This window comes from Lates calcarifer, linkage group LG4 (assembly GCF_001640805.2).
Source record: "Lates calcarifer isolate ASB-BC8 linkage group LG4, TLL_Latcal_v3, whole genome shotgun sequence".
Taxonomy (NCBI): domain Eukaryota; kingdom Metazoa; phylum Chordata; class Actinopteri; family Centropomidae; genus Lates; species Lates calcarifer.
In genome coordinates, this window is record NC_066836.1 from 23,556,677 (window position 1) to 23,678,572 (window position 121,896).

At 39.2% G+C, this 121,896-nt stretch overlaps 1 protein-coding gene across 1 annotated transcript; it reads left to right on the plus strand.

Annotated features, from left to right (window-relative positions):
* The first annotated feature begins 53,596 nt into the window (after positions 1-53,596).
* LOC108885330 (cadherin-6-like) lies at positions 53,597-120,876 on the plus strand. Its single transcript, XM_018679629.2, is given in 13 exon segments — positions 53,597-53,782; positions 80,718-81,061; positions 91,410-91,704; positions 91,852-91,971; positions 94,612-94,785; positions 102,815-103,002; positions 104,501-104,751; positions 108,243-108,345; positions 108,347-108,381; positions 109,983-110,133; positions 114,278-114,395; positions 115,000-115,251; positions 119,559-120,876. Coding segments are annotated over 12 exon segments (2,454 nt in total). The 5' UTR covers positions 53,597-53,782; positions 80,718-80,842; the 3' UTR covers positions 120,107-120,876.
* Positions 120,877-121,896: the final 1,020 nt, after the last annotated feature.

Consider the following 121,896-nt stretch of genomic DNA (forward strand, 5'->3'; position numbering starts at 1 on the left):
CAAATGATATTTTTTTGTTTATTGTTTACAAGAAAAACTAACAAAACTAAATTCTTGACAGTTTCAATATGTCAGTTCTCAACAGTGTCGGTATCAAAGTCAACAAATAACAGAGAATGTGTTCAACACTGAACAAAAAATAAACAACCTATCACATCATCAAATGAATATGTAGTAGTCCTGCCATTAGCACACAGTAGAGCTCTAATCCTGGCTGGCATGTTCCCCACGAGCCTTTCACACTGCTGAGGGGTAATCTTGTCCCATTCGTCTTGAATTACTGCTTTTAATTCTTCTACATTCTTTGGTTTACACTTTGAAACAGACCTTTTGATAATCCACCATAGATTGTCAATGGGGCTCATGTCTGGGGATTGAGCTGGCCACTCTAAGACCTGGATACAGTGCTCCTGCAGCCAAGTTCTCCTGGCCCTGGATGTGTGGTGAGGGGCTTTATCTTGTTGAAACATACAGTTCTGACCTCGATGGAACAGTGCACGTGCAGAAGGGAGAATGTGGGTTTTTGAGAGGCACAATACTTGGCAGAGTTCAATGTGCCATCACAGACAGTGAGATGACCAACACCAGCAATACTCATGCATCCCCAAACCATGATACTGCCTCCACCATGCTTGACAGTAGGTACTGTACATGCTGGAGATAATGCTTGGCCTGGCCTTCTGTGTACCCTCACATTATCAGGAGGAGGATAAAGCTGGAAACTGGACTCATCTGACCACAGAATCTTCTTCCACTTCCTGGCTGTCCAGTTCCTGTGTGCTTGGGCCCAACGATGCCGGGCTAACCTCTGTCTCTCACTGATCAGGGGCTTCTTGACAGCCCTGTAGGACCTTAAGCCATGATCTAAAAGTGGGCCATGTACAGTGCAGGTGGAACACTGGACACCAGTTTGGTTTGACCACTGCTGCTGAAGCTCCTGTGATGTCATTCAGCAGTTTTTCCTGCACATGTGGATCAGGATGTGGTCATGTCTTGCTGAAGAAACCCTTGGATGCCCAGATCTTGGTTTGCCTTCCAAACTGTTGGTTCGTCTGTATTTCTGCAGAGTGTATCCAGCTGCTGAAGGACTACATCTGCACTTATTTTTATTTCATCCTTCGCTTTACTGTCTGGAAATGCCCTATTGCCTCAACTAACTGAATAAAAAACATGTTTTTTCACAGTCTGCCCACTTTTTAACACATAATGCAGAAAACGGTTTGTCCTCAGTTTGGATGACCATACACACGATCAGTGAATGAGCTTTAATCTGTCCTGAGCCAGTTAACCTGACAGGTGCAGCACCTGGCACAGTGAGAGAGAAGTGAGGATCTATGTACCACCAGCCAGTGGTTAAAGCTCATCCACCCATCCACTTCATGCTCTCATTTATCCAGAACTTCACAAAGAGCTTTGGAACACATTTCTCACACCTTTACTACATGTCATCTCTCTTCTTATTCTTAGTTTCTTTTGACTGACAATTGAAGGCAAAATTCACCTCCAGTGGTTTTTGCAGCTACTAGTACTTCAGATTCCCCACCTTAAATTTTACCTCAATGGAAGTGTGAAAATTGTGTGATTTAATACAGCAGCTTTTCATGGCCTTTGCACGTCTGTCTCATTGCAGCAATTGTTGCAGTCCCAGTGGGTGATGCTTATATATAACATATAATAACCTAATAATGTACAAGACATTTTCTGGGAGGAAGTATGTAATGTGGTATTAATTAGGGCAAAAAATTTGACTGGCCATGAATTTATTTAAACCCTAAAAAATATTCATGCACATCATTTATTATTAAAATTTTTCCCTATGTAAGCTAAATTGTATGCTTGACTTTTTTGCATATTCAACACACCTATGGTGCACTACTCTCTAGGTTACCCTTGCTAGCTATTTAGCTAGCTAATTTCTTAATTGGAATAAATTATGTACCGATTTGACAGTGTGTCTATTTATCACATTTGCACCAAAAACTATTAATAAATTTAGCTGGAAACATTTCTACCATTTTGGCCTCCTGTCCTCACTAAGTTTTTTGAAAACAGACTCCAAAATGGATGCATTTGAAACAAACAAAAAAAAAAACCCTGTTAACCCTAACCCTTTTATTGTAGAAAAAGGAGTCCTTGTGATACAATGATATAAGCCTTTTCAGGCACAATGGGGGCCACGTAACAGTAAGATAAGATAGACTTTATTTATCCCACTTGTGGGAAATTCACAAGGAGACAACTTTCTGTTGCCTGTAACTCTCTTTGTGATGATGATGATGATGATTCTAAATGTCAGTAGAAATGATCACTTATACAGAGGATCAGCTACCAACCAACTGTAAAATTGTGTGTTTTTGAAGAAATTACCTTATATCATATTTTTCCAAACTGTTGTCTGACTACATTATGGTCTGAATGTTTCAAATAAAGTTGATTAATTTAATTACGCTTAAAACTGTGACATTTTAAAAACATTCAGTCTTACAAAAATCTGAATTAGCCCTAAAAATGTTTAATATATATCATTACACCACCACATATGCTCAATGGTGTTCACAGCCCTGATGATGTTACCTGTGTGGACTTGACAAATAGCACAATAGCACTGGGGGGATTGTTCAGCTGGGTGACAGGAAGCTTCTACAAGTTGTGATCAAATTGCACTTTTATACTCATTCAGTTGTCTGAGTGGCCCAGCAAAGCCCAGATATAAACTCTGTGTGAAGAGACCTGAAAATGACAGTTCAGACACTTCCCATCCAATCTGATGGAAGCTGAGAGGACCCTCCAGAAAGAATGGGATAAACTGCCCAAATCCATGTGTTTAAAGACTGTAGAGACTGAACCAAGAAGAATGATGCTGTTACTATTGCCAGAGAGGCCTCTACAAAGTATTGAAGAAAGGCTCTGAATACTTTACTTTCAGTTTTTGATTTTTGATAAAATTTGCAAAAACATCTATAAATATGTTTCCACGTGGATTTTTGAGTGTAAACTGATCATTTTGCCCTTTTAAAGTTAAATTTATGACACAATCAAGTAAATGGGTCTGAGTACTTTCTGAAGCCACTGTATTTTTAGCCACAATTTCATCAGACCTTTCTAAACTATATCCACTCAATTCAATTCACAACAAGTAGACTCACACACCTCAAGGATAATTAAAGCAAAGAGAATGTATCTGACGACAATTTGGATTGCCATAGCAAAGGGTCTGAAAACTTTTTAAAATAAGTTTTTTAATAAATTCAATAAATTTGCAAAAATGTCATGTTTTCAGTTTGTCATTGGGTTATTGAGTGTAGACTAGTGAATAAAAGTAGACATTTTATTCATTTAAAATTAAATCTATGACAGAATAGTGTGCAAAAAGCGAAGGAGTCTGAATACTTTCTGTATATGTATATATATATATATATATATATATATATATATATATATTCATTCTCCTTCAAGGCCTTTCACCTGATGATATTATACCTCTTATGTTTTGCAGCTCTTCTGTGTGGATCTCATAACCCAGTAAGTCAATAGGACAGCATACAACTGAAGACAGGCCAGAAGACAGGGAGAAATATACAGGCATACTGGATAATTAGATAACACTGATTAAATGGACTGCCTTTTGCCCGACGCATGCTGGGATGTGCTTTAGACCCCTGGGACCCTGAGCAGGATAAGCAGTACTGAAAATGGACGGATGATTGAATTAATAAGTTTAAATGAAGCAAATTAAATTAAGTAATTAAAGGGGATGCAGTATGCAGAGCAGCAATCAGAACTTTGAGAGATATGCATATGGATGAAAAAATCTGATAAGGTCTGTTATGATGGCAGAGTTTCCTTCATTTGAGCCAACTGCATTCAAGATAATGGATTGCCTTTTTTTAAGTTTCTTTTTTCATCAAACTTACCTTATAATTGAGTCCTTGAGGCAGTGAACCTGAAGTCCATTCAGATTTTGGGTGAGTGCTGTTTACCAATTTCATCTCCAAGTGGGTGCTCTGTCACATTTCAATAACAGTAGTGAGCTATTCATAACATTTGAGCAGCTTTTTCATTTCTTTTCAGGGCTGCTTGGTACCATTAAAATACCTGACTAAATGAACAAAACAGACGAAATATCAGGGAGAAAGCCTGACCTCAGTGCGAGCCAAACAGAGAACCAACCTTGGAAAGGTCCATTTTTGTTCTGACAAAAAAACATTTTAAAAGAATTATACACCTTGCATGTAGTCAAAGCATTTAATGTGGATAATATTCCATTAAAGATGTAGTATTTAATGTGCTAAGTTTGTCAAAAACCTCAAAGCGAAACTGTCCATACCAGAGCTTCAGTCTGCTCAGCCCAGTGAATACATTTTGTTTGAATACAGTACACTGTCACAGCAGATGTTAAAACACTGCTTGTGAATGAATTGTGATTATGTCATCACATAAGAATAACAAAATTCTTCAGATGCCAGTAGGATCAATTTCTTTCACGTCCACACAATAACAAAGTGAAAAAGAATATGTAACATTAATGACCGAGCAAGAGAATGGTGATAATGACCATTGTTATTCATACCATTTATGGTAATATGTAGCTGACTGTTGTTTAATATACTTAATATATTTCTTATATTTTTATATCCATATATTTACCATCTTTGTTGTCATGGTAACAATAATAAATCATAATATATAATAATAAATAATGGTTCTGTAATAATCACTTGATTAAAGTTGTGGAACAGTCAGGTCATGTATGTACCATGTCACCTGACCTCCTCCTTTGCTCCCATCATATTTACTAGAGCAGATAGAGGACGCCTGACAATAAAACGTAACTGTGGGTCATCATGAGCTGCTTCTCCAGACAATGTACGGACTTGTTATTTACAGGAGGACAGTCTTTAAAACATTATTGTCTCCTCCATTGCCCACCCAAAACTCCCAGTCACTTCCAGGCACTGGCTACACCTTGAGATTCTTACCATTAACATTACAAACAGGTCTGCAAGAACAGACGAGGCTGTAAGAAGAGACTACGGGCACAGCTCTCAAGGACCAGACTGCACGTAGCAAATTTTGCATAGACACTGGTGGTTCCCAGAGAATAAATCCTAATGACCCTGACTTATTCTCCAGTCATTATGAGTCTTACATTTTTGGTTTTCAGTCAAATGTCTGTTGGGGTTTAATAATTTTTAACATCCATGTTATTTTCATCTAATGTCATCTTTGGGTTAAGCTGTCCAATAAAACAATTCAAACATTTTTGACAATAGTTCTGAATATCTGCATTTACGTTATTATGTTAGCATGATAATAAGTCGCAATGTTTAACATAGTAGACATTAGCCTCTAAACATCAGCTTGTTTACACTGTCATGAGAGATTGTTATCATACTGACATTATTATTTAACCTAAGTACAGATTCACAGTCACTTAGTTCTCTCAGCTTAGAGGTTTGCTCATTTGTATTGTATTGCAAGTTTTTATGTTGTTAGGTACAGTTGTTTCATATTTATTAAACCAAAATACTTTTGACAACTTGAGATGAGGAGTCAATAAAGAGGCAGCAGTTCCTTATCCAGCCATTTAACATTTCATCTGAATGTTGCTTTAACCTCATTAACATTGTACTGGAGTTACAGTATAAGCATGGAGTCAGAATCCTCCATGTCACTGTCTGAATAATGATGGAGCTGCTTGCAGCAGAGCAAAATGAGTATGGATTTATACCAGCTAATAAACACAGGCAGGATAATAGTATTGATTTATGGCTGGCTTAATGACACAATGGAACAGAGCCTAGAGGCTCATAGAGGATTTGGCAGTGACCTGTGTTTGTTGCCGTGTTACAATAATTTGTTGTGTTTTCATGCTGTCAGACAGGTCCTCCGCCATTAAGACACTGAGCTGAAGACGACTGATTAATGAGGGCTGAAAATGATAAACTACCAGCATCTCCAAGAAAAACAAGAGGTGGAGAAAGATGGGTCACTTCAATTCTCTGAGTGTGTGAGTATGTGTCTACATGTGTGTGCTGTCCAGTGTTACCACAAAAGAAGTTCATTAACTCGTAATCCACTTTGTGTGTCCTGTGTGTGTGTCTGTGAGATTATTTTTGTGTCACTCCTATTGTGGACCTGCAGGAATTCTAAGACATCAAAAGACCCAGTCAGTGGACCTAACCCGTCAATAGAATGACTTAACCGGAATGGCTTAGTAAATAGTTATATAAGACTGTTTGTGTGCATGTGTATGTGTGTGTGTGTGCATCTTATTCTGTGTGAATGTGTAGCCTTTTTCAATCAGCAAAAACTGGAGCAACTCTCCCCTCCATTCCAGATGGCAGCAGCGGGGTAGCATGTTATATAAAATCCTACTTTTTCCTGACAAAGGCAACTTTTAATAGCCTCAGAAAATCCTCACGTCTTCACAAATTTCCTACTTACTAACATTTCAACTAGAGCAGAGGGTAACCAAAAGTGATGATAATATACTTGTGTTTTCAGTATTCAGTGTATTACAGTATATAGTGTAAAGTCTTGAGACTAAAAAAAGACTTCCCTTCCACCTATATTCACAAGCAAAAAAGACTGATCATGTCTCAAAGTTTGCAGAACCTTCAACTTAATAAATTTACTTCCTAATCTTCATTTAACCTCGACACAATGCTGTCATTGGGTCTGGCGTAGTCCTACTGCTCAATTTCTTACCTTCATTTGACACAGAAATAGTTTACTGATCTGCTTTGTTGGGAAATATGGATGCATCTCTGATGTAATTAATTTCTACGTTGCATGGCCTTGTTTTTAGGAAGTGTTCCATGTTCTCATTATCCATTTACTTTTGCCTGGCCTGACATAAACCTATCCTAAATCTCACTTTAACCCTGGACCCAAGTCTCAGTCTATTCCTTCATATGTCCTCATGCTGAGGGCCTAAAGCGCAAACTGGTCTTCAAAAGAAGTATGAGATCACAAACATATAGTCTCTATTCTGTCTCTTTCTCAATCTTTTCTATCTAAAGCCCAGAGTTCATTCATGTCTCTGTGCAGAAACCAGAGGGATTTGTAGCTGCCAGTCATTTGCATTGGTTTCTGGCTGGTAGGCGAATAGAAAGAAGCTGTGGGAGTCTTAGTTTTTCCTTAGCTGCTCATCCAGCACCACTGACCTCTGTCCTCTCAACTCTCCACATTTACCTCATTCCCAATTTTCACCCTCCCCAACAGACTAACACACAGACTGTGAGCTGAATGAGCAGTGGTTGTCGGGTGAGGCGAGGGGGGATTAAACCTGCCAGTTGGAGAACAACAGAGACATACAAAGAGGGGCAGAGAGGGAGGTGGTGAGAGGATGAGATGGGATCTGTGTTTAGTGGCTTTCAGTGACTTGGCTGACAAGCTGTCTCAACAGCTAAGCGAGCCAAAGGTGCAAACTAACTTTAGCTGATGCTAAGTGAGCTGAACAGTTAAGGCTTGTTGTCTATGTCTCTGCACCCAAACGCAGACACAGACACAACAAGGTGGTAGGGAAAACTGGGTTTACTGGAGGATAAAAGGAGATAGTTACAGCAGTGCAGATCGGAGGCAGGCTGACACAGAGGGCAGGCAGGCAGGTGAGTGATGAAGCCGGCTGGCAAGTTGATGTGGCACGGGTGGATGAGGAGACACAATGGGGAAGAGGGCACATAGAGGAACACTAAGTAACAGGCACAAAGAAATAACTGGGAAACATGGGAAATAAGTATACTAGATAGGGTTGATGATCTTGGCACCAATGCAACAGGACTGCATTTGATGGGATTCAGTAGGTCACAGGAGGAGAGCCATACCTGTTGCCTGGGCTGGTAAGTGGGTTCAGGAGTCTGGTGCCAGTCAGCAACACATTGGTTAAAGACAGCACAGCAGAGGAGATCAGACTGAGGAGGACCCAAATGCTGAGACACCACAGACTGCACCACCTCTGCTTCTTCTCGTGCTGAGAGAAGGAGGTAGCCCAGGGAGACAAGGAAGGGGGGACATATCCAGGCAGCATAGGCATATGGTCAATGTGGGGGCAAAAAGAAGGCTTGCTATTTATTAAAAACCTCATCAGGGTCATGATACTCAAGGGACACTTATGAGGTTGAGGGGCTCAGGAACAAGGGCAAGGGCAGACTGGAGGCAGTGGGAGTGGAGCATGGAGCTGTGGGTTATCCCAGCCAGGAGCTTTCTATCCAGAGCATTGCAATCCGTTGGTGTGGGAAGATCCTCAGTGGGGATCCCAGCCTGGTGGCTGTGTGAAGTTGATGAAATTTTCATTGCCGCTGGAGTCCACTAAGGCGAGCAAAGGGATGTTTACTTGTGCCACAGGTGGGACGTATTGACTTGCATGTGAAAGCAGAGCATAGAGGAAGAGGTGGCATGACTCATCAGGAGGGGACAGAAGGCAAAGTAAGTAACTGACCAGGCCACAGTAGATACACTCCCCCACAACCACGAATAGGTGACTCCCACAGTGCTGGAGCCCACTGAGAGGCAATATAGGGGGAAACACAAGGGAAAATGATGAATATGTTGACAGGGTATTATTCCAAGAGAGAGTTTATCACATGTTTTGGAGATGAGATTTAAGAGACATAACTTAACAGGCGTGGATCTGAGGGTAGAAGCACAGAGCATAATGGGGATGTTTGAATCTTAACGTGTAAATATAACCAACATAAACTGCATTTTTATTGATTTGTTTTGTTGATCTGCCCACAAGGGACATCCAAACGTACACCTCAGACCATGTTCTGCTAGCAAATATGACCCATACACTAAAGAAGTGAAGTGTGGATTTATATGATTGGAGCTTTGCTAGTCATTGTGATGAGACAGTACAAATATTTTAATGTTTTACACAGAGAAAACAGAGAGGCATTTTCATTTAAGTATGCAAAGGATTTTTTGTCATAGTTCACAGGTGCCAACAAAAATTAACAGAAAATTAAAACCTGACCTTTCACTGACTCTTTTAATGTGTTTCAATGCTATGAACACCTCAAAGAAACAAAGCATGTAATTTGATGTCACATTTACAGGGACTCAACTGAATTTCTTAAGCCTTTTCACTATGCTTGAAACCAAAGTAACAGTCAACACCCTTAATGCTGGCATTACAGCTAAAACACATCACAAGTCAAAGCATAAATGGTCATCTACACTCCACAAAAAAAAAAAAAAAAAACTTGCACACTTTGGCTACTTTGCTTTGTGAGGCTCTGTCACTGTAGCTTGCAGAACTTGTGAGAGTACAATCATATCTTTCTTTTTTTAGTATTGTTTTGCAGCAGAGTTACTCACAACTATTCATCTAGAACAGCAACAAGGGACAGTCTTTGTCAAAGTATCAAAATAATATCACACTGGAACTGATCTACCTACACTACACAGATCTGCCTGCCCAGACCACTGTCATCCGTCAGTGTCTGTCAGCAGAAAGCACTGGGAGCCAGACTTACCAAAAAATAGCACTATGTTAATGTAGTGCTATTTAAAACGAGTTTGAGGCTGCGTTTATTCAGCGCCTCATTTACAGTCACCTCCTAGATTCACCCTGGTACTGCCCCATTTATGCACTCTGTGAGAGAAGTACTCATAAAGCTCAACACATATATGATAATGTAATGATTTAGTTTGTAAAACTACTTTACTTTAGCCATGGTTCAACACCATCTGAAAAACACTTGTTATACTTAGTTTTACAGTCATGTATAAAGTATAAAGTTCCACACACTTAAATGTATTAAGAAAACATAGAGAAGTGCAGTTGGAGGTTGTAATGATTTTACAGTTCATTGATGATCAAGTTCAAATTCAAGTTTGAGGACCACAAACCACAACATCCATCCACTATTAGCTTGTGTTATAGTAGTCACATACTGAGTCACATACTGAGTTCATTAATAATTGCCTAATTGTTTTTTGTTTTGTTTTTATTGAGCCATTCTAAAGTTTTAATGGGCAACCTTTAATGTCAAAAGTGAAAAATTGTGAAAAAAAAATCTCTGTTGTGGAGAGAGAGCTGGAGAACTTAAAACAGTAAACACTCAATAACACAAAGACAGGTCAAGGGCCAGAGAGAAGAGAGGAAAATTAGCATGTTGCTTTTGGGTAACAAGACTTCTGAACTGTTCTACGACAACCTTAGCACTGGGCACATGCTGGGTAGCACAACCTCAGTGCCCCAGTCACCGACAATGATGCTGGAGGACTGGCAGTGAACAGAGCGCCCCTGCTGCTAATGAACCTGCTCTGTTGTGAGACTTAGTTCAGCACATTGAGACATGAGACCTGGTGGTGAACAGAGAAAGTAAAGGATGAGAAGAAAAGAAAAAAAAGAGAAATTAAGAAGAAGGCAACGCACGCACACAATCAGGGACACCCAGTGAGTCCTGTGGTCTAGTTAATGAGACCAGATAAGCTGGTGTGAAGGGACTCAGTAATTACAGCACAGCTCTCTGTCCCTGTCTAACCTGATAACCCACCCTTCTCCCTCATTACACCAGCTTCACCTCAATGAACTCTGTCTCTCCTCTGTTCTCTTGCATGACAGCTTTGTCTCTCTTCCTCTTAATTTATGTTGTTTGGTCAGTAATACATATTTAAAAAGCCGCAGACATTCTGTGACCCACTCTTAAATATCATCAAACAGAATATAGTTCATTTACAGCATGTACCCACAAGACACTTTCAGTCTATATGTTAGTCTGCCTGTAGCTATACTAATTACATATGATATGACTATGACACTTTTGCATCTCCTGAGATGTTGAGAAGACCTGAACCACCAACAATGAATGTATCCTATTAACAAGTATGGTGTGTATTTAAGGCCTGATATGTCTTATTTCTGTGTGCACAGAGCTCCATTGTTGCTCAGGATAAGGACATCTAGACCTCACTCAGCCTGTCGCTGCTGTGACCCAACTCCGGATGATTGGTAGAAAATGGAGAGACAGATGTTGTCCAAAAATAATCTAAAACACCTCAGTGAGACATACTGGTGTTGCATCATTACCATGAGCACACATATATTAGTTTATTTTGACTCATCCCACATACTGCTGTCCAAACATCTCAGTAGAATGGGGGTTCGCAACATTTTTGGATGTGGGACCGGCAAGCTGACAAAGGTGGAGGGACATAGTCTTCTTTACAAGACTTTAAAAGATTCTCTCCAGTCATGTTTTGGATGCCACAGCCTATCTTGAGCATTGTTGCTAATCACCCTTTATTTTTTTCCCCAATGTATGTGGTCAGAAGGGGCAGTAAGAATGTCACTGCTGATAGACACAGGGTGGATACTCAGTAATGAGTATGAGAGGATGCTGAATTGATGCACATTTACACACCATCTACTGTGGTCTGTGCTGGCAGGAGGCGCCAACAAAGGTGGGGGAGTATATGCATGCCACACAAGTTATGCTAAACAAGCAGCTATTAGGCACAGTGGTACTTTGAGTTAAATGTAACATCAGCATGCTAACATACTCACAAAACAATGATAATATGTTGGTCATTAGCAAGTATAATGCTACCTGTTAGCCATCTAAGTCCAGTGTGTTTGCATGCTAACATTTTAACACCAAATACAGTACAACTAAGACCAATAGGAATGCCATTAGTTTAGCAGGTATTGTAGGTTGGTCATAAACCACAAAAACAAATTTTAAATTTGACCTGATCACAGTTGATGTAAAGTCAAGGGGTCGCCAGAGTACCCCTATGGCAATGCAATAGTTGTCTAGCTATTTTACCAGAAATGTCAACCTCATGTTGGCACCGTAAGAAAAGTTACAGGATCAGTATTAGCATTCATTAGCACTCATGCACTAGGTAACATATATGTATATATAGGTAGAAATCCAGTTGTCAAGATAATTCACTCTGAACTGCAAATGTCATCCTGGCACCTGTTCACCAACGTCCACTCCACCACCATCATCAAACACCAAAGATAACTCTGTTCTGGAGGCTTGTGGTGGAACAACACCATAATAGCAAACTTTATTCTCCATGTTGATAGTCATATTCATACTGAGAATGCACTGATACAATTGAAGCTAAGGGCTTGTGTATTTTCAAAAAGTTGTCTGTAATTTTTGTGCTCACTGTGTTTAGTTAAGTTTATCATTTTCTCTCTCATTATTTTCCCTGTAACTTATTCTGTCTTTCTGTAGCCTAGAGTTTTACCAAAAAAGCACTGATGATCACGGTAAAACAAAATAGTTGGTGGTAAAACAATTTTTAAATTTACCATGTTTCAATCACTTGGCTGTGGAAACACATACATCCAAGAAAAAAAGCAGCTGTTTTTATCATAGTTGTTACTCATTATCTCATAATGCAAACATAGCAGCTTGCTTTTTTTCAAGTTCATTGTATGCTTTATATACGGTGCAGTAACTGTTAAGATCACTACTTCTCTGGGTAGTTTGCCAGTTGGTAACAAACAATCAGATTCTAAGTCTGAAGAAAGAAAGAAATCAGGCAGTGAATACAGACTGACGGGGTCTTTTCGGGGCAACAGCTCTGCAAAAAAGAATCAGATCATTCTGGACCAACTCATTACAACTGAACTCTGAAGTCTAACACAAGTACCCATGGTTTGATCTAAAATAGACATTTAACAGAGCTTTTTCAAAGCAAAGTACTTTCACAAATGCAAATGATAATACAGTGGTTTCTGGAAAACAAATTCTATATTTAGATTTTTTTTTCTTTTTCTTTTTGGCCTTTTGACTTTATCTGACAGCTGACAAACTACAGACACAGAAAACAAGGGCAGAGTGAGAGGGGCATGACATGCTTCAACAGTCCTCAAACCATGGACATTTATATGGTATGTGCCCTGACCATTAGGCGGTATCCTTAGTAATCCTTGGTTTAGTTTTACAGGTAACGTTCCTTGATGAAGCACAGTCCCAAAGACAAAGAATCTAAGACAGCACATACATCAGGACAGGAGTTATGTGATATAAAGCTGCACTACTAGAACAGGAAAATATCCAGAATATCCAGGATGTACTTTTATCAGATGTTTATTCATGGTCATCAAAGGCAAATATTATAGGTGTTTTTGTAATTTAAATGTGCTCATTCTTCAAGACTTAAACTAAATCGACATAGTGGTGATTCTTTTTTTCTCAGAACACCAGCGACAAGTTGTTTATAAAAGCTGCAGAGCTAAGCAGAAGAAAATATTTGGCTGTAGGGAAAATTTTTTCATATGGGTGGGTAGAAAAGTGCTTACAATATACTTTGACCAATGAGTGCTCTGCTTCAGAAGACCCTGAGGAAAGACTCAGGAATGAAAAATTAGTTAATAACTACTCTCCAACACCAGAGTATCACACAGTTGATATTGTATGACTATGATTCTCTGACTTTAAAGCTTCACTAATCAGTATTTTAATATGAGCAGTGGGTCAAACTACTGGCTTTAGGTGACTCACTGGATGTAGACAGTGGCTATAAGCCTGCCATTGGCCACATATCATTGGCCATGTTTCTCCTCCCCTTCCTCTACTGGCCTGTTACTGTTTTCAAAATCCCCCTAACTTACACACTGGAAATGGTAAGTTATGACACTGATCATGCAGTCAGTGATTTCTCTGGCTTTTCTTTGCAGGGTATTACCCATTTTAATAACAATGTTCACCTCCCGACTTGCAAATGTTCCTCCAATACAAGATCTCCCTTCACTATTTTGCAGGGGCACCATTACTGCATTGTGGGCTTAGATAATTAATTAATAAATACCAACAAGCCAGAACATTTTTCCCCTAAAGCAGAATTATAATTTTCCAGCACTGACAAAGCAGGCTGGCTAAATAAGACCATACTAACTATAATGTGAAAAATGTTGTTTGTAGTGATGAGCCCACAGAATTATCACCCAACCCTGTTGTTCCCCTCAGCTTGAGTTTTTGCATCTTTCAGCTCATTGTTTTGGTTCTGCAATCTGAATTTTTTTTTTTCATTAATGGAAGCAGAGTGGCAAAGAGGTAGGCAGGGGTGGATGGCAGGCAAGCACTCAAGAGACTGGGGTTCGTATCCAGAGTAACATCTGTGGTTGGGTTTAGACTATAAAAGTAGTTTGGAAAAGGTTAGTGAAAGCTATTTCTGCAATGAACTAGACACTCTTTCACTAAAAATACCACTGTAGTATTGCTGTATTCAGTACGAGTAGATATTTTACTGTAACAAAAGAAATGGACAACTCCTGTCTGTGTGGGCTGAACGAATCAATACATTAAATGTGATGACTATTTGACGAATTGCAAGTGGTGCTGGCTGTCATGAAAAAATGGTGAATACATGTCAATGTACACAAAATGAATAGCATTTTGTGACCATCTGACAACCTACTGTGAGTCTCAATTAGTATACAACCTGCTGACCACCAAACAGCGTGAGTTAGCAATTAGAACATTGTTGAACATTTAGCAGCTAGATATGTCTCTCAGGACATGATGGAGATCAACCCAGAGCTAAAAGGAAAATGAATAGTGGCCTTTCTGTACCCTCTACATGTGGCCACTAAGATGACACCAAATCAATGCATTGTGTAGCTCTAGGTTGTTCACATTAAAAGTGTACTTAATACGAACAATCAAATAATTGGGTTCACTAATTTCACCAAAATAAACATCATTAATGCAAAGCTCTACCATATTGCATTATTGTGTAGAGGTGTACCCACCCACCCCTTCTTAACCCAACCGGCCGAGGCAGATGGCCGCCCACCCTGAGTCTGGTTCTGCTCAAAGTTTCTGCCTCTTAAAAGGAAGTTTTTCCTTGCCACAGTCGTTTAGTGCTGCTCATGGTGGGATCTGTTGGGCCTCTCCCAGTAAATGTCATATAAAATTGAATTGAATTGATTTGAATTGAATATGAGTTCTCCAGTAACCTCTCCAGCTCAATATCAAAGCAAAGGCTCAATCTGCTACACCTTTGTGCTAACAAAAGCAGACAGTGCCAAGTCCCACCTTTAGCAGCTCTTTTTCTTAACATCCACATGCAGTGACCTTTGCTGATATTTGAAGGGAAGTTCGAAGGCATTTTAACCAAACTGAGCTAGAGCTTTCGCCTGTACTATGACAGTTAAAGTTTTTCAGTTCTAGTGGTTTTTATCGACACTGATTGGGAGCACGTGTCCTCTAGCCAGGGTGACTTTATCCTAATCCCCAAAAAAGTCCATTGTCTTATACTTCAAAGCAGCAATATGCAATTTCAAGCAGTCAAAACAGTATATTTACTAGGCAACTAAAACACTTGGTTACGGCTGGAGAAAAATCATGGATTCATAAAATAGAGTCACAAACTGTTGGATTGTGATGGGACACAAACTCTGGTCTCCTGCATTAAGGTGAAGGTCAGATGTGTTACATTCCTGTCCATCGTGACCTCAACATCCTTATATCCTTACACCCAGCTGCAGATTCAGTCACTAACAATGTCAGACAGGAATGTTTGACCATGTAATTACCTTTAATTTATTTATTTATTCATTTTAAGTATCAAGATGGTTTTCTTTTGGTTAACAGCACAAACTCTTTGGGTGATTCAATCAAACACATAGTAGTAACTTAGTAACTGAAATTTTGTTCTATACTTTCCTCCTCTCTGGATAGACTAGTCCCTGCCTTAGCAACCAAATAATATAAACATAATCCAATATAAACACACTCACTGGGATCTTCTCTATTTCTGCACCATTCTGAGGTTTATAATGAGCAAACAGCGCTTTATTTTGTCATTTCCTCCAGGTTTTTACACAGCTGTTTCTTAAGTTTTCTAAACTTCCTTTAAAATTCATTTGAATTAAGTCTCCCGAGTGGAAGACCTTGGCTGCATCAGCAGTTTTCCCATTCCTGTCCTGTGCTGAGTCTGAACTAACGCATCCACACATTTGGAGAGACTCGGCTATTCACAGGAGACGAGAGTTGTTTGCTAAAGATTAGGAAAATATTAATGTAGTGAGGAGAGCTGTGGAGAAGCCAGGGAAAAGCATATTTGCATTATTACCTTTGACTGTTTGACTGTGTGAGGCATGGAAAATATTATTTGTGTGGCATGGATGCTCATTTCTCCCCCCAGCCCTCTCTCTCCTGCTACGCAGTGGCTTGAATCACATCTGGACTCCATCAGCTGTACTGTCAGGACGTGCTTCTGGTTATACAGCATTTTGTGGTCATCTGAAAATATGATGTAAACCTGTACTAATACATAATAGATAATACCAGCTTCTAATGGGAGTGAAAGCATGCTACTATTTTTTCAAGATGTAGGGAGAGCCAGCACTGTTCCATAAATGCACTCTATTGGAAGTAAAATGGATTCATAATTGCTCACTGGAATCAGACCTCAGTCCTTATAAAATAGGAGCCATACATCTGAGCAAATTATTTTGGTCAAGATAATAATCTTTGTTACCAGCACATGTTGCACTCTTTTCCATTTAGTAATACAGTCATGTGGTCTGCGACTGTTGATTTCTTTAGTAGTAATGTATTACTTTGCAATTCTACCAGTGTCTGGATACATACAGTATACAACTAATCCCGGGATAAGACTAGACAAGATTTATGTCTTCCAGGACGGTCACAATGTTAAATGAAACAATTATTCCACTTTATTACAATTTGGGTCTAATCATTTCAGTTTTCATTACACTGAACTCACTTAACTACTTTGTATGAGGTGGGGCAGGACTTTGCATAGGAAACAACATTTACACCAAATACAATATATCAAAGTTGAATCAGGAGGTTGGTCTGTTAACTGTTGTTATTTTTGCACGGTTAGACTTCTTTTCGATGTTACTCATTTTCAGACCTCAGCAGTAGGTGAATCCTTTTGGCCTATGGTTTTCCCTCAGGGATCACAAATGTTGACCATGGCGTCCAAAGCATCACCAACTAGGTAGGAAAAATTTCTGATAAGCAAGACTTTTCATTAGGGCTCCAAGAGATATCTTGGACAAAGAAAAATCAACAAATGATAATATCCATGCTCATATCTGGATCAGTCTCCTGATATTATGTAGTTGTACTGATGGCTTTAATCAGATCTTTCCTGGCCAAAGTACAAAAACCAACATGAAGCCAGGCTGAGCTAACAGCTGATTTCCCTCCATGTGTAAGGCAATCACACAGGGACACTTCTCTGTGGCAGAGGCAAAGTCTCTCAAAGTCCTCACCACAAGACATGTGCTTTCATGTGCTATTGCTGTTTTTTGTGTCCACACAGCCCAAATATATTTTCAGTGGCTGCCTACACCTGTCTGATACAGTATGTATTTATATTAAAGGACTAAACAGAAGGTGTTTTACATGTTTTAGTCCATTTATTACATAATTAATTATATTACTATTCACTGTTTTCAAAATAATAAAACAATGAATAATGTTTTTCTAAAGAGGGAAAATCACCTTGTTTATCTAATTAGTAACAATGGGTTTAGTCTTTATTACTCAGCTGTTGCAGAGGCAGTGCTGCCAACACCTAGTCAACCCTCCTCACCACCAATCATGTGTTCAGATCAACCCAGAGCCTGGCTGGGAGATGGTGAGCAGCAGTACACGCTGGAAATATTGAACGAGTTTAGCCACTAGTCACTGAAGAAGCTGTAAGGGGAGAATTGAACCTTTGAGACGAATATATTATTCTACTGCCTTGGGCAGATGAACATGAACATCAGCGAACATGATCTGTGCCTTTAGGCAAATATGGGAAGCTGGGAAAATTCTGAAAGCTGGTATTGATAGTGGATCTGTAAGGTGCTGGGTGTCGAATACTGAAAGTTTACTGCAAAACTTCAACAAGATGGAGAGGATATTTAAAACTGCTCTACTACTAAAACAAGAATGTGTATTTCATGAACTACTCACCAGTCCACCTTTACAGCTTTGTTGTGTTTATACTAACGCTCACGCAAACTATCAGTAACTTTCTAAGAAGAAAGGCTTTTGTAGAAGAGGTCAGAGCTAAATTAAATAACAAGCTAGAAGTTTAGTGGTGGAGACGTTGACGTCATGTGACAGTGGTGTAGTTGGTTTATAGCCTAACATTAGGCTTAAAATCATTTGGGAAAATTATCCTTCTGAACAAAACGTGTCAGTATCACAAACTTTCGTTGATCACTGAGCTCATTTTCTACAACAATCCAAAAACCAATGAAAATTGTTGCTGATTTCCTGGTCGGCCCTGCACCACTCTGTGTAACCATGACGATGAGGTTACCCTACCATCAACTATGTACGTATTTTAATGCAAATCATGATCTTACCTTAAACCAAACCAAGTGGTTTTGTGCCTAAACCTAACAAACACCTAACTATAGGCATACAAATAAATTCATGTGGCGGAGCATTTTGTTTCAGTTTCTATCTGTAATCTTAGAGCCATGGGGCATAAAACACAAGCACACACAAAAGAGGGATTCCAAAAACTACAATCAGTTCTAGTAATCTTGTCTTCCGCAGGCAACAGCATCTATCCAACAGAGGTAAAGACTGAATTTCCTCACCCACCCCTACATCACCCTCCTTTTTTACGTTGTCAGTCGCACTGTGACTGATATCATAGAGTATCTTGGAAAGCAGTTCACCCTGATCCTGTAGAAAATGAATAGGGATGACTGTTGTGTCGCGTTCACTGGGTCTTCACAGTGAGATGAGGTGAATGATGTGAGGAACTTGGGAGTACAAGCATTACTCCTTCATCTTAAAGGAACCACTTGAGGTAGTTGAGGTGTCTGATGAGGATGTGGAGAGACAGTCTGGCCCAGTCTGCTGCCACCATTATCTAGATGCTGAAGTAGCAGAGAATGGATGGATGGAAAAAGCCAGTTGTGTGGCTATGAACTCTTAGCGTCATTCAAGTTAAAATACAAATTAACTTTTCTACAGTGTTTGCTAATAATCAGCATCTAGTGTTCTAGACCACTACAGTAACTCTGGCCCTGCTACCACAAAAATCTCAGAGTGAAAACTTTCCACAATAATAATAATGGCAATAACAATAAAAATAGTAATAACGGGGAAGACCTTGGAGGGGCTGAGTCATGGAGCTTGGCATAGATTGCTCCATGGTAGCTGAGTAGATTAAAGGGTTCATCCTTTAGAATTTTTTGCTTTGAACCATTTGTGTGTGTGTGTGTGTGTGTGTGTTTGTAAAACCCTGTCCCACAGTAAATCTGTTATCACCACAGATGGTTCCTGATGAGCAACAGGCAACACAGATTTTCCAACACCAGCCAAAATAAGTCAAGGGCACCCACACACACAAGGCAGATTTTGACAGCACACACATACACACCACTGTCTTTTATTAAACAAAGTGAATATGTGTTGTGTAAAAGGTTTTACCTAATGACTTTAGTGATGATAAATATACAATTTATCACTGCTTCATATGTTGGTTAGAAGCCATTCTCATAAACTAAGACTTATTGGTTTTCCAGGCTGTGAAAAATGTAAAGCTGAACTAACACAAGACTGTGCTTATGCTGCTGTTTGTAGGTGAACGTTTGCCCGTACCAAAACCTGTCAACCATCAGTGATAATATTTGGTAAACTCAGACTGAGAAGCACGTGTGTGTGTGTGTGTGTGTGTGTGTGTGTGTGTGATCCTGTTTAATGACTGTTGACTGTTGTCATCAAACATAGCAGCTGTAACCTGCTCCTGTAGATTCCTCTTGTGCAGTAACAGGTGTATTCACACCTCCCTCACTAGGTAGGACGCCCAGGTGCTCATTCAGGCATTTGTTACCAGACTACTGCAACTCCCTCCCCTGCAGCCAGTCCAGAGTGCTGCTGCTCACGATACTGGCCGCCTGTTGTGACTCACACCCAGTCAGTTTTAAACTCTGGTGCTGGCCATGCACAACCATTATGCTCTATCTATATTAAGTGGTAAATCTTAGAATGACCAGGCAAATGTTGCTCTACACTAGGACAAACAGTACAAGTTACCTGTAAGGGAAAGTGATGCCACATTGAATAATTCACTGTCCAATTGGGAAACATTTTAATTGGGCAAGTAAAAATTGTTTTACTTTTCTAACTATTTTGTCAGTTTCCCCTGATGAGAGGCTCTGACTAGAGAATACTGACAAAGACTCCAGTGTCCACTGTCCAGTGTACCATACCTTTAAGAGGAAGAACACACTGACAGGACACTGAGTTGGGAGGGCTTGACTTGATGCAGTTTCAGATCAGATATATTTCTTTTGATTATATTCAGTTATAGCTCTCAGATAAAAGCTTACATGCTTATGTAAGACTTTAATCTAACGTTTTTCCCAAAAACTTGGTTTAGATCATTTTTCATTATAGCTGCCATGGTTTTAGGTTTACCTAAACATATACTAATAAAAAAGGACAAGAAGCTGCGACAAAGTTGTGTGTGAGTTCCTTTAACAAAAAATCATCATGTCCTTCTTTAGGTTTAATATAAGTGGGCAGGTACAAAGCTCTGCTTCCAGTCAAATATGGCAACACAGCTCTGTTTCATATAGTAATGAATTTACAGACCTACAGTGTCTGAGTTCCAACCTTTGACTGTATCCTGCTTACAGTACATGTAGGTGCTAGCTGCTAGTGATTGTGATTGACTTTTGGCAGCTCCAGATATTACTGCAGAGACAGTCGACTGTATGAAATGTGTTCTGAAGAGAGTCTGTTGTATCTCTGCAGCCATGATTTGACATGGCAGATGTGGGTGTTGTCACTTTAACTACTTGAACAAAAATTACTTTTACAAATAAACAGTGTTCATTTATTAAGTTGCATGCAATGCAAATAATGTGAGTGTTTGTTGTAGATGACCAAAATGTGGCCAGGAATTGCCAGCATGATTTGAGTTTAGAGTGAAGATAGCTGTACATGTACTGACTGAGTGACAGGTGAACAGGTAAGTAGGTAGATGCAGGTGTGTGATTGACAGACACTGTGACAATGCCAAACTAATCAGTATGTGACTGACAGAAGCAGTGGGTGTCGTGTTCCCATGTTGAATGGGTGGATGGATGGATGGAGGATGGAGGACAGATAGTCACACTGACAGTCTGACCTAGATTGTCAGGAGAGAGAATGTAGAGGAGAAAGAGTAAAATTGAGAGGGAAAGAGAGGAGACAGACAGAAAGAGGAATAGATAGATCATGGCTTCACCTCTGCTCTGTTGTCCCTCTGTGTGAAGGATCATTTGCTGTTGTCATCTCCGCTGACGTTCTCCATTCTGTCAGGAGGCTGCAGCCGTCAGCAGCTGGGAAACCAGCGGCGCCTCATGTACTGCACCAACCCGGCTGTCTGACACAATCATGCTCTATAACATGAATGTTTGCCTCAGCCATGAACTTAATGAGGACTTGTGGTGCTCCACCAATGCATCTCAGGTTTGTTTCCAAGCAAAGTAAAGTGCAAACAGTTGTGTGGGTTTGATATGGTTGTTGATGAATTCCAGGAGATGACAACTGAGCAAATTCTGCTGATGAAAGCTCCAGAAAAAGCCAGGAAGTGGACCTTAAGGGAAATTATTTTGTCAGCTTGTGTATAATGTGATTTTTTTTTTCCTTCATTGAATGAGTTAGTCTTATTGAGATCATCAAAATCTCTTCCAAGAGAAATTCACACAGAAATTCACCACAACAATAAGACTTGCATGTACCATTCAAAATGCAAAGTATAATATCATTTCAAATATAAATCTTCAACCCTCAGAGATTTTAATTTTAAACTTTTTCTACCTTTTTGATATTCCATTTGTAAAGAGTTCAGAATTAAAAAATATTTCTTTCTGTTTGACCATGCAGTATAAATGCAGTGATCTTATAATGGCTGTATTTAGATGTAATGCGACAGCAGAGCCTCATAGATGCTGGCTAAAGAGGACCGTGTCACTTTTTCAAATGAGACACAAAGGTGAGTGAGGATTTTATCACCTATGACACACCATGCAGTTTCAAATTACATTACTGTGTGTTCTACTGTGAATTACATGTATCATGGATTTTCTGTGTCAGTTTTGCAACTTCTTCTAGAAAATATTTCAGTATTCATTTACTGCATTTATTCATTTATTTGAATGTTTTTATCATACATTTTTCACAATGCTTCACTACATATAAAATCAAGGCAACATTTACATTAATTATTGATTCTTATACATTTTCAAGCATGTGCAGAATGGTTATTGATCAATAACCATCAGAATGACCATATTAAAAACCTTATTAAATGCAGGTAAGTTTGGTGGAATAACAGTACACGGTTACTATTTGTCATAGTAACACAGCACACTTTGTGGCACACAAATCTTCCATGTGTACAGCAGTCACAAACAGCTTCTTTGAGAACAAGAGATGGAAAGATTTGTCACTGTAAATACGGCTCAAAGAAATGCTTTTATGTCCACGTCCTCAAGACAGTCTGAGTAGACCTGAGCTAGACAAAAGAACTACAAGCTGACTGTAAACTGACAAAGCTACTAAGCTTAGAGCTTTAAAGACTTAAGGTTTTGGTCATTTCTAGAACATGATGTACATCATTGTACAGCAATCAGTACACTATTGCTGTTAACTGTTAAGTTCTCTTAGTCTAGGACCCCAAAGCAGAGATGCACACACACTGGAGAGTGAGAACAGAAGGTTCTTTTAATAACCAAACTGACCAAAACCAGAACAAAAGGCAGACAGGTGAGGCAGGGAGCTGGCTGGCAGGGAGCTGGCTGGCAGAAGGAAGTCTTAAGTCAGAATCTTGCCACTGGGGAGACTGCATGCGGAGTGGGAGCATGGAATATTCTGGCAGTGAGCAGGAGTGAAGGCCAGGCTAATGAAGGTGGAGGGAAATAGACTGAGTGAATTCAGGTGTGCCTCAGCTGCCAACAGGAGGAGCCAGCCACACCCCCTGCCACACAGAGGCTCCACAAAAGAACAGAAAAGGGAGGGGGAACAGAGAGAGCACAAAGAGAAAAACACAACACAAAGACATACTGAACCAAACCATAACAGTTAACCACATTTTACCTGTGTGAGCTGGTTTTCTCGTTGCTAGAACACATGACAAACAAACCAAGGAATCTTGAAAAAAAGAGGAAGCTACTGTATGTATATATTAAACAAAACACTGCAAGCTTCTGCAATGCATTCTAAAAACCAGTTCATTGTTATTGCCTTTTGTCTAATAATAAAGGCAAAGAGCAGTTCAGAACCTCTTTGCTGTTTTACACAATGGTAACTGACTTTAACTGAATTCCAAATGAACACAAACATAGGCTGAGCCACTTCACTTGTTTTTGATGCCACTAATGGAGGTGGCATCAAAAATTCCACATCAACTTATAATGCATCCATAATTCCTTATGATCATGCATCTAAGAAATAACACTTAATGTGCTGATGTTGCTTGAAAAATGTAATCTGTATAAAACTTTGAGGAACGAAAGGTGCTATAGCTAACTGTAATGACTTAGTAACAGGAATATTGCCTGATCTGAATATGTTAATCAGAAATTAGTTAGGTGACAAAAGAAAAACCTGAGAATTAGTGGAGAAACAGGATCCATCCATAGGGCACGAGGGGTGACTGAGTGGTTTGATTAGTATGAAAATGATGTGAAATATATGCTGAGGCCTTCACAGTCATCAGATCTCACCCCACTTGAACATCTATTGAAGATTTTGGTGCAACATGTTAAGGCCTTTTCACATACAGTGCGACGCAAATATAGAACGAGAAAATGCGAGATACTTGCCCGAGAATATTCAGAAGCTGAAGCTCCATTTGATGGACGTATTTTTTAAGATGCCTGTCAGTTTGAGGTCTTCGACCACTGCATTTGAGGAGGCAGAGACCAACTACCGGGATCCTTTGACACAGAGCGGCATCTGACAGTCTGTGATTGTGATGCCTTTATTCACAACCCTCTTTTGAAAAAAAAATCATTGCTTTTTTGTCGCATAGTATTCACAATCTGTGTGAAAGTAGTCATGAGAAAAACAACAGCATTTAAATTGACGTGCAAATGAATTGCACAAAAAAATGCACTTGTTCCCATCTGAGCACATGGGTGTGTTGGCATTGCTGGTGCATTACTATCTTGATGCAGTGGAAAATAATTGCACAATTGACCTATAAAAACTTGGTCTGAAGTCAGCTGACATTATTAAGATAGTAATATGCACTTGTTACACACACACAGCAGCACTCAGACATGCAGAGGATCTTAAAAAATGGCATGGCATCGTTATGCATCATGCAGCTCTCCTGGACATAAATGACACATTACAGGACTTTAAAAGGCGTGATGCTGACCTGCATGGGCTGATGACAATGAACCCAAACATACCAGCAGCAGCACGGGTGAGGAGAGATCAGCTGGCAGAAGAAACACATATTTTTTGATTGTTTTCTTTTGTTTTCTTTTATTTTTGTTTGGCAACTGATATTTTCCTTTTATGGTATGAAAACAAATTTTGGAAACGACCACATTCTGTCTGCTTTTTTGTCAGTTTCCATCCTGTGGAAATCGGCCTGCTCTGTGAAAAAGACCACAAAATGTCTTTGCAGTTGGACTGTTGAATTTGGCCGTTCAGATCTGGTACAGACCAGAGTCAAGCTGTGCGGTATGCCTCGCTGAATAAATTAAACAGAGAGATGGGGAGAACATAATTAATCTGCCGTATTATCTAATTGTCATGATTGAAATAGATGATTAAAGATGGAAAGAGGTCTGCTGATCTATTTCTAGTATGTTTCTTTGTCTTTGTATGTGCTCCCTGTATCTGTCTCTTCTTTTATAACATTTAAGAGTCAGGAGGGAAGAGCAGCTAATGCATTGGTGGGGATTAGTTGCTCAGGTGACAGAGGGTTAAGTTGTGGTTCACAGCTACAGACACAAAACACTAGTTTTCATCTCCAGTAGGACTAACAGACCTGTGGTTCCAAACCTTTTTCAGACATACCCTCACAGCCCTGTCCGAGGTCAAGTACGCCCCATCAACAGGTGACATGTTCCATGACATATTTAAACTGGGTGTTGGTTTACATTCATACTACCAGTCGCAGAAGCTGGACACTTCAACCATTTATCCTTTACTTGTACTATTTCAACTGTTCATGCGTTGCACTTAGCTCAGTGTTTAGACTTCTCTGTTTACTCGCTACTTACTGTTGCACTCTAAATTGCAAAGTGTAGTGTGAAAGGGTCACAGCTGGAGGTGGATAAATATTTTTTAATCAAGTTGTAATTTAGATTTTTTTTATTTAAGACATGTTACAATCTTTCCACATACCCCCTGCAGCTGCAGAAGCACCCCCACAGTGAGGCCAAAATCTTCACTGTTGCTTTTCTGTATGAATTGGGTATAAAGTCTTCATGCAAGTCAAAATAGACAAACCTGTTCAGAATCCAATTATGTTAAACACACACACAAAAAAATGTAATGGTGGATTTCTACTCTGCACTCATAAATCATTAGCAATATAAAAAAAATGATGATTTATTGGGTGGTATTTTTCAGTCACTCCAGAGTGATCCAAAGTGGTATACTCAGAGTCTGAGTTCAATATTCTGTGTGTATAATCAACAGCATGCATTATAAACTGTAAAGCAAGTACATCTTCCTCCATGGTGTCCTACCATGGACACCATGCTCCATGCACCATCATTTGTGTGTGGTAGAGTCGTGAACACAGATGTTAACCAGCTCCAGTGATTCCTTTACGTCTTTAACTGTTACACTGGGCTTTGGTTTTACCTCACTCAGCATCTGTGCCTCAGCTTGGCGCCACTTCTACTGAGAGGAGCCACAGACCTAAATTGTCTTCATTTATAGACAGTTTGTCTGACTGTGGACTGATGAATATCTTCCTTTCCAGCTTAATGTCAAGTCTTCTGAGATCTGCTTCTTGTAAATAGTTTACAACAGTTTTTAGCTCCTGACTCCAATCAGCTTTTTGTCAATGTCATTAGCTGAGGCATTCACATAGTTTTTCCAACCTCCACATCCAAGTATTTGAATGACATACTTAGAAACACAACACAAAAAAAGTTATTAGTTAAAATGAATTCTGTTTGTTCATAACTGCAACTTAGATGAAGATCTCACCATAATTAAAGAAAAATATATTCTTGCCACTGTAGTCAACACATGTATCAGTTTAATTTAATCAGATCAATTTAATCGGGGGGGCAAATTTCCATTTTTAATATATTGGGAGACCGACCAGTATGGCTGCCTGTGAATGTCACATAATATTAGAGGACAATTCTTTTTCAATTTCTATTTTATTAGATTTTGCTATCATTATTATTGTCTAATAATAAAGTCACACTCACCAGTTTAGTTACCATAATGTTGGGTCACAAGGACTCGACACAAGCAATCAGGCAGGTTTTAATCAAGTTCTCAATTTTTAACCAAATGATCTAAACCAGTGATTTGTAAATGTGCATGTTTTCAGCTTTTTGCACACAGTCCATTCAACTGCACCCATTCTGCACCCAGGTGTAGTGGAAAAACTGACTGGAAGCTGCACTGGAGGCACGAACAAAGGTCCTTCTGCAAACCACTCACTCAATGGGCTGAATATGTTTCTATTTCATTTTACATCCATTTTACCAAACATTTGAAAACAAGGTTGCACTTTATTATGGCAGGTTTTGTCCAGATTGTTGACAAAAAAAAAAATTATGTCACTAGCAAAACTTTTTTGAGCAAGGGGCTCATTTCAAACCACTGACAATTTTTCTTCACAGTTTTTCATGTGATAGTGATGTGCTCAGTGGGAACTTTGTTGAGTTGCTTTTCTCAAACTCTCATAACTACAGTAAAACACTGGCTAGAAAATGCTGGCTTTCTTTGGGTGGGCATTCTGCTCAGCTTTACAAGTCTTGTAGGAAGAAGTCATTTTATTGAAGCTCTGAAGTTTCCATGAAAGGGTCAGGTTCATTAGCCATGCTCTTAGTGGGAACCAGACGTCTTACATGGGCTGTGATCAGTAATAAATAGAAAACTGGCACCACCAGCTCTGACATCTAAGATTTAAGAGTTAGATGACAGAAAGCATTACATTCAATGAGATGTGGAAATCAAACCCAGAGGACAAATAATGATCAAACATGTTGTGAATGGGGGGGGGGTATGAAAGGTTTATGTCACTTTAGCTGCTTTGTGCAAAAGATGTTTGTCAGCCACCTCTGAGAGCACAGGTGTAAGAGTGTCCTTGAAGGCGCCGACAGAAAGAAGTTTTCAAAATAGGCCCTGTCCTTTTCAGAATGGTGGGTAGTCATGCATGTTCTACAATTTGTACTTTTTTATTCCAAAACAGATATTCTGTCAGGAAGAAGAGATGACTGTAAACAGATAAACAGTGTTTTCTAGGACGCATGAACTCCAGCTAGGGCCAGCGGCTCAATCTGTGACATGTGAGTACACTCCACCAACATTACGATCCACATCCTCCTCACACAGCACGGAAAATACAATGTGGTAGCTGCTGCTTTGTAGCTTAGCTCTGTTGACAGTGTGCTAACAGGTGATAATGTATGCAGCCTAGATCTGTTGATGAACAGGACAGATTAAATATTGATGAGATAATGAGATAATAAGCAACCATGCCAGCTGAATTATGTAATAAATGATAAATGATGCAGAGCATTCAGATGCTTCTGTCAACAAATGTGGTTACTATTAGTCATAACAAAAGTAAATCTGGTCATGTTAAACTATGAGATACGGTGTGTAAGTCTGTCAGTTTACTTGGCAGCATTCACCCTACTAATATTGAGATACTCATTGAATAAGAGTAAGACGTTAGTCTCACACCAAACTGCCACTTCAACACAGTAACCGATGCATAGTAGAAGCCAGAGTTAGACGTCATGTTACCACTCAAGCAAAGCTGATGCCATCCTGCTCTGCTGTTTATTTTTTCTGCCTGTTGACCCTCTGTTGGTGTTCAGTTGTTAACATTTGATTTTAATGCAAACACTGTAATTAACTGTTCAGTAAGCCATGATCGTGAACAAAACGTATCCCGGACTAGCCTTTGCTAGCCACTGTTAGCAATACCAGTTGATGACAACACTCTACACAGTATTAAAACCTGAACAGTACTAAATGTGTGACAGAACTGTTATACACAGTAAAATGAGCAGAGTGTTCTTGAATTCTTACGTCATGTTTTGTGGGGTTCCTCTGACTTTCTGATTTGGAAATCCAACTTCAGGGGGCGTCCAGTTGAAACCTCTTACTAGGACCTCTGAAATTCTGACTTTCGAGTACAAATGGAACACACCATTAGTTGTGGTCAGCTTCTTTATTTTTTTATCTTTCATGATCACTGATAAACTATGAAATGACTCACTTCTGCCACCCACTGCGATGCTTTAATGTCAGAACCTTTGCTGGGGATATGTATGATGTCTGTCAGCAGCCACATCCTGTAAACGATCATATGAGTGAAAGTGATGGTAGGTATGGTATGTTACTTTTATTGCTTGGAAATCTTACTTTTGTTTTTTAATGAGAAAGAATGAACTTTTTGTACTTTATAAACTTAGAGTTTTTCTTGAAAGTCTTAGAAGGTGTCACGGTTCAGTTAAAGGTGGCCCCAGTACAGGACAGAGACACTGCTCACATGATAGCTGAGTTCAGTCCTTTAATGACTGGGATAGGCAGAGAGAAAGAAAAGGGTGGTCAGGGTGACGGGTGCTGGTCTAGAGGGGGAAGCTGGTGAGGAGCTATTCCGGCGGTGGGAGAGGGGAGCAGGCGATGAAGCTTTGGCAGAGGCAGGGTGGCAGCTCCGTGGACACAGGCAAAGGAAAACTAGGCACAGAGGAAAAAACACAATCTTCAGAAAAACGGAACACAGGAAAACTCCAGAAATATACACTAGGGAAATATACTAGTAAGTCACTGGAGACAGCCGTAGTTGTTACCACTGAAACTGAACAGACAATCTGGCGAGGAATGGAGGAGCAACCAAGGCTTAGGTACAGAGACTGATGAGGATGATGAGAAGCAGGTGTGCCACCATGACCACGAGCTACGCACCCCACCTCTGCAAGAAGAGAAAACACACACACACACACACACACACACAGAGAGAGAACAGGAAAAACACAGGTGGCCACAGCCAGACTGTGACAAGAAGGCATTTCAAGATGGTGACGAGAGAAAGAAACACAGCCTCCTCATGGACTGAAATCTAAATGATTTTGTAATTAAACAACTAAGAAATAACAATGACCTGTGAACATTAACAGCATTAGTTCTGCAGTCCTCCTTTGATGATGATGCATAGCACTGTGAACCTACATCAGTCCTGAACTTCATTTGATCAGCGCCAGCATCAGACCACTCAACAGTTTGAGATGCTTCAGAATGTCATGAGCCAGACAAGAGGATCCGCTTCTGACATGTTGACATGTTTGACACAACTGTACAAAATAGATAAGAGAGAAGGTGGAGGAAGTGGGAGGAATGAACTGTGTCAAGGAAGATGGAGCACTGTCAGTTTGCAGAGTTTTCCTAGAGAAAAACATTGAAACCCTCTTTGTTTTTGCACTTCTTCTCTCTCTCTCTCTCTCTCTTCTCTCTATCTCTCTCTCTTCATTGTTCCTTTTTTCTCTTCTGCCCACCCAACAGTCTAGCAACTGATATTTAACATTTACTTTTCTGATTCTTATCTGTAACCTCATTCACCTGCTGTCCACCCACACACGCAGACACAGACACACAAACACAATAAAGGCAGCTCTCCATTGTCATGGCCAAGATAGTGAGAGTTATTCTAATAAATACACTGTTAAAACAGAGAGAAACTGCATTTACTTTGTTTTCATGTGGACATTGACTGGTTAAGCTAAATATTGCAAGATGACTCATCTTGACAATGAACAATGATGAATTTTTTAAAGTAAAGTTACAAAGTGTTTGAATACTTTGACACAAAATGAGGCAGTAAAATAAAATCATGTAGAGAATAATAAAACTAAATGAGTGAAATATAAAATGAAGCAAATAAAAACTGGTACAATAAGGATGAGTTTTAGCTGATGACTATTCCATTGTTTACAAATGTAGACTTTCAGTTATAATGCACCATTGAGAGCTGAAACAGAGCTGTTTTAAGTTACTGCTGATGCTAATCCAACACACCTTACTGCTGTTACTTCACATTAAAAACATTAAAAACATTAAACTGTGTCTCAAATGGGATACTTCAGTTAGCACGCTGACATGCAGTACACTGTGTACAGAGTGTGCTTACTGGCATAGTGCATGTATTTCAACAGGGTAGTATTGTCTCAAATGAAATACAGCCACTGTGCACTCACTGGAAATGACAATCAAAACATGACACCATTATTGCTGCCTGCAAAAATATCCGCCAGCCGCTTTGCTCACTACACTTAAAAATGAATTGTTGTACTCTCTTGTGCGTTCCCCATGTTTCATGCAACACCTCCTTCCCCTGGCGCCATTTTCACTAGTTTGAAAATATGTATACTGTTTTGATTCACCATCCTTGTACTTACAGTGCACTTGTGTTTATATACTAGTTAGTGTGAATGCATTCATGCACTCAAAATAGTTAGAGTTTGAGTATGGAGGTAGGTGAGTTGAGTGGTCACAGAAAACACAATGTGTTAGTTATCAAAGTTAGAACTAATGACAATTGTTCCATGGTGACCACTGTAAACTACCAAATCAACCAGAGCTGAAATCACAAGGATTACACCTCTAAGCTTTTGCTCTTGTACATATGGGCTTAACAGGTCAGAAATGAAACTGAGTGGAATTACATTTGATATTTTATGGTCAACAGAGTCTCACAGAATAAGCCTAGTATTACTCTATATTGTTCTTATCAGCAAAAAATCTCATGATCATAACAGTTATGTGTTAGTTGAACCACATTAAAAGCCAGATGTGAGCAGCACATGAGCACTATTGAAATTTTCAATCCAGTCAGTCCACATTGACTGTCCAGTGTCCATCTGTCTGACAGTAGCAGCGCCTGTGGAGTAAAAAGGACAGTGGCTAGACAAATCATCTTCATCACTTCTTTTTCAAGTAGCCTACATGAGAATTGTACAGAAAGAAAATGACCAGAAAGCTCACAGTGGCACCGGGAGCCAGGAGGTCATAACAGATACTATTGAAAAGTTCAGAACACAGAAACAAGATTTGTGTGATTTAACTGCTGTCTATGGAGATTACACTTCACTAAGCGTGCCAAGGGGAAAAAAATATATAGATTTGGTGTGTAAAACAGTGTTGGAGTCTCAGACTCCATGTTGATTGACATGTAGTCTGTCTCTACAGTACTTCTTCCTGTTTGTGGTTCTCAGTTTCAAACCCACTGGTTACTACTGAGGGTTTGAATCTTCACAAATGTCTCATAAACATACAGTTTCAGTTCAGAGCCTACAGCCATGCTAGCAGCACACTGAGGCTGTACTTAGACACAGTGGAGCTAAATGCTAACATCAGCATGATGACAATGTCAACATGCTGATACTTTAGGTATTGAGTTTATCATATTCACCATCTTGGAGCAGCATAGTGGTGCAGTGGTTTGTGCTGTCACCTCACAGCAAGATGGTTCGAACACCAGTTCACCCTGGGGCTTCTCTGTGTGGAGTTCTCCATGTGCCTGTGTGGGTTCTCTCCAGGTTGACCTCATGATGATGATAGATGAAAAGTCTTGAATTTCACGCAGTCCATCCGATAGCAATCAAGACTTCTCACTCTAAACCAACAATGTCAACTCTCCCACAAAAGGCTAAAGGTGTCAGTATGCCTCAAGCATCATCAGAGCTGGTAGAATGAAAACAGTATCTGAAACCACTTCCTCCAATCCATTTCTGACGTCTGAGCTGGGGGGTCTTTGTCAGCCGTTTTTTAAAATGTTCCAGATCCTGCAAGCACACACATTTTAAGCAGTTATGGACCAGGTGTAAAGAAGGAGGAAAGTAAGCAATGGTTTAACTTCTCCCTCTCTCTGTTCTCTCACATTCTTCTTTTATTCTATCCTGTGAAAATGAGTACAACACCATGACTGCCTTCAAGAAAAGACCCAGGAAAAGTAGCACAATGTTAAAATTTCACCTTTTCATAATATTTGTTAGCAATGAGAGAACTACTGAACATCCTTTAAACTGTATTCTCAAAGTGAGAGGAGACCATTGCAGGGATTATAAAACTGGGCTAGTGTGTCCTCCTTTAATAGTTTCAATTAAAACAAAAGCTTAACATTAAAACTTTGACAAAAAGAGTGAAAGCTCTTATTTAAAAAAAAAAAAAAACAGCATATTATTTATTAGGCTTGGGAGCTCCACCATCATGAACTGAGCTTTTAAAAGAGTTTCAGTCAGATGTCACTGGTTAGAATTGTTGCTCACAAGCACACAATGAGTATTTTAACTGCTGTGAAAGCTGTGGGGGACAGATTTAAAAGGGCCTGGATAACATCCTGCTGACTGTCTGACTCCTCTTCACCTCACTTTGTGCTGCCTACAGTGACGTTACATTTCTCTGTAGTCTCTGTCCATTGAATTTGTATGCAATCAGCCAAACAGAATGTTGTTTATGCATTCTGTTAGAAAACAGGGTTAACGGGCGTCATAAACCAGCCGACACACAGAGGCTGAAGTAGAAAGTCTTACTGTATTGTGAAGCTGCAAACTGTTGATGCTTTTGAGACTGTTGCACTGGTCCCACTGATTTTTTTTTTCTTTACCACAAAGTCTCTTGTGTCTGTTTATCTTTTACTGGTAGCTGCAGTAAACACACACACACACACCTCTTCTTTTTCTATTAGTTTTCACCAAAGGTTAATTATCAGTTTCCAGAATGATTTTAAAAAAATAAATAAATAAAGCAACAGTCTACAATGTATGTGTTATTAATTCTGTCAGCTACTTTTAGCCAAGCTAACGGCAGTGTCAGTCTGTAGGTCCACCACTTTGGTCTGGATTGAAAAATCATAACAGCTGTGAAATGTGGTGCAGACATTCATGGTTGCCTGAGGATGAATCCAAATGACTTAAGTGATCAACTCACAGTTCACATTTGTGATTATTAATGAAATATCTCAGCAAGTGTCCGATAAAATGCCTTGAAATATTGTGTATACCTTCATGACCCCATCAAGATGAATTAGAATTTTGGTGATCCCCTGTCTCCCTGGGGGAGGTTGTGGTGTCACGCGTCACATGCACATGAGTCAGCATGTATTTAATGAAATGGAGGAAAAATTAAAATACAAGTTAAATTTTAGTCAAGACCTAGACTGTTCCAGTCAAACTAACCCTAACACTAACCCTCATCATTCTCATCTGTGTCTCTCTCTGGGTCCTAAAATAAAACATTACCAAAACATTACAAAAATGGTATGACTGTGTGACAGCCCTTTCCCCTGCAGACACTTTGACTTGTCATAGTAGGAAAAGCACAGACGTAAATAACATTACAAATAATAGCAAGTGTCCAAGTCACGTCAAGTCATTAGAGTTTGACAGGGAGGCAAAGAAACCAACACACGAAATAAGTTGTTAATGCAATTTGATTTCCTTTGTATTAAATATATTATTACATGTGTTGAAAATATACAGAAAGTTGATGACAAATAGTTTGTCCTGGTTTGTGGTGAGGATTTTGCAACATTTTCTTTTTAGCCAAGACAAAATTTACCTGAGAGCAGCCCACATATAAAAGCCCCTCACATTAGCCTTTAATACTGAGACAATCAGTATTGTGTTGTTTTATGAGAGCACAGTGTGTGCTCAGATAGGATGAGTATCGGGGTGTGGTAATAAAGACAAGCAGACAGGATGTTGGGAGCAGGAAAGGGAAGTGGCCATCCTGATTCAAGGTGACTGAGGGAAAAAGCACATCCATATGCTTTGGACTGATAGGAGGATTTCAGACTTGCACAAACTAAATAGAGTCATTACACAACCACCTGCAAGCAAAAATTAAATAACCACAACAGTAATTATTGTCATCATCAACATCATTAAATGTAAATGTATCTAAAAACAAATGAGATGTGACTTGTCGCTGGATAAACACACCACCACAGCTGCACATTACAGCACAGGGTCGACTGATAATGATGTGAAGTTTTGTAAATTGGATATACTAAGTTTGCGAGTTCTCAGTCTGAATGTCTAACTTATGGCAATAAAAAAGAAATAATCATATTTCCCAAAATGTCAAAGCTTAGCTTTTCCTGTTCCTGGGTCACCTCAGGACGCCTGCATTCTTTAAAGTATTAGGGCCTTGATTTCTTTGGCAAAAAACAAATAAATATCCAATATATCTGACTCCAGCCATACATTGTTGACTGGCTCCTTTATTGTTTTGATGTCTTGTGTTGTTTGTCTTAATTTTAGCTTTTATATTACAAATCTTATAAATAGAATTAATAAAAGGACTCAGTCACCTTAAGGGCTGTATTTTCCTGCAGTCGTGGTGCGGCCAGTGAGGAATCTAACTGTGGTGGCACATTAATTTCCTCTGTCCTGTGTGTGGATGTCTAATTGTGTGGCATGATAGTGTTTGCAGGAATGTACTGCAGGGAGGTATCAGTACAAAATGGACGGTTCAGTCTAGTAATGATTCCAATGTGATCAAGACAGAGACTACATTCTACTTTAATTCTACTTATAGGATGGAGGAGTTACTACACTGGATACTACTGCAATACTATACTGACTTTACAGTATAACAGAAATCAGTGTATTTAACCATTTTGTACCAAAGTCCCTGCTGATTAAACTTCACAAGGAGAAAGTAAAATGTTTTTCCAAAGATATACTAGAAATTACAACCATACTGGACAGTTCTGCTCCTCACAGTTTACAGGTGGACAGTGAGGTGTGGAGGTTGAGGTGGTGGATGGGCCTATTATGCTATTTATAGCATTCCACTAAGTGAGTCCCATGTACTTGACTCATTATAATGAATTAACAATCATATTCTAAAGTGTTTTAGCTGCCAAACCCTAACCATGCCTCAACCATAGCTAATGTGTCATAACCACATTATTTTATAACCAGTAGCCTGCCAGATATTGTAAAAATCAAATATTTTTAAAGTGTCGGTACTGAACATAATAAAACATCTGTTAATGTAATTGCTGAATTGTCCACTTCAGCACTGCAGGTTGATTTTAGCCATGCTGGTGATGTGGCTCTCATAATGGAGATCACCGTGATATTTTGAGTATAAATTCACAGAGGATGAATCCTACTGACTCTGGGTGCCGTTCCTCATCAACATTAACATTTTTGGTTTTGAGTCAAATGCTTCAACAACTATTTGAAGAATTACCATGATATTTGGTGCAAACATTCATGTTCCCCACAGCATATAATAACTTTGAAGATCCCTTTACTTTTGTATCTTTTATTATTATTATTATTATTTATTATCTGCAAAACTGACATTTCCATAAGCTTAAACAGTACCTTGTGTTTGGTGCTTATTAGTAAATGTTAGTATGCTAACATACTAAGCTCATTATACTTGCTTAGACTGACTCTGGAGTTTTGAAGCCCCTAAAACAGAGTCGTTTGGAAATGCTGTGGGACCCATTTTATTTTGAAAACTCTGGAGTTGTATTTTAGTCTGGAAAGGCAGAAACTGAGACTTATGGAAAAATGATGACGCAGACACCCATGTTTCTTTCTTCACTGGGTCTTATCTGTGATGATGTATCCTTCCCTGATTCATCATGCTTATATTATGTTACCCATGTCAGCCTTGACTACCAGTGGTGAATGCAACATGGGTAACAAATTACAAGACCTCTCTGTCTTTGCTACTGGCTGTTGTGCAGCTAACCTCTGCATTTTATAATGAACAATTCATAACATTTTCTGCAACTAAGCAGAAAGTCAGTCAGGTTCCTGTATATCACATGCATGCCCAGTGTATTTGAATCAGGCCACTTTTATTTCTGACATGGAGCTAAATGCTTCATTTTAAAATCACTGTTTTAAAATGAAAACCTATTTGTGTGGGCGTAGCCTGACTTCACCCCTGCATGCAAAAATGCATCGCTCTCACTCATTTGAATAGAATCGAGACAGTGGGGGTACCAACAAAACAAAGCAGGTTTGTCTCCAAAAAGCTGAAACGGGCTCAGGTTTTGCTGCAGTGTGATGCAACATTGTTCCCAGTGGCAGATCGCATCCATGCATGCACACATCTGTGGTGGATTACTTTGCATTATGACCAAAGTATGTCCACTGTTAACATTAGCAAACGTTAGCATTTAGCTTAAAGTACAGCCTCACAGAGCCCCTGGCATAGCTGTGGATGGTCATGGTGGATTTATGTTATGTATGATGAATTTAACTGTGTCACCTAATATGAGCACAACTCAAAACTGGCTCATGTTTAGAAAGTGGTATGTGTGTGTATGTATGTGGGACAAAGCCTCTAGCCTCTCAAATCCAAAGTCTATACTGAGATTAGATGAAAGAAATTCACGAAGTGGTTGAACTGACTGGAGTGAGTGATGATGAATTGCTGGACTTCCCCAGATTAGTATGAGTTCAGGATGATCAGGGCTTTAACCTTTTCTAACCTTAGCAGCATGGGTGAGAGTGTTAACATGTCTGCTGGGCGTCTCTGTTAGGTGTTTAAAAAAAAAGATGTGGTGCACATTCTTGTCTCTAAATTGCTGTCTCTCTCCTGTCTGCCTGGTCACACAGTGGCCAAAGAATGGGAAGAATGGGGTAAAAGCAGGGAAGGAGTCAGTAGGAGGGCAAGGCAACTGGGGAGAGGGACAACTGGAGGGGGGAGAAAATGGTTAAAGCACTAGTGACAGAAAAAGGGAAGGAAAGGAGGGCTGGAAGGAAAAAGAAGGTAGGGGGTTAATAATGGGGTCTGAATAGGGGATTAACCCTCCGCCCCCTCCCTGCAGACCCACGAACACATACACACACATACACATACTGAATTGAGGCTGTACAGCTGAAAGACCCCATATGAGACAAACTCTTAACGACATACACAATCACAGTCCTGCATACATACAGTATTCTCATGCTTCCTCTAGTTCTCTTGAATTTCAGGGATCTATTCACTTTATATTACATGCCATAAATCTAATCTCCTGTGTCATGCTTGTCTGAGTGAGAGGATTTCCCAAAGATGGACAAGGAAGACAAATGGAGAGGATTCTCCTCAGTTCCACTGTGAAAATTCCTCATCAACTTGTGAATAATATCACTTGGCAGTCATGGAAATGGTGGCAGACAGCCCGATGTTTGGTGACAAGCATGATTGGATTTTCATTCTTCCTCTGTTTGTTTTCCTCAGTTTTTTTGTTTGAGAAATGTCCTATGGGTGCCCCGAAGTGCCAAAACCACATCTTTTGCGTCTCTTGGAAAAATTTACTGGAGGTAATTTGTCCTTGGCAGAGCTGAGTGCCCAAAGATTAATGGCTAAAGTCCAGATGTTGGACAGTCTTTCCAAATCCAAAAATACTAAATACCAGATAATGAAATTATTGGTCAAAATGTAAGCAACTGTAATGATAATAAAATGTAATGATGATGATCCTGATGATGCAATAAGACTGGGAACCATGCAGGACATGAATGCTTCTTTGAGGATATTTTATTTTTGTCAAGTTAGAACTGTGCAGGCGTCTCAAATCTATCGAAAATTATGGCAGTTTTTAAAATCAATTTGTCAGAACTACAGGTATTAATTAAAGTTACATTCATTCATTAAAGTTACATAATTAAAGTTATATTCCTACTCAGACAAAAAACTAAAGACAAATTAAATACACATCACTGTAATTAGTTCACACTGGAATGAAAAATATGATCACATGAAATCATTACACCTTAAAGTGAGAATGTAACTTTTTCCATAGGCTTGCTTCTGGAATAATCCAGGTATATTCACTGTGTGACTACGCTATATGTTGTACACAGTCCTCACTCCATGCCAGCTCAAACTAATATTAGGGTTCAGCAGTCTGAATTAGCCAAGTCAAGTTGGTATCTTCTGAGGTCTCTCTACATGGGACTGGCAAACCTATACCTGACTCTTCCAGACAAACATTTGATTTATCTGAGACTGCTGAAACCTTACAGTGCTGTGGATTCTGTCCACATGTCTCACAGCACAGTTCCCATACAAAAGTCAAAAACAAACAACTGATACAGTTTAGATGGATAATCACATATTCACACAACTTGGCTTCATGGCTTCAGGTTGAAGTCAGAAGCACACACTGGTTGTCTCGGGTATAAAAGGGCATAGTGTTCTATAACAATTAGCATAATTATTGTATAGGTGATGAGGATTGTAGCAAGTTTGTTGTTCTTTGAATAACACAGTGAGCACATATCACCATATTATACAACATATATTATACAATATGGACAATCTTTTGCCATCATTGTGCTTAATATCAAGTATGATGAACAGAAACTCAGCTTGGTTTAGCACATGGATTTGATTTTTAAAAATGCATCAGTTATGATTTATGCTCTAAATACTGACTCAGTATATTCTAAAAATATCAACATTGTAATGTACTTACAAAGCACTTCATTAGGAACAAAATAATAATAATGGGTAGTTCCTTCCTTTGCTCTCAAAACAGCTTTGGTTCTTAATGGATTCAACAGGATGTTGGAAACCTTCCTCTGTCATTCTGCTCCATGTTAACATGACTGCATCACATCATTTCTGCACATTGATGCTGCCAATCTCCTGTTCCAACACATCCCAAAGGTGTTAGTTTTATTTATATAGCACCAATTCACAACAGATGCTATCTCAGGGCACTTTTCATGTACAGCAGGTCTAGACTGTACTTATTTACAGAGACACAACAGATCCCACCATGAGCAGCACTAGGTGACAGTGGAGAGGAAAAACGTCCTTTTAAGAGGCAGAAACCTCGAGCAGAACCAGACTCAGAGTGGGCGGACATCTGCCTCAACTGGTTGGGTTGAGAGAAAGAGAGAGAGACTAATAATAATAATCATCATCATCATCATCATCATCATCATAATAGAGCTTGATGTGAACATTAACTGAAGCTCCTGACATGTACCTGCAGGATCTATGTATTAATAATCGGCAGATTGGATAATTGTAGGAATAAGGTGTTCCTAATAAAGTGCTCAGTGAGTATATGCTGTGTACAAAATGTAAAAAAAAAAAAAAAGTTTGAACCTCTGGTTAGCATCTGTGTTCCTCAGACTAAAATTAATGTTTGGATAGATTTTATTTAAGTAATAATAATATTAAAATGTAATGTTAAATGATTTAAAAGAATACATTTTAATTAAAGAGCTATTACAATATAATATAAATCACATATTTAATATCCCTGCAATTAATTCAGTTATTTTTGTTATTATGTCCCCCCAAGTAGTTGCAGTAATTTGTTTTCATTTGTTTACTCCGTTGTCTCTTGGACTTAAATTTTCTTACTAATCTTGAAGAGCTACAATGTTTTGCTCCCTGTTAACGCATGATCTTACTTTAAATGTAGAGTATAACAACATTAAATTTGCTAATTCAGTAAGATACATGTGAATCTTGTGAATTTTTAACTCATGTTGAACTTCAGACTACAATTGTGTTTGTAAAATCTCATAAATGGGTCTGAGGACAGTGCTTTGCTTTCTTCTTTTTCTGCTTTTGATTTGATTTGATATTTGATTGATATTATTATGATTTATATGATATATATATACATGTACGTGCCCTCCAAAGCTTTTGGCCCATCTCTAAAGCTATAATATGCACACACTGGAAATCATGGCAGTGCTGGCATGAGACTAAAAAGCAAACCAATCCACTTGTCCCCCTGCTCCGTTATGCTCCGCCCACCCCTCCACCTACATCCTGGTTGTGTTTGCTGTCTCAGCTAATGCAGGAATTGGGAGCTTGCTGACCTGTGAGTCAGACATGGCGACAGGAAGCTAATTTCTCTACACTGCTGTCAGGCTGAGTCTGGCTCACAGAGGCCTTCGACAGCAACTCTCCACAAGAAGATATGTTTAGCAGCATATCTCACTGACGGTTGAGGTTCGCTTGAAAACTAAAGAATCTGATGGGACTGAAGATTTGCTATGCCAATGTTTCAATAATGGCTAAAATGACTGAGAGGACAACTTATCCTAAATTTGATTTATTCCTTTAATTCTAAACTGAAATAAGATTTATTGACAAACTGGTATTTTTCAGTGGATACCAGCTACAATATGGCCGTACTAGTAACCACTCTGGAGTTTACAGCTCTACTTTATGAACAAAAAGAGTAGTGTGTGATCTGAGAGGAATTTAATGGTGGGGGGGAGGGTGCGTCCATCTGTGGAGTCAGAGGGGGGTCTCTAATCTCCTTCTCTGAACCCCCCACGCCACAGCAGAGATGGACAGAGGAAATACTGTAAAATGGGAAGAAGAGAGGGGGCTATTATACTCCAGCAGAGAGCCTTTTTTGATGACTCAGAGTTTTTTATGAGGGCTCAAGGATCAGGCTGGGTGTGTTTCTGGATCTTTGACTGGTGTGCCAAGAACTCTGACGCAAGTCCAGCATAACCAGGATATGTTATCGTTATCTGGCTTCTCGAAACCTAACAACCGCAGTCTCACTAAACAGTCATACGACGGTGGTTATCAACTCATCAACCCAGGATTTCCCAAGCATGTTCATGTGAAAGAGGTGGAGTTGTTCATTACAAGCAATGTTACCAGAACAATGAGTAAAGGAACTAATATGATATTAGCAGAAACACTGATACCCACAGCTTAATTAAATTCTAATGACGTCCAAAACCAATGTTTTTTTAAGATTATTTCTGGGGCTTTTTCACCTTTATTTATACAGGACAGTGCAGAGAGAGTCAGGGGAATGACACGCAGTAAAGGTCCAGCCAGACTGGAAGTCGATCCGGGGACCAGCTGCTCAGGGCACTACGGGCCATGTGGTACGCACCCCAACGATTTGGCTATATTTCTGAGTGGCAGTGATGGTGGACTTACTCCAAGTTATTCTGAATATGTGATGCAGACAAATAGTGACAGTGATATCAGACTGAGAGCAGAGAGGAGAGGAGAGAGTTAATGTCTGATGATTTTTATCTGACTGAAATATTCATATTCATTCATAATCGTGGGAAATATTCAACAGTGTTTGGATAAAAATGTATTTGTTCAGTTAAAATTAAGCTATAATAGTAAGTATGTGATTATTTAGAGTGATAAGCTCTCAGTTTTTGCAAAGACTAGAAAAGCAAAAGTGTTCCACTGATCTATAAAAATATATCTCGATCTTATTTGGCACTTTATTGTAGGTTTTGTCCATGTTGAGATTCTGTAGGAATGATGACTTTAGTTTTCCAGTGATCTGACATGTCTTCTAGTGAGGCAGGGTGTGGTTCACATCTTCATTTTACTTATGTCATAAAACAACTGAAATATTTATCTCTATGTTAATTTGAACTGTAAAAGGGCATTTGCAAGGCATTATCTGAGTGAATTTGAGTGTTTTTGCACTCCACGTTTCTTGAACACAAACAGCAAATATACACCCATCAGCCACAACATTAAAACCACTGATAGGTGAAATGAATAATATTAACCATCTCTTTACAATACAAAGTTCTGCTGGGAAATCTTGGGGTCTGACATTCATCTGGATGTTACTTGATAAATGCACCAATTAACATGTGTAGACCAGCACACCTCCCATGGCAAACACACTCCCAATGGCAGGGCCTCCCCCAGCATGACGGTGCTCCAACCACACCAGAAAAACTGCTCGAGGAACACAACAAAGAGCCCAAGGTGTTGACCTGGCCTCCAAAGATGGCCCCAGATCCAAATCTGATTGAACATCTGTGGGATACACCAGAACAAGCCAGATGTTGGCAGATGTTGGAGGGCCCACCCTGCAACCCACAGGACCAAAAGGATCTGCTGCCAATATCCCAGTGCCAGACACCACAGGACACCCTCAGAGGTCCCGTTTCCACGCCCTGACAGGTCAGAGCTGTTTTAAGCAGCACAAGGGGGACCGACGCAATATCATGCATGTGGTTTTAATGTTGTGTGTACAGTACCATCTGTACAGATGTTAGCTGTTGTTTGCTAGCAGTGTAAGCACCAGCCATGTGTGCAGTGTGCCTGCACTGTGTTTCTGAATGTCTGATCTCAGGTCTCACCAGAATGTCCACCTCTTAGTGTTACTTTCTTTTAGACCACTCTCCTCTTATCTCTGTACATTAATTAAATTGACTCATAAAGCCACAGAATATGTGTAATTTTTTTCCAACTTGTGTGGACACATCCTTGCCTCAAGTCACATGCACACAGGAGAGAATTAGATTGTGTTTGATCTGAATACAACCTAAGTAGAAAATGGTCCAAATGTCAGCAAACTGAATGTCGCTTGAACAGTAAAATCCATCTGAAGTTTACTAATGTTGCCTAATATTAGACACAATAAACTACTCACTCAGCACCAAACCTGAGCGTAGCGAACTGAGCAAGGCTGCGTTTCAGTACTGGTCTGTATTTGAATAGAGAGGAATTAGTGGCTGAGAGGGCTGTAAGTCATCACCAGTGTCCTCTGTAGTTTTACAGTTATTCTAAAACCCTGCGGTGAACATACAGTATAATTACTGTAGGAGCATGTATTCACCCTTTGGTATCACAGCAGAGTCATTAAACCCTGGTCAGGTGCAAGGTCACAAAGCCAGGTCATGTCGAGCCAGTCAGACCAGCAGCTAACATGGGTTTATTCCAGCTCACTGCGCTGCAGATTCAAAGGGGTATTAACTGGATGGAACAATGTGTGACGTTTACCACCCTCAAGCCGGAGACCTCTGTGTACAAGAGGTGCCGGTCAATCTCTGGTTATTTCGGAGGCCATATGTTCACAGGGAAGGACAAAGGATGTATTGCTGATCAACAGTTGGCTAAAACGAGCATGTAATTTAATTTATAATGGGAGATGAAAGCTGTAAAAACATTTTTCCCCATCAAATCTCAAACTACTGTGCATTACCATTGAGAATAGCAGTTTAAAGGGTAAGGCATTAAATTAACCTGTTGTATCATTCAGCCATATGAGTGTAAACACCCATGTACTTAAACTGCTCTCTCTCAGGAGAAGCAGCGATGGGGGCTTGAAGCACCATACAGAGGAGTTTCTTTCTTCTTCCTCTCCCATGGCCTCAGGCAGCCCAGCTCCCCTGGACTCTGTGTGTGTGTGCGTGTGTGTGTGTGTGTTGGGAATCTCACAGGACATCATAGGGCTCCAAGATGCTCCACTCAGTGATTAGCTGTGCTCAGCAAGCTCTGCAGAGAGCTGCTCAGACACACTCACCCTTACACACACACACACACACACACACACACACTGTAATTTGTCAGGCTGACAGAGACAGGCAGACTGGCAGGCCCACTTGTCACTGGCTAAGCTGGTGAACTGACAAGTGTGTATGTGTGTGTATTTGGAGTGTGTATGACAGAGTGGATGCATTTTTTTGCATCTATATACTGTTTGTTTCTATGTACGTGTACATAATTCATTTCAGTGTGTGTATCTGAATGCATGGATAATGGCATATCTGCATACTGTGTGTGTGTGTGTGTGTGTGTGTGTGTGTGTGTGTGTGTGTGTGTGTGGACATGAGCAGCAGGGGTCTGGTGCTTGTTTAGAGCCTGGAGTTGACTAAGCCAAAGCCTGAGCAGGATCTCAGTGTGGTGACTGATGCTGACAGACAGACTGAGGACACGATGAAAGTCTCAGTATCACAGTCCAACATTTTCAACATAAATGAAATATCACAGGACCAGCACAAGCCTTTCTGGAGTCCTAAGTAGGATTTTATTTGAGTAGCCCCCCTCCCCCCATTCCACTTAAAAACATATCAGTAACATGCTTTCAGGGCTTGGTGAATCCTTCTCTTGTTGCAGCAGTCATCAAAAACCTTGCTGCTGTATTTTCTGTACTTTCAGCAGATGACTAACATCAAAGGACTTTAAACTGCCAGTGTTCAACATAAAATCAGTCTTTATGTTGACAGTCTTACTCTCTTTGCAAGGCCCTCATAAATCCCTACAAGAGGATATTAAACTTACCAACACAGTCTCAGCTATTCCATGAATTAGGCCAAATCACCAACTACACACAGCTCGTACACCACGTCATCCAGCTGAAGCTCTGGGTATTTAAAATACTACCACCAAGCTGTCAGACCTGTGCACTCTCAACTCGTGCTCATTATTCACAGTGACACAAGCTCACCTGAACTGTCATATACTTTTCTGATGCTCTGTGCTTGTCAAATGATATCACTGATTAACCTGCCTATTTCATTTCAGTGACTATTAGCTCTGGAGGAAACGTCCCTCTGGCTCTGGTGTCTTTGAAGAAGCATGGCTCTGAAGACGGCAGTGTCTGTTGGTGAGTCTGTCCATCACTTTGGCCCAGACTGAGACCATTCATGGACCCTAGAGAATGAATCTTAAAGACTTTGGTGGTCCTCCAAATTTTAGCTCCCACTGCAGGTCAAAGGTTTAAAGTATGAACTGAAACAGCTCAACATCTACCTGATGGATTGGCATGATATTGTGCACAGACCTTTGTAGTTTTCAGTGATGCTGGTGATTTCCTAGTGTTTCCACTAGGTAGGAATTTTTTATCCTGAATAAAACATCTTGACAGCAAACAGATAAACTGTAATGAAATGCAGGGACATTAACCATCAGGATGAACTGTAATGACACTGGTGAGACTTCATCCAGTGCAGCAGTCAGCAAGTAAGTTTGGCCTCAAGCCAATATTTTATAAGCCATTAGATGACATGCCAAAATGTAATCAAAAGCTAAGTCAAGATCATTTGTTTGACAAAAAATGCAACTGGAATTCTCTTTGTTACAGCTCTCGTGTGTGGCACTGTGGCCACGCATATCAGTTTGAATGTTTTACTGAACTGATGTTTGTTATCATACCACACATTGCAAATCTGCTGTGTCAGAGTTTGTCAAGCATAACAGAAACGTTTGAACTAAGTCAGACCTTTCAGAATAAAAGATCTCAATAGTCAAAATAAAGCATTGCAAAAATAAAAACTTTTATTTTGTAGATTCCGTGATTCTGAGGTAACTGTTGCTGCAATGACTGTATGTAAAGACGAAGGAGTTCAACTGCAGCAGCGCTGTGTCAGTCACTCTCAACATGGATAAAAAAATAATAAGCAGGTGAGGGCAGATTCTCTATATGAACACTAAAGCTATCCATAGGCCTGACAGTCTAATATTATATTATAATTTTTTTTTTTTTAATTTCTAAAAAGAAAAAAGAATCAGCCTCACAGAGCTGCTAGTACTTTAACCTACACATTATACCAGATGATTTACATCATGGTATATTGTGTAAAATTATCATCATTAATCTCAGTAATGACCAACTTAGCCTGAACAGTTTCTGTGCAAATTTCAATACTAGTAAATAATAATAATAGGAAACTATTTACATTTCAGTGTTTGGTGGATTTACTGACCTGAACAAGAGGCAAACACAAATTTTTTGAAATTTTGTTTGCTTGTCTGTTTGTTTTAATCACTCCACATTAGATACCATATACTTCTTCAAACCTACACACAAGTTTTGGAAAATGCTGACTTTATCATTAGTTACTACTATTACACTAAAACACACTAACATGTGAGACACCTTGGTTAGTTCAGCTTATACACAGAGGAACACAGAAACATATACAAACAAATACACCAAGGAATTCAAATAAAAATTAAAAATAAATAATGTTATTTACCATAATGAAAAATCTTTTTAAAAAAAAAATCAAAAAACATTCCCAACAAAAGAGAAAACCTATGAAGCATTTAAAAGTTTGAAATAAAAATGCAGTGTGGATGAAGGATTTTAAGATGTGGTTATTTACGAGCAGGTAAAACATATCGACCCCCTGGTGGCAACAGAGAAAATTCAGTTACAAGAACACGTCCAGAGGAAGCCAACATACTTGCTTTCCAGAGGATTTGTTGGTTGCAGAAAGAGTTCAGATCTCTTTGTTTCACTCTGATGACCTTAGAACAGATTTTCTGTTGAGACTGTTTCTTTCTTTCACTGAGAGGCTGTGAAACCAGCAGATAAAAGAAAATCTCAAAAGACTTTCAATAAAACGGCAGAGAATGACAGGCCTAGCAGAAATAGAATTTAGCTTGTAGAGAAGGTGTATCCTCTGTTGCACATAGATCACCACTACTGCACTTATGTTCCACCTTGTCCTTGTTCTTTTAGCTTTCCTTACTTCTCTAATAAAGTCTTTCTTTTCCTGGCTAGTGCCTGATCTTTTTGTTTACAACTTTTTTTTGTTCTTTAGTAACTCATAGTTTGTTATTAGGGAATACTGTAATGTTTTTACAGGGAATATTGGTGTCCAAACAGACGGATGTCAGGGAATAAACACTTTGTGCCAGTTCACTTAAGTCAGCATATGGGCTATGAAAGATCTGCAATCTGGAGGATGCTCTGAAATGAGGCATAGGCAGGGAACTAAAAACACAAGGCTCAGTGCACCAGGCAGTGAGCCACAGCACAAGTCATTAATAGAATTCATCTTAGTAGTTCCACAGATAACACACTGTTCATAAATACCATAATAAATTGTTTTGATTGGAAGTACAACAGTTGCACAACTAGTTAAACTTCTATCTGGTCACACACCTTTACCTGTCTGGTTGTTTATCTGTTTGCATTGATTGACCTTGTCTGTTTGATTGCCTGTCATATGTATGGCGAGGCCGCTGGGTTACACCTGTATTTATGATGTTTTGTTTTTCTCTTCCTCTTCAAAATGATTTGTTTTTGACAGCTACTGCACCTGAATGACTCTATGAAATGAAACCCTCCCAGTGATGAAATCAAGCTCCCAGAGGAAAGCACAAGTGAGTAAGTACAGCTGTTGAGTGAATAATGCCTGAGTAGTTGGGTTTGTACATATATTAAGAACTCTGAAGCAGTCCCTAAACATCAAACTCTAAATGATAAGGTGACACTGTGTGTGCACAAAAAGATGGAGGACTGTGATGCGACTACTGACTGTACACCAACAGCACAAGCTAATGTTTATGAAAAAAGATGGTAACAAGTATATGTGCGCAGTTTTAGAGTCCAAAGACTACTGATGAAGTGTCTGCAATTAACTGCAGGCCACCATTTGAATGTAGCAGGAAATCAGCATACAATTTGCATTTGACATTTTGTGAGCAGGACAAAAATAGCCTAAAAAGAAAAAAATCGCTGTTGGTCATTTGCTTGTAGAAAGCTCAAAATGATTGGCTCTTATTTTTTAGTCTGTCTTGAACAGCACGATGACAAGTCCCACAGAGCAGGTAACAATATTAAGAAGAATTTCATTGTTTGTGTTGGAAATGTCAATGCAGAGACTATGAATCCATTTCTGCTTGGTGTTAAGATATGGCCTGGATTTGGATATCTTACCTGGACATGGAAACCCATTTACGATGCATACAGCTGCACCTGCATGCATGCATACAGTACAGCACAACTGAGACTCTAAATGAATGCTAATGTTGCTCTGTTCCTACTGGATTAACATGACAGCCACTTTATACAGTGATCATATGTCAATGTGTCACACCCCCAAATGGCAAGAAATATCACTTTACTAATAGCTTCATCTCAATCTGCTTCTTCCTGCTATCTCAAGCTGCCTGGCAAAAAACGACCAGTGAAAACAAGCTCTTAAGAGTAGCACTGGGCTGTGATATGATTTTGCATTGTGCCACACTCAGTATTGTAGGATCACATGACACACTTATCTCCAGAAAAACTTTTTCCCATATGGAGTCTAAAGAGTTAAAGAGCAGCTTTAAAATGCTGAATAATGATCATCACAAACCCCACAACATGTTGTCAGTGTGATCAGAACTTTATACATTTCATTAGGTCCCAAGCACTAGCGTGCTAAGGTGCTATTGTAATCGTAGGAATTATTATTATTCCTGTGACACTAAAATCACATTTTGGAGGGCCTAAACATGCTCAAAAACTCACGAAACTTTGCACACGCATCAGAAATTTACATTTGATAGGGGTCTTGCTCATTGGCTGCCATAAAATGGCTCCATAGCATATTCAGGTATAGTCATAGCGCTAGCTGATGGGGGCAGTAAGGGACTTCTGACTCATTCCTTCTGTGTCTGGCGGTCACACAGTTGCAGAGTTGTGTCGTACGACCTGCGGGGTGCGAGGGCCCGTTCAGCGCTGCTTGCAGCTTTAACATCAACATTACCTTCTTAGTAAAACATAGCCTGGTTAGCAAAGATACTAAAACATAGCTTACAGATGCCTTTTGGATGTCACCACATGTGAGCCTCGCCTTACACATCATGTCAGTCCCTAAAGAGAATCCTGCATGCTTCTCTTGACCTGACACATAATATGTTTGTTATCTCCCAGCAATTTGCATATTGAGATCTAATCGCAACACAGACAGAATTAATATAACAACAATGTTTTTTTTAACAAGCAGAGTGTATTGGAAATGAAAAGACTAGAGTTCATTTCATTCTCTGGGCCTCAGTGAGGTGTTTGTAAAGTATTTCATCTCTTACCTCCTTTTTCACAATCCAACAATTATTGGTCCAACTACTCCTGTACTAGACTGCTCCTACAGAGGAGAACATGTTCTCCAACAGCCTTCCTGATTTAATGTATAAGACGAATAAATGACATAATGGGTATCGATAGAAACAAACAGTAGCACAATTCTCAGTTTCATTTTCAAGAAGAAGATTTACTGAAATTGTCATCATGCTGTGGAAAATGTCCACCCCCATGTTTATGTAGCTGCAGAAAGAGCCCGAATGAAAAGCTAATTTCCCTGCTTCCATCCCAGCATCTTTATTCAGTCAGAGCTCCAGTTTTTCACTTTGTCTTGGCAAGGCAAAGTAAACAGCACTGCCAGAGCCAGTCAACCAATATGGTGTAACTGATTTAAGGCGGATTAGAGATTCCTGTGCTAAGCCTGAGAGAATCCTCTCAAATATTCACAGACGGACTGAATTAGTGAAAGAAACAATAGCCATTTTCAATGCATCTTATGTAAAATGTTTGCATCCTGTGATACTTGCAACCATTGTAGGTGGCTAGCTTTAATTCTCATATGAACATGTGACATGATTATATTTTAAAGCCACTCAAAGCCTGACATTTCTTTATAGTGTTTTAACAAGAACTGTATTTTGAAATATACATCAGTCTTTCCAAAGAAGTAAAATCCCCACTGTTTTTCTCAAGCCTCAAGTTGTTTTTTAGGTTTGTGCCTAGTTTCACTTCTTCTGAGCTTTTTGCTCAGAAAAAGTCAAATTGCTCCTAGTTTACATCAATTTTTCTTGTCTTTTTTATTTACACACACAACAGATGCAAGTCATCTCTGAAAATAATATGCAGTAGCTTATAATATAGAGGGATGAGTGAAGCAGAAATATCCTGTCTTTGGACTACATCAATTATATCTTCAATCCGGGTATATCTTTCAGCTGTGAAGACAATGGATTCATGAACATAAGCTATGAAAAATCTGAGGAAACTGCTTTTTTAATATGATTATTTCAAACACGTACACACTGAAAATATCTTGACTATATCTCTCATAAACCATGGTGATAAGTGAAAGGATCCAAGCATTTCTTTGCTTTGTGTTATAGAATGAAATCACCCAAGGACACATTCACAAAACATGACCTCACTGTGTACTGTAAATCAGCATAAAGGACACTTTTCTTGATAAGATGGAGCAAGTTTATGCTTTCCATGTTCAGATGCAGAGAGAGTCCCTACGATGTAAATGCAGGTCCATAACCAAAGTGGGGGGCAGGGGCATTGAGATGCAAACCCCACACAATGTGCATTGTATGTACCCCCATAATGCATCCCTCTACCTCTCAAAATAAATTTTCATGTGAAAAGGAAAAAGATGGAACATTTACTACTACACATAAAAAGACATTCTGAATATTTAAGAAAGTTTTCACTGATCACTGTTGATCGATATGTCGTGCACCTCAGGTGCAGCTGGTCCTGAGGAGATTTCATACAGACACGCTGCCCTCTTACCACAGATATGGGAAGTAGAGCTGCTGATACTGTGTCTACACAGAAGGTGTGGCATGAGCAACACATTAGCCAAGCAGCAGCAGCTCTGGTGCTCCGTCAATACATTCTCACTCTTAACTTACAGAGGGATGCCTGGTCAGGACCCCTTGGTGTCACTTGCAGATGCAGCTTATTTTCTGCACGAATGAAGCACTGCAGTTATTAATGGCTGTGGAGTTACAGGGTTGAGGTGGATGGAGGGTGCTCAAAGCGCACGACCGTCATATGACATCACACCAGGATTTGTGGTTAGGTTTAGGCAATAGAAGTGCTTTGGTTAAGGTTGGGGAAAGATGCTGGTTTTCATTGCATTTACACATTCACAGCACTTGATTGATTTTAGGCAAAGATTGTGGTGTGGTTTAATACAGTGCACTCTCACACCAGCAGACAAGGGTTTGCAGTCTGCTTCATGTGCGCATCAATATTCAACACAGCAGAGAACATTGTAAATCTACTGGACCACCGTTGACATTGAAAGATGAAGGGTAAAGTGGTACCAGTGCATTAAAAAGTGTTGCAGAGGGGTCAGTTGGGTTAGTTGTATTTTAGTTTTTCTTTGAATGAAGGAGTTCGTAATTCCACAATTTACTACTGAAGCTGTAAATTGCAGGAAGGCAGGAAGGCATACAAACCAGATGTTTGTATTGTTTCAGTGACATTTACATACCTTTTTGTCTTTGACTTGTGTTTTTATCAAAGCCTTTAACTAAACATCTGGAAGGACACACATATAATTGGAATGTTTTACAGATCCCACCACAAAAATCAAATATTCTTGGCTATGATAATAATATGAAAATATAACGCGCTGAAGGCCCTTCTTTGAGAAAGGCTGAAAGCACTAAAACAACACAGGTCCAGAGTCAAAGCTGCTCATGAAGCAAAAGTAATGTCAGTGGTTGAGTTAAAGCACTTACTCACAGTGTAAGTGAGCCAACTGGCAAGCTTGGATGGCAGAGATAGAACTCTAATCAAAACACAGATAACACATGCAGTATGAACAGTTTGAGCCACAGTATTGTTTTTTCCTGTGATTTGTTAGTTGGTAATTTGTGCCAACAGCATCAAACGGCAAAGGGAGATTCTAAGTGTCAGACAGTTTTAGAGGAAGCATACCATCCATTTAGACTTTAATGAGTGTGCTGATCTACATTCAGATGCTCAGTACATACTCACAAATACAGGTAGGGGAATACATTTTCTGCTCTTAAAAGTCCATTTCTCACAGATGTACCATGAGAGCAGATGTGTGCCCTGCAAAGTCATTAACATAGAGCATAGTGTTCATATTATCTTGGTGAAATGGCTGTCTACACCTTCTCCAGGCGAACAGTGGGAGATAATAGTGTCAAGGGAAATTTTAATGTGACATATTTTTGAAAGTACCATTTGATCACCTGGGTTGCATAAATGTTCAAAGTTTGAAATGGCAGAGGTACAAACACTGGTATACCATTTTAGGAGCAAAAGATACAGTTCAACTTTACATGAACCTGAAAAGCTGAGAGGTCCTCTCACTAGTTTCTGGAGCCTTCAACCTCATCTCACACTGACTGCTCATTCTGCAAAAAGAAAACTGAAGCTGAAAGCAGACCATGAGATATGTTCTGCAGCTCTAAAAGCTAATAAGTGGACCTTTGACATCACATTTGTCAGATACATACTATACTATACATACATACAGTATACTGTTCCCAAAGATGAAGAAAGAAATTCCATGCTCAAATTCTGCAAAACTTTTTCCTACAAATATTTTTTTTATTCCCCCGGGAGTTAAATTACTAAATTGATACTTTCAAGGATCTTGCCAATCCATTTCCGGACAGAATTTTAAGTGATTATGTTTTTTTTTCTGTGTCTTTGTTTGATGTTTTATTTGCCAATTTTCTGTGCTATTGCTTACAACCCAACTGCTCTTTAGGATTCAATAAAGGTCTGACTGAACAACTGGTGAGAACTGAAAAAGAAATAAGAAAATCCTGCATGTAGTTCAGAAGCATGTGCCAACCTAAAATGTACCCAAATAAAAGCTATGTAAATTTTGTGAGGCAGGATAGTTCGTAAATTAAAGGGGTATTTTTGTGTGATTATCAGTTGTATCAGCGGGTGTCTGAATAATCCTTAATAAGAGCAGCTACATCACAGCAGTGAACAGACCCTCCAGAGGCTGTTACCTGAGAAAAGCTGAACACCCCAACAAAGATACCAAGAGAAATGAACCACAAAAATACAAATCTTGTCATCAGTGCAGGTGATGTAGGATCAGAATCAGACTACACAGATCATCTGAGGGCTGATGCTTGTTTAACTCCAGTGTGAAACATGGTGGCTCTTTTACACCAGGAGACGTCTTGTCACATCTCTCACCTATAGGCTATAATAATGTAGTTTATACAGGTCTGATTTCAAGTGGCCAGTTTTAGTTTGCTGCAATACAGGGCAGTTAACTTTAATGTTCATTTCTAGCACAAAAGGTCAGTGACACTTGCAGAGGTAGAATCTGTAAAGCTAATGCTATCTGACTCAAGGGGCTGATTAAGAGCAATTACTGGAACTGAAACCTCATATAAAACTGGACATAACGTTGTTTCAGATCAATGCAGCGTTCACTCTAAACAGGCCGCTGCAGGCTTCATGACGTCCAGCTACCTTCAAACCTGTATTATCACATTTTAGTCTGCACAAACACACTGCTTCCAGAAAGTACAATTTGAATAAAACAGTGTCTGAAAAAGCCAACAGGAACAGAATAGTTGTATGCAATAGCTATAACCTGCAGGTTTGTGTGGCAACTTTCTTAAGTATTAAAAGTACAGATATTCCTTTGGTCCATTGTAAACAAAAAAATAATGATTTGTGCAGATTTAAGTTTCAAAATACCAACAGTGAGCTGGAGGATATTTAGAGGTACTCTAATCAGGTAGTACAAAACCATGTGCTTCATCCAGAGCACTGTAAGTCTGTATCACTTTTAGGGTGACATTCTGCCTCCAAGAAAATTCTCCAGGCTAGAACAGCCACATTCAGCTGTGACACCTGCAGGCTGCAAGCTTATTAAAGCCCAATCAGAAACGCCACATTTCATGTGTTCTTGTTGCTGAAAAGTCTTCAGATAACCCAGTTCTCCTTTAAGAAAGCAGTCAGTTGTCCTTTGAAAAGAAAGTCTGATTGAAACGTGTCTGTTGGGTGGAGCTGGGATGAAGACTGAGCCTGTGACTGATTGTGCGTTCCTGTGCACGTGAGCTTGCGTGTGTCCCTTTAATCGCCGACAGCACTGTAATGACCAATCAGCGGCCATTTCAACTACTCAATTTGTTGATTTGGTGGGGGTGGGGGGGCCTGTGGAACGGCCGTTTGGTAGAGCGAAGTAGGGAGAGAGAGAGAGCGCGCGCGCCGTAGGGAGAGAGGGAGAGAGCGCGGCAGAGGCAGAGTGAGGACGGGAGAGAAGGGACAGACCGAGGGAGCAGCAGTCAGTCTCCGCTGGATTCACTGTTGGCAGTTCTTGTTGAAGCTCCATCCTCGGCACACAGCGGTAAGTGGCACTGGCTCTGATTTTACTGTCCCTACAGCGGTTTGGCACCACATGGCACAACTGTTCAGAGATGTCTTGACATTATTTTTTTAATGTTGTTACCACTGTGGTCGAAATCCTGGTCATTTAGAAGCTGTTCTTGTTGAAGATGCGTAATTCATTTAGTTTTTAACAGCCTGTCGCGGGCACGGTGGTGACAGAGCGCACGCGGACACTGAGTTTGGATATTTCAAAGTGAGGGAAAAAACTGGCACTAAGCTAGTTAGCAACTTTATTCCATATTTTTCTTTATTCATTCGCCGTTCATACCGTTTGTAGAAACAACCACCTTTATGAATTCCTCATTTATCCTTCATTCGTCAGTAAAAGGTGAAAGTTAGAATCTCGCGGGCCACACATTATCGTTCTTTTAACGTCGAGTTCAAAACGGTAACTTGCGTGGAAGTTATCATATTTGATAGGTCTATTTAATTACTTACCTCTGCTGTGTACACTTAGTCTTAAAAATACGCGTGGATAGGTCTGAATGCTGCCGTCGTCTGTGAACTCTCATTCAAACTGAGGGTTAAGAAAAGACCTGCGACACCTCAAATTCTCTAACCGCTGTAAAAACAACTTTACCTCTAGATTGTATGTTTTCTGTTGTAAGGTTTAGTGATCTTTCGTTAGACAAGTCATTCTGCCGAGAGAAAAAGATTAATTTAATTTTGAGTCCTGTTATCACAAATCTGCAAAAGTAAATGCAGGATGACTGAAGGAAATATTATGGCTTGATGAGAATAATATCTTAGATGTTATCAGTAAAAAAAAAAGCTTGAAACAGAAATGGTGTTAGATTTGTGTTTCACTCACTGCGGTTTTTTCAGCACAGAGAAAGTGAGGGGACTACAGAGAGACTGTAGCTGAATGGACTGATGTTGATCCGTTCCGACTGATTTTCTTGTCTTTTTCAACTCTCTCTCTCTCTCTCTCTCTCTCTCTCTCTCTCTCTCTTTCTTCACTGACTCCATCTCCACATTCCATGATTCCGTGATGGTAGTATCTAATTAAAAGAGGCTAAGTTTTTTTCTCAAGAGATTTTTTAAAATTATGTCCAGGTCTCCTCATCTCTTGCATCAGTCAGATAAAATCAAACCCATTTATTTAACCCACATCACATTCATCACAGACTAGAAATCCAACCATCGCTCCCCTGCTTTGTCTTGTCTCTGAATTATTATTCGCTAATGTCTTGGCTTTGTTGACTTGTTGTAGTTATTTGCTGGTAATGAGAATCTGTAGAATTGGGTTCCACCCAGCTGTTAAATATGTGTGTTCTCTCAGACTGGACAGCATGAACACTCATTGTAGCAGGTTTGGGGCAAACAGTAGCAAATCAGGCTGTTGAGTGTTGGATTTAACCTGCTTGGAGAGCCAGATGGGTGGGGTTAGCTACATTTGGGCAGCTGTGGCTGCTAGAAAAGTAGTGTAAATAATATTTCAAATCCTGTTCTCTGTGTTTAGGTTAAGACTAGTAAAACATCTGTAATTTTGGATTGTAATGAGTTGAAATCTGATTTGTCATTTGACCATGACCATTTGATAGCTTGATGGACAATTTTAATATATTTTTCATTTTATGTGTTTTGAATATACCCTAACATTTTACTTTGTGTATGCTGGAACAAAAATCTCCACTGAAAGAATGCTAATGAAATAGTTCAGGTGTGCTTGAGACAAAATCTCTTAAAGGAAGATGGAGCAGGTTTGATTGTTAATTTTACTGAAAGTGCTCATTCAGAGCAACAGGAATATATTTTATGACTTTTAACTAAATGGCAAAATTACCAAGATATTTACAAACTGATTCGGGGTGATTTCTATCAAACATAAGTTGCTCTTATTCATTCTGTAAAATAAGGATTTGTAGTGAAATTGAACTCTCAGTTAAAGTGTGGAAACCCTGAACAGACCACTCAAATTCATAGCCCTGGTTGTTAATGTTGGTTAATGTGGGTAATTCAGACCTCTTGTTGAGATCCATTGATTTATACTTTAAAGGAATTTGGGTTTTTCCAGCATACACAGAATTGTGAAGTGCCTTAGAAATGTACACTGCTCTGGTGTCCTTCATCCATATTACTGGACATGGCCTGAGTCAGTCCTCACATTAGACATTCCTCACTGACTCAAATGACCTCCACACAACCTAACGACCCATCACTCAAAGAGCCAGAGCCAAAAGTAGGCTGCTGGCTGGTTCGCACATAATGAGTTCACTGTTACTATTAGTCTGACTTAAGACTCAGAAATTAGGTATGCATCCAATCCACTGAGCAGTATTTTTTTCAAACTTGTGTGTTATTCCTGTAATCCTCCTTTAACCTTTACCAGGCAGCAGAGACCAGTGTGAATGTGTTTGGGTGAATACACTGTGAGACATCATATGGTAGTAAACTGGAATCAACTTATCTTTTCTCACTGGCTTAATATAAATATGTAAGATTGTTAATTTAAATTTTAGTAAATTTAGAATGTCTAGTTTCTATTTTCACACTACTATAGAACACAATATTATAACTGACTTGATGATGACTGAAGAACTGTAGAGTTCACTTAACTTATTAAATTAAGTTTCTAAAGAAATTATATTGACATTATATTAGACTTCCCAGCATGCATTGTTTCCTTTCCTGTATGAAGAACCCATTCATTATGGAAACTTACTATCTATCTTTAACATATTAATTTAAGTCATGGTTCTTTCCCTTCCTAGTAAAAAAAACAATGCTAACCAGGATGACGGTTAGGATTAATTCAGTCCCTACCCTGAATGTTTATAACAGAACAACTGACTCTGATGAAAACAAAACAGATTCAGTAGCTGAGCCATTTTTTCATTTCTTTTTAAAAATCAGAACTGTAAAAGGAAAGCAGATCTGCCTGTAGTGACTGTCTGTTGAGTTAACTTAATATCTGAAGTTTACTGAACTTGTTTTCTCATGTTTAATATTGGCATATCTCACGTCTTTCAACAGAAAATGCTGAATTCAGCAGAAGGCCAAATTCAGAATATTTAAATGGAAAATGCTGTTTAGATGACCCATATCAAATTCTGGGTTCATATCATATTCTGTATAATAGTGGAATATGAGTGTGCATGTAAAATATACTTAATTACACCTGGGAAACTTGCACAGAAAGTCTGTCCCACAGTACCTACATGTACCAGGATGTATTTATTGTGACCATAATGGGCAGCTCTCCAAAGTACAACAAGGCAACACTGTGTTTCATGCTGAATACAAATCCCAGGGTGGTCCTGACTCTAACCTAACTGTCCCTAATCTAAGTTTAATCATAATGTGTCATTGGTGGACCCTCCTGGAGGAATATGGGGACAAAAACATTGTAAACTCTCACAACTGAACTGTGGTGCACTTACCACAGGCTATCTGAATGTGGAAAAATTCAAAATCAGCTCCACCTAGCTACCGACTTTCACTGTGGCCTATGATTAACTCAAGGTCCACTTACTTGTACTTTCCAGTCCTTTCACCCACATCAACATTCCATCTAGAGGACTGTGAGAGGCAACATTTGTAGTGCTAAGAAATAAAAGGTCAAGATCAGGATGAAGGAGAGCAGTGATAAAAATAAAACAGCAAATGATAAAAGAGGAGGACAAAATAAAGGTAACACAAATATCAAATGAGTAAACAAAAATTATAGATTATATCATGGTGTAAGTGTCAGAATGAGCTTTATGGAAGAAGATTTCGACTCTGTTGTTGAAGTGGGCTGCTTCAAAGCCACAGAGCCATGATGGCAAAAGCCCAGTCACCTTTAGTCTTTAGCTTGGACACAGTCACAGTCAGGTCAGTCATGCAGTATGTAGACTGTTAAGCAGTCAAAAGTTCAGTGAGATAACCCAGAGCCAGGCCAGGGAAACATTTGCACATAATCACTACAAAAATCAGTGAAGCCATCAGTGAGGAGAGGGAGATATTTGGCCTCTGTCTTTGTTGTAGGTAAAAGTTTTGCTTTAGCACTCTCATCACACTGGAGGCATTCTCTTTTTGGTTAAGGCAAACAAATAGGCCACTGCAGCAGTTAAAGCAAGAAGAGATAAAAGCATGTAATCCTCTGTATCGCTGAAACTCAGGATGGATCTAAGTATAGCAGTGCTCCTGAGATGACCAGAAAAGCCTGAATGAACAAGTATTTTAGTGTGTCATTCCAAATTAAGGCTTGGATGAAGGCCTAATGTGTTTATTAAGCTGAGTGAGGGCAGCTTCAATTTGGCTGGAAACATGGATATTTTTCTTCATTTCTTTCGATGAGGGACAGTTTATTTAGTTGACTTGACAGGTCCAGCTGGGTCTCTGCAGTCACATTATTTCTCAAATGTCATGTAAACACTCAAACTTGGAATGAAAGATTAGAGAATCTTGGTTTACACAACTAGAGTTGTACTGGAGGACTCTCAGTTATTGGTAGGTACTTGTAGGAATCTATCCACATTCCAACAGGTTTTTATGTGTACACACTTAAGACAGGAAATAAAAAGTCAATTTCTACAGTTCACTAATATTGAACAGTTGAACTCTGTTTGTTGTTACTATTTAAATTACCTTGATGGACTAAAAAAACATTCAAAAAAGGAGAGAATAGGTGAAATATGTCCTGTCAGTCAAGTAAATGTATAATTAAGGTTTACATCTTCAGTCTAAATATGAGATGTGACCTAATATGTCTTGCATTAGCTGATTATAACTAGAGGCTTCCTTCCTTAAAGAGGATGCACTAAAGGTGTCATGTTTTAAGTGAAGCAACAGTATCAAAGCCTGAGGAGCAGTAATTCAGATAATATGACAGAAGATGTTAGTGGGTAACCAAAATATAACCAACCAAAATATGGCTGCAGTTCTAAAGAATTCTGTTTTGTGTATTTAACGTACACACCCCTTTTGATGGTGTTATACATAAGATTAAAACTAATTGACTGTTAACTGCAAAGTCAGACAAAGCTACTGTCAGAGCAACCAACAGAGAAATGCTGTTGGTGCAAGTGTTGTTATCAGATACAGTTATCAGTTATCAGATGAAATGGATAGTCTTATTAAAGCAATGAGTATTAAAAGCTCTGAGTACTTGATGTCATCTGACGTAGGAGCCACTCACACACATTTAATTATAGAAGCTCTGGATGCTAATGAAGCCCAGAAACTGCTCTGTGTGCTAATTTTTGTTGACGTCCGACAACTGCCCTGACAATGGTCTTTGTGCTCTGTATGCATGTGGATGTGGGTGTGTGTAGAAGGTGATAACACTGATTCAGTTCAGGTGCATTGTCAGGTACATTAAGTGGATTAAGTAGCAGAAGTGTGGCTGTAGCAAAGGTGCCTGTGTGTGTGTGTGTGTGTGTGTGTGTGTGTGTGTGTGGTGTGTGCGTGCGTGCATGCGTGTGTGTGTCCTTTTGATCATCATTTTTCCATGGAAAGCACATTCCAAATTTCCCAGACAATTTGCTGATTCAAACAGTTGCCAGGTGTTTTTCTAGCCTTTAGACCTCTATCACTACGAGTTTGTATAATTGCAAGAGAAACATAGACCGAAGGAATGTTCACATGGTTGTGAAATAAGACAACCATAACAGTTAGCTATCTCCTTGCTTTCCATAACTCCAGGCAACAGCAGTACCAAATTGGTGTGCATGTGAATAGCAGTAGCTTTTAACACACTGCAGAAAGCATTCACATCAAATGAACAGTTTTCCTCTGACAGGTGTTCAACCGCATCTGTCTGGAAGAGCGACGCTAAATTGTTGTTTGAAGACAACGTCAGCCTTCCTCTCGACTGGCTTGACAGTTCCTCCAATTACAGCTCTCTAGGCCCAGTGTGCTGTGTTTGCAAATACAGTAGATCGCTGTTCATCAAAGTGGGTCAGAAAGAATGAAAAGATGTGTCAGCATGTCGAAATTTGTTTTGCACCGTTTTGACTGAAATCGGATAAGAGGCTTGTTTTAATTCTGCTAGCAACTTGCAAGCTATCTAATTAGTGTCTGATATGTTACCTGAGGAACTTTGTCGAATGTAACAATGGACCAGAGAAAATTAGCAGTGAAGGGGGGTATACTGGCACATGACAAGAACACAGTATATGATCTCACTGCAGCAGTTTTGTCAAGGTAGAACACTGACACAAAACACCACACTACTGAAGTATACGAAGGCAGAACTGCCAGAATGTGTAATACATGGAATAGTAAAGATTGCCCACAGTCCATTTGTCCACAGCTGAACATTAAACAATTAAACAGTCAGAATCACCTTTCAAGCCTACACGTGATGTGGATTATGTTTATGTTATAAGACACTGTCAACAACCTCACATTTTAAATTCATACTGCAGCTGGTAAAGGAATAACAAGCACCACAGCCTTTTGGATAAATGCTGCATCAAAAGGTATCAAGGCAGAAACACAAAGAAAAAAGAAAAACTTCTATTGTTGTATATTATTGTATCATTATCCTTGTTCTACAGCTGGCATCATGCTGCCCTTCCTTTCCATTACCAATCTCTACTTCCATCACAATTAATTTTATAGTATGTAGAAACAAAGACCAGTCAATAAAGCTGGAGGAGTGAGAACACAGCACAGCACACCTGGGATAACTTCTGGACTGTATGACACCAAAAAAGATAGGCTTGATATTCATAGAAGCATATAACATGTAGGAGATGACTGAATGGGAAAAATGTACTGTAAAGCCTCTTGACCCGTATTTACTGACATTCTCCATCACCAGGCTGAAAAAAGCACAAACACACGCACACAAGGAAACTACATGTGACGATCTTGGTGTGAAGTGCGCCTCATCATCAGGCTTTGTCTGCTTTAATTGGAGGTTAAAGGAGAAGCAGCAGCAGACGAGACAAAACATAAATGTTTGCTAAAAGTAGTTTTAAACCGAATAGTTAATAAACTCCCTCACAAACCAACCCCAGCTGTTGCTGTGGAGAACAGTTGGATGGTATAAGAGTACAAAGACAGAGGTTAACATGTTCAATTCTAGTCCTTTCTTGATTATGGTTCTGTTTCATTGGATTGGATTGGACAGGACATGCTGCTGTAATAAAACAGTATAATAAAAGAAGCTGTATTTCAAAGAGAGCTTTTATTACTGTGCTTGAGATGAGCTGTCAGTTTTTTTTTACATGTTTTTTGGCCCAGTTTTTTCTTCAGTATACTCCTCTGTGTCTTCTTTAAATAGAAAATATTACATATTTTGCTGGCAATGGTAGAAATGGAACCATAAGTTCTATTTATATGTCAGTAATATGTTAATTACCCTTAAAACAGATATTGTTAATTATAGTAGTCACGTTTGAATCCCCGTTTGACTGGTGCTTTTGTGAGGCATTAGAGTCAGGCATTAATAACAAGGCTTTAATCCCTGAGGACTGTCAACGACCACAGAAAGCCAAATGCTCTACACTTTCTATGGCCTTGTACAAAATATATATGGTCCCTCTTTGTTAGATAATATGCTGTACAGTATACTCGCCTTCTAGCTACCCCCGACTTCCAAGGCAGTGAACTGCTCACTCATTGATCTTAAATCCATTTCCCTGCCCATTAGTTGTGTGCAGGGCTGTACCCAGTGTGCACTTGATTTACAAAAGCGCAAATCTGTCACTTTGATCATCACTTGAAATTAGTGAATGACAAGATCTGCCATGATACTTTATCTTGGTAGACAAAACAGAGACAGATAAAAACTGGCAAACGTTGGCAGTTGTGGGTCCCATAACTAGTATTTTATATATGCAATCAAAGACACATTAAAGCTTAAAAAGCACAACTGGGTTATTTACTGACGTATTTTATGTTGTAGAATAAAACATGAAAATGTCGTCTTGAGATTGTACTAAAACCACAGACCTTATTTCAGATATTCAGAGAAACCCATAAACTTCAGGACAAGGGAACTGGAAGTGCTAAAATGTAAGCTTTTTTGCGGGTTTTAGGACTCATTCCCGCAGCACTTTATTTGGTGTGTGTGAACGCTAACTACAGCCTCCACAATAACCAGAAAGCTGAAGAAGAACCCCTCAAAAACTCTGTCATGATGGCTGAATTTACTGTTGAGAGTTTGAAAGTGTTGAGTTGCTGGTAGCATGTGTCAGTGCTTAGTTTTGACAGTGAATAGAGACCAACACTTCCTCCATCTTTATCAGCTGGGTCTGAGCCTGACTGGTCTCCTGGGTGCTTAACATTGGTCATTTTTGGATGTGACACAGAAATGAGTGGCCTGGAAGCTGGAGCTGGCTGAATATTAATATTTGATTGTGATTTCTGGAACAAGTAGATTTCTCTCACTAGATTCCGAAACTGCTTGCAAATTGGATTCATTCCTTGTTGAAGAGTTTAAGAAAAGAAGAAACTATACTGATCTCTAGTGGGGCTTAATGCATAGAAAACACCTGGGATGGGACAGCTGCATATCCCTGCTGAAGTAGAGAAATTAAAATAGATGATTGGAAAATATATTAAGTCTTTGTCTCACCTGGAGGCTCTCTTTACACTGAGCCCTGTCTTGTCTGTATGTTTTTTACACTCTTATATATATCTTTGCTCCTCACACACTCATGTAAACACACACAGTAGTTTACAAGGGTAGCTATTTGCTCATTTGCATAGTAATGGCCTGCTACATTCCACAAGAGAGTGACAAAAGCATTGTCTCCGTGTATGTGTGTTCCTGCTGTTTCCCGACTCTGTGCCAGCCATAAAACAGGGGCTCTCATGATAAAATGTCCTTGTGAATGAAAGAACTGCAAACAGAGAATCGCTACAGACCCTTGTAAACACACTCGCACACAATGAGAAAACACAGGCCTTTAAAACATGCTTTTACACTGGCAGACCCATTACTTTTAGGCACAGAGTTGAGTTTTCCTGTTGCCACTTTAACAAGTAAATGTTAGTTCTCTATTTGCTTTCTTTGAAATTCTTTGTATACTTGTGTTGTCATTTTGTCCAACAGTGCAAAATCAGAAAGTGTGTCTTTCATGTGTCTTTCATGCAAGAAACAACAGGGGAAAGTAAGATACAAATAACAATAGGAGTTATATAAACATTATGTAAACATGACCAACAGATGTGGAGCATGTGAAGTTTAACTGGAATAAATTGTATGACTTGCAAGGACAAAATACTGTCCAGATAATAAATATTGTTTTTTTCAGTTTCTGAGCTTCAGTACATTCAATTTGAAAAAAAAAAAAAAAAACATATATATATATATATATATATATATATATATATATATATAATTAAAATGCAAAGTCTCAGCTTTAATTGGAATATCTTCTACCTGGGATAACTTAGCAGAGAGCTGGTTTGCTAAATTCCACTGTTGGATTCTCTCTCTAAAAAAAGTCAGGTTTGGAACACTATAAAATGGCAAACTGATGAACTGAGAAGCACAGGTTTTGTGGATGAGCAGAAGATCACTTTCATCGTGAGTAAAAACCTTTTTATAACTGCACAGCAAGTCAAAAATGCTCTCTAGGATGTAGGCGAACATGTTTCCTTGTCAACGAGAAAGAGAGGGCTCCATAACCAGAACCTCGGAGGAATCACCACAAGATGCAAACCCCCAGTAAGACTCAAACAGAAAGGCCAGGCTGCAAAAAGAACAACAAAAAGAAACTGATAGAGTTGTGTAACAAAGTTCTATGGACTGACAAAATAAAAATCAACTCAAAGAAGAGAAGAGAAGAAAAGGAACAGCTCATGACCCAAAGCCACCACCTCAGATCATCAGAATCAGAAAGTCTTTATTGTCATTGCATATTACAATGAAATTAGTTGAGACTCCTCATCTGTCAAACATGGTGGTATGAAAATACTACATACAGCTATAATACAGCCAAAGCAACCAGAGAGCTTTTCAGTGTGAAGACGTGGAATATCCTCAACTCATTACCTGATCTGATCCAATTGGGCTGCATTCCACTTGGGTCATGAGACCCTATGACAGGCAAGAGCTGAGAGGGCTGCAGTGAAGGCCTGGGAGAGCATCACCACAGAAGACAGAAAGACTTCAGCCTGTCATTGACTGCAAAGAACACAAATATTAGATATGATGATTGTGTTGGACTTCAGCTGTGTCTGTCCAGTTACTTAACATTATGAGACACAAGGGCTGTATCTCCCACACAGTTATTTCTATTTTGATATAAACCTGCCACTATAATGTAGTATCCATTATTTTATTTCAAAGTGAATGTGCTGGAGCACGGAGTCTAAAGAACGCAAAGTATGTAACTGTCCAAATACTTACAGACTTGTATTTGTTTTCACCTGTTACATAAACCCACATCATTCACGAGGGACAGATGAGGAGAAGAATTTGTGGCAAAATCGGAAAGAAAAGCTTTAGTGGTGGTGTTTATCATTCAGCAGAGCAGGGCTTTGTAAATCTCGATGATGCAGACAGTTTATATGATAGCCTCCTTTATTTTGGATTGTTCTGTTCACCATCAAGATCATTTGCAATATCAGTGGTGCAAATTCATGTCACAGTTGTCGCACATATCATTATTGTCATTGTATATGCTGGTCCTTACGAAAGAAGAAATTGTAGAACAGAAATTCCAAAGGTGTGTGTGTGGTCGTGAGAGCAGTGGCAAGTGTATTTTTACACTGTTAAATGCTTTGGTCAGTAAATTTGGAGTAACTTTTGGTCGCAAATCTGGAGCAGCAGCACTGTGCACATCTGATTGAGGTGACTTCATTGAAACATGATTTCAATCTGAAATTGTCTTGTTATCAGTGCCATTGTGACCAATGATCTTAAGGTTTCTTTTATCTACAGACAAGATCTTCATGTAAATCTCCAGTTACTGCCACTATATGAAGTAGATTTCACATGGTAATTCTGGTGATGGGGTGACCACTGCTCTGGGAACTCTTGAGTAAAATCTAGCTACAACAATTGATAATTCCTTCTGGTGCCAGTTATTAGGTCACTTAAAAAGCAAAAATACTGCTACTTCCACCTTCTCACTGCTTGTCTCTGTTGTTTTATCATGTGGTAAACTGAATATTTTTGGTGTTCAGGTAAAACGAGCAACCTGAAGATGCACTCAGGACAATAGAAATCTTTGAGGACATCTAGGTCATGTCTTCCACAAAAAAATTTTTGTTATTGATTAAAGGAAACAAACGAGAGAGAGATTAATCAATAATAAAAAAAATAATCATTAGTTGCAGCCCTAGTGAGATCTGAAAGTGTCTGCTCCTCCCCTGCAGAGGAATACACTGTGACGTCACCTTACAGGATTTCAGGTCAATGATTTTCCAAACTGTTCCCTGCTGTGTTTTGGGTCTGCTGGTGTGTGATAAAAGCTGCTCATGATGTGTCAGGTCTCTCATCTTCGTCAGTCCTGCTGACCCCCCCCCTCCCCAAGCTCTCTCTGTGGTTACATAACACTGTAAATCCTAAAGTACCATCTGGTACCAACAACACTATCCATCACTAATTGTTGTTGATGCACATGGCAGCAGTCATCAGAGCTCTCACAAACACACACACACACACACACACACACACACACATGCACACTGTGAAATATATCCTTTTGATGATGTTGCTGCTTATATGTCAAACAATACAGACTGAGACATAATGATTAGACTTTATTCTCTGCAAAGGTGTAGAATGTGGACTTGGTCTTGGATGGATAGCAAAACCATCACACACACACACACACACACACACACACATTTCAACATCTATTATCTCTCCTTTGTTACGATTAAAGCAGCTCAGGTTGCATGGGGGATTAGGCTGGTTGGGACTTTGTAATTGCTGGGAATGGGTCACCCAGTGAGTGCGTTAGTGTGTATGTGTGTGTGCTCAGGTCAAGCATAGGGGGCAGGGATTACATGACCCACCATGTGCATGTCCTGTTGTGTGCTTTGTCAGTTTCTGTGAACCATTTCACTCAACTAAAAGCTGACTTTAGATCAAATGTTTGTGTCCCATTCACATCAAAGCCTGGATGTTGTTTAGTTTGCATGCAATTAAGATCTTAATATCCATTCTCTCTGTATTGTCCAAAGTACTACACTAAATACCACATATCTGGGTCATTTAATGGACACACACACACGGTTGAGAGCTTTTGCATATACAGCCCCACCCCCACACACCCATTACATGTTTGCACCAGAGGGGGACAGGCAGGAAATGGAGGGTCTGCAGATTTTTAAGAAACTGTACGCTTTGGGTAGAGACACTGATTGCAAACAGTTCTAAATAAAACCACATTCAAACACATTTTACAATCCCAGTAGCTGCCTTGAAAGGAGGTATAAGTGCCAGTTGACTGATTCCAGCTACTAACCTTGCTGTCACATTGTGAGCAACCCCATCAACACGTTCATTGATTTCCTAAAACACAGACTGACCTCAAAACCTGGGCTGAACTCGTCATGGTGATGTGGTTTTGTTGAACAGTGGTTTTGTCTAGCATGAGCTAAATGAATGTGTATCAAAACCATTGAAAGCTTCCATGTTTGTAAAATTTTTAGATTCAAATGAATCATCCCACAGATAATACATTGCAATACAGTTGATTTACAGCTTTGACATATCAGCTTTGATGTAGCTGCATTTGATTTTTTTTCCACTTGGGTTGTGGGCAGCTTTTTGACAGGCACATTGAGATACGAGGAAGAGGCAGACTTTGGTGACCTTTCAACATGTTGCTGATTTTTTTCTGACAGCATTTGAGCATTTGACATATTACCATGTTATCAAGTTGTTAGGCACTGTGTTAGCATTATATTGCCTATTTACAGTGGCTTCATACAGTATTCAAACCCCATGTTTTATTCTGTTGTAGATTTCACTAGCTTGTAATGACAAACTGCATTTTTAGATTTTTTGCAAAGATCCCTCATTTCCAAATGTATTCAGACCCTTTGCTGTCACACAAACTGTGGTCAGATGGTTCCTGTTTGCTTTAATTATTAGTATATTAGTGTATAGTAAGTGTTCAGAACTTGATTGGTGTCCACCTGTGGCAGACTGAAATGACTGGACATAGTTTACAAAGGCACACTTGTGTATGTAAGATCCTACAATTCACACTGTATGTCAGCACAAAAACCAAGACATAAAACCAAAGGCCCTCTCTGTAGACCGATAACATTGTAGTGAGTTAGATGAGAATAAGAGCTTCTAAAGCTTTGAGTGTTCCCAGGAGCACAGTGGCCTCAATAATTGTGGAATGAAAGAGATTTGTTTGTAAGGTGTGACAGCATTTGAATGGATGGACAGTTCATGCCTGCAAGGACAAATAATTATTTTACCACTAGAAAAGTGTTGAGGCTTAAGGATGAAACACTCCACTCAGACAAAGTAAATGTACCAGAATTAAGTCCATGTACCAATAGTCAATAATCATACTGTGAAAGAGCAGTCGTTCTCTGTGCTAGAAAAATCTGCTGTGTTTATTTTCCCAACCAGTGTCTTCAGTAGTCCAGGATGCCATGCAGTCACAATTTGTGTCTCTACATTTAGTTTTAAAAGTCTTCTTCGGGCTTTTCTCAGCTGACAGACAGTGTTGTGCATTCATATGTTGTGGGAGATTTGTTAACACTAATATTCTTGCTTGTAGTTCGGTATCCATCACTTCTGGCAATATAGCTTAGTACAAGAGCAGGAATATAGTGTTGTAAAATACTGTAAAATACAATTTTCTGATTTTATAAGTTGTTTATAACAATCACATCTGAAAAATGTTAGGAGCATGCATTTAGTAAAATGACAATTATCATAGAGCAATTTCCCTGTGATATTATTCTTAAGTAAAATGAAAGACATTCTCTAGCCAGAATCATCATCATTTTTAACAGAGACAGAGGAGGACAGTATTCCAATTAGTTGCAGTATTTCTGCTTGTACAAAATAAACCCAGTTATTCAAATAAATATTATAAATCAGTGACACTGGTCAAAGCAGAACCATATCATAAAAAGTCAATGATTATAAATTACCAGTATGCCATTTATTTGAACTGTCTTTGACTATCTGTGTGCACTGATGCTTTAATGCCATAATGGTCCGGTTGAACATTCAATATTAAAAACAATGAGGCAGTTGTCTCTTTCTCTCTGTTCTCAGCAGCAGCAAATAGATGAAACCAGTTTTTAATGTTCTGCCTTGTAACTTTATAAGTGAAAGTTTTAATGTAATTTCCCACACATATAAAACACTATTTCTTCTAGATAATTGAAGCAGCAGTGGTCATTTCAGAGCTTCTAATAGTGATACATCAAACCTTTATTAGTACTGCAGACTTAAGCAGAAATTACCTTCAGGTGAAAAGAAACAGTGACACAAATGGGACTTCTATGCCTTCTTGATATTACTTTTAAGTGGGCGATTGTGTTTTCTTTCACACTAAAAAACATACTCTGATGTACCAAAATGAAATAATAATGCAGTCAGTCTATGGTTTACACACAACTCCATATTTCCAAAGAATTATAATTAAAAGGTTACAAGGTAGAGAAAGAAAAAGCTGCTCTTCCCTATCTGAAGTAGTATTTGTAAATATGGACATGCTTTCTATGGGTAAATGGTGTTTTTGCATAGATAGATTGATTACATAAATAGTTGTCCTATAGTAATACTCTTTAAAGGTTATTGTTATTTCAAACAACATTTGGAATTTGATACCGATCAATCACTGATCACCAGTATTATTGTGCAGGTATTATTTGAGGATTTAAGGAGCACTTTTTGGACATGTACTGTATAAAGAACATTCAGAGTATGTGTCTCATGCCCAAACAAATAGCCAACACTTCTGGACAGGAGGAGAAACACAGGAGTTTGATATTAACGGGTTTGTGCTATTATCATATAGTAAAATTTTAGGTAAGAAAAGTATCTTAAATCGAGTATCTTCACAGGTTTACTGCTTATGTCTGACTCAGCGAAAAAACACTGTGGCACCACTAACATTTCACACTAAAAAATACCATAACTCTGGATAATACCCATTTGGGTAGTCTAACAGAGACTGCTGAAGCTTCATATTAATGTGATCTGACCTTTGGTTAAGGTTAAGTTCAACATAAGCAGTTGAAAGTGTTTGCCTTCGCATGCAAATTTCCATGGCCCAATTGCTACATTTCCTGCTCTACCTCTTTGGCAAAACAGCGTGAGGGAGACATATTCCAGGCTGGAAATGGTATTTCTGTCAGCTCTGTGGACCCATTATATTATTTTTATTTGAAACTTCTTTGTTCTCTCACAAAACATCACGGGACCATGCTACTCAAACTAATGTGGACTCATGAGAGTTGCAGGTCTTTGCTTTAGGACTTTTGCACTGCCCTCTATGGTGTTTTTTTTTAACAAAAGAACTGATGTGTTGATTTTAGATTTTTTGTTGTATTTTGAAGCATCAGAGAGCTGGGTGATGACAAAAAGAGTCTTGATCACAGCAGGAGTGTTAACAACAGAGTGAGGATGCTATGTGATGGCCTGTGGACCACGCATTGTCTACACACTAGCTGCCCTTCATACACAAAGATCACTGCCCCTGTGTGTGTGTGTCTGTGTGTATATTGATGTGCTGATATTATTGATCTCTGCTTTGTAACAAAGGGACTGTAAAGCCTGTCTAGGTTTGGGATTAACTGACTACCCGGACACAGTGAATGCTGAATAGCTAGTGTATCAGGTGCAGTCCAAGGAAAACAGTGGATGGGCATTGCATACGTCATTAATTTTCATTCATCTGAATCAGTATTACAGATTCCTTAAAATTAACCAGTCAAGTATGTGTAATGTCTGACATGCTGTTGCTTGGTCCTTTAATTTTGTAGTAGTAGTAGTGTGCACTGCTCTACTGTAGTTGTTTGACTGTATGTCCATGTAAGAAAACCAACTATTACCAATCAATATGTCCATGAATGAATCAGTAAATGGCATGTAGCATCTCCCTTTCACCTTGCCTGGCCAGGAGTGGCTCACCTGTAATATGGTTTTAATAAGATGTAATGTGTCCATTGGCAGCTGTATTTTAGGTCACTGGTTAACATGCATGGATAAATGTCAACAGCTGATGGCATTTCAACATTTGATTTTGCTATCTAAACCAACAACCAAAATAACTGGATAGTTTTCTGGGAAGTGACCATTTAAACAATGACTGGACCATCACATTATTTTGAACCGCTCTTAGTCTGGCCCCTCCCCCAGGACCAGTTTGCCTTGATAGTTTGCCGCTACCAGGACCTATTGCTCAGGACAACATATCTCCGAGGTTCACAGGGGCACTCAAACCCCCCCACCAAAATTGCTCTTAGTCTGGCCCCTCCCCAGGACCAGTTTGCCTTGGGAGATCCTACCAGGGACTATTGCCCCGGACAACATAGCTCCCAGGTTCATGGGAGCCCCCCCCCAAAAGTGTTCCAACAATGCGGATTTTGTCCTAGCCGCGGAACAGTGGACCAGCTTTTCACTCTTGCAGGATTGCTGTGGGAGTCATGGGAATTTGACCAGCCGGTCTACATGTGTTTTGTAGACTTGGAAAAGGCCTATCATCCACTGAGGGATCCTGTGGGGGCTACTGCAGGAGTTGTACTGATGCGAGCCATCCGGTCCTTGTACAACCAAAGTGAGAGCTGTGTACACACTCTCGGCACAAAGTCAAACACGTTCCCGGTGGGTGTTGGACTGCGTCAGGGCTGTCCCTTGTCTCTGGTCATGTTTGTGGTATTCATGGACAGGATCTCAGGGCGCAGCTGAGATGAGGAGTGTGTCTGGTTTGGGAACCTCAGAATAGCATCTCTGCTTTTTGCAAACGATGTGATCTTGTTTGCCTCATCAGACCATGACCTTTAGCATGCGCTGGGGCAGTTTGCAGCTGAGTGTGAAGCAGTGGGAATGAGGGTCAGCACCTCCAAGTCTGAGGCCATGGTTCTTAGCTGGAAAACAGTGGATTGTTCCCTCCAGGTGGGGGGAGAGTTGTTGCCTCAAGCGAAGGAGTTTAAGTATCTCAGGGTCTTGTTCATGAGTGACAGAAGGATGGAGCGTGAGATTGACAGGTGTCAACAGTAATGCGGTCACTGTACTGGACCATGGGAGCTGAGTCGAAAGGCAAAGCTTTCAATTTACCAGTCGATGTACGTTCCGATAGATAGAAGCCTGGACATCCGGATTGAGCTCGGAGTAGAGCCCCTGCTCCTTCATGTCAAAAGGAGCCAGTTGAGGTGGTCCGGGCATCTGGTTAGGATGCTTCCTGGGAGACTCCCTTTGGAGATCTTCTGCCTAACTGGGAGGAGACCCCAGCATAGACCCAGGACACATTGGAGAGACTATATATCTATTCTGGCCTGAGAATGCCTTGGGATCCCCCCAGGAAGAGCTTGAAAACGTTGCCAGGTAGAGAGACACTTGGAATGCCCTGCTTAGCGTGTTGCCACCGCAACCCAATTCCGGAATAAGTGGGAGGAACTGAACTATTTCAGAAAAAAATGAACTCTGAAGGACTTTCTTTGAAAAATATTCTATATGTTTGTGTCGAAACAATTTGGAAAACATTTTAGGTTTTGTAATCATGATCAAGAACTGAAAGTTTACTGACAAAACTAAAACTAAACTCAGTGTGTCAGGGGCAGCACAGCACACACACTTCAGAGATTCTCAAAGACAAGTCTTTCAGGCTGACCTTTAGTGTCTACTCATATAGCAAGGTAAACTTTGTATGAGAGTACAAAAACATTATCCCTAACTAACTGTAAATGTATCAAAAAATCTTCCTCCCACTAACTAAATGAATGGTCAAAAGATGATATGCAAAGTGCTGCCTCTGTCTTAAAATAACAGCTACACTTTGTGTGTTTTAAGTCCAATGCAGAGCACGGAGCACTTAATCTGTAACTCCAGGATTCAGCTGTGGTCCAGAGTGAAAATGGACAACTATTGCATGGACTGCCATGACATTTAGCTGACAACCCCAGAATTAAGTCTGGGGTTGTCTCCACTAGGGTTGGGTGATATGATGATATGTACTGTGAAGTAATCAGCATTTGTCAACATCAGAGATTTTGTTATAGTGCCTCAATTGAATTCCCAAAGAATTGACCATGATAGAAGATAGTAGATCAATATTGCATACATAAAATTACATACTAGGATAGAAATTCAATAAATATTTCTAGTCGTAGCAATGGTAGTAGTAATAGAGGATGCAGGAAGCGAAAGCAGGAAGATGGCTTCTATGCCATTGTGCTGTATTTTAAAATGACAGTTTTCTGGGTTTCTCATAATCATAACCCAGTTGTGATGTTTACATACACCAAGCCAAAAATTGGGTTACTGAATGGCTGGGTTCCCTCACTGTGAATATCTAATAAGATGACAGACTGACTGGCTGGTAAGTGGATTAGGAAGACATACATACATTGACTGATATTGGCTAACTGACCACCTGACTGTCTGGTCTATATTAAGAGAATGATTCATGGCGATGTCATGTGGATAACAAAAAAGAAAAAGTTGAAAAAGTTCACTCTTTAAAAACTTGTAGTCAAGAGTCGAAAGTCAAGGTGCAGCTCCTGCACCTCGTTTATGGTTTATTCATAATGAGACTTCACACCCTCAACTACCAGGGACTGGACTCTCTGACGGGTCTGAGTGTGTATTTGTCAGAATGTGTGTGTTTGTGTGGTGTGTGTGTGTGTGTGTGTGTGAAGCAGAGACAGTGAGAGTGTCTGAGTTAAAACTGGACAGGCGGTGTGGATGCTGTTGGCTGCCTTCAGATGGCTGGTCTATTCTGATGGAAAGGGGTGGCTGGGTTTGTACTTGTCTCACACACACACACACACACACACACACACACAAGCTGCTTGGTGGCTGACATTCTCCTTTTTTCACCTCTAATTGGTCCTCTGGGAGTTGTCAGAGGTCTCAGTGGCTGTCTGCAAGGTGGCAACACATACACAAACACACACACATGTACAGGCACACACACACACTAACACAGCAATGCATCAGGAGAGGTAGGAGATGGAGGCGACAGAGGCGGAGAGGCGCTGTGATTGTCACCTGAAGGTCATGAACATTTATCACTGTTTGTGAAGACAAAGGAGGGGAGATTAGAGAGGAAATATCACGTTGGCCTCCGTTGCTGTTCTAAACTGGGTAAGACTGCTGTATGAATCCTAACTGCCTTTAATAACAGTCTCACCATGTTTTTGGGCATGTCATCTCATATCAACTCATATAAGCCTATAAATTGAAAAGGCCATGGAATTCTAGCAGTATTGTGCTGGCTACAAGTTGTGGAGCCTTGCATGTGATTTGTGGAGCTCTCTAGTAGCTTTAATTCAATCATCTCTTTTCTAGTTGTAAAGATTGAGTCTCAGCATATTTGAATATATTGTGGAGTTTATTTTTGTGTTGCACTTGATGCACACAGATGTCATTTAAAGTAGGTTGTAGAATTATGATTGACAGGTCTGTTTTACACGTTCTATGAATGCTTCCTACAACAGCTTAGACAGGTGTGTGACTTGCTTCATTGCCTTTGCTGGAAAAATATGGCTGTTGTTCTGGAATGCTAAAATTTCTCCATAAACTGCTCATGCATACGTTGCTGTTGTGCAGTATTGAGCAGCAGCAGGTAGTCTTACTCCTTAGCTATACAACAAACTCAGTCTCTGAATATATTTAGGTATAACCAAGGACATGCAAACATGTGACCTATTAGCATCAACCAGATGTGTCCAGCCTTTGTTTTCCTCTAGACTTCAATTTTAAGTATGAATATTTTGCAACACTTGTTTGCTTAGTATTTAAAATAAAAACAATTTCTGGCAGAGACCATTAGAAGTCATGGCAGTACAGCAGGTTTCCAAATAAGATCTATCCCATATAAGAATATCGTTATATGCTGATGATGTTTTGCTGTTTATCACCAACCCTGAAGAATCCATATCAGCTGCAGTGTCAGTTATTAAAACCTTTGTGTCCTGCCCTGGATATAAAATTAACTTTCATTAATCAATGGCTTTGCCACTTGGACATGGTAAGAATATACCAAATCTGCCTGACTTTCCATTTTCCTACTTCAGGATTCTTGTACTTGAGCATTACCATAACCTGAAATGTTAGGAAATTATTGAAATAAAATTTCACACAGCATATTAAGGCATTAAGAGCAATCTTATCAGATGGATTTGCTGAATTCATGAAGGGTAGAATACATTTAATAAAAAATAAATGTGTTATCCCAGTCCTGTATCCTATGCAGATCTTGTCATATCCCTAAGGAGATAGCAGAGACTAAGAACTACAAAGTTCATTTGATCAGATTAAGAATGAAAACCTTATAGTTACCAAAACGCAGAATTCTTGCATTTCCTAATACTATATATTATAACAGTCACAATAGACTTATTCATGAGTGGGAAGAGTGGACCCACTTGAGGATGTGCTCCCTTTGGATTATTGTCCCATCCCAAGTACCAAGTACCTTTTCATAGCCAAATGGTTGAAATGTGGCAATCGAAAAATCTCCACTGTATCCAAATAAAGATGGAAAAAAAGTACCTTTCACACCCGACAGCACTCATGAATAATAAGGACTTCCCACCTGGTATTAAAGTGCTGTATTTTGTTCCTGGTGTGGAGAAGGACTGAGTGACAGTTTAATGCTAATAATGTTCTCATATCCTCTAGACAAGTTCAGAACACTTTATGTTAAAATATATAAAATATAAAAATATATACCAGGACAAATGTCAAGCTAACACAGGATGCAACCCTGCTGGACCAATCGATAAATTCATAATTAATTTCACATTAAATAACAGTTTTATCTCATATTTCTTGCAGCTTGCAGAGTAAAAAAATCAGAGGTATAAATTGTAAGTAAATAAATCATAATTAAATCACAAGTAAAAATCATAATATTGAAAGGCTTGTTAAATGACAATGGAGACCTTCAGAGTGTTTATACTGAAGATTCTTGGGAGGGGTGTATTTGGGCCAACCCAATCTCTATTTCTCAGACAACACAGGTCACCTCATGTTAGGAACAAAAGATAGTAGATCACCATTGTGTCTTAAATATAAATTAACAGCTGGGACATATACTGTATACATTGCTTTTGGAGTTGTCCAAAAAGAAGACGAAGAAAGTTCAGGTCATGCTTAACTAAAGAGATTGGTACAAAATTAATAACACAGAATTTGTAAATACTCAGACCAGTTTGTATCAGGGCGGCCACCTAAAAACAGAATCATGGACATATGAAGGTTCAGGCTGTTAGGCAAAGTTATTTTTTGGCTAGAAAATGTCATCTATTTAATTGATTTATTTAAAACCTCCTACTGTAACTCAGTGGTGAAAATTCTTCTCCAGTGGAGAGGTTTAGAGCCAAGTTAAAGGGAAGTGGCAACAGCTTTATGGATGTATGGCAGCCTCAGATAAACCACTTGCCCTGAGATCTCAGCAATATCATCAAGAGGAGTAAGAAGGCTTCTGGTTGATTTGGCTGACAACAGTAACTGAGTGATGGTGAGGATAAATGTGTCTTAACCCTGTAAAAAAAATACTATTTAATATTATACAAGTTTATATATTATATTTTTGTGTCTTGTACTTCTCAGGCTTGGCCCCATGATTTATATTGAAATGATGTATGTATTATGTGATGCAAAATAATGAAACTAAAAATACACTAACACACTAACTGGTGTTGATATGAAATCATCAAGTCTAATGTGGTGGTAGTGATTCATTTATAAATTTTAATGGGAACCATAATTGTGAAAGAGTGCATTATCACCTTTTGGTAATACCCTTTTGCTCCCGAGTATTACATTGGGAAGACAGCTCAGTCGGCTGTTAGACAGTAGTACCTGGCAGATCAACATAAATGTAACCTGTGAAGGTCAAGGGTCATGAGACATAATTCAATACATTTTTAATATGCTTTCATTTTTTCTCAAAAGTTTTTAAATGAACCTGATTAAAATTAAGTTATATTCATTGATTTAAACTCTTTCTATTTTTAGCCACTACCCCCACCCCCTGAATAAACCAATATCAATACCCTAAACATCATTCCATTAGCCTTCTGTAATCTTAGCACGACTAATCACTATTGTATCAGTCTGCTCTGTTTACTTTCAGATGTAATGACTGCACTTGTACAGTTAAGCCCTTTGAGCAGATGATGCACAAGATCAACTGCTGATAGATTTAAATAACTGTCAGAAGTTTCACTGATATTTGCACAGTGACATTCTGTCAACATGTTAAAAAGCTCCTCTAGATAAAAGAGGAAGCATAACAGATTATTTGGAATCTTTCCAATTCAGTAACCAGTCTGATAATCACACATAATTAGCCTGCTGGGGACTGAGCAGTGTTGCAGGACATAATCAGATTTTTCGGTGTAGCTGCTCTCCAGCCCACAAACTACATTCCTGTGAATTACTGTTTTCCACTATGTATACACATGAATACCTTTTGAAGTTTCTTTAGGTAAAGATTAGACATATTTGCATATTCATCCTACGTGACAAAAATGCTACTACAATACAAAATACTACACTACCGCTACTTACTACCTAATATATCTTTTCTTTCAATTGAATTCTATGAATCCCACGATGCCTGAAAGGATAGGTACATTATAAATTATAAAATGTGGTACTGTTTGCAGTAAAGCCAAAACATGCAAAAACAGAGGTGCAGTCAGTTATGATGGTCAACTGTTGAATCTTTTATTTTTCCTTGGAGACTTCAAACTGTTTTGTGATGGAAAAATATCAAGCATCTTTCAGAAACCGTATGTCAAGGCTTTCCTTTTAGACACTGCAGATGCATGCATCTGTTGTTTGACTCCTGAAAAGTTGATACACAACAACCAAGATAGTGGAACTAGGAAAATGTCATAGGTGGCTGTTTATGTCATTTTTTGAGTTACACTGATTACACTGAGACAACGAAGACTGCACTGAAAGTGAATGTGGACGTGATATTAATCTGCCTCTATAGGACTTGAGCATAGGCCAATACAACAGTGCTTTTTAGGAGCATTTTGGTGACTTTACACACACTCAAACACACACTAAAATATCTAGGTGAGGGGGGGAAATCCCTTTGAACCGGAAAACTCGAAGGTTCCAGCCTCTTTCACAGCATGATAATGGAGTGATGGCTCGTTTAAAAACAGAGTGAAGGCGTCCAGCCAGAATCAATCAGTCTCCTGTGTGTTCTTCATCTGATTCAATTAAAGCCTTTTCATAAAACACCAAGTTAATGGAACTAATGCAGTACAGACACAGAGCAAGACAGAGACAAGCAAGGGAGAGAGAGACGGGAAGAATTAGCAGCGGTGCTTTGTGATTCATCATTTTAAGGCTTGAACAACAGCAGTGGCTTACTGAAATAACTGGTAGCTGAAATACTGTTTGAGAACGTGTTTAATGCTGTAGTGTAGTTCGGTCCAATTGTGTCAAGATTGAATGTCTTAATAAAACATAATACAAGAATAATTTTGGTGTATGCTTTAATTAAATGGAACAAGGCAGTTTCATTGAAATGTAGGACTTCAGCCACACTGGTGACTGTGTAACCATAGTCATGTCGTGTGATGACTGCTGGTTGAAAACCACTGTTGTATGTCAGGGCTGCACCCTAGTGCTGAAAATGTGAACTGATATGGTGGCTTATCCCTCAAATCAAGTACTGCAAGGCCAGTACACAATAAGCACAATTACATGATTATTCTTTTAATTAGTCATTTTAATAAGTCCATTCAAGACCATGTGTGTTTCCCCTGGATGAGCAGCCTCAAAGAAATGCTTTCTCATTCTATATTGTCTCAAAGTCTTCCTGAGCCCTGAAAATGTGACATTGATCTAGTGTGAACAAAATGTTGCCATGCCATGTCACCAGAATGAAATGGGTTGTATTTGTATGGAAAGTAGCTCAGATAAAAAAGAACATTATTTTTGCTTGTTGCAGCAAGACACTGACATTGCTCTGTGTGGGAAGATAAAAGCACATTTCCTTTCAGTGTTGTAATTGCTGTGTAAGCGTTTCTTCCATATCCTTCAACATGAATGTGTATGGATTTATTGATCCAGTGCAGTTTTTACATGCACAAAAGCAGTATTTGGATGGTGTTTTTCAGATGCTACAACCATTAAGTCAGTGGTCAGTCTTGATTTTTGAGGGAAATGTTTATTTAAAGCCAAGACCATTTGTCTCTCTGAAAAGCTGCCACACAAGAGAGGAAGATGTTCTCACACTGCATTCTGTGAACAGGGTGAAGACCTTTCTAACTTTAACTGTTAAACCTGATGATTAAATATTTAAATTGGATCCAAACCAAATGAAATTTAACAATAGACACTTTAAACTGAGACTGAAGTGTCTGATGAGCTTGAGTAAACATTCTGAATTTTTCTGCCCACTTATATTTTCATTTTATCAAGTATTCATCAGTCGCTGAATTTACACTCTTGGGAACATAAAAAATGAAAATTCAGCCAATCCCATTTTTTCAAAATTCCTCAGATTTTCAGAAAAAATATTCCAAATTTGAGAACTGTGACCAAGGTGACCAATTCATGTGTTATCAGTCAGTGTTCACACGTTGAGTTTTATATTTTTAAAATCTGGTATCTTTAAAGTATTCACAGCTTGTCTACAAATTGATTGTCAGTGCATTTCTATGTTCAAAACTGGCAGCAACCACTTCTCTTGTGGGGGACACAGGGACACCGGTGGGGTCACTTTTTTCTTTTTCATAGCACAGTATTACTGTTTCTTGCTGGAACCTGAAAATGGGAAATGGTTCTGGAGCATTATGGGTAACAAGCAATGATAATTCCATTTCTATGATAAAAACCTTTCACATGACACATAGTCATGTGATCCATTGATAGAACAGGAATAAACAGCACTGCTTTAAAGAAAAGGGCATCGGGCTTCTGTCAGGAGAGACAGAGGTGAAGGACAGCAGAAGCTTAAACAATTAAACACGTTTTAATTCCTGAGACAGAACGACAGAGAAGTTGTGCAGAAAGGAGGTATTCAGTATTGTCCTCATCATTACACGAAACATCAGTGAAAGTACATTCACAAATAATTCACTTCTCTCACTGTGTAAACACACATCTTGATAAAAGGCCTTTTCAAGCCGTAGCCTTCAGTAGTCATAGATAGTGAAGATTACATGTCACTTATCTTTCATATGTCTTAACCTTGTCAGTATCCTCTCACTGGCTTCAGTGAGCTCTACTGCTACTCAGCTTCTCTGTGGCCTTTTCAATGGATTTCTGCCTTTGTTGTGTTAATGTGAAATGATAGTCCAACTCTATTGCTTTTGTTAAACATCTTTCTCAGTGTGTCACTAATGACTGTACAGTCGGGTGGTGGGAGTGTTGAGTGCATTTATGTGTTGTCCCCTTTATGCCAGGCAAAAATAACTCTTTGCTTTTAGAGAGACAGCCGGGGTAAATGGGAATATTCAAAACGAGCAGATTCAGCTGTGTGAATGATTGCTGGAGTTTTTAGGAGTAGTTCTTCCAAGGTGCTTAGGCTGTTTGATTCATTGGAAATTTTGGAAAACTGGGATCAAATTATACACCATGATGTGTATATCATTTCCCCCTGAAGTTTTAACACAGCCACTAAATCAGAGAAATGACTATGTCACATCAATTTACTATTCCTGATGTTGTTCACCTTATACAGTGAAAACAAAGCTGTTAAATAGTGCTGGTCAGGCAATAACAACTCTTTGTCCTTGTGTTGGTAATGTGTAAACACCAAAATAAGAAGTATAAATAAAATGATCTACAAAACAACAGTGTCAATCGCAAAACAGGTAGTAATGAAACCAATCAGGACCTCTGTGACATACATTACTTGTGAAAGAGTTTCTATACAGTCTTATTAATTCAGTACAATGTTAATTTCTAATCATTAACATAACTGATCGAAAAATAAGTAGAAGCCGTCGATTGCATTAAGTTTAAATAATACACTACGTATACAATCACCACCAGTATTTGTGCAGTCCTCCTTTAATTTTATATGCATGCGGGAAAGAGGTGCATTTCACATAAACTGCTCTGAAATGACTGGGAAAAAGTGATTTCCCTTGACTCATCTTCTCAAAATGCATCAGATATGAGTTGCAAAAGGCCCAGGAAGTCAGGTGACCTACCACTAAGACCAGCATGCTAGAACTCTAAATGATGATAAAACAGACCTCCTGTAAAACATGACCCCATAGTTACATTTTATTATGTGACATTGAGACGTTGTTCATGTGAAACAGAATCAGTCTTTTCAGCAAATGTCCAGAAAACGACATGTGTGGGACACCACTGCTCATTTCCTGTTTCAAACTGATAGTTAACTTTGTGTTGTTTAACAGACTTTTTTAACGTTTTGTTCGTTTTATATCCTTAATCGTGTGTTTATTATTATTACTGCGACAACGAATGTCCTCTAACTTTATTGTTTCCACATTTAACCAAATCTTTACCATAGCAATGTCACATCAGGAAATAGTTAATTTTTATGTATTTTTCAACAATGTGAGTTTATCTGCAGCATACCTCCTGCTGCTGTAGTGAAGCTATTTTAGGAAACACACATCAGAGATTTCTATGGTCATTTAAATTGGTGGACTTGCTGGTTTTTATTAGTGGTTTTTCTCTTCACCACAATATGATTTGTATACATTTACAAATCAATAAACCTCTGCACTCCTACGTAAAGCATTTCAGAAACGAATCCATAAACTGCCCTAACAATGCAACATTATTAAATCTGGACCTCATCTCTGTTTCTCACTCTCTCTCTCTCTCTCTCTTACAGCCATTTTCTCCAATCCATCAAAACCTGAAGGACTATGACCAGTAGATCCATCTCACAATTCAAGGTGATCCAGCTGGGAAGATAGAACATTTGTGACCTGTAGATCTCACACTTCCTCAAGGAAAATGAGGACTATCTTACTGGGCGTCATATGGCTCTGTCTTGGCCTCTCTCTGGATGCATTGTCTCTGAGTGGACGCAGGATAGAGACAGTAGATGGAGAGGGAACTCAAACAACGATCAGAGGAGAGAAGCTGCTAAGAAGAGTGAGACGAGGCTGGATGTGGAACCAGTTTTTCCTGCAGGAGGAGTATACAGGCAGTGACTATCAGTACATTGGCAAGGTAAGAGCGGTGCCACTGCCTCCTGTTTTTTGGTTGACATTGTCCCATAATGTCACAAAATAAAATTCCTGATTAGTTAGAAAGACTCTCATCAGTCATGTTTGCTCTTCTTTCCTAAATTGCTGGCTTTATTAATATGAATTTATGCTAAGGTTAATCACTCTTTACACATTTTGCTCATGACTTCTGTTCCTGCGAGCATAATGAATCACCACTGCTGATGATCATCAACATCAGCAAACTCTAGATAGATATTGCTATGTAACTGACATTACTAAGTCAGTTTGCTTTGTGATTCTTTCCTACTTGTGCTACCAGTACACTGTGTTTTAGCATTAGGATTGGCCTTGTACCACTTGTGGCCACAGTGGCCATTGTTAAACAAAAGTACATAGCAGCTTTAAAGAAAATATGAGTCAAATCTGAAGTTTGGACCCCCCCTCCTTCACTGTGAGGCCTGCTGATTAACTTATTTCCTACAAACAAACCAATATTGTAATTTAAAATATGTTATCATCACAAAGAGTACACTGAATATTGTATGTATGTATGTGTATTTTAGGTGACTGTGGATGTGCCTCAGAGTTGTATAGCTGCTGTGGAGCAGTGAAAGCACAGCTGCTGCACCTAGACTGTCACTGTGAGAGGCTTTCACAGCACAAATAATGGATCTCTAAAATTGTTACAGTGTGATATTTTTGTTCATCCAAACTGTAAAGACTTGTGTTGATGTTTGCTGGTGACTGCACTTTGCATTACACATTCACAACGGAGAGGCAGAGAGGCTGACAGGAAGAAAATGGCAGGATAGACACCAAGACATAATGTGCAAAGTGGAGGGAATATATCAGGAAGGTGTAAAGTTTTCTCACCTCGCACACAGTGAGATGTCTGTACATATGTAATGAGTCCTGTGGTGTCAATGTCAGTACCATCCTGTTTATATCTCTTATCTAAGCTCTCTTATTTTGCTCTCATTGTTATGTTGTGGATATATATATATATGTATATATATATATATATATATATATATATATACAGTACTATGCAAAGGTTTTAGGCACTAAAGATAGATAGATAGATAGATAGATAGATATGTACAAATTGTCCACTGCAGGAACTTATCAGCCCATAACACGTGTTTTCCATACTTTTAAATACCCTCTGATGCTTTGGTACTTGTTTCTGATGTTTCTATTTTATTTCACAAACCACCACACTGAACATTAACATAGTTAAAAACATGAAACGGATGTCACCTTACGTTCATGTGTTCTTCACAATGACCAGAAAGGCTGAGAGGAGAAACATAAAAAATGTAGATGTTTCCATAATGGGCACAAGGTTTTGCATCAACAACTCACTGAGACACTTGTTTGCTTTTCATTTTATTTGTCACTGAACTGTAAAGTAGGTTTTACACCATTTATATTCAGTATTTTTTGTATATGTTATGCCATATATATATATATATATATATATATATATATATATATATATATATGGCATAATCCAGATCAGAACTGTAGAGTAGACTAGTTTTCAGTGGCATCTTGTGCTTGACACATTATAAATGTGGGTGCTCTTTTTTCTGAATGTGAACTATCATGGCGAATGCCTGGCATCCTGGCATCTATCAACATGCACAAGTGAACACAATGAATACAATGTGCCTCATACAAAGTGTGTGAAGAAAAAAAAACATTTACAAGACCAGTCTTGTTTAGAACCTTCAGGGCCAAGAAGGTTTTCATCCATTCATTCAGAAGTAAGGTCCACAGTGAAGCTGCACATGAAACATGCTGTTTGATGAATTATTACTGCACTAATAATGAGGTGGATAATGCTCACTTACCTTGTGCAGAGATACTATGGTTATGTAGGGATTTTCCATCTAACTGGCTGCTGTGTTTAATGTCTAGGGGAGATTCTCACTTGCAGGCCCATTAGTGGAGTTAGAACACAGTTACGAGAGTTGGTGCTGTGCTGTTTGATCAGTAGCCAGATGCCGGGAGGTATTGTGCTGCTCTGTATGAAGCCTGCTGTCTGACAGCACAAAAACAAAGTAAGCTTTGAAACAAACAAGAGTTTGCCATGATTGAGGTAAACACGGAAAGAAGCAAGACAGAGTCAGCAGACTTCTCCTGCCTGCTAGGGTGTTGCCTTCACCGCAGGGGGTCTGCTGGGTGCTTCAGATATGCTGTAGTGACAACAATACGGTTTAGAGACAGATTAGCAGGGACAGGGAAGTGTTTACAAGCAGCAGCAATATGGTTAGGCAAACATTAATACCATGTTTTTACTCCTGATGCCGTGGAGTCCAAAAAATTAAGGAGCATCTGGTACAGAATATTTATTCAACCCTGATCCAATTTATTAGTATTCAGGTACACACCTTCACAGCAGGCAATACCTTTAGAAGCATTCTGCTCGACATCATCCTGATCAGACAACAAATAACAGCACGAGGACTAAGCTGAGTTCATCATACTCCTATCCAGCTCCATGTCTGGAAGACAAACCCCAGTTTTCAGAGTATTCAACAGGAGGCAAAAGACACCCATAGCTTTGTGCCTGTGTGATGTGGTGCATTCATGTGCAGAGCCGACGATGTTAATTCAAAATTTAAAAGTTAATGCTGGTCTAGTACAACTTGGACCTTATTTTCATAGTATTGACCATGGGTAATTAATTACAATGTACTCAGGCAAGCCCCTCAGGTTAGCCATGATAACATCCATCACAGTTTACACACTGACTTTCTGCTTTAACTTTGACCCTCCATTCTTACCATTCTAGAGCATTAGCTCCTTCGAATACGCTGCCTTTGCTCCTTTGCTTGTTTACACTGGACCACACAAAGCCAGCTTAATACGACCATGGCATGAGCTTTTATACAGCGTGCCAGCATCACGGAATCAGAGGTGTAACACAGCAGCCTGAGCGTCAGTCAGCGTCTGTTCTACCATGCCAGCTCTCCCTTTCTCCCTTCTGTCATTCAGCTCTGTGACTTAAAGGTTGGGTATTGTTGTTATTTCTGTTGGTAATCATTTAAGAAGAACATTTACCACCATAGAAAAAAACATAAAAAATACTTTCAATATTACCTTGCTGCAGGGTTTTTCAATAAATTCCAAAATATCAATGAACAGAAAAAACCTCACTGTAGTACTTACTGTGGTAGCACTGTCAGCATTAATATGATTGTGAAAAACCATAAGAGACAGCAGTATGGAGGACTATGGTAGCAGAGACAGTGATCTGGGACACATAAGGACTCCAGAAAGCATACTCTGCTCAGAAAATGTGCTGTGGTGAAATGTCCGCAGGCTTCGTCGGCTTGTGTTAGGTGAAAGCATGGAGGTGTTGCAGCCCTGCAGACTGACAGATCAAATCAGACTGAACACTGCTGGAGAGAAAAGGCAGCAAGGATCAAAAGGGAGAGGGAGGCAGGGAGGGAAGGAAGGGCACAGAGTGAGCAGGAAGAGAGGAAAGAAAAAGAAAGTAAAGGAGATGAGGAGGGAAGGGAAGGAACAGAGGAAATGTTGGTTGGGAAAAATATTCACAGAAAAGGTGTTTGTTGAAAGAAAACTTGAGAGGATGAGGACAGGTCGAACAAAAGAACAGAAAAGAAACCATACAACAAAAAGTCAGCTATCAGAAGACAGGTGAGGGGCAGCAGAAAGAAGTATATAGAAGTGAAGAGTGAAAAGGTGAACTACTGCATGTGGATTTAAGGAGGAGAGGTAAACTCATAAGCTGAGCTTCCACAGCTAAATAGAAACAGCAACATTTAGTACAGTTTCCTCACTGCTGCACGTTTGCAGCAGAATATTTAATACAGAAATGATGCAGTGAATGATGTTATTTGATATTTCAGTCATTAAATAATACATGAAATCAACTTGGCTTGAGGTGCTGAATGAACTGTTCATTTTACACAATAGTTGAAGAGTTCTTATGTAAATATTGTCTGTAATATAGCAGAACAGCATAACCTAAAATCAAGGACAAGCTGTAGAGTGGGCAATGTGGATAAAATACTTAATCCTTTATTGAAATATTTTTATTTTGCAGTTTCAGTGTATATCATGATATTGTAAATTTCTCAACTGAGCAACTCCTTGACAAATTTAAATCATGTCACAGTTTGTGCTGTAAACTGGACAGATGGTCAGATATTTATCATTGTATTTGCATCAGTGTAGGTTTGGTAGCTGTCAATTGATGAGCATACTTGTCTAAACAAGTTTGATACATAGGTCTTGACATGCTTTTTCTGAGGCTTTCAGCCATGTCACATGCTCTTCATCAGTGGATGGAGTTTGCCCAGTTGTCATGAAGATTACTTTTGAAGATTAATAGCTGTTATGATTTTTGGTACCTCTCCTCTGCTTGGACCTGGGGTTTGACAAACAACCCCACACTGCGTGATGTGGTTGAAAGCTCCAGAATGGCGTGAATGAACCCTGAGTAGGGATTCATTTGTCAAACTTGATGACAACTTGATGCTTTGACGCTTGTCTCACAGTAAAGGTTTTGCATAATGTCCAGGTTACATGATGCTAAAGGGTCAGTTCATCTATATTACAAAGAATCATGTGTTTTTCCTTCTTAGTCTTGTGGTACAGTATCTTGCACCATGCAGACAGTTTTGGTTTCATGTGCAAAGCTTTTAAGGTATGTCCCAAAGTATTGTGGTGGCACCCAATACAAAGGAAACCCAGATGATGTGCTCACAGCATCAAAAAATAACATTTAACAAATTCAACAGCATCATCTCTTTCCAAGAACTGTCTCTGTTACTCTGGATAATCCACACACTGTGAAACTTTTAAGAGAGAATATTTTTTACAGATGAATTAGTCTCTATGAAAATGGAAAGACAGAGCATAACCAGGACATTGTTTCTAAAATGACTCAGTGTGTAATGCACAGTAGTACCCTGGTTGTGGTTAGGTTTTTGGAGTATTCTGCCTGTGTTTTGTCCATGTAAAAACCATATGCTGTTGTCAAACGTCAGGATAAACATGTGTCTGCATTTCAAGAAACTGAAACTACTACTTTAGGTAGATAGAAACTGGGATACAGGGTGTCCTGGTGGCCCCATTTTATGCCAAGTCTCCCTCGACTACTGTCAAATAAAAATGCCCCAAAAACATTTTTATTGTCGTACTGGTCTTCCATTACTGCAGATAGGATGGAGAGGCTAAACCCAGCAGAGTCCACACAGTCAGAGACCAAACTGAGTGTATCCTCAGCTGCTCAGGTAACCCAGTGGGTAAACAAATGACACTGATTTGTGATGACATGAGATTTGCTGGATTTGGAGGAGACAAAGACACACCTGCACCACTGCAGACATTGAGAAAGTATTATTAGAATCATATATTCAGAGATCTGAATAAGGAGGTTTCTCTGTTCCATGTGAACATCATGTCCTGAATATGACATTCTTCTCACCCCTGTTGAATCGGGATTTCACCAAAAGTTTGAGAGTTTGACATCTTAAAAGATTGAAAAACTGAGACTATGAGCAGTGAGTGAGAGTTTTTTTGTTTTCTTGTCATTTGGTTGAATTGATGCTTTAACTTAAAACCAGTACTTTAGTAAGAAAAATCAGATACGTGACATTATCTGCATGTCCTTACTGCTCTTAAGGTTGGTGTCAAATTGACACCACCAACACCCACCCTGCATTTGTTGCTGCATTATCACTGCACCTGCTCAGCAATCTGTTCAGTAATTCTTTTGGCTCATGGACTCAGGAAAAAAATAACATCTAGATTTTCTAAAATAGTCCCTCTCAGGGGTGAAGAGAAAACTGCCCAGGACAGGAGGAGCTGGAAAAAATGGACTATGTGAAGTATAGTTCTTCAAAATGCTTTCATTGCACATCACTGCTTTGTAGAGACACTGAAGATTATCTGTATGTTTGACTCAGTGACACGCGTTGAGACCACCCAGCAACAGCATCTGTTTCTGATGCTGTGTGCCTCAGTGACACAATTCTTCCCGTTCATACACCAGAACCAGGCAGATGAAGTGTGACCCATCCCTCCACACTGCTGATTTGCAGCGTTGTCTTGTGTGTGTGTGTGTGTAGTTAAGTGGGGGGTTATCAGCAGTGAGCCAGGAAGACCCTGAGGGGAAAAAATTGCTTTTTGCTGTCTTTTTCTACTGAAAAGTAGTGCAAGTGTAGGAAAGTCTAATTATCCCCTCAGTCTCATCAGAGTTGTGCAAAATTGTGTTTTAGAGTGGTGTAGTTGCTCCAAGAATCATCCATCATCTACCAAAACATCATGTCCACCCTAAACAGAGACTGAAGTTTTATTAAAACCATTATTCTCCACCAGAGGAATCATTTTAATTCCATTTAGTGCAGCATTCCAGTATTTGTATTATATATGCAATTATAACACTCACACAGTTTAATGCTCGAGAAGGTTTTTAACATAAATATGAAGGTGCATATTTATGTTTTTCATTATGAATGTAATGCTGCATCTGTAAGAGAATTTTGTTTTTCTTTTGTTTCTTACATCAGTTACATAGTCTTGCTTCAAAGGGAAAAAAAAGCTGTGAAATGCTCTCCACCACTATAACAAATGATCTTTATCTCTCAAGAAAAGGTCTGCAGTCTAAAAATCTGAGTACCTTTTAATTATTCAGTCTGAGATAAGTGTAAAGCCCAAATTTTTTGTTTGTTTGCTGTGTTGCCCATGGTCCTCCCAACATCCTTTTCAGTCAACAAGTAAACAACAGTATATTTGCAGTTGCAAGGAGCAGTGAATACAGTGAGTGTGGATCTTTATCTCTGTTCATGAATACTTTTCCATCAGTCTCTCTGGCTCTTTGGCTGATGACATAATCTTAGTGGCCTCTACAGAGCACTGATTGGCTCAGTCATTTTTTAAACCACAGAACCAGCCATCAGCGAGCACAACAATAGAGCTATTTAGTTGTCATGGATACAATAAAAAATTAACTCTAATGTTTTGTAAAAAGCAGTCTCAGAGAAGGGCAGCACCTATAGTATGTTTGGACAGATCATGTGTTAAAGGTACTATATGTAACAAAGTGAAGTGATCTACATGTATGCTTTTTATTGCCAATGTGTGAACCAATTGTGAACTAATTGTGAACATATATATATAACAGTGTAACTTTATTTACTTCACCAATGCTCGTGATGCTCGCTTGTGCCTGCTCACGGAGTGTGAGCACAGATATGACCAGCAGGGTACTGACTGACTTCCTGGTCACCAGTGTCATTAAAAACAAGGGTTTTCTGGATGTTACTCATACAACCTTTAAGTATGTGAAACAGACAGTCCCTCTGAGAAGAGCTGAATTTAGCTACATTTCAGAGGGTTTCTGTATTGTAAAAACATCAATAGCCTAAGCAGACCTTAAAAGCACAGGACTTCTGTTCGGACAGAGATATTAAGTTAAAAGGAAAATCCTCTCATTGACAACCCAGCAAAACTCCAACAAGCCAAGTCTGCAGATTTGGATTTTTGTGAGAGAAGAAGAGGCTGTGAGTCAGCACTCTTGTTTCCCATCAAGGTTCATTGGTATGGACAGGAAAGTGAGTTTTGAAGGACAGAAAGCTCAGAAGCTGACCCAGTCATTGAGTTATTGGTTGTGATAACACCCTATGCTGTGAGGGCAGAGTCGAGCTCACTTATTTCTCTTTTTAACAAAGTCCCATAATGAATTTCAGATTCCTTAACATGTGAAGCTACTGAAAGAATGAAACATGAGTCTGGTGTTTTTGCTGGATGATGATTGATCTATGATCCCTTTTTATGTGTGTGTGAAGTGATTCCACATACAACTGACAACTATCACAGGAGGATATAGCTACAATATTTTCCAGTGCCTATAAACATACAGCACTGGAGAACTGTAGTGTGAAGTCTGTTAGGGTTTTGCAGAACACATACTCTGGTCCCTCTTATGTTTTTGCAGAAGTGAAGCCCCTATTGTTAAAATCAGCGCTGTTCTGATTGTCTTTAGGGGCATTTCAGTGTTTCAATTTTGCTAATTTTACTGCAGAAACACCTTACTCATAATTAGCCTCCCTGTGCAGCTACATTGGCTCTTGTCACAGGTTGGAGCTGATATTAGTGTTGCTGATAGAAGAGTTTAGCAGGGTTAAAAGACCAGTTACAATCATATAATGTTGCCATAGCCAGTGTTTTAGAAATACTGAGCTAATGAGGCCAGGGCCCACAAGATTTTAGATTTGTCCAAGATTGGTCCAGTTAGCTTGTCTGTAAAAACCTTTACCAACATTGGGCTGTGAAGAATCCACAGTCAATTGTGGTAGGGAAATACTGAATCCTTCATTTTTTGTTTGCATATACAGAGTAGATGACCCCAGTGTCTTCAGTAGTAGCTATGGCCCTGTAAAGCTGGTTAGTAATGTAGGGGGATGTAATGGTGAGTAGTGCTGGCAGGTTGGAACAATAGCATTATTGTAAGTGTAAGAAGCATGTATATAGTAAGTGGCAGACAGATCTTTCAAGCCCAGTTTTCTGCATACACAGCAGTTATATATATTTTATTTAAAAAACCAGGGCAATAAAAAGGCTGAGTTTCTGAGTTTTTTAGGGTTAGGGTCACCTACATTGTGTTAGACACTGTGGGGTTTGCCCACTCTGCACATCAGTAGGAAGGGAGGCTAATTTTATTTGGGATATTACATGAGAGTGTCCACCACCACAGTATAATAAACATCACACACACCAATATGCCTCAAAATTCTGTCAAATCTGTACTATCTCTGCAACTGTGCCACAATTCACAAAAAGAGCCTAAAAAGTACAGTATGTTTATCCGCATAGAATTCAATGAACTGAGATTCAGAATCACTTAGATTAAAGGCTTCTCATTGGAAACCAGATCAGTATTTATGTCATTCATATCCATCATCTAACAAGTAGAAAACACTGAATGAATCGGGTTTGGATCTGAAGTTTCACACCTTCCACAGGTAGACGGAAAAGTAGCAGCTATAATGGCTAATGGCACATACACACACAAGCACGCACGCACGCACGCACACACACACACATGTAATCAAAGGTTTCAGCCTTACACCTGACCTGAAGGAGTAGAGCTGGGATGAAGGGATGAAAGGTGAACAGCGAGCCATTTGAGGTCGAGAGATACAGACAAAGAAAAGAGCGAGGGAGAGTGAGCCGGGTTATTGCTGCAGGTATCAGAGTAAAAGCAGCAGATCTCACAGCAGATCCGATAGATGTTTACTCCTTCAGGCGAAACACAAACTCTGGCTTTCTGCTGCTCACTCTTCATTTTCAGCCACAGTTTTTGCCTTCAGAAGATTCTTGTTTTGTTTCTCAATCTGGAGCTGACTTGTGGTCTTTCTTTTGTGTTTCTGTCTTTGCTCTTCTTTGCTTCATCTTATATAAACCTGTCATCATCATCCACTGGCTCGTCCATCCTCTTTTCCCTGCATGCATGTACCATCAATAAGCACTTTCTGTACATAAATGTAGGGGAGCTATTTTGGAGGGTCTGAATAAACGGAGGTGAAATTAGATGGCTCAAACACCATGTCTGTTTTGTCCATCCAGTAAAAGAGATGTAGAATTACATGTGTTTAGCTGGCACAGGAAATTTGTAATGAGCACTTGCTCACTACATTGATGAATCATAAAGAATAGTTTCATTTTATTAAAAAAAAAAATCTCCCAAAACAGCTGGTGAGTAGTCTTTACCAAACATTCCTCCAAGTTGTGCATCCACTTTCAGCAGTGGATTAATCCACATTTTGTGTATTAATCGCTTGTGCAAGTAAATAGGCAGTAGGATGGTGCTCTTGTTAGTAGTATGGAGAATGAAGTCACAGTTTTAGGGGGAAAACACAATGGTATAAAAAAGAGCAACATTGTCTGATTTTTTTTTTATTATATGCATAGTAAATTAAAACAAATATATAAATATATAATGGGCATGGCTAAGTCTAAATAAATCTAGAACATTATACTGCATCATTATACGGCATTCTTGTGTGCCAGCCATTACAGGATGCATTATCTTTAGTTCTGTTGAAACTGAGAACCTTAGAAAATGGGCTTTAACTCCACACTCAGTTTGTATAATTACCATTAAATGAAATAAACATTTTCTGAAAAATTAAAAAACTAAAAGTCAGAGAAAACATTTAGAGGTTTAGAGATTGCAGGACTGAAGTATTTGTGTCTTGTAGTGACAATGAAATACAGTCTGTTGAAGTTCTGAAATGCTGAGGTCTGTTATGTAACAGTCACTCAGTGGATTTAATTATCCACTTTAATATGTGTATGTCCCTCTGCAGCTCCAGTCAGACCAGGACCATGGCAATGGCTTAGTCAAATATGTTCTGTCTGGCGAGGGGGCCGGCACCATCTTTGTCATCGACGAGAATAATGGCGACCTGCACGCCACCCGCCGTCTGGATCGTGAGGAAAAGGCTTTTTATATCCTCAGAGCCACAGTGGTCAACAAACGGACGGGTCAAAAGCTGGAGCCGGAGACCGAGTTCACTGTCAAACTCCACGACATCAACGATAATGAGCCTCAGTTCAGCAAAGAGCTTTACACTGGCAGCGTACCTGAGAGGTCTCTTATTGGTAAGGGCTCCTGGACTCATCACGCAGGAAGTGGAGTGGAGTGATTTTACTTCTAATTGTGAAATAATGTGTCATTTTATAAAAATGGATCCATCATGGGGATAACCCAGATCTTGTAAAATAATCATGTAAATGTGCATCTCTCAGGTACGTCAGTCATCCAGGTGACAGCTACAGATGCTGATGACAGTATGTATGGGAACAGTGCCAAACTGGTCTACAGCATCAGCCAGGGACACCCATACTTCTCTGTGGACCCAAACACAGGTATGCCAGAATCATCCTTTAAATCCAGTCCCCTGTGTTATAGGTAACGTTGTAATGTTATATACATTCTATATTTGGTAATTATCAAAACATCTCGGCAACAGATATTCATGCAGCTAAGCAGCGGTATTAAGTCTTGTGAATGTGGGAATGTTTTAATTCTTTATATAATCCAAATCATTAATCACAAAATATACTTTGTAAAATATTTTTTAAAAGTGAATTTGCTTAGATGTAAACAAATATATATATAAACATACATAGATATGTTGAGGGTATCGTTTAAAGTTTTACAGTACTTGCTCCAGTAAATGGTACTAAAGGAATTACTTTTTATTGTAAGCTTTGAGGAATATATATATAATATACTGTATGTCTCTACCAGTAACAATTAGTAACATCTGACATTTTGGGAAATGACAGTCCTTTAAGTGAGTCTCTGGCCTAAGCTATGCTAAACATGCCACAAACCTATCTCTGTTATGGACACACAAAGATGAAACTGATCTGAATCTGAATAAGACAGGAAATTAATTAAATTAAAAGGATGCTATCAGGCTGTTCCTTTACCTGTCTATAACCGAAGCAGACTTCTTTGCCACTCCAAACTCCAAAACTCCAACCACAACCTACATTAAGCAGGAGCTACAGTAACTATGAAAACAACATAAAAGGTGAATTACTAACAAATACTGTGCCTCATTTACAGTTCAGCCAGCCTCATTTACAGTTGCTGACTTTAAATTCCCTTACTACTACCACTTTTTCATCTCACTCCACTACATTCATTTCATCAGGTTCAATTTATCCTCCATGGAGGCTATTTTCCACCAGTATCTATACCAACAGCAGAATTTCATTTGGGTGAACAGTGTGAAGCAGGTAGCAGGGATAGGATGCTCTGCTTTGTTGTAGCTCCCTGTCTCATTTTAAGTCAATACATCTGTTTTTCTTCTGCTTGAAAAGCTGGAAAAATACTAGTAATGAAAAGTAAATACACCGTCAGTGTACCTTCACCCTGCACATTTATGTTCAGACTACACTGAAAAAAGAAAGAGGAAAGAGGAAATGGGTTTGTTGTAATGTGTGCTATCATACGATAAAAACACAGTTCAGCCTTTCGCTGATCTTATGTACTTTCTCTGTAAAGAAAAGTCAGCCATCCATTTAGATAATCGGCACAGTAATCTCTCTCTCTCTCTCTCTGCTCATCTGTTTGTTTCTAACAAATAGAGGAGTCAGGGCCATGGTCAGATTACTGCTGGCTGTGGATTAAGCAGCAATGATAGACCATGTTGTGTGATGAAGAAAGTGGAATGTGAACGAGAACAAAAATCTTGAAGCAAACAGCATATTTGTGGTTCAAGGAAGAATGTCACTTCAGAAATAGTTTAACTGAACATACATACATACACTTGGTGAGCAGCAAGTTGGGGATCTATTTACAGTTCTACCAAACAAACTCGCATTCTTTTAAGAAAGTAGTCAGCCAATAATAATTACAACCATACTTTTATTTAATGCTGCACACAGCATGAGTAGTTTTACAGCAGGGCACAGGCAAGTTGGTTACCTTGCTGAGGAGTTGGAAATGTGCAGCCTGTGGCCTGCAGTTCCCCTGGCTCCTCCATTTCTCATAAACATATTTAAAACTGATCCACTGACAGAAAAAGGCAGAACATGACTGTCATGTTGTGTAGGCAAATTTCTGATGAACATGAATGTTTACTGCAGTGATACATTGCTTTTCCTCTCACTTCTTCACTATAAAAGCCACTTAATGTTTTGCCAGTTTAGCACTTATTGTTAGGCTGCAGCAGTAGAAAATGTGAGGTGAGGCTGCTTTCAATTAGATAAAATTACACTGTCTTACTTGCATGTATCATTTTCTCTTAATCCTTCTGTGTGTGTGAAGGCAATCTGAATATAGCATGGCAACGGTGGACCATAAATAGTATATGAATATGAATATTTATCAGAAAGATGTATACTGAATATGTGAACAGGAAAAATGTTTTAATTTAGTTTAGTTTAATTTAGTTTTTTGGGAAAAACCATGCAAATTCTACAAACAGTCAGAAGTCATCCAAAATTAATTTACCCACCAGATGAAAAGCAGCCCGGAACATAATTTTGATAAAGCAGCAAATTGTCATTTCTGTTTATATTTCTGAATGGGATAAACAAACTGCATACAGTGTGTTAATTGGAGAGATTTAGAGGTGTTTAGAGGTGGACACTGCCAACTTCAGCATGTTTCCTAGCATGTCCTAACTACTTAATTCAGAGGTTAATTTAAATTCACTTCTGTCATAGCTGTACCTGCTTTTGTCGGCAGAGCATGTGTAACAAGCTGTGTATTGATTGGAAAAACATATCAGTATAACAGAGGGAAGCTTCTCTCAACCACCCACAAAAGAAATAAGAGCAACATACACCTGTTCTGGTAGAGAAAGTCATCTTAATCTCACTGTAAGAAACATTTTAATTGGAAACAGCAACTCCTGTGATTGTTCCTGGAGCTTATGAGATTTAGCATGATGTATGATTCTGGTAAAAGAGGCCTGAAGATAAAAGCAAAGTATTGTGAAAAGAGAAAAGGAAGAGAAAAATAAAATAATGTGTGTTATTTTTGTTCAGGTGTGATCCGAACAGCCCTGGGTCCTGACGACATGGACCGGGAGCAGAGGGAGCACTACCAGGTGGTGATCGAAGCTAAAGATATGGCCGGACAGAGAGGAGGGCTCACAGGGACCACAGTGATTAACATCACTCTCACTGACGTCAACGACAACCCTCCCCACTTCACTCAGAGTAAGTCAACAGCACTGAAGGAGGACAGATTGCATCCAAATGATGAAACACTGAGTCTCACACACACACACACACACACACACTAATTATGGAATTTAGAAGCAACAAAAGTTATGTTTTTCTATACCTTGTTAAATATGAATTATTTTTACCACAAAAAAAACATGCATTTCTAGTAAAGTGTCTGAGAGATTGTTTCAGTTAACCTTTAACATCTACTGTAGACTTTAAATTGAACAACACGTGGCTGTAAAAGGAACAGAATGTGGAAACACAAGTCAAAGAATGAATGAAATGTCACAGAGTTTATATCCACAAATCAAATTTCCCCTGAGGAATCAATAAGGTGTTGCATTCAAATGGCAGCACAGGCAGCATTATATTAAAAATGAGCACCAGAGGCAAAGTCACAGAAACACCTTTAACACAGAACAGGCCACCTCTGAAAACATTAGATATTTTACCATTTAATGAGAAAAATATGATTTAATGGGTTTCACAAGAGCAGCACAATGTGTTGAGCCATTGTGTGCAACTCTTGGCTTGTGAGTGAGGAGGGAGACAGCTAGTTTTATCCACATATAGAGAATGTGTTATTTACTCATTACTTATGTAATTGGAGCAAACATTGTTAAGATAATAGTGCATGAGGGAGTTTCTCTTTGCTGATTTCACTGGCAGCTAAAGAGTGTTTTAAGTCACGTTAGTTCAAGTTGAAATGGAATGAGCTACTTTGCTGTCATTTTAAACTCACTGAACGGTCCACTGCAAATCTCAGATGCTGAAGTTTGTCTTAAAACTCCCCATAAAACTAATCAACCCTTAAGTTTTTATTGAGAACTGTTTGCAAGGAAAGTTTTGCATTTTGCCTGTATATAAACATGCAGGGGTAAAGGTTAGATGCTTTCAGACAGTGAGCAGTTGAACAGTCAGCAGCAGCAGCAAGGAGAGAGAATGCAGCTACTATTTGTCAGTTAATAATGTTTTAATGTGAATATGTTTTTTAAATGCAGTATATTAATCATGTTATATTGCTAACTTCTTCCTATATTTTAGCTGTAGACTGCGCTATTTGGCTACATGATGCGAGCCAAAGGCAAGGCACAGGCTGATGCATTTGAATAAAATAGTTGTCAAGGGGATCGAAGGTGCTCTTGGGTGGGAATAGCTGTTGAGGCCAACATGGTCAGGGTTAGGAAGTGAGGATGAGTGGTTGGGGTTAGGATAACCTGTTGGTTAGGTGAGCATGATCCAGAGGTGTTCCAGCAGTGAGAAGGTCAAATAGGTAAAGACAATGACGTATTCAAGAAACTGACCGTTTTCCTGATGTGTAGCTGCTTGTTAAGCTGATTTAAATGGTGAATCACAATATGTCATGCAAGAAAAACATAAACACAACATTCATCATGAACCGGAAGTTTCTGCCTGCCGCTGTCTTTTTTCTATTCACAGTGACTGCTCACAGCATTGTTACATATCAGTAAATCATTCTGCTCACACATCAGAAACTGCTATACTACAGACATAGCAGTGGACTTAATGAAGTTTCTAACTAACTCTGTAATTCCTGTCCATCACAGCAGGAACAGCATTCACCCCCAGCATATTGATCCATTCAAAGTCCAGCCCTTACTGCTGGAGAAATCAAACACCTCCTCTCTGGAAAATGATTTCACCAGCTGTGTGTGTCTTTCCAGGGGAATTAGACCAAGGAACATTAATTCTTCCTGAAAGCCTTCCTAATTAATTAAACTTAATTAATCCGTAATCACAGGAACAGTCTCACTGTAAACAAGTGGGCTTTGTACCAAGAAGCCCAAACTCTCTTAAGACCTCTGCTGTAGTGTAGTAGCTAGAGACAGGCACTGCCTAATATGCTCTCCAAATCTAGCTTCAAATTATATCTTAAACTGCTGCAGCTGAAGGCTGCACCTCATGGGTATCTTCATTAATCTGTGTTTAATCTGTAGGTTATGGTTCAGAATAATCAGCCCATCAGTTAATCTAAAAGATGTCAGGACATAGTTAGAAATGCTATCAAGTTCAAAGTAACAAAAAGTTCAGTCCAAAAATTCCAGTCAGTCCAAACCTCAAAGATCTAGTTTACAGTGATGCAACACAAAGAAAAGCAGCAGATCCTCACATTTGAGGAGCTGGAATGAGTAAATGTTTGAAATTCTTCTGTTTAACACTAAATTACTTGCCTCCTAACATAAACTTTTTTTTAGAGTTCGGAAGACATGAACAATGGCATCAAGCCAGCATGGCCACCTCCAGTCCTGAGTTCATGCTTTATAGGGTCAGCAGGGGCAGCTTGTATTACATTTCCAGTTGGTTAGGCACATTCCAAAAGGATGTTTAAACTCCAAGCTGTGGAGGACAGGGTACTGTGACCTTTAATCCCCTGTAACACTGCATTTTACATTTCTGTGAATGCAACTTGATACCTTTCATAAGTCTATCTAGTATATTTCTAATGCAGGCTTTCTGTTTAACATCAGGTGAGACATCCCTGACCACAAATCATCAGGGTGTTGTCTTTCAGATTTTCCCTGACTACAAGACATTAGACAAGTGTTTTCAAAGGCAGTCATACTCCTCATGACTAATACACTGACCTTGATGTGTAGAACTGATTAAGTGTCTCTTTAAGGTGACATGTAAAGTGTATTAACAATCAAATGACTGTGCCGTTTTCTCACCTGTGAGAGAGTGACTTTTCCTGAGGAGACTAGAGAGAGAGCTTCGGCGATGGAAAAAAACCAAATCATTTGAATACTAATTCTGGCACTGATTTCCATGGCAACAGATCAATGATGGTCAGTGCTAGTACATAAATAAATAAATGCATTTATGGATCCAGAATATTTAATTGATTGAAACTTGTGAGAGAGTGAGAGCAGATTTGCCTGTCCAATTTTGCCATCTAATGTTCATGACAGGAACTTAATATGTAAGTCTTCCTAAATGTGAGATCAATTGTTGAGTGAATATACCAAAGCTCAATTCCATGATATGAGCAACAGCTACTCCAGTAATGCATATATATATATATATAGATATAATGCTGAACAGAAAGCAGATGTAGCCGATTGTGTCATAGCAGTTTTTCCTAAACAATCTTCAAAGGGGCATTTCACCAAAATGTGTACCTGCTTTTCCTCCTGTTACAGACAACCATGCAGATTGATTTGGATTTGGTTGGTTTGGTTGCTCTGAATAATCCAGACCACAGACTAACATGTTTCAGTGAAACTGTGTAAATGTAGTGAGTGTCTCTGGAAAAAGATGTTGAGGATGAATTTAGTAAATGTCACTGTTCTCTGACAAGATCAGAGCAAAGCAGGGAGTTGCCTTCAGGGCCTCAAACTGTCAGGAGTCACAAAAGCTCAGTGTGTGGAATGTTTGGGAAAATGGTCTACTAAAGAACAATATAACCTGAAGCGACAAGGACCTTAACACCTGCTCTGCATATTTAATACCTTTATTATTTCACGTGATATTATTCAGTTGATGTGGTGCATTAAAAAAATAATTATGTATCTTGATCACATGTAAATCAAATTACCACATTTTGTAACAGAAAATTATCATGATCTTCATCAGCAATTGGAGTTTGTTCCAACAGTCATGGAATTTCAGATGTTCAAAGTTGTACTGATGATATCATGTGATTTGAGAGAAAGCTCCACAACACCTACTATCAGTTGATCTCAGCTGCTGTTTCCAACGTTAAGAAAGAACATTGGACCTCAGCATTTTAATCCAACAATCCCAAGATGTCTTACTCATAACATGTTGCATTGTTGTTACCTTTACTCAGCAGCACAGAAGTTACATCTGTCAGAACTAGTTTGTGTGATAATCTCACTTCAGTAGAAGCAGTGTAACAGTTGAAGTTTGAACGGAGCAACAGCTGGTGCAGATATGATAGCTTTTCATCAAGAGGCTGTACCAGCATGTGGTCAAGTGTGTGTGTGTGTGTGTGTGTGTGTGTGTGTGTGTGTGTGTGTGTGTGTGTGTGTGTGTGTGTGTGTGTGTGTGTGTGTGTGTGTGTCTATCAGCAGTGTTTCAGTATCCGTAGTAGTGTAAGAGAAGTGAGTAAATTGCTGTTCCTCCATCACATCGTTCTCTTGTCTAATCCCCATGAATTGACACGAAGGCAGAACTTCCTTCCCTTCGTCCCCTGGATCGCTGCGTCCTGTGCTCATTCATTCTCTAATTGTTTTTCCCTCTCCCTCTTTATCTCTGCCTTGGTCAATCACAGTCACTATATCAGAGTGTCAGTATCTCCCTCCTCCTCTCCGCCCAGCATTAGCACCCATTCACCCACTGATTCCTTCTCCAGTGCAGGGTGCAAACGAGATCATCCTTGAATCTGCTGAACAGATTGCATGTGGCATTATCATTCTGTTTAAGTCACCACATACACACACACACACATACACATACTTTTTCTGTCAATATAAGGAGCATCCATTGATTACTAATATGTGAGACTGTCCCTCAGTCAAAAGGTCAGACACTGGTTCTTACAAAGGTAGAACACACACACAGTCATACACACTCTTTGGTCCACGCATGTCAGTTCATTTCACTTCACACCACGACTACAATCAGCGTTGTCGGTGTCGGAGCCAAGGGGCAACACAATCTCCAATCAGCCAGAAAGAAAACTGAGTGGAGATGAATTCTGCTTCTTCTTTCTTTACCTCTGGGCTCCTCAGGTTTCACCAGCCTCCCACTTGTTTGTCTTAGTATTTTGCTGAGACATAGGTAAATAAATAGACTACCAAAGGTATTGGGATAGTAAAGTAAAATTGCTTTTGTGGTAACATTGTTTCAGTATTGGCATGTATATTTACAAGGTCTAAATATGCCACCCACTGATCTTTGATGGACACGTCACTGAAGGATAGTGTCACACAGGCCGCAACCTATAGACTGTGTATGACTGTAGATATTATAATACTTTTTTACTTACTCGCCTTTCACTGGACAGTCAGCTGAGCAGCTAGCCTGATTCAGATACACATATATACATGTCTTATGAAGGCTATGAAATGAGCCTTTGTTAAATAAGAGAGTTGATGTTGGCAACTGCAGTGTGTTTCACCCTCCCCTGATAATATAGTATGTGTGTACTATATATAAAATGAGCACATCCTTTATCTCTTTCTCTGTCTTTGGCTACACACATAGAGAGAAACACACATAAATATACCAAAACAATGGCAGATTGAGTACTGTTTAGCTGCCAGAGTGTATAACACCTACTGTGTCTCAGAAGCATATAATTACTCACTCAACTGGTTTATACACACCACTAGATCTCTGAGATGGAACGTATGTGCACACACACACACACACACACACACACACACCTTGAGTAAAGGAGGTATCCTGATATGAAACTGCCTCAGGTTCATATAGCACAGTGACATGTCATTTGCATTCATTTAGGTGTGTTTGTGTGCTTGGTCTCCATTCAGTGGCTCAGAGGAGCTGCCTTTTTAATACAGGCAGAGGCTGTTTTTGTTTCACAACGAAGGGGAAAGAGGAGGAAAATCTTAATAATGGGCCAGCTCTTCTCAGCAACAAACTGATGGTAAAAGACAGTGTTAGCACTTATTCCAGAGAACAAAAGGATACATCTCACTCACGAAAACTACATTAAAATGCTTTTTTTAATGATTGTCAGCAGTCTGGCAGAGAGACATTGTTCCAGCGGCTGGCTTCCATCAGCATTTACACTACTTTTTTTGGACTGAGGATGCTTCTTTTGTTCTTGCTGTCTACCTGTCTAACCTTCTTTATAAAGTTCTAAGACAACAGAACGATGTTTCTCCGTTCAGCATTTATGCTGTCATATGATTTTCTTCAAGGAGAGACAAACTTTCTCAATGTCTTTGTTTGAGTTTATGTGGCGTATCCATTCTCTGTCACTGGTGTTAACCCTAACATTGCCAGACTGAACCTGTTCTGTGTCTAACTCTCACCATGTGAAAAGATAGATCGATAGGGTTCTTGATCAGTACCAGTCATTGTCTACTTAATGACTCAGGTGGTGATGTTCTGGCTTTCATGTTAAACCAGGTTTATTTGTGCAGCTCATAACTCCAGTAACAGTATGAAAGGGTCTCACAGGGCCACATTAGACAAGAAAGGCAAACATCTGCCTGGACAACAGCAGAAATCCTCCTAAGAAAACCCTAAAGGGAAAAATCAAACAAACCTTGAGAGGGATTACATGAGACAAAACCCCTTTCAAGGCTTAAAGTGCAGCAATAAGCAAATGACAAGGTAGTGGATTATTGACACAATAAGATATTGTAATACAGCAGAAATATGAAATATAAAAATGCAATTACTTAAGTCTCGGGAGAGGGAAAGACTGCAATGAAGCCACACCACAACAGCAGGAGTACGTCTAAAGGAAGATACCAACTGTGGTCACTGCATATAGATGTTTTCTCATCAGCTTTTGTCACACATATAGATTACTTTCTGAAAGTATACCATACTTTTGTCCCTTGATCAAGACCAGTGTAATAAGATAAGATAAGATAATCCTCTATTAGTCCCACAGCAGTTAAATTTCCATTGATACACTGCATCAGGGACTGAAAAAGATAGAAAAAGGCCATAAATATGAGTAAAATACCAGACAAGCAAGATAATATTAATATATATAAACATAAGAACAGTATAGACAGGACAATATTCGTGTTATATTGTGCCTCTCCAACAGTACTACACAAGCATCTTAATATACTCTTGCCATCAGAGTATTACTTGAACTGTTTCATCAGCACAAATAAGAGCCCAGAATTTTTATGGCAAACACTAAAGTAACAATCTGTCGGATTTGAAAAGTCTTCACTTTAGCGCCATCTAGTGATAGGGTCAGTAGTAGTACTGTGGTCGACAGTCATGCATGCTGTAAAAACTCATGCCACTGTAATGATTTGAAATATTTTCTAGTCAAATTAAGTAACATTTAAAGAGAACCTCAGTAAAATGCTGCAGAAAAATGAGAAATTAAAGCACAGCAACAGTCCAACACAGACTTTTATCTAGACAATTATATATATATATATATATATATATATATATATATATATATATATATATATATATATATGTATTATATATATAGAATATATGAAACACAATTTTATTTCTTTGATATTTAGTATATATATATATATATATATATATATCTCCCCTGATAATATGTGTGTACTATAAATATGAGCACATCCTGCTCGGGTGCCTCCTAACATAAACTGCTGATGAGTATTTTTTTAAAGGTATACATTAGATATTACTAAAACTATCTGATATGGTTGAATGGATTTCCCATTAAGATGGTGTAGATAGTGCTCCTTCCCCCACTCCTAAACATGAAGTGTATAAGTCGACTAACAGAATGTAATTTTCCAAATTAGACTGAGGGCTTGCTAACCAAATCAGAGGCCACATAATATGAATATAAATTCACACACGCCACACTGAATTTAATACCCAAAGCTGTAATGAGGAACATCTGTTTGATTGTGGTCTATCACTTGTTTTGTCTTAATGCAGTCCTGCACATTTAATGAGGAAAAAAAATAAAACGTCTGGGTCCTGTAACACACAGTAACAGAACATAATTCCCCAGTGGTTTAATTTTCTGCAGCCATAATCCTGTACAATCAACACTAATAAGAAAGTCATAAATCAAGGTAAATATTCTGTGTGTGGGATCTTTTCATTATAAATTCATTGATTGATTGAAGTCTCAACCCGTCAGGACATATGTGATGAACAGTTATTAAAATTGTGATTGATTTTGATGAATGGTTATATTTATGTGAAATACACTGTAACACAACACACACGTAACTAGACTAAAAACAAATATGAATTGTGACATGTCACTGAAATGAAAATGTAATTACACCTAGGTCACAGTTCATCATACGGATGTATATAGCATGGCAGATATGCAGCTGACTGTCAGTGGTGTTCTCTGTCTTTTCAGCTATTTACCAGTTCAGAGTTCCTGAGTCATCCAAATCTGGCACTCCAGTCGGGAGAATTCAAGCCACTGACAGAGACATTGGGAAGAATGCTGAGATGTATTTCACCATCGTCAGTGGAGACGGCATGGACATGTTTGAGATCTCCACTGACAAAGACACTCAGGAGGGAGTCATCACCGTCAGCAAGGTGAGAGGGAGCAGGTCTGAGCTATGGTCTCAGAGCACTAATCACATTCATAGCATTACATTAATATAAAAGCAAGTAAAAATAAACAGAGTAAAGTTTGCATCTGTTTTAAATAATGTGAAATCTGTTGTTTTCCTGATGCCCACGTTTCAAATGGGGCTGGCTTTTAATTGTCTTGATATTTTTCTCACAGAATCAAATTAATTCTAAAGCAGTGATTCAGCAGATCCCACACTTTGGACTCATAAGGATCCTGCCCACGTAGTCTGTTTTACACATACTGTTAAATATGCAAAGTCTGGGCATGCTTGACAGATGAAAGAAACCAAATTAAACTTATTCATCTTTACCTTCACAACCCTCAGTCCTAGCCTTTGCAGCAGGCACTAATACACTGGGCTGGAGCTTTTTATGCTGCTGAATTTTAGAAATGATTCACAGTGTCTTCACAGAGAGTGTGTTTACCGATGTACAGTCACAATTGATATTTAAAAATTCTTTTGTTCCTCTTGCTGACACCATCTAAGAAAGTCTGCAGGCTTCAACAAAGAAGTAATGATATTCTGTCAGCAGGATACAAGATGATGACAATATCCAGGATTTTCTTCAAGGAAGCAAAGACAGTGCATGTAGAGCTGTTCAAGTAAATCTGAAGCTTTGTTCTTGTTTGAAACAACCACTGTCACAGCTGATGTCAAGGAACAGATTTCATCAACATTATTTGCACTTTTGAAAAACTATTATCATTTGTCATGAGATTGAATCTGTCAGCTGCTTTATATCACAGTTTTATTAATGTTAGATTTTCCACTGTAACAGCATGTGCTGTTCTTTTCATTCTTTTATCATTCAGACAGTCAGTAGTCCTGATACAATAAAAGAGATGTGTTCTTACATTCCATAAATCCTGCCTTTGATGCAGCTTTTCAGCTATGAAATTAAATAATGTATCGAATCAAATAGTTCCCACTGCACTACAAGTAAATGTGGCGTTCTACGTGGTATCTAGCCCTCTGATACTATGACTGCGCACAAGAACAGTATAAAAACTCTTCTCCTATATAAGAATATAAAATATGATAGCAATTCAGTCTGGGTTTCTGGCTAGTCTGGTTCATTATTGGACGTGTTTTGTTGTAATACCACAAATATAAATAATTGTCCTGTACATTCCATAATTGTTCCAACATAACCACTCATTAAGTGCAAAATGTATCAGAATTAGCATTTGCTGGCTAAATCTCAATATGGATTACAGATATTTAAAGTTGCACTAATCAATAATTTTAGATTAAAAATGGATCAAATGACTTCATAATTTTTAGTGCCAGCCATTGGTACTTCAGACTGTCTATAATAAATATACAGTCGGTTGAAATTCAGCTTTGCAATGCAGTGTCAGTGCTTTATTTTCAATACAATACCATCACTGTACCAACAGTATCAGTCCTCTGATATTCCTCCTGTGTTTCCTATGTTTTTCTCTTTGCTTCTGCAGCCTTTGGATTATGAGAAGAAGCCGTCGTACACAGTAGAGATCCAGGTCCAGAACACTCAGGTGGACCCTCGCTTCATTACGGCAGGTTCCAAAGACATGGCCACAGTTCGGATTGGTGTGGAGGATGTGGATGAGCCGCCGCTGTTCGACAAGGCTAGCTACCTGATGGAGGTGAAGGAGGACGCTGAGGTGGGCGTGGCCGTGGGTTCAGTCAGTGCCATGGACCCCGATGGAGCTCGCAGCATGGTCAAGTAAGGCCAAACCTCTGTCTGGTTTGTTTGGTTTTTTAAGTCTTTTTAAAAATAGGTAATGAACTAAGAAGGAAAGAAAATTAACCAATGATAGAAAAACCTGGAATCATTTGACATCTGTGAACTACTTATAGACTTCTCAATGTTCTTTTAGGAGACACTTTTAGATTTTAAAGACAGTTCCACACTCACTGGACATTAGTTAATTTTTTTTGTAATTCCTTTGACTGTAGCTTTACAGTGTTTTTATAACATTATGAGATTTTCCCATGGTGGTGAGCAAGGTTGTTAGCAAACTGTGTAAAATCCAGCCTTAGTTTCCATTTGCAAACCACATTGTATTTTGAGCTTTTGTTTGTCTGTGGGACTGAAAAGATACTGCCTTGTAAACAGAGCCCATTTATTATTTAACTTACCACCAACCACTATCATTATTTTCATTTAAAAAGAAGTAATATCATAAATGTCATTGCCACAGTCTGGTGACAGCAGAGTAGCCAGCTGGGACCAGTTGCGTGTTTAAATTTCTTCTCTAGTTTAGAGAAAAAAAACATCAGGGTTCAGGTGGTCGCAGCTGTGTAGAAATTAAGAGACAAAGAAGATAAATCCATGGTATGTTATTCAGGATGAGACTTTTCTGTTGTAGCCCCACTTTGCAATCCTGATGAGTCATGCCTTTTTCAGTTAGTCAGGTACATTGCTGCTTTAAAAGCTTAAAATAAATTGTATGCATATTTTTCTGTCAGAGCTTAAATATCTGCTCAGAGAATACCATGTTTTTTGTTCTGCTGATATGTCTCCAGATAGAGAACTTTTTTAGCCTACAGCCAATTAAACCTTTTCATTTTAAACTGCATTTGTATTATGTTGTAACATCACAATTCTATCATATGGACATTTACAAAGCTAGGTAGCTAATTAGCTCTAGCACACCACACACCTTAAAAACTGTCACAGACTCAAATGTCAGCATCTGTCAGTACAGATGCTAAATGATCTTTTCTCTTCAATAACCCTGGTGACAAAATGTAGTCTGCCTGTGGCTGGCAAGCTACAGTTAGTAACAGGTTTTTGCATGCTTGGTCTGTCCTGCCTCTATTGGGGATCATCCTGCTGGCTCCAGTGTCAGTCAAACTCAGGACCCACTCAGAGAAAAGGAGCACTTCTGATATTACCTCAGACCTTATTTCTTCATTTCAGTAACAAAAAACATTTAATGATGTATTTGCAAACAAGAAAGAAATAATGATAACTTATATCACTGATGACAGGAAGCCTGTTCATGCAGTGCGGGGCTATCCTATTTCAAAGTTTGCATATCTGCTCTTTGTGCTCTGCTATTTTAGAAATCTCAGCAAAACTACATTGAAGTTGGATGAAGTTTGACTTCAAATGGACCCTGATTCTCTAAAGGCTTGAGAGAAGTTCTGCTAAGTCTGAAAAGGGAAACAGAGGGGGAAATGTGAAGTGGGTTAAAGGATAGGTGGTATAATGATCACTGTTAAGATTATATACCAAACTGTCTGTGGAATGTACGACTGTGTGTGAAAACTGCTGAGTACATACACAACAGAGACCTGCACCTACAGGCTATATTTAAACTCCACTGCCTTTCTGTAGCATTGTTTATCGTTGATGGTTGGCATTAGGGAAGTTTGAGCTCTGTTGCTTTCCTGTTAGTAATTGTCCATTACTCAAACAGCATCAATGGATCCTGGGAATTGTCTGATGTTTACAAAATAAAATGCCTAAAGCCCTCAGTAATTTGTTCTGTTGCAGCGGGGATTGATCAGGAGTTACAAGACTGTTAAGTTTCCTCATCCCGTAGGGCAGTTTAAGTTATTGCCATAAAAAGGTGGAGTGCAAACATAAAGAGGGATGAGTTAGGATTAAATAATCATAGTATAATAGTATGTAGTTGTGTGGTGTATAGGATGAGTTAAAAAGAGAGAATCATGGTGTATGTATGACAGTAGAATGAGTGTGTTAAACAGACAAGAACTGTGGCGGACAGGACAGAGCACAGTTGGAGTCTGGAGTCTTTATTTCTCTACATTTAAAGTAGGTGAACTGATGAGGAACATATTCCAATTAAAACAAGCATGGGACCATGGAGTGCTCTTAAGATGATGTGTCACAGGCAGGCACACACACACACACACACACAAACACTCAGACACAATTCCAATTATTCCTGTGTTTGTGCATTTGTGTATGTGACTGTATCATCTTTTCACACTGTGTCAGTGAACTATTATTTTACTGTTGAGTGCTTTCTAATTATGATCCAGCCTGGATGTACTGAGGCAATGTTTTCTTTTTTAGATTCATATATCTCTTTATGGAAAACAGTAATTAAGATTGAATGGTACATAATTAACTGCTGATAGCAGTTTGATGTTGTTTGATGAGTGGATAGTGAAACTAGCCTTGATCCAAGCACTGACAATCTTCATACACAGTACGATGAGCAGTTCCTGTTCACAGAGCAGTTTGCCTCCACTTTGACAGTCAGGCTAAAAAGACAGAGGCAAAGGCATCTCAGTTCTATTATCTATGGAGTGCTGTGAAGCTGTGAACAGCTGCATTCAGCAACTAGTTCAAAAATAGAGAACGCTCTGTGAGCAGTCCACAGACAGTGGCAAGAGATTTTCAAGTAGCTGTGATGTTTTGAACAGGCTATATTAAGATTAAATAGGAGGAGAGGACAGAATGCAGCAGATTCCTGTGCAACACAGCTATGTGATTCCAGCTTGTAGAATATCAAGGTTGGATGTTGTACACACTCTGCATTTTTTGTCCAACCTTATAGATTAAAATTTGCACAAATTTGCATTTTTTGGATTAGAGTTAAAACATATATAAATTGCCTTGCAAGCTGATGCCACATTGTGTTCTGGCGTTTTTACTGGACGTTTGTGAACTCCACTTCTTTCAGGTTCCCTCTCTTTTCTGCTCCTCCCTTTTCCTCCTCATGAGAACGATAACTCAGTACCACATTCTGTTTTTAGTGAAGACATGGGTTAATTAAGAATCTTTTCTTGACTTGACCTGTTTGTTATTTATAAGTTCACTGGCATTCATTCAACTAAATGCAGTTTAATTTGAACATTTAGGAACATTTTGCCCTTTTGCCTCGTCTGCTCTCGGGGCTGGTGGCACACTTTAAACCACAAAGTCCTAGGAGGAAGTAACAAAACAGCTTCACACAGCAGCTCAGGTTCACAGTAATGCAAAGTTTATGAGTCCACACTGCACCTTTAACAGGTTTACAGACTTAAACTTATCTACAATACACTACACCACATCACTTTTGACTCGGCTCCATCAGCATGTGCACTGCTCCATTATAGATTGAGAGAAATCAATTATTCTCCTTACTGTGGTGACTACCTGGTGGGGATCCACAGATACAAGGGTTATTGAAGTTCATCCCACCCTCTGGCTTAACTTAGCCCTTTCTCACCTTCTCCCTGTCTTGTTTCTTACAGGTACTCTATCGACCGTCGCACTGACATGGACCGCCTGTTCAACGTCCATCCAGGGAACGGTTCTGTGTTTCTGCTGAGAAGCCTGGACAGAGAAGAGACCGCCTTGGCACAATATTTCAGTCATTGCCTACTGAGTTCAGTAAGTCTAGCAGGGGGCAGGACTATTTGTGGATATGATGTGATGTATTGATGTGGAGTAAAAATGTATGTAGCCAGAGTGTCTAGTGCCACAGTCAGTCACAGTCACGTATCACTGGGGGGAATTCAAGTGGTATGCCTCTAAATACAGTATCCAGGACTGGCAGAGTGGGAAACAGTCCTCAGTTACAAATACCATTTAGCCAAGTGGGCAGTTTCAGTCCAGGACATGAGATAGCCTCACGTCCACTCCAATAAAATGAGAGTAATGGAATTTCACTCACGCTCCTCAGAGAAACTGAAAGTGACCTTTAAAAGCAGCTTGTTCACTAGAGATACTGTTGCAGTTACTCTGGATAATCTACAGAGCTAAACATGACAGTTTTCACTGGAATAAAAATTATTACCATTAAATCTGACCTGAAAGCAGGAATACTCTTTTGGAAAAGAGTTAAAAAAAAAACAACATATTTTGGCAGGTAAGCATACAGGGATACACTGCTGCTGCTCAAATGTTAGAAATGTCAGTGGTGAAGACAATCTAAGCTTAAAGGTTCACTTACTAATTCATTCACAAATTTAAAGACTCCATTTAAGTTCTAAACTGCGATGTGTCTGTAGAATATATAGAATGAATATACCCCTTCACACCAATACTTTACTTCTTTTTCAAAAAGAGAAGAGGAAAAGAATCAAGCCATGGCCAGCTTTGAGACATGCTTGTTTAGAATGGAATGGTTCTGCTCAACAGCCAGTACATCCAAATGAGTAACTGAATACACAAAGCACAGGAAAATAGCTAATATTGGGCTATATACACAAGTGGAAAGTTTTAGCTTCTTGCTCATCATTTTCCCTCAATATATAAAAACCACATAAACCAGTCAGTATGTGATCATATGTCATGTAGTTTTTGGTCACATTGTGTTGGACACAACATTCAAGCCTTTAATTAAAAAAAAAGTTAAACATAAGCCATAGAATAATTGTTTTGTTTAGTTTTTATTGTGTTAATACTTTCAGGTTTCATCAACATCAAATAACCTCAGCTTCCAAAAATAATTTGACTCAGGCACAAGTGTGAAATGGAAGCCTGATTGGTTTCCTAGCTTGAACTGAGACATGCTGTGAAAATTACAGGGCTTTATAAACCCACTGCTTGGACATGGGCTCAAAAATATGACCATTTTAATGTATTTTATTTTGAAATCTATTTTATTTCTTTCATGTTTTCAATTTTCATCTTTTTATGTTTATGTGTGAGCTCAGAGGTTAAAGAGAGAGTGTGAGGGAGCAGGAAGGAAAGAAGGGAATGTGTTAGAGCACTTCATGTGCAGAGCAAGCGCTGTATGAACGTGTGTGTGAATGGGTGAATGTGACGCATAGTGTAAAAGAGCTTTGAGTGGGAGAAAAGCGCTGTATAAAGTACAAGTCCATTTACCATTTACCAAAACGCAGCAAAGAAAAGAACACTCTAGCTTCTTCCATCATCACATGCTGACAAGGTGCCCTTAAGCAAGACACTGAGCTGCTCAGTGGGAGCAGTTAAGGTTGTACTGTAGATGTAAGTGAAAGTGGAGCAGGGTGTCGAGTTTTCCCCAGCATGAAAAATTTCCTGTGTTTGCTTTCAGATAATCCTCGTCAGAGCAGCCATGTTCCTGTCTTCATCCGCCTGCTGGACATCAACGACAACGCTCCCACCTTCGCCACCGTCTACGAAACCTTTGTCTGTGAGAGAACCAAGGCTGGTCAGGTACTATACTCATCACTTCATATATATACATAGGAAGTAAAAATACTGCATCAGGATAGACAAGCAGTAGCAGTGATTTTTTTATCAAGTGACTGTGTACCAGGATGTAATAAATGTCTTCTTTCTGACTTGATCAGGATTGAGCAGCAACAGGATTGACTGTACTGTGACCAATCAAAGACGAGGGTTAGAGTTCTAGTGTACTTTGAATCATTTGTTAGCTGAAAAGGTGGATGCTGCTCCTTCTTCAGTGGTAACCTAATTAATGTTCACACCCAGCTACAACCTGAAAACGAGTTGAAGAGTAGAGAATATAAAGTGTTGATTAGACTTGATGATAAAATATGCATGTGACATATTGAAATAACAGCTGTAGCCTACTAACTTCAGCACATCATATTTTACACAAGGTACTTCCACCAAACAAACTATAAAGTATATGAGCATAGATTAATAATATAAAGTACATGAGGATGTAACTGAAAGTTTCTAACTCCTGAAAATGGAATGAAGCAAATCAGCAAGATAATTTCAACAGACAAAATTCACCACAGCTGAACTGCAAAACCAGGCAGGGCACTGAGGTGTTAGAGAGTGATGCATCTCTGTTCAGCAAACTATCTTTGGACAGAGTGCAGACACTAGCTTACAGAGACCACGTTGATCAAACCGTTAAGTTTTGGTTTCTTGAGGTTACTCAGAGAAAAAGTATTAATTTATTGACAGCTGACATGGCCTGCTACATTTGTCATTTTTACCAGCTATACCAATCAGCGCTGTGTAATACTGAAAATCCTGTTACCTGAATGTTTTGTATGTTTCTCTTTACAAATTAGAAAGGAAAATGAGAGGCAACAGGTTCATTAAAAACTGGTTATTCTCATAGCATAGCAAATCCAAATATTATACCTGGAACGGATCTGAAACAGAGCAGATTATTGCAGCCCTTTCAGAGCCTCACCATGGGCCCATACTTCTTGTCTGTGCTTCCTGTGGCAAACAAAACAGTAATGACAATAAAAAAAACTGTAATTTCATTACACCCTGTTTTAAACACAGACTATTTCCTCAGCAATGACCTGATTGTGACATTATCTCAGTGTGGAGCACTGAACTTAAACAACCTCCAGTTTAGAATGTGAGCTGGCTCTAAAGCCTGACCACAGCAGGTACTGCAGCTATTGTGCAGTGATGCTTTTATGAATCACTTATGGGACATGCTGAGTCCAAGAGAGCAAACTGAGCCGGTAATCCCCTTTTATGAACAGAAAAACACAGTGCCTGATGAATATAGGCCAACACATCTGGTTTTATTAGAAGAGTTTTCACATCAGAAGCATAAAATGCATCACTGTGATCTGTTTTAACTTCACTGAACTGCTGCATGAATCAGGAATGCTTTGTTTTTTCATGGTTTTAGGGATTTTCCGATTTTTTGTTTGGAATGCTTTTGTTTTACACAGCCAATGAACCAGTTTAAGTATTTACAATACAGTAGATCATTTTTAATTAGCTTCCCCTCCAGCTTCCTAATTGACTGACTTTACAGTCGAAGGGGAAATGGCATTGACTTTGTTAGACCTCTGTAATACTGAATGTTGTGTCCATCAGATATCTGAATTTGAATGCAGTAAACAGTGCTTAGTGTAATCGTACACTGCTGTAAGGCTCACACCACTTAATGTGATTCAAAACAAAATCTGTGGGATTCAACTAAAGTGATTGAAGTGGACAAGCTTATACATGCATACATACTACACACACCCACACACAAAAGCATATGTATACACACAAGTACACACACAGGGACACACAAAAATATATCATGCATGTAAGATCATGCAACAATATGTGGACACACACACACACACACACACACACACACACTCACCAGGTTAAATATAAGACAGTAAAACACAACTACACTGCTGATGCCACACACACATACCGCCAACATCATCTTGACATTTGTCATTATGTTAGCCTGCTGCCATTGATCTCCACACATCCTTGTCATCCTGCCTCCCTTTCATCCTTTAATTCCTCTGCCCTTTCATCTGTCCATCAATGTTAATCATCAGTATTTATTCAGTGGATATCCTCTGCTGCTACCCTCAGGTACCGGATTTGTTCAGTGTATGTGTGCATATGCACGTGTGCATTACTGGCACAGATCTTTGTTAAAGCCTTTAATCTCTCAGCTAGTTACTGCTGTTTAGTTCAATAAAACTGTGGTTAAAAAGAACAATGTAAAATCATATAAGGTCACCAGCTGAGAAATGACAGGAATATACAGCTCCCCAGCAACAGTCATCAAGAGCTGCAGAGGAAGGAGGAAACATATCTGTAGTGTTCACATCACTACCTTTCTGTGTGTGCTGTGTGCTGCTGGTTTAGCAGAGCTTTTTAATTGAAAACAGCTGCCTGCTGCTGCTGGAGACAAGGTTGATAAGCCAAGTTTGTGGGCCAGAATCATTTCAAGTAACCACTTTCACATTACAAATAGTGGTGATTATTAATAAGTGCAGCTTTAACAGCCAATAGTTAACTACCTCTAGTCAGTAAAACATCACAGAGATGCAATCATTTATGATTATGTTTTAATAGGGTGGAGGTATCAATGTTACATATCTACATATATATTTGCAATTATTCCAATAATAGATTGCTAGCCATTCTTTGCTCTTGACAAACTAACAATTTGTAAAAGGCCTTTAAAATGTCTGCTGTTTAAATTGTGTATGTCAGTTGTTCACGTTTAAATCCAAAACTATTTTTCATGTTGTCTGAAGCTGGGTGCCAAACCTCAATTTCTTTTAAGCAGTTACCACATCTATCTATAGCATCAAGTTTTAAAGAGTGTTAAGTATCAAAAGTTGGATTTAACTGCCAGGTCAAATTCAATAAACATCGCTAACATTAGCCTATGTTTTATTTCAGAATCAGAATCCTTTATTAATCCCTTGCAGGAAATTGTTGAGAGATCAGAGCGATTTAGGCAATCCTCCTTATTTAACACTGGTATGTTAAGTTTGCTGGGATATTTTGTCAAATGAAAAAAAAGGTTAAATTATGTTTATATTGCTTAAACTGTAAGGTCTTAGAGAAAAAAGTACGCTAGGTATTGATAACAAAGGTGTCATACTTGTATTACAATTGATACCCAGAAGTAATGTTTCCTTTCAAATCACAGAAAACACTTATCTGGATGCCTAGCTATACATTTTTTATTGTTATTTGTGTTCATTTGATAATTGAAACTCGTATTACCGATATGCTCATGGTTTCTGAATTTGAATCCATCCAACACTCAGAGATCCATTAAGATTCCACTGAGATCTGCAGTCAGCCTTTATTAACTTAAAGCAATTCCTCACCCAAAATCTCTGTGAAGCTCTCACCCCTGTACACTTGAAAGGTAGCTGTAAAAAGTTCGTAGCATGATTCTTCACACAGAACAGCAGCTGTGCTCAGCTTGAATTTAGTCAGCTACAATGGATCCCAATGGTGACAAGTTTTCACTGTGGGAAAGAAGTATCAAAGCACCCGAAGAAACTTCTCAAACCACTGTGTTAGCATACTCTCCTTCTCCACTGTCAGGGTATTTAGTCTCATTTTAAGGAAAGGAAATATTAAAAGACAGCATAGAAATTAGAATGTCAGAAAGAAAACTGCACTTACCTGGTTACACAACCCATTCAAACTGTTAATTCTGTACAACAGCAACATGTTAGACAGAATGACAGGAAAGAGAAAAGAGTTGATTAGCAGCATTGATATGATGTGTAAAACAGCAACAGGGACTTGATTACAGGGAAAAATAGGTACAGTAAATCTGAAACCTGACATGTTTTACATAGTAAGTAAGGAATTGAATTGGTTGTTGTTGTGTGTGACTCAGTAAACCAAGCTGCAGTTTATTTCAGTGTAATTCCAGTGTAATTTATTATTTCACCACTTATGATGTATTAATGACTTACTTACACAGACACGTGGTCCTGATAATATCCAAGATTTTCCAGTGTGTACTGTCACTGTGAATAGAAACTCTCACCCTGCCAGTCTTTTTCCACTCATTGACTGCTCTTAATCCACTAAACTCCTCTGGGATGTTGATGTTAATGGATGTTGGTGTCTCTGACAGCGGATCCAGACAGTGAGTGCTGTTGATGCTGATGAGCCATCAACAGGACACAAGTTTTTCTTCAGCCTGGCCGCTGAGGGGACACACCGCAGCAACTTCACTGTCCGAGACAATGGAGGTAGGTAACACTTGACCAGACACAGACTTACTGACCACTGAAATCTGATAAAAGTGCATTAATAATAGACATTAAACAAAGGAATTTACTTGATGTGAAATGCTTTAATAACTTTAAGTATAGAATACAATTTTTAGCTTTCCCACTGATGTACACAAAAACAACAAAATAGCAAGAAAGAAAGTATCCACTCCATTAACTGTAGGCTATAGTTCCATATTTACAATACATAAGAATGGTATCAATCTTCTCATCTAACTCCCTGCAAGAAAGTGAACAAGATTATTTCCCAAATGGTGGAACTAATATAATATTTCTTTAAATATTAAAATTCTCTAGTAAAGGATTCAGTGTGTTGTGTTTGTGTTTTGTCGTCATTAGCAGTTCATCAAAATTTCTTGATTTTATATTGTTAAACTTTTTTATGGAGATCAGTGAATATATTGTTTCTGTTACTAAAGCAGAATGAGTGACTAACGCCTTGTTGCACCCACATTTCTCTTTCCAACCTGCTAATGAAGTAATTTTTCTGTGTGACAAAGCGTCACATACTGTGCTGCAGGTGTGCTACAATCATCTTCTAACAGGACTTTTTCTAATTCAGATAACACTGCCAGCATCCTGACACGCCGAGCCAGCTACAGCCGCCTTCACCAGAGTGTCTACCTGGTTCCTGTGGTGATCACTGATGGCGACTACCCCATGCAGAGCAGCACCGGGACCCTCACTGTGAGGGTGTGCACCTGTGACCATGAAGGCAACATGGAACTGTGTAACCCTGAGGCTCTGAGCAGCTCCCCTGGCCTCAGCACTGGAGCACTCATCGCCATCCTCCTGTGTGCCATCATACTGCTGAGTAAGTTTTGGGGAAATGTTTGTGTGCATCAGTATCCACCAGTGTTCAATTCAACCAATACAGGGGTACACCAGCACTAAGAAATGATTAGACTAAAAAAAAGGCTGTACATGGATAGTGCAGTAGTCGTAGATTTTAGTAGATGGGCTGTATCAACACCAGGGATGCTGTGGCGTTAGAAACTGGGTTTGCAGCCCACTGTGACTGAATAATTGCGATACAGAAGCAAAAACTTGTAGTGTAATGGCACTCACAAAGAAATTGTACTTAATGTGGATCAGCCACATCGTGGCCAATAACTGATTTGCCCTAATAAGATTAGTATTGGCTCTGATACCAGTGGAGATTGGATCGCTGACTCCCTGTCTTCCACAGCAAATGGAGTTTGCATAGTTGTCACAAAAATACATTGCAAAATACAAATTAAATACAAACAGAACAAAATGCAAAAATTAGAATAAATAAATTATTGTGAAAATTTACTAAAATAAAAGACAATCCTCTTTTTTTTACCATAAAAGCTTGTCATTGAGGATATATTTGATGCTCTTCAGATGCAAAGTATTTGCCCCCAGCTCACTTTTATGTAGTTTTCAAGATGTCAGTGCAAAAAGTGGCCAACAGCCTGAGCCTCCATTATCTCCCAATAGCAGTAGTATTTTTTTCTATTGAGTCTCAGAAATAAGATAAACAATAGTAACTAACCCTCAGCCCTTCTCTATACAAACAATGAACTCACACACTGCTACAAAACAGGCTCAAAATTCTGTGTGCTGTAGGGGAGCTAAAATGTTTTTCGGTGCCATTTTCAAAAAAAAAAAAAAAAAAACCCTAGAAGATAATGCCACAAAGCTCCTCTTCAGAAAAAAAGAAAGAAGGAAACATCATTAATATTGTTAATAAACACACTGTAAAACAGGGAAAAAAAATTTGAATGTAAAGATATTTTTTACATAGAAATCAAATAGCAGGAAAATGATTTGGACAGTTATGAAATGAAGGGTATGTACACAACATGTAGCCTGTTTGATCACACTTGCATTGGCCCAGTGCAGCAGTTCCATTTCTACAGCGTTGTAAACACAAGCAGCTGTTGTACTTTTTCATTTGCTGTAATCGAAAACAATGTTGGTTCAGAGCTCCAGTCTGCTGCTGCTCGTCAGAATCAAACCTCATATGGAAATGAGTGCATCTCATCTGCCACCACATCCCCACTTATCCTCTTATTCATGCAGTGGTCACAGTCCAGTGGGCTGCTGGGAAAATGAATACATATTGATGCCTCTAAAGGTGCAGTCATTGCAGACTTAGTGGGGACACACACACACAGACAGCAAGACACAAAGATGTATGGAGACACACACACAGGAGGTAGGCAGTGCTGTATTGCACAGTGCAGAGAGATGAGAGCAGCCAGCCAACAACAGCCTGTGCACACGCGCACACACACACACACACACACACCCTGAGTAACATACACAGTAATAACTACTCCTTAACCTGGTTAAGGCAGTAATATACTATTGAGGTTATCATGCAAATGCCTTAATGTGATTATGGAATTTTAGTCTGACAAGCTGCCATATGACAGAACAGCTGAGAATACAACTGTACTACATGGTGTGACACAACACAACACAGTGCAGCATGATACCATATAATATGATATGATATGTCAGAACAATACAATACAACACTATACAACATGATATAGGACAATACACTACAACAACATAGGATACAATATAACTCTGTGATACAATACAACACAGTGCTATGCTGAACAGCACAATAAAGTATGATAAAATATAACACAGTGCAATACAATATGACACATTAGGATACAATACTGCAGGGTACTATATACTGTACCAATACTGTAGGGAAGGGTACGATACAGTATGGTATTCCTAGGTTGATCACTGGTGACACCTGAAATTAGGTGACACCAAATAACCACACTGACATCTGAGTGTCAGACATTGTCATTGACAGCTGTGGGTTTATCCAGAACAACTTCATTTCCACTAACGTTCCCGACACAGAAATTTTGATATAAAGAAATAGATGTGGATATATAATAGCCAGCAGTTCCAAAGTGAGCTGAGGGCAAACTACATGCAGATTGCTGCTCATGTTCAGCCACAACAGTTCTTCAAGTGCTCTCAACTGGAATGAACACCAGAGAAAAGATATTACAGCAAAGGGTGCAGGCAGATCCATGTGTAGTTGATCTGATTACTGAATCCTGGTGTGCTTGTAACTGTGCAGAGTGAACTCAGACCAAATGCAAAAATACACTGGCTTTTCAACTAATGTTCTCACTCATAGAAAATGTGTGATAACACATGTAAATCGCACCTGTACAAAAGCAGAAAATATTGTCAGCCATGTATCTACACCAGAGCAAATGGTTCAGTTCAGTCTGGTTCCTTAGAGAAATCACACTGTTTGGAATTGGAATTATATTAAACACAGCCTTAAGCTGCAGTATTTTAGCAATGTTGATATGCATGAGTGTATTCATCGTCACCTCAACCATCACATCACTGTTTTCTTTTTTCCTTCTCTGCATTTGTCCATCTCTCTTCCACAAGACAACTCTCTCTGCTCTGTACATAATGTACACTAACTGTCCTCTTCATCTATACAAATCTTTCTTGTTCTGTCAACCTTGACTTTTTTAATTCTCTTACTATCTGATATACTCCCATTCACATCACAGCTCATGTTCTCCTGCTCCTCTGCAGCCATTACCTGCTGTGATTTGTAGCGCTTCTGTGTGTGCATTATTGGTTATTTCAGCTCCTGACCTTAACTCCACCTCTGCTCTTTCTTGTTGCCACTGTGCTCTAGCTCTTGCTTGATTTAAATTCAAACTAGCTTGCATGAGCTTAGCCAATCAAATGTTCTGCATAATTATTTATGGCTGAGCCTTCTGAAATCAAAGGCTTCTGTCCCCTTTTTTCTGCCTGTAACCAGCCTGTGCAGCCCCTGTAATTCTACACTTATTTTGGGGTATAATGCATCTACACTGCGTCTGTTTAGCAGTCCATGTCTTGGTCTGAATCAAGATGAGATGTGATGCTCACAACTGCACCCCAAAGCTTACTGTTTTACTTGATGATGTTTATGTTATTGTATAGTATTGTGTTAGTTGGAGATTAAAAGATTATTCCAGTTTATTACAAAATGAAGTGAAGCTGGTGAACTCCCATGGCTAATTCCTCTCACCACATGGGGGAAGTTACGGTTGTCACTCCCTGCACCTTCAATTCAATTCAATTCAGTTCACTTCAGTGTTATTTATATAGCGCCATATCACAATAAAAGTCATCTCAAGGCACTTTTCATACAGAGCAGGTCTAACATACTCTTTAAAACAGGTATTTACAGAGAGACCAACAGATCCACCATGAGCAGCACTAGGAGAGAGTGGAGAGAAAAACTTCCTTTAAGAGGCAGAAACCTCAGCAGAACCAGACTCAGGGTGGGTGGCCATCTGCCTCGACCGGTTGGGTTAAGAAGGGGGGCGGGGGGCTATTATACTAATAGCAGTATAAGTAATTTCTAATACTAGCAGCAGGTGTTGAGTGGGTTGTAGGAGCAGCAGGAGACTTGTCATCACAGATCAGACTCTACAGCTCCAGAGGCAGAAATACCTGCAGAAAGTGACAGAAGAGGAGAGAGAGACGGAAGAGCACAATACTACAGGAAAGGGGAGATACTGAGTTAGTAACATGTGGAGAGTGATGAGGTCAGAGTCTACATGAGAAATATATTACTGTACATTTTCCTCATTCACTCATTCATCTATGTGTGGAAACACAGCTTTGGAAAAGAACCACTTAAAATGTGCGTTAACCTTTCACAGGAGAGTATGTTAAATATGTGCTCAATGGAAACACACTAAAAAGCTTCAGATTTGTGAGAGGCAAGAAGCAGCCTGCCACACAGTCTGTATGTATGAACAAGGTGCTATCACAGCTCTTTTTTGGTGCAGTTTTGTTTTACATCTAAATAAAGCAGTTTAGATAATTCAGCAAAACTGCTGATTTGTTTGCACCTGTCTGCTTCATTGTAGAGATGTCAGACAGATGCTCCCAGACCTCAGCAGTTAACTTGCTGAGTACATGTTGTCTTAACAAATAAAACAAAGTCACCAAAATGAGACCACTGGAAGAAACTGAAAATTTCCTTTCACTTATTATCTGCCCTCAGTGGCTGTATATTCCTGTCAGTGCTGTGTTGTGTACTGTACTGTAAAGCTGTCTAATCCTGTATCTTTGTGCTGTTGTCTCCTCCAGTGATCGTGGTTCTATTCACAGCATTAAAACGCCAAAGAAAGCAGGAACCTCTCATCATCTCCAAGGAGGATGTCCGGGACAACGTGGTGAGCTACAACGATGAAGGCGGCGGCGAGGAGGACACCCAAGCTTTTGACATCGGAGCACTGCGGCACCCGGATGCCGCCGCTGCCTTGGAGGATTCTGCCAAACAGAGACGTGACATCATCCCCACTGACACCCTGCTGTACCCGCCGCACCGTCGCCCCACCCCCGCCGCCTCTGGCCTCATCATGCCACCGGTCAGCTTGGCATCGAGGGATAACGGGGACGTACGTGAATTCATCAACCAGAGAGTTCTGGAAAACGACTGTAACCCGACAGCGCCGCCGTACGACTCACTGGCCACCTACGCCTACGAGGGGGCGGGCTCAGTGGCCGAGTCCCTGAGCTCACTGGGCTCAGCTTCATCTGAGGCGGAGCAGGACTACCACTATCTGAGTGACTGGGGGCCCAGGTTCAGGAAACTAGCAGATCTGTATGGAGCCGAGGATAGTGACTTCTCCTAACACAGATGCCACAAACACACATGCATACACACACGCACACCTCCATGTCAAAGACAGGTTCAGTAACATTTTGACCAATGCAGGGCCAGGGACAGCTACATCTAACTGCAAACTCAGAATAAGAGATTGTAAACGTTGCTGATGAGCTTTAAGAAAATGTGAAAAAATACAAACACACACTCCACAGGAAGAACCAACAGATGTGCTGGCAGATGTTAATTCCATATAATGGGAAGAACACCACCTGATCTTTGATCTGCCTTCATTGCACATGGATCCAAAAATGGAGCTTACAAAGTATTTTTCAAAAGTCCTAAATATCAGTTTTTGGGTAATGTAAATCAACCAGCACAACGGTGGAGCCAAAGATCTTCAGTTTCACCAGTGTGAACCTCTTCAAAGACTCATTTCAGGCCTGAATGCAGTTTAAAATCAAAATTGGACTCTACTTTGTATTGAGAATTGGGCTTTCAGGTTTTGCTTTAATCTCCCCGGGGGTTACCAAATAACCTTTTTGCAGAGTGTTCTTGTGCTTTAAATGTGCCATCCAAGGCAGACGGAATGAAGTGTTTGGAACCAGGTCAGTCAACAAAACCGCAGTGTAGTTATTTCAGGACTGGGCCAGACACACTGAACACTGCAGATATGAAGTGAAGAGCGTGGGGAAGACTTTTTTTTTTTTTTTTTTTTGACTAAGTGCCCTTCTGCTGCCCTTCGAGCTGAACTGTGGATGCCTGTAGGCTGGCTGAGACTGGAGGGGGCTAATGACTCTTACATGATTGCTTTTTGTCGTTTTTGCTGTCTTGTACAAAATGACCATTCCAGAGGAGCTGTTCTGAAGAGTCCTCTCCTGAAAATCGCCTTCTTCGGAACACAGAGTAAAAGACAACTTGTATGACTAAATGCACTGATTTCTTTGTGTTTACGCAGGTTTTTAGATTTTTTTGTGTTGTACACAAAAAGAAGATCCATGTTAACTACATAATTTCTAGATTTTTAGCTTCTTGACTAAGTGTATGTTGTGTCAGAACTGTGGTTGAACTGAGTTATATTGGAGGTAAACTAAGTTCTGCAAATCTTTAATTTTACTGGAGTATTTTCTCTTAAAACAAAATACAACTTCAGATATCACACAGACAGCTGCAGAACAATGTTAGAAGTATTTTCATTGGGAATATTCTTTACATCTACACGAAGGACCTGGGGAAGCCCCGTCTTCACAGTAGGGCTGTCTCTTTTTATTTGAGAATTCAAACTGCTGTTTGAATGTGAATTCTAAAAACTTAAAGCTAAATTTGTTTAAGTGCTTCAAGCCATTTGTAAGCTGCACCGATCATTATTGTCATTATAACATTATGTTGTCGACCCTCAAGAGAATTACCACCAACTCTGCTGATCTCAGTTCTATGGAGTGTTTTATTGTTTTGGTGTTAAGACCCACAATTGTACTGTTCTGGTTCAGCCTAACAAACTCAGCCTCATTTCCAGCAGCAGGAGGCAGCTGTTTTCAGTCAGAAAGCTCTAACAAAGCCAATGTACACTGCCTGTCCAGCACCGAACAGCAGAGAAAATGTCTGACTCAGGAGATAGTCTAGACCAAACCAGAGCTAAAAGGAGAGTACATAAGTATAGACAGGAGCTTGCTAACACATAAGCCGCAACAGCAAGTAATGTGAGAATATGCTAATATGTTCTCTTTAATCAGTACATTTGGGAAATAAGGACTCATTTTCTTCTTGCTGAGAATTAGATAAGAAGATTGATATTACTCTTTTAGAGTAGCATAAAGA